General features: G+C 42.2%; 3 protein-coding genes across 3 annotated transcripts; all 3 read right to left on the minus strand.

The window, feature by feature from the left end:
• Positions 1-5,376: 5,376 nt before the first annotated feature.
• On the minus strand, positions 5,377-34,404 carry LOC139159085 (vomeronasal type-2 receptor 26-like). The gene is made up of 7 exons (XM_070736449.1): positions 34,299-34,404; positions 33,606-33,774; positions 28,090-28,381; positions 14,650-15,450; positions 11,075-11,302; positions 8,484-8,610; positions 5,377-6,278 (listed from the first exon to the last, which is right to left on the minus strand). Exons 1-7 carry the CDS (start codon positions 34,402-34,404, stop codon positions 5,377-5,379), a joined length of 2,625 nt encoding a protein of 874 aa, XP_070592550.1.
• A 2,204-nt stretch (positions 34,405-36,608) lies between these two features.
• LOC139159086 (vomeronasal type-2 receptor 26-like) lies at positions 36,609-64,432 on the minus strand. The gene is made up of 7 exons (XM_070736450.1): positions 64,357-64,432; positions 63,614-63,782; positions 56,862-57,153; positions 48,390-49,190; positions 45,541-45,768; positions 42,964-43,090; positions 36,609-37,483 (listed from the first exon to the last, which is right to left on the minus strand). Exons 1-7 carry the CDS (start codon positions 64,430-64,432, stop codon positions 36,609-36,611), a joined length of 2,568 nt encoding a protein of 855 aa, XP_070592551.1.
• A 7,917-nt stretch (positions 64,433-72,349) lies between these two features.
• On the minus strand, positions 72,350-95,641 carry LOC139159087 (vomeronasal type-2 receptor 26-like). The gene is made up of 7 exons (XM_070736451.1): positions 95,438-95,641; positions 93,767-93,783; positions 88,973-89,264; positions 85,325-86,125; positions 81,347-81,574; positions 76,281-76,407; positions 72,350-73,251 (listed from the first exon to the last, which is right to left on the minus strand). Exons 1-7 carry the CDS (start codon positions 95,639-95,641, stop codon positions 72,350-72,352), a joined length of 2,571 nt encoding a protein of 856 aa, XP_070592552.1.
• Between the last annotated feature and the right edge of the window lie 48,538 nt (positions 95,642-144,179).

Raw genomic sequence — 144,179 nt, forward strand, 5'->3', positions numbered from 1 at the left:
TTTAAACTATTAAACTCTAAGTTATAAAATTTCAAAACTATAAGTTCAAAAAGTTATAAATTCTTGTTACTTTAACTTGTAATATTATTTTTAAAATCCCACCATTCATACAATTAGTTCCATATTTTATAATATTCTGTTTCTACTTGATTATTCAAGCGTTTAGTCATCATATCTAATTCTGCACATTCCATAATTTTTTTGTAAACTTCTGAGTCCTTTGGTATTTCCTTATCTTTCCATTTCTGTGCAAATGTAATTCTTGCCGCAACCAATATATGTATTATTAAATAATAAATTTCTTTTTTATACTTAATATTTGAAATACCCAATAAGAAAAATTCAGGAGATTTTTTAATCTTCTCCTTTGTTATTTCATTTCTCCATTTCTCTACTTTATTCCAGTATTCTTTTGCCTCTAAACATGTCCACCCTACGTGATAATGTGTGCCAATTTCTTTTTTACATTTCCAACATATAGATGAAACTGTTGGAAACATTTTGGAAATTCTATATGGTGGAAGGTGCCATCTATAGAACATCTTAATTTGATTTTCTTTAAAAGAAATTGATTTTGTTATTTTCCAATTATATACCTAAATCTTTTCCAATGATGGAGACTCTACTCAAAAAGAGGATAAATCAGCATCTAAAAAACAATAACTTATTGGACCCAAATCAGCATGGCTTTACTGAAGGCAAATCGTGTCAGACTAATCTCATTGAGTTCTTTGACTATGTCAAAAAGGTGTTGGATCAAGGTGGTGCCGTGGATATTGCCTATCTGGACTTCAGCAAAGCCTTTGATACGGTTCCACATAAAGAGCTGATAGACAAATTAGTGAAGATTGGACTTAATCCCTGGATAGTTCAGTGGATTTCAAGCTGGCTGAAGCATAGACATCAGAGAGTTGTTGTTAATGGCGAGTATTCTGAGCAGAGACAGGTTACAAGCGGTGTGCCACAAGGGTCTGTTCTGGGTCCTATTCTTTTTAATATGTTTGTGAGTGACATAGGGAAAGGTTTGGTATGGAAGGTTTGCCTATTTGCCGATGACTCTAAAGTGTGCAGTAGGGTTGATATTCCTGGAGGGGTCTGTAATATGGTAAATGATTTAGCGTTACTAGATAAATGGTCAAAGCAATGGAAACTGCAGTTTAATGTTTCCAAATGTAAAATAATGCACTTGGGGAAAAGGAATCCTAAATCTGAGTATTGCATTGGCAGTTCTGTGTTAGCAAAAACTTCAGAAGAGAAGGATTTAGGGGTAGTGATTTCTGACAGTCTCAAAATGGGTGAGCAGTGTGGTCGGGCGGTAGGAAAGGCAAGTAGGATGCTTGGCTGCATAGCTAGAGGTATAACAAGCAGGAAGAGGGAGATTGTGATCCCCTTATATAGAGCGCTGGTGAGACCACATTTGGAGTACTGTGTTCAGTTCTGGAGACCTCACCTACAAAAAGATATTGACAAAATTGAACGGGTCCAAAGACGGGCCACAAGAATGGTGGAAGGTCTTAAGTATAAAACGTATCAGGAAAGACTTAATGAACTCAATCTGTATAGTCTGGAAGACAGAAGGAAAAGGGGGGACATGATCGAAACATTTAAATATGTTAAAGGGTTAAATAGGGTTCAGGAGGGAAGTGTTTTTAACAGGAAAGTGAACACAAGAACAAGGGGACACAATCAGAAGTTAGTTGGGGGAAAGATCAAAGGCAACATGAGAAAATATTATTTTACTGAAAGAGTAGTAGATCCTTGGAACAAACTTCCAGCAGACGTGGTTGGTAAATCCACAGTAACCGAATTTAAACATGCCTGGGATAAACATATATCCATTGTAAGATAAAATACAGGAAATAGTAAAAGGGCAGACTAGATGGACCATGAGGTCTTTTTCTGCCGTCAGTCTTCTATGTTTCTATGTTTCTATGTTTCTATGTTTCTAAGTCTATTTCTTTGCCAAAATTTTTGCACCAACTGATCATGTTGTCTTTTAATATCCACCCTATTGTTCTATGATTTATTAAATATTTATATACATTTCCAATTATCTTTACTTGATTTTGAAGTAAAAATTTACTTAATACATTGTTTTCTTTTCTGAAGATATAAGTTTTTACGTCCATTTGATATCTGGAGCTGATCTGTGTGTATTGCCACCAATCTAACACAATACCTAATTCTTGTAACTCTTGTTTTGTTCGGAGTTTTAATTGATTGTCCAGTAAATCCCTATATTTCCAAATCTTACCTTCCTTTGCTAAATTCGGATGCGTGATGGCTTCTATAGGTGAGATCCATTCTGGCATCACTAAGAAATGATTTTTCTTTATTTCGATCCATACATCAATCAATGCTTTTCTAATTATATTATTTTTAAAATATGAATGTGTTTTAATCTTATCATACCATATAAAGGCATGCCAGCCTAGCATTAAATCATGGCCTTCCAAATTAAGTAACCTTTGATTGTCCAAGGTTAACCACTCTTTTATCCATGTTAGGGCAGTGGCATAATAATATAATTTCCAATTTTGGAGGCCAAGTCCTCCTCTTTCTTTGCGATCTTCTAACACATTTTGCTTTATTCTTGGTTTCTTGCCTTGCCATATAAATTTTTTAATTGTCTTATTTAATTCTATAAAAAATTTCGATCCTGGATTTATTGGAATAACCTGAAAAAGAAACAAAATTTTGGACTTTATATGGACTTTTTAGATGGGAAAGTTTCAAGAATGCCCTTTATCAAAATACCTCAACAATGTGTTTAAAAATGTGAAAAGTGTTTTATTTTTGTAATTGCACTGCACACCAGAACAACTAGACACAAGAACATAGAAACACAGAAACATAGAAACATAGAAGATTGATGGCAGAAAAAGACCTCCTGGTCCATCTAGTCTGCCCTTATAATCTTTCCTGTATTTTATCTTAGGATGGATCTATGTTTATCCTAGGCATGTTTAAATTCGGTTACTGTGGATTTACCAACCACGTCTGCTGGAAGTTTGTTCCAAGGATCTACTACTTTCAGTAAAATAATATTTCCTCACGTTGCTTCTGATCTTTCCCCCAACTAATCTCAGATTGTGTCCCCTTGTTCTTGTGTTCACTTTCCTATTAAAATCACTTCCCTCCTGAACCTTATTTAATCCTTTAATATATTTAAATGTTTTGATCATGTTTTTTTCCTGAACGCCATCACACTGCTAAACAAATAATTCCTTCAACACTGTCAAACTATTTGCTAAGTCTACACTACTATTAATTTTCTCATCATCATTCCCATCTCCTCCCACAAATGATGGTATGACTATAACATTGTTGCTTGTATTCTTACTATTTATATTGACTGGTTCCTAATATGATTGGATTGCTTATTTGTACAATGTGGCTATCATTAAGTGTTGCACCTTATGATTATTGATGAACTTTTCTTTTATGTACACTGAGAGTATATGCACCAAGACAAATTCCTAATAATAATAAAATTCTACTCTATCCTATCCTATCATATCCTATCCACTAAATGGATTTAATTAGGAGAAAATGGGCAGTGTATAACGCAATTCTATTCTTTTGCATTACGAGGGTAACTATACAGTAGTCCCTCACCTATCGCTGGTGTTACGTTCCAGACCCGGCCGCGATAGGTGAAATCCGCGATGGGGAATTTCTCCTCCTTCCCAGCTCTTTCTACAACCCCAAGCACACCGCCGCTGCCACCAACCACTAAGCGCGCCTCCAAAGACTGCCTTCTCGGCACTGGTGAGACGGGTTGAACGAGGGGATGGGCCTCCGCCGGAGCTCAGTGCCCGCCCCGCTCATCATACGCCCAGCCGCGGGCTGGTTGGCTGGTCCTGCCCTTCCAAACTTCTAAGCACCGTATCTGTGCCAACGCTGACTTCAAAACCCGCAATGAAGTGAAGCTGTGGTGGGTGAAGCGCGATATAGCGAGGGACTACTGTATAACTATATAATTCAGAAGTGTAAAATGTCTGTAGTCTAAGGAGATACTTCATTTTTGAAAGTGGCACAGAAGTTTGCAAACTGGCCAGTGGAAAACCTACCAATTATAAATTTTATCTGATTTATTTTTTAGACTTGGTTCAGCTAATCAGGGACAACTTTTATCCTGTTATACAGTGGTACCTCGTCTTACGAATGCCTCTTCTAATGAACTTTTTGAGATACGAACCCTTACGAACGCAAGCCACTGCTGCTGGGATGAAGGGGTTTCTTTTTTTTTTCTTTTTTGAAGAAAGAAAAGGGAGGGGCTTTTGGAGATGGAAACAGTTTGCATTAACAAAGCTAGGAGAACGGAGTGCTTGCAGAGGCACTGAAAGGGTGTCTTGAAGAAAGAAAAGGGAGGGGTGGCTTGGAGAGGGAAAGACTTTGCATTAACAAAGCTAGGAGAATGGAGTGCTTGCAGAAGCACTGAAAGGGTGTCTTTTGAAGAAAGAAAAGGGAGGGCGGCTTGGAGAGGGAAACAGTTTGCATTAACAAAGCTAGGAGAACGGAGTGCTTGCAGAGGCACTGAAAGGGTGTCTTTTGAAGAAAGAAAAGGGAGGGGCGCCCCCTTGCCTTTCTTCCTTCCCACTCACCCTTTAGCCTAGCCTTGCTTCTTCCACCCGCCCCCTTTAGCTGCTCCTCCCTGCCCTCTGTTCACCTCCCTTCTGAAGTTTGGGAATTTCCTGAAGGATTTGCACATGTTATTTGCTTTTACATTGATTCCTATGGGAAACATTGTTTCGTCTTACGAACTTTTCACCTTACGAACCTTGTCCTGGAACCAATTAAGTTCGTAAGACAAGGTATCACTGTATTTACATACAATGTCTGACACAAGTGAGTCCCTTCTGGATTTTCTATCATGGTGCTCAGATCCACACTACCTGCATCTCCCCATAAGAATGGAGGAAAGCCATTTAAATAAAAAGGTACTTATGAGAAAGTCCAGTGTTGCTGAAGTTGTCCAGCTTTAAGGCACTAGGGGGAAAGGGAGCAGAAAGGATACCAAAGCATATCTAGTGCATTTATTAAGAATTAGGTCAAGAAAAGACAGAACTATTCTTATTCGTCAGCTTATTGAAATCTACAGACCTCTTAATGTCATGTTTTAACTTAAAGGGTGTTTTCATAGTTCTCTCTGCCCACCTTTCTCTTTTGCTCTTTCAGTCTTACTTATTAAATCAGTGAAAGCCTAAGTATGACTCTTCAATAAATTGTGCTATGATTTAGAAAAGTAAAATAATGCAATAAAGTATTTTCTCTGCAGACTAATTTGTACATAAAGCCCCAATATTTGGAAGAGCAAGGGAATTTTCTTCTTAAGTCAGATTGCTAAAAATGAATCCAGAAAAGTTAGGTTTTCTATGTTACTTTTAGTATTAGATGCTCTTTGGTATTCAGATCTGGTCTTAGTAAAATGATGTAACATTTGGGGATGACGATGCAGCCCAGCAGCCCAGCACTGGACACCAAGATGGAAAAGACCTGCACAGCCACCATGTATTTCCCTTTGGTGCTCAAATATGTTGGCACAAAGGAGATCCAGACACTGCAAAAGACCAGCATGCTGAAGGTGATCAGCTTGGCTTCATTGAAGGCTCCAGGCAGGTTTCTGGCTAGAAAAGCCACCGTGAAGCAGATGGTAGCCAGGAAACCCATATAACCAAGGACTCCATAAAACATGGCAACAGAGCCTTCATTGCATTGCAGGACAATCTCTCCAGGCTGGGAATGCATGTCCGAATCTGGAAACGGGGGAGAAATTCCCAACCAAAAGACAGAAATGGCAATCTGGACACTAGAACCAGAAATAACAATGGAGTTGGCCAAAGCTTTTCCTAGCCATCTCCTCATGGTGTGTCCAGGCTTTGTGGCCAGGAAGGCCAACACCACTGTGATGGTTTTGGCCAACACAGAAGAGACAGCAAGTGAGAAAATAATGCTGAAGGTTGTTTGACGGAGAAGGCAGGTGGACCTTCTTGGCTGACCAATGAAGAGAAAGGAAGTCAAAAAGCAAAGCAGGAGGGAGACCAGGAGGATGTAGGAGAGGTCCCGGTTGTTGGCTTTGACAATGGGAGTTTCTCGATGTCTAATGAAGATTCCTAACACCACAGCAGTAGTGATGAAGAAATATAAGATAAACGAGATTAGGATGATCCCCAAAGATTCTTGGTAGGACATGAAAGTTATCATTTTAGGGATACATTGAATTTTGGCAATGTTCGGATATTGATCTTCTGGACATGTCTGGCATTCTTTGGCATCTGAAAAGAAAAAGTATGTAGTAGAAGTTTTTCTTTTTCCATTTGGTCAAATACCCTGTTTTGTGTGAAAGCTCCTTCCCACATGCTTGAGGTGGAAATTTTACAAAAATGATGAAGCATGGGAATAATGTAAGTAAAGGGAGGCCATTCCTCCTTCCATCACCAGCAGTTTTCAAGATAATATGGCAATTCCCACCCTAACAAACTTAAAGGCAAAGTTAAATATATCTGTGAGCCTGTTCTGACCAAGCCTTCACAAGTAGAGATAAGACATTTAATGAGTAAAAGTGCTTTTTATAATAGTACAGTAATAGTCTTTTATTCATAGGGATAAACAATAGATCAAAGGTAATTACAGTGTTCCCTCGATTTTCGCGGGTTCGAACATCGCGGAAAGTCTATACCACAGTTTTTCAAAAACATTAATTAAAAAATACTTCACGGTTTTTTCCCCCTATACCACGTTTTTTCCCGCCCGATGACATCATCTGTCATCGCCAAATTTTTGTCCGCCTTTAATAAATATTTTTTTAATAAACTTTAATAAATAAAGATGGTGAGTAATAATCTAAATGGTTGTTAAGGGAATGGGAAATTGTAATTTAGGGGTTTAAAGTGTTAAGGGAAGGCTTGTGATACTGTTCCTAGCCAAAAATAGTGTATTTACTTCCGCATCTCTACTTCGCGGAAATTCGACTTTCACAGGCGGTCTCGGAACGCATCCCTCGCGAAAATTGAGGGAACACTGTATAGTCCCATCAAACCTGGGTTTATCCAAGAAATCTGAATTGCTTCTTGTATATAGGTGAAATTCAAAAAATTAGAATAATATGCAAACGTTTGTTAATTTCAGTAATGTACCTTAAAAGGTGAAACTTAATATATGAGAGAAACTCATAACATGCAAGGCATGATTTGTCATCATTGTGATGATTATGGGATACAATTCATAAAAATCCCAAATCCCCCATCTCAGAAAATTAGAATATTACATGCGATAAAAAACCCCGATTGTGCATAGAACAATATCGGACCTCTGAAAAATATAAGCATGCATAACTATTCAGTACTTCAGTACTTGGTGCACATTTTTCCCAGCTGGTGGGTGTTGTGTTTGGGCTTGGGCCAGCCATTGCTCCCACAGAGGGGAGAGATGTGGCACAAAGTGAGTGCGAAAGCCTGGCTGACAGCCAGGAAGACGTGGCAGACAGCCATGAGGATGAGGCCACTGGTTCAGAGGAGTTGGCAGACAGCACGTAGGACTCAGCAGACAGCCCAGGGGATTTGGCATGCAGTCCCTCAGACAGTCTGTCTTCCTTGGATTCCTCTGCAGACCAATTCATAGACATGCGTAGCCGAAGAGCCATGCAAAGGAGGGCTCACTTGAAGGATTATTACAGGTGATCAGAGTAGCACCTGGGCTGGGTGTGGTTCTTATACTGAGAGCTGGGTGTGGTTCCCTTAATGAGGGCTAAAGGTATAAAAGGGAACAGAGGCACAAGGCAAACTGTGGCTATTTATCTGTGTTACTTTGTGGTTCCTGCTTTGAAGTTTCTGTTCCGTGCCTTTGGATTTCAACCCAGCCTTTTCAGGCACGTGGGAGATGAAACCTCTGGGACTTGCTGTTTGCTCTGAAGATTCAAAGGACTCCTGAAACGTTTCTGCTCCATGCAGGTTGTCTTTGTTTGCTTTTTCCTGTGTTTTGTATTTGGCTGAATTATGCCTTGCACTATCATTATTTCCTGACACTAAGGACTGTTTTGGTTAACCCTTTTTTGTTTGTTTAATACAAGTTTGCTGATTAGAAGAGCACGTGTGTGTTTGATTTCTTTTCCTTGGACTGTTATGAATTGCCTGAGCCCAGTCAGGCAGAACAGTGGGTGAGTGAGATTTCTCCCATGAAAACCATCATACTAGTTGGTGACTGCAGGGAGAATGTCACTAATGGCCTTTTCCTTAGGATCAGACTGGTGAAAGTAGAGTGTCAATGTTTTGATGCAAATCTCAGTCCTTTTCTAAGTGCACCAATACATGGCACACACCAAGGCATGGCCCAAGGGAGAAAGTTTATGGCTTGGCATTATAGTACTACTTTGTTATTCTAGTGAAAGCTGTTTGAACATGTAGATGTTGCTAGCTTTGCCAAAATGCACACACTCAAATACACCTCCTCTGAAACCTGCCTTTTTCTGCAGCATCACCCACCTTCTGAAATGGAAATGGTCCCTTCTCCACAAGGAAGGCAGTCATAGCAGCAAAGAGGTTTCCCTTCCCGAGGCACTTTGGCAAACCCTGGATGGCAGCTTTCCACACACTTGGAAGAAGGCAGGGCCTGAGCAAAAGAGAGAGAGAGAGAGATCAAAGAAATGGGATAGATGTTATTTATTTGTAGGCATGAGGGTTCAAGAGTATAAAGTAATTCTTAAACAGTGTGCTGAACCTCAAGCCGCACGAATCCCAGCGACCAGTTAGGTCCCACAGAGTGGGCCTTCTCCAGGTCCTGTCAACTAAACAATGTCGGTTGGCGGAGCCCAGGGTAAGAGCCTTCTCTGTGGCAGCCCCGGCCCTCTGGAACCAACTCCCCCCAGAGATTAGAATAGCTCCCACCCTCCTCGCCTTTCGTAAGCTCCTCAAAACCCATCTCTGCCGTCAGGCATGGGGGAACTAAGATAATCTTTCCCCCTAGGCTTCTATAATTTATGCATGGTATGTTTGTATGTATGATTGGTTTTATAACAAGGGTTTTTAGCTGTTTTAGTATTGGATTTTTACATTCTGTTTTTATTACTGTTGTTAGCTGCCCCGAGTCCACGGAGAGGGGCGGCATACAAATCCAATAGATAGATAGATAGATAGGTAGGTAGGTAGGTAGGTAGGTAGGTAAGTAAGTAAGTAAGTAAGTAAGTAAGTAAGTAAGTAAATAAATAAATAAATAAATAAATAAATAAATAAATAAATACTGATTTTATGACTGATTCAACTAGCTATTGCTTCCTTGGTTAGGTCTCACTCTGTTCAATCATTCTATTTCTTCAGGGTTTCCCATGAAGCTATTCTGTTAACAGCAATAGCAATAGCACTTAGACTTACATATCACTTTACAGCGCGGCCCTCTCTAATCTTACAGAGTCAGCATATTGCCTCCAACAATCTGGGTCCTCAATTTACCCACCCTGGAAGGATGGAAGACTGAGTCAAGCTTGAGCCTGGTGAGCTTTGAACTGCCAAATGGCAAACCACCAGCAGTCAGCAGTAGTAGCCTCCAGTATTGCAATCTAACCCTTGCACCACCGTGGCTCTGGACTCAGCTTCAGTGATCTGATGGTGCTTTGTAAATCTCAGGATATTTTAAAGCTTCCGGTCACAATTCAAAGTGTTGGTTATGACCTATAAAGCCCTTCATGGCACCGGACCAGATTATCTCAGGGACCGCCTTCTGCTGCACGAATCCCAGCGACCAGTTAGGTCCCACAGAGTGGGTCTTCTCCAGGTCCTGTCAACTAAACAATGTTGCTGGGCGGGACCCAGGGGAAGAGCCTTCTCTGTGGTGGCCCCAGCCCTCTGGAACCAACTCCCCCCAGAGATTAGAATTGCCCCCACCCTCCTTGTCTTTCGTAAGCTTCTTAAAACCCACCTCTGCCGCCAGGCATGGGGGAACTGAGATACTCTTTCCCCCTAGGCCTTTACAATTTTATGCATGGTATGTCTGTATGTATGTTTGGTTTTTGCAATAAGGGTTTTTAATTGCTCTAATATTAGATTGTTATATGCTGTTTTTATTACTGTTGTTAGCCGCCCTGAGTCTACGGAGAGGGGCGGCATACAAATTCAATCAATCAATCAATCAATCAATCAATCAATATTTTAAAGCTAAGGAGCTTTCCCCATTTGCACTCAGCCCTGACTTAAACATGCCTTGATTACTTTGTTATTTATGTTGCCTCCCTAAGACACTGTGTTATTATGTACAGTCCACAAATAAGGTTGACTTAAGTTGACCTTGACAATTTCCACCAGCCCCATAACTTATCAAATGGGTGTCGGGAAAGATCCATGTTCTTTTTGTCATTCTGATCCCTCTTGTGGACCTTTATAGACTTCATTGCATTGTCGTGCCAACCTAACAGTAAAGATAACAGTCTTCATGTGAAATCAAGAATGTCCTCATGATGTTTATGAAGGTATGTTAAGTCACCAGTATAAGAATAATATTGATAATGGAGAGAGGTGAAGTCTTTTGGGTTTTCCAATTAGAAAAATGAAAGATATTCAATAATAATAATAATAATAATTATTATTATTATTATTATTATTATTATTATTATTATTATTATTTATTGGATTTGTATGCCGCCCCTCTCCGTAGACTCGGGGTGGCTAACAACAATGATAAAAACAACATGTAATAATCCAATAATAAAACAACTAAAAACCCTTATTATAAAACCAAACATACACACAAACATACCATGCATAACTTGTAATGGACTAGGGGGAAGGAATATCTCAACTCCCCCATGCCTGGCGGTACAAGTGAGTCTTGAGTAGTTTACGAAACACAGGGAGGGTGGGGGCAGTTCTAAATCTCCAGAGGGAGCTGGTTCCAGAGGGTCGGGGCCGCCACAGAGAAGGCTCTTCCCCTGGGGCTCGCCAAATGACATTGTTTAGTCGACAGGACCCGGAGAAGGCCAACTCTGTGGGACCTTATCAGTCGCTGGGATTCATGCGGTAGCAGGCGGTTCCGGAGGCAGTAAAGTTATTAAAGATGGACAAATTAAAGGCCTTTTCTCACCCACCTTGTCCAGTAGGCTGAGGAGAGCAGTACCATCTTGATCAACAAAAAGCTTTAGGTCTGAAGATTCTTCTCTTCTCAGACTCCCAAATTTCCATCTCTTTATGAACTTATTGGGAAATATCATGGAGCTCATGATGTTTAAATCAGCTTTCATCTTGCCACCCTTGTCAAAATACACTCCACCCATGGAAGAGTTGTAAAAATGAGAACTTTGGAGGAAGGAGTGAAACTTGAACAAGTGAAGGAGGAGAAATAGAACAAATGGAAAAGAAGGAGAAGAAGGCAAAATAATTTTTGTTTGTTTGGATGGCTTCTCCTTATTCTATGCTTTGAAAAAAGCCCACCCCCCTGCCCCGTGTTAAAAACTTTGCCCAAAGAACAGTTGATCAGCTCCTCAGCTGTGTTTTGGGCTGAATCCACCTTCTGAGCATATGCAGAAGTGAAATTGCATGAAGAGACACGCGTGAAAGAAGCCAATTATCTAGGCCCTCAGCAGTCTGGTTTCAGGCCCGGCTACAGCACGGAAACTGCTTTGGTCACGTTGATGGATGATCTCTGGCGGGCCTGGGACAGGGGTTTATCCTCTGTCCTGGTGCTTCTTGACCGCTCAGCAGCTTTCGATACCATCAACCATGGTATCCTTCTGCGCCGGCTGGAGGGTTTGGGAATGGGAGGCACTGTTCTTCAGTGGTTCTCCTCCTACCTCTCCAGTCAGTCGCATTCGGTGTTAGTGGGGGGTCAGAGGTCGATCTCTAGCTTTCTCCCTTGTGGGGTGCCTCAGAGGTCGGTCCTCTCCCCCCTGCTATTTAATATCTACATGAAACCACTGGGTGAGATCATCCAAGGGCATGGGGTGAGGTATCATCAATATGCGGATGATACCCAGTTATACATCTCCACCCCATGTCCAGTCAACGAAGCAGTGGAAGTGATGTGCCGGTGCCTGGAGGCTGTTGGGGTCTGGATGGGTGTCAACAAGTCCAAACTCAATCCAGACAAGACGGAGTGGCTGTGGGTTTTGCCTCCCAAGGACAATTCCATCTGTCCGTCCATTACCCTGGGGGGGGGAATTATTGACCCCCTCAGAGAGGGTTCGCAACTTGGGCATCCTCCTCGATCCACAGCTAACATTGAAACACCATCTTTCGGCTGTGGCGAGGAGGGCGTTTGCCCAGGTTCGCCTGGTGCACCAGTTGCGGCCCTATTTGGACAGGGAGTCACTGCTCACAGTCGCTCATGCCCTCATCACCTCGAAGTGCAATTACTGCAACGCTCTCTACATGGGGCTACCTCTGAAAAGTGTTTGGAAACTTCAGATCGTGCAGAATGCGACCGCGAGAGCTATCGTGGCATGTATGTGTTGTATGGTTTTTAAATTGTTGGGGTTTTTAATGTAATTTTATTATTAGATTTGTTCCATTGTTATACTGTTTTTATTATTGTTGTGAGCCATCCCGAGTCTTCGGAGAGGAGCAGCATACAAATCTAATAAATTGAATTGAATTGAATTGAAATGTCACAATGCTTATGTACTATTAAGCTTCCTAAATCTGAACTGAGTTTCTACTCAGAAAAAAAATGAAACTGGCAAAGATTAGAATACAGTGGTACCTCTACTTGCAAATTTAATTTGTTCTGTGACCAGCTTCTTAAGTAGAAACGTTCGTAAGTAGAAGCAATTTTTCCCATAGGAATCAAGGTAAAAGCGAATAATGCATGCAAACCCAAAATAAATAGATAGATAGATAGATAGATAGATAGATAGATAGATAGATAGATAGATAGATAGATAGATAAATGATAGCAGTGTTCCATGATCTCAGGGGTTGCCACAAAGAAGAGGGAGTCAAACTATTCTGCGAAGAGTCTGTGGAGAGGGGCAGCATACAAATCTAATAAATTATTATTATTATTATTATTATTATTATTATTATTATTATTGCCTTTTGTAAGCTCCTTAAAACCCACCTCTGTCGTCAGGCATGGGGGAACTGAGATATTCCCTTCTCCCTTGACTTATAAAATTTATGCATGGTATGTCTGTATGATTGGTCTCTTAAATTAGGGTTTTTTAAATTAACTTAAATATTAGATTTGTTTATATTGTCTTATTATTGTTGTTAGCTGCCCCGAGTCTATAGAGAGGGGCGACATACAAATCTAATTAATAAATAAAATAAATTATTATTATTATTATTATTGTTGTTGTTGTTGTTGTTGTTGTTGTTATTATTATTATTATTATTATTATTATCCAAAGAACTTGAGGGTAGGACAAGAAGCAGGGGGTGGAAACTAAACAACGGGAGAAGCAGCTTGGAACTAAGGAGAAATTTCCTGACAGTTAGAACAATTGATCAGTGGAACGGCTTGCCTCCAGAAGTTGTGAATGTTCCAACACTGGAAGTTTTAAAGAAGATGTTGGATAACCATTTGTCTGAGATAGTGTAGGGTCTCCTACCGAAGCAGGGGGTGGAATAGAAGACCTCCAAGGTCCCTTCCAACTCTGTTGTTGTTGTTGTTGTTGTTACTATCACATTAATTTTAGAATTTTTTAAAAACTCCTTGAACTATTATTGTTTTGTACCTAGGAGAGACTGACTGTTACATTTGCTCAAATCTCAGCATGGTGCACTGAGCTATACAATCTATGCAGTTATAGTATCCAAACCACACATACGAACTGAATAAACAATCTCTCACTGCCAACCCACACTCAGTAAAAACCTTGGAATGCTAATATCGAATGACCTAAGTGCTAAAGCCCACTGCAACATTATCGCCAAAAAAGCTTCTAGAGTTGTTAACCTGATCCTACGCAGCTTCTGCTCAGGCAATCTCACACTACTCACAAGAGCCTACAAAACTTTTGCCAGACCCATCCTAGACTACTGCTCATCTGTCTGGAATCCTTACCACATCTCAGACATCAACACCCTTGAAAATGGCCAAAGATATTTCACCAGAAGAGCCCTTCACTCCTCCACTCGAAACAGAATATCCTACGAAAATAGACTTACAATCCTGGGCCTAGAAAGCCTAGAACTACGGTGCCTAAAACTCGATCTAAGTATTGCCCACAAGATCATATGCTGCAATGTCCTACCGGTCAATGACTCCTTCAGCTTCAACCGCAACAACACAAGAGCACGCAACAGATTCAAACTTAATACGAACCGCTCCAAATTTGACTGTAAAAAATATGATTTCAACAATCGAGTTATCGAAGCGTGGAACTGATTACCGGACTCAATTGTGTCAACCCCTAACCCCCAATATTTCTCCCTTAGACTCACCACGATTGACCTCTCCAAGTTCCTAAGAGGCCAGTAAGGGGCGTACATAAGTGCATTGGTGTGCCTTTCGTCCCCTGTCCAATTGTCTTTCCTTTCTCTCACTTATCATATATATTCTCTTTCTTTCATATATCCTCTCCTCTAAGTTCTCCCCCTTATATATATTACTACATGTCTATTTTTCTTCCTATGTATTGGTGTATTGGACAAATGAATAAATAAATAAATAAGTATTTAGCCTCAAGTAGAGGATAGAGACCTACAATGGAAAAGATAATACCTGCCATGGTTGCAGTTTATGAATTTCCTTCCTTCTCGTCTTCTCGCTTCTGGAAGAGTACGCAGTATTTAATGCCTGTGCTGTAGCCCAGACAGAATAGTAAATTTTGTAGTTGTCTAGGGAGAAGTTTCTTTCCTTCTCCTCCTTGGTCAGTTGGATCTTCAACTTCTCTTTCTCATTGCACCTCATCCTACCTTTCTTGGCCAAGGGATGCTTTAAATATGAACAATGAAACATCATATCTACAAATCTCCTAATAGATGGATAAAATAAGTGGAAATCATCCTGGTTTGCCCACTCTTTCTGGTGGGTGAGGAAGGAAAAATAAACAGAAGTGGTGAGTGTATTTCGTGGATTATATCTCAAATCCAACATAAAATCCCAGCTAGCTGTAGTGATCCAGACTTTGTCATAAGTGGGTGCTTTCACACGGTTAAACACGTCCTGCATAATACTTATTCCATGTAAAAAGGAACCTGGTTCTCCAAAATAAACAAAGACATTGACTTGTGTCCATTTGTAGAATTGTGTTAAACTAATAGATACCTTGATGGCAACCACAGAGATGGTTTGGGACAAAACCACACAAATTTCATTCCTTGTGAGCAGGGTTGTTAAAGTTCTCATGAAGGTTTGTCCATCATCATTGTCTGGAGCAAGGAGCCCAATTAAAATCCATCTGAAATGATGGAGGAGATTCACAATCCCTGAGTACCAGGTTCCTTCTGAAGGGACAGTCCAATAGAAAAAGGGGAACTGGGTTTTATCGCCTAGCACATGTGAAGCAAAAGTATAACTGATCTGAAAAGAAAAAGAAGGTATTGAGGGTCACTGTTTTGTCAGATCAAGGCCCAAATATTAACTATTCCAATTGAGGGGTAAAATGTTATTTTTCTTCTGGGAGAAAGGCTAGCCACAAAGAAAGGAAGGAAGGAAGGAAGGAAAGAAAGAAAGAAGGAAGGAAGAAAAGAAAGAAAGAAAGAAAGAAAGGAAGGAAGAAAGAAAGAAAGAAAGGACTTTTATATTGGAGTTGCTTCCCTTGTCATTTTGCCAATTGATATGCCCTTAAACAGGAACCACATTTTAGAGATCATTTCTTCCCTAATGACTAAGATGTCTTGATAGGTTGTCTGCTTAAATAAATCAAGATCATGGCACTCACTAGAATATATATCAGGAAACCTGAAATCGAGGAGTCTATCTGACAAAAACAAAGACTGTTTATTCACGGGAAATAGGCACGTGTAAAGCTTGCAACAATTCTGGGGAGTTAGAAAGCTGATGAAAGTAACAAAGAGTTTAGGCAGCTTGCAGACTTCAGCTAGAGGTTAGGAATAGAGATTTTGTTTGTTTGTTTGTTTGTTTGTTTGTTTGTTGTTTTTGGAGTTGAAAGGGACCTTGCAGGTCATCAAGTCCAACTCTCTGCTCAAGCAGAAAACCCTACATTACCCTAGCCATGGACCAAATAGAATGTGCATTAGATAACTCCCAGAGCATTCATTAACCAAGGTCTAGGAATAGGGACAGCTAGAGACCAATAGAACAAATTGTTAAATCATTACTAAGGAGAACAGCTACTTTGATTGAAAGGCATTTCAGCAAGGCAAATACATAAAAGGGGTCAATAATAATAATAATAATAATAATAATAATAATAATAATAATTTATTAGATTTGTATGCCGCCCCTCTCCGAAGACTCAAGCAAACTGCACCATTTAAATGGTGGCACATGCAACCTTGAATACAGCAAGGAACTGAAAAGGAGTAATGCAGCTCTAGTCCAGACTGCAGACATAAAACCTCTCCTAATGCAGGCTGTTTCTTGCAGTCATTGCTAGGCTTCCATGAAACAGTACCTTTAGTATTTGCGATTGCAAGTAGTGATAAGTTGATGACAGGCTGAGCAACTTCCTCATCTGGGGTTGGTATTTTTTTACAGTGCAAAACATGGACCCAAGCCAAATCCTAATACTTCACTGCTGTATTTGTAGCTGCCATAGCATGTTAGGATAGGATTACACTATATCTGGACTTCTAACGTAAATGCCTTATACACTCGGATTCCATTAGCCAGGACAGGAGTGTCGCGCTGGAAATTGCCAGCCCCCAACGACATTGAGAAACATCCAGTAGTTAGAGAGTTAATTCTGTCTAGTAAGATAGCTCCTCCTGTGTGATGTAACCTGTTTGCTCACATCCTGTCTCTTCTTGAAGAAGAAGGGCGGTCCTTAATTAGGAGACATCTTTCCTCTGTACATCCTTAGCCAGAGGATGTGCTTTTTATGTCTCTTCAGACTTTTATTGTTTTTATACTTTTCTAATAAAAAGTAACTTGTTCATTCGAACATGCTTTGTCTGTACTTCAATACCCATCACCTCTGGAAGCTCCCGGCTCACTCCTCACGGGCTGAGCGCCTTGTCTAAGGTAAGGGGGTCTCTCCATTCCGACATGGTAGCAGTAACAGTTTTTATTGAAGTAATAGACCCCGCTTACACCCCGTAAGCTTCCTAGGAATTTTCCCTAATGCCAGCGAAAAAGAAACGTAATCCTCTCACGCAATCCTACGTGGATTCCCTCACGAGTGACCAGTTGGCCCAACTCAAGGAGACAATTCGTGTAACCGATTGTAAAAGGAATCCTACAATGTCTTTGCACGATGAGAAGGAAGCTCTTCCAGCTGACGCCTGCACTCAACAAACTGTAAGTTTATCTTACTTGATTGATGATGTAGAAACCAGGGAACAGGATTGTAAAACTACCCAGGGTGAGCCCTCCGGCAGTCTTTCCATTAATCCTAGCGAAGATGAGGAGGAGGAAACGCTAACTCTCTTCCCCTCACAATCATCTGGCACGCATGTTAAGGCACAAGACAAGACAAGGCACCTAGATGATTTCAGCTCTCTCGCTTCTGCTAACATAAAGGGAACTTCCCTAAACTTGCAGACAATTGAGCAGCTCATTGAGAAGGATGAGAAGGAGATTCACGCTTTGGAATCAGTCTGTCTCCACTTTGATAACCTTCCTACAATGAAAAATATAGAGCAGCAAGAAATCTATTTCAGTTATTTAAAAAAGGCTGATAATGCCAGGACTGAATTACGATCTCTGAAGAAACTTCAGCTTAAACTTATTACAGAAAAGATGGAGGTTATGTCCCTGAGAGGTAGTTCACGTGCTCATTCTCCAAAGGGAGAGACAGAAGGAATCCATTCCTCCCACTCACCCCAAGATACGCATGTGCACATCATAAATCCTCCCGTGATCACACACTTCTTCCCGCCAGGCTCTAACATAGAACACATTCCTTTCCAAGAAGGGAGGGCTACCCAGCCCGAAGATAAAAAAATGGTCCCTTTGCAATTTAAAACTGCAAGCCGAGAAAGGGGGAGGCTTTCCCCCACTGCTACAAGTTACGCAGCAGCGGCCACTAGTGGATGGAATGCGCCAAAGGCACAGTTAATTCCTGAAACAAATGCATTTGATGTGAAGCCTAATGAATTTAGAGTTTCCCTCACAGCTAAGATGCAAAGGCAATCGGTCCCTCATGTTCCAGATTCTTCTGTTTCATCGCAGAGACCTCCAGTCTTTATCCCACAGATACAAGCGAAACTTCCCCAGGTGGAACAGCCACAAGGTTTGCCAGGAGGAGTTGGGGCTCAACCCCAGCAACTCCAAGCGGTCCAGCTGACTGCATCAACAAGGCATACCATCACCTCTCCTACACTGAAAGGTGAGTTTGTGCTGTTACCAAATCAACTGGATTTTAAAGTATGGCTTTGCAGGATAGGACTGATCTTTATACTCATGTCTATAGACTCTGATGTTTTGTTCAACCCATGTACTCCTGAATGGAAGAAGGTTGTTGACAGATTCAGCAGATATCCACTGCCTTTTAAATCTACTCAGAGACTCTGTAACATGCTAACTGAAGAAGCAGAGTTGCTGAACACTGGCCTTAGACCTATGTCAGCAGCATTTAAATCTAACTTGGCCAAGGGCGGTCAGCAGAAAACAAGTACTCCAAAGTACTCACGCCAGAAACCTTTTAAGAAGGATGACACTCGCAAATCTCCTGATGTGCAAAGTGTGAAGTCTGGCGAGACTGATCATCCACCTTATCCAACCCAGCCTAAAGGTGCACACAAGAAAGGATCTAGAGGAAAGAGTTCTGGAGCTGCAAAGTCAACTCCCAAAGACTCCAAAGATGAGAAACCTACTTATGTTGGTACCATCCACCTCAGCATTGTTCCTGACAAGAGTCCACTCTACGACATTCGTGAGTTATGGACCCTAGACAGCGGAGCAGCGGCACACATCGCGTACCGGAAGGAATCCTTCAGTGAGCTACACCCGACAGATGTCAAGGAAGTGTTTGGAGTTGGTGATCTACGTTCCAAGGTGGAAGGAAAAGGAAAAGTCTTCGTCAAAGAACTGGACTCCCTTATCTCAAATGTTTTCTACGTTCCAACTGCCAAGAACAACATCTTTAGTGGATATTGCCTGAGAGAAGAATTGAAGGTTGTAATAAACTATGAACTTGTTGACACCAACATTATCAAGGATGGCAAACTTCTTGCTACTGCCATCCCCATCAAAGGTGTCTTTTATTTGCAACCCAAACCTGCCAGCAAAGGTAGTGTAAGTATAAGCGTTCCAAAGGGCGTAAGCACAGGTCCAGAGAGAAACCCTGGTGCCACCGCTAGTTCAAAGGTTCCTAAAACCAATGAAACCCCTGAGGTTCCTAATGCTATTAAAAATGTTAAACATATGTTAACAAATAAATCTTTTCATTCCAGGTGCATTCACAGATGGCATCGTCGCTTGGGGCATGCTTCTTACCCCGTCTTAGCAAAGATGTCTGAATATGTTGATGGTTTCACAATTGATGGGGCTTGCAAGGTTTACCTAGATTGTAAAATTTGTAATTCTGCAAAATCCCGGCACTCCCCGGTCCCCAAAATTGCTGTCCGGCTGTGTACACGCATCTTTGAATTGGTCCATACCGACGTTGTCGGTCCATTTCGGCCTACTGTTGGTAAACGTAAGTATTTCTTAACTGTAGTTGACAGTTACTCACGATTTGGCTATGTTTTTCTTTTAAAACAAAAATCAGAGGCGTTTGAGGCTTTTAAAGGCTTCGCTGCAGAGATACTCACCCAACACGACGTCTGGATCAAGCGGATTCAAAGTGATCGTGGAGGCGAATTTATGTCACAACAGTTCCAAGGATGGATGGCCAGGAATGGAATCCGCCAGCAGACCTCATCACCCGGGACACCACAGCAGAATGGTGTGTGCGAACGCAGGAACGGGATTCTGCAGACAATGTTTCGTTGTCTCATTGAGGATGCAAACGTGGACTTTTCATACTGGGGCGAAGCATTAAGGTATGCTAATTACATTGTTAACAGAACATGGAGTAGCGTCATTCAAGACACTCCTTATTACTTGCTCCATGGCAAGCAACCTGACATTCAAAATATTTACATTTTTGGTTGTTATGCCACTGTTAACATTCCAGTTGAACAGAGAAGAAAAGGAGGTCCTGTGTCAGAAAGAATGAGATTCATCGGCTTTGATGAAGTCTCCAAGTACCACAAATTTGCTGACTCTCATCACAGAGTTTATATTTCTAATTCAGCCAAATTTGAGGAAGACACAAATTGGTCCAGTATACATAGTAATGATACTTCAGTTTATTTTCCTAAGGAAAGTGTGCAGAGTCCTGATGCCCAGGGATCTGTGCCAGATATTCCTGATGTTCCAGATGATGAACAGCCTTCGACAGTTGCCGAGGAAACCTCTGGTGATGAACTTGAAGGCGGAGATGATGATGAAGGATGGACCAGCGTTCCCAGACGTTCCAAGAGAACTACCAAAGGAACTCCTCCAAAGAGATTTGCACAGCAAGTATCTGATTCTCCTTATCTTTTTATGTGTAACAATCTTACACTTCCACCTGATCATTTTCACCAGATCAAACTTTTGCCTGACTCTGAACAAGAAAAATGGCATGAGGCTATGGAACACGAACTGGACTGTTTAAAGAAACTTAATGTGTTCCAGAAGGTGGAGCCTCCTAACAAGAAGAAAGTCATTGGCACACGCTGGGTGTATAAAGTCAAACAAAAACCTAATGAGGAAAAGCTGTACAAAGCTAGACTCGTAGCTCAAGGATTCTCTCAAGTTTATCCGGAAGACTACACAGACACATACTCACCCACAGTCAGAAATGAAAGTGTCAAGATTGCCCTAATAACTGCTGTTGCTTTGGGTTTAGAGGTTTTTCAGTTCGATGTAGAGACTGCCTATTTGAACGCTGATCTGAATGAAGAGATCTACGTCAAGGGTGCTCCTGGATTCCAGAACCGAGAAGGAGAGGTTTGGTCTCTGAGCAAGTCTTTATACGGCCTCAAGCAGAGCGCCCTCTGCTGGTACAAATTATTATCCCAAAAGCTAAATTCAATGGGCTTTATTAAGTCCGAATCTGATGGATGCGTGTTCACAAAAGGGCAAGGTAAGACTTATGAAATTGTTCTTGTTTATGTTGATGATATTGTTTATGTAGGTCTCAATGAAAGCACTAGTCAAACTTTTGCTAAGGGCCTTGAGAAACATTTCACCTTGAAAAGCCTAGGGCATATCAATGATTATCTAGGTGTTCAGTTTGAGAAAACTGAGAAGGGGTTCTCTCTTTCACAAGAAAGTAAGGTTGACCAGCTTTTGCAAAATTGTAACATGTCTGATGCGCATACTTGTCGTTCTCCTATGCAAACTGACTTTTACAGGTTAACCCGAGAAGAGTATCCTGATTTTGAGAACAAAATATTGTACCGGTCAGTGATTGGATCGCTATTGTACATCAGCAGCTGGACGAGACCTGACATTTCACTGAGTGTGAATCTACTGTCCAGATACGTTGGAAAAGCTACCACGTTTCATTGGTCTTGCATAAAGAAGCTGCTCAAATACATGAAGCTCACGAAAGGCAAGAAGCTGTACCTTGAGCCAGATCATGTTGGGTACCCTGAAGTGATTTGTTATGCTGATGCTGACTGGGCAAGTGACACAGAAACACGAAAAAGTACTTCTGGTTATATCATGTTTTTAAATGGTTGTCCTTTCTTTTGGAAAGTTAGGCAGCAGAAGTTTATTTCTTGCTCTTCAACTGAATCTGAATATGCATGTGTTTCTGATTGCTGTAATGCATTAATGTCTCTTTTTCCTCTCATTGATAGTATTTGGAAAGGTCCTATGACACCAATTGTTATTATGGAGGATAATATTTCAGTTGCATTCATTGCTGAAGCTGAATTTGTTGGAGCTCGTTCACGGCACATTCACATTCGGTATCAAAATATCCGAGAGAAGGTGAAAGATGGTTTCGTGAAATTTCAGTATGTGGCTACTACTGAGCAGATCGCTGACTTGCTGAATAAGCCATTGCCAGCTGATCAACATGAATACCTCACCAACAAATTGTGCCTTAAGTGAATTGATGTCTTGATGTCCTGATGTCCCTCTTGTCTCTGATGACTGACAAAGAAGGGGTGTCGCGCTGGAAATTGCCAGCCCCCAACGACATTGAGAAACATCCAGTAGTTAGAGAGTTAATTCTGTCTAGTAAGATAGCTCCTCCTGTGTGATGTAACCTGTTTGCTCACATCCTGTCTCTTCTTGAAGAAGAAGGGCGGTCCTTAATTAGGAGACATCTTTCCTCCGTACATCCTTAGCCAGAGGATGTGCTTTTTATGTCTCTTCAGACTTTTATTGTTTTTATACTTTTCTAATAAAAAGTAACTTGTTCATTCGAACATGCTTTGTCTGTACTTCAATACCCATCACCTCTGGAAGCTCCCGGCTCACTCCTCACAGGCTGAGCGCCTTGTCTAAGGTAAGGGGGTCTCTCCATTCCGACAAGGAGTGCACGTAGGTCACATAGTGAGTCTGCATTTCTGGTGAAATCTGCTTAAGGAAATGACTGGCCATAAAACGGTTCAAGCAACTCTCCTCGGATAACAAGAATGTGTCAACAGGAAAAGAACTGTGTGATCAAAAGACGCAATTTACATTCCCTGGGGTAAACAGGATGAAGGCTGTGATAAAAAAATCTTGCTTTGTGGTAAACAGGAGATAGCTGTGTTAACAACAAAAGGTCCCAGGAAATTGGCCATGAGAGACATTTGCTCAGTGGAAACTGGTTACGGGCCATATGGAGATAGGAAGGACTCGGAAGTTGTGTCATGTTTTAGAGTTACATTATTGGATGTTTGTATATCACTTGACATGTATGTGTAATCATTCCCATTTGCATATTCCCCCAATAAAAGGAGGCGCAAAGCTCAATACTGTGTCATTTTACCCAGAGAGAGATGTGTCCAAGTCTTCTTTCTAGGATTGGCATTCGTGAGTGACCCCCCCCCCCCCCCATGGCTGGGTTGCTCTAAGTCCCTCCGAAGACATCGTTCCCCTCAGGGACGTTGCAGCACCTCAGTATTGATGGTCAGGAAGATCCTGAACAGGCCCTTGCAACTAGGAGTCAGGCAATTTGCTCATTGGGACATTTCTGCAGGGAGGCAATGGTTCAGGCTAGTGTGCTCTTATTGGGCGATTCTTGCTTTATTTTCATCCAAGTCCCACATTTGCAAATATTTGCTCTATATTTCTTTTCAACAACTGCATTGTATATATACCATGTTTTATTATCATCTGATTAAAATGTACAGCATTCTCATGTAGCAAAAGCATAAGAGAATTTGGAACAGAGGGCACTGATATTATATGAACTAGGTTAGACACATTTTTTCCAGAACAATGCTTATTAGAAGCCTGTTGTAAAGGGAGAAGGCACAGCCCTTTCCACTGCATAAGCCTTTGTTCAAACTTTACTTGCAACTATTCTTTTTCCCAAGGGATCAGAATATCACTTATCAGAAGTCCACTGTGAGTGGGGAAGGGAGAAGACACTCTTTCACTCCACAATTCTCAACTCAATACTGATTACACATAATACTCACAATTCAGCAATAAATCCACACTTCATTGGGCATGAGCCGAACTGAGAGCATGACTGTCTTCCACAATTATAAGAAAACATCAGTTCTTAGGTGAGACTAAATTACGCCAGGTCCCAGCCACAGGATCTGCCTCGACCATTTTGCCAACATAAGACATCAGAGAAAGACACAGACCCGTCCACAATGCAATTCTGGGCATGACCCTTCCCTTGCGTTCAAATCTGGGATAGGACCCACCCTCTCTATCTAAGTCACACACCCTATCTAACTAACAACTGGCTTACCTCTGATCCAAAGTAAAAAGTTCGTATAAGAATAGGCTGGTGTCCTGAAGCTCCATGCAAGGAACAGTCAGGGGTCCTGGTTGGAAAACAGGTCTCTTCCAGCAGCTATCTTATCCGAAGTCACAGGCACCATCTGTTATAAAAATATCCAAACAAAAAAAGGAACTCAGACAAACCACAAACAATAAATCTTACTTTGAGATTCAGAGGTTTATTTTATGAACAATTTGGAACATGAACAGCCATCACAACACAACTTACACCAATAACCCATTGCAATGAGGTCCACTGACATAGCTGAATCCAGCAAGGATTAGCTATGGCCAGAGGCTCTCAACTCATCCCAAGATATTCTTTTATACTTTTCTGCATGCATTTTACAACTTACTTTTTTGTTCTGTCATAGTGACAGACAGTCTCCACATATACTGGTGTATATCTCAAACCTCTATCCTTTGTCTAGTTTCAGTTCCGTATTTCTCACAGTTTCAACGTTCTAATTCCAAATACAGTAATACCTCGTCTTACAAACTTAATTGGTTCCAGGAGGAGGTTTGTAAGGTGAAAAGTTCGTAAGATGAAACAATATTTCCCATAGGAATCAATGGAAACGCCAATAATGCGTGCAAGCCCATTAGGAGAATCCAAAATATTAAGGCTTAAAAAAAAAAAAGCGGCGGCCAGACAAAGCTGAGGCGAACACCTTTCTTCCCCCTTGAGCTCCATGAGCCTTTTCTTCCCGTTTTTGCCCACCTCTCTCTCCTCATCTCCCCCACACCTTTCTCCTCCCTTGAGCTCCATGAGCCTTTCCCTCCCGTTTTTGCCCACCTCTCTCTCCTCATCTCCCCCACACCTTTCTCCTCCCTTGAGCTCCATGAGTCTTTTCTTCCTGTTTTTGTCCCCCCTACTCTACCCAGCAGAGCGCCCGCTTTTGCGATCCTGGGATTTCCCTACAGCATTGCAAAAACGCGGAAGTCAGGAGGTGGGGTTTCCCATGGAGGGGAGCCTCAGGGGATCCCAGGATCGCAAAAACCTGTGTGTGGCTTGCAACGAAAGTCCGGGGAATCTCAGTGGCGGCTTGGCAGGTTCGTAAGGAAAAAAGTTCGTAAGAAGAGGCAAAAAAATTCCAAACCCTGGGTTCGTATCTTGAAAAGTTTGTATGATGAGGGGTTCATATCATGAGGTACCACTGTATATCTAAGAACTACATACTTTACAAAATCATATTTCACAGCAACAGCAAAGGGACGTTACAAATAGTTCTGATACACTTTGCAATCTGTCTGTCTAAAACTTTGGTTTGTATAACTTTTCAGGCCTACTACTTTCGGAGACCTATATAATCAAACCTCAGTTTTCCTCCCTTCACACTTGGTTCTTGGCATTTAGGCCAGGGGCCCTTTTCCTTGGAGTACTCCAATAAAAAGCAATCAAAATCACAATCACATCATGTCTGGCATCCATCATTAGTCTCAGCACCAAACTTAGACCCAAATTGGGGACAACAATCTAGTCATCCAATCAACACTGAATTGAAATAACCATTTAGCTTCTGCTCTAGAAATCTCACACTACTTACCAGAGCTTATAAAACTTTCGCCAGACCCATCCTCGAATACAGCTCATCTGTTAGGAACCCATATCGCATCTCAGGCATTAACACCCTTGAAAATGTTCAAAGATACTTCACAAGAAGAGCCCTTCACTCCTCCACTTGAAACAGAATACCCTACGAAACTAGACTTACAATCCTGAGTCTTGAAAACTTAGAACTACGACGCCTTAAACATGATCTAAGAATTTCCCACAAGATCATATGTTGCAATGTCCTGCCTGTCAAAGACTACTTCAGCTTCAACCACAACAACGCAAGAGCACACAACAGATTCAAGCTTAACATTAACCATGCCAAACTTGACTGTAAAAAATATGACTTTAGTAATCAGGTTGTTGAAGCGTGGAATTCACTACCAGACTCTGTAGTATCATCCCCTAATCCCAACATTTTACCCTTAGATTATCCACGGTTGACCTCTCCAGATTCCTAAGAGGTCAGTAAGGGGCGTACATAAGCGCACTAGAGTGACTTCCGTCCCCTGTCCTATAGTCTCTCCTATATCTCATATTTCTTCTCTACTATATCCTCTATAACCTTCATTGTGTATTATTGTGTATTGAACAAAACAAATAAATAAATAAATAAAAATTAAGGGGTCAGGTTTTCTACCACCTCAAGAATGGCTGGGCCATGCTTTGAAGGTGCTATTATTAAGGAGAAATTATCACTATTAGGTTTCATGAGTCACCAATCAGCATTGACATATTAAGCTGCTTTTCATTCCCATTACAAATCTAGATACATTTCTGTTGAGGCCCGTCTGCGTCCTGCGCAGCTGGTCACGGATCCCAAAGATCGAGAGACGGTTGCGGCCTGGTAACCTAAGCCTGTGTTATCTGTCACCCAAGTCTGATAGTGAGGAGGTCAGAAAGGATGTGGTGTCACAAGCTGAAAGCCAAACAGGGCCTTCTGCATCTCCCAAGGTGCACATGAGTGATTCAGGAGAAGAGAAGGAGCCTCTTCTTGGTGGTAGGGTAGGCAGCAGTGTTCCCTCTAATTTTTTGGGGGGATGGGCGGAAAAGTATAGTGTCTGAGCGGCAGTCCCTTCGGGACTGGGCGGCACAGAAATATTAAATAAACAAACAAACAAACAAATAAAAAACCCACCCTGTTTTGCCTCAGAGAATTTCAAAATAAAATACTGTACTGTGTGTCTATAACAGTGAGCTCATAATAGGGCAACTCTATCAATATCAAAATGCCACTTAAATAGTTGAGCTAGTTTCAAACTAGATTTTGATTTTCTTTCTCTCTTCCTTACTCCCATTCTTTTTCTTTCTCTTTTCCTTCCTCTCTTTTTTCTATCTGTTTCTCTCTCTTCCTCTCTTCCTCTCTCTCTCCTTCCCTCTCACTCTTTCCCTCTCGGCTTCTGGGCAGGTTTGAAAAACTCTGAGTTGATGATGATTTTTAAGTGAGCGATTGCTCACTGCTCAGCTTAGAGGGAACTATGGTAGGCAGAGTTGCCAGAAGGCACGAGTGGCTAAGAAAGAGGAGGTCTCTGCTTGAATAGACCTCTAGAACAATTGGCCATGCTCTTGGGCTATTTAAGGTTGGGCCACGTGATGCCTCAGGGAGGAAGTCAACTTTCATTATGTTCCAGATGTCCGCTTGGATGTCTCTCTTGGGATATTATTATTTCAATGATGAATTACGAACTGGGGAGTTGGACTCATTATCTCCAGGCTTTCTGCCACCTCAGTGTGAGTCAGTTAATGAGAGCTATGTGGTCAAATAAAATATCTGTGACTTTTGGTTTCTGTTTTGGACTCTAATTAGCAGCTGGCACCAAACAGACTTATTTCTTGCTTTGTTGCTAGATTTCTAAATCCAAACCTATAATAATAATAATAATAATAATAATAATAATAATAATAATAATAATAATAATAATAATAATAATAATAATTTGGGATCATAAGCCTGAAAAAGTGGTCGAAAATGAGCAAGCAAAACTACTGTGGGACTTCCAACTTCAGACTGGCCGAATTCTGAAGCATAACACAACAGACATTGTGATCGTGGAGAAAAAGAAAGTATGGATCATCGACATCGCAATCCCAGGAGACTGCAGAGAAATTAGTGAAATACGAAGATCTAAACATCGAGCTGCAACAACTCTGGCATAAGCCCGTGAAAGTGGTCCCAGTGGTACTTGGCACGCTGGGCGCAGTGCCAAAGGATCTCAGCGGACATTTGAAAACCATTGGAATTGACAAAATCTCCATCTGTCAATTGCAAAAGGCTGCTTTACTGGGATCGGCAAGCATAATTCGCCGCTACATCACGCAGTCCTAGGTGCTTGGGAAGCACCCGGCTGGTGATGAAATACGAAATCCAGCATAGTGATCTCATTTGCTGTGTTGTACTGACATAATAATAATAATAATAATAATAATAATAATAATAATAATAATAATAATAATAATAATAGAATTACATGCTTAAATCTTGTAAAATCAATGTGTGGGGGCCTATTTCTTGGAGGACTCATTGCTGGGACAGAACACCATTTCTATACATGCAAATACCTGAGAGATTTTGTAGGTATGCAAATCTGGATGGAGATGTCCGTGGAGGCCCCTTCAAGAAGTGCCAGGATGTTTTTCTGCCTTCCACAGCTATAGTTGGGCACATTGGCCTCTCCAGTTGAAAGCAGGTCCAGCAGAGCATCCGAAGTCATTTTCACATCAAAATAACTGTCTTGGATTGTGTAGCCTAACGTGAGGTTGGGTAAGAATTTTGGATCCTGGTTGATCTCTTGTACCGCAAAGAGGAAAGACAGGATTTTCCAATAAAATGGAGATCCTTTCCTGCAAATATGATTACAGACCATAAACATCCATCACAGCAAGAAACCAGTCTATTCGTTGTTTTTTAAAACCTCATAAATCTTTGCAATGTATCAATAACTATAGACTACATCAATAGTTGATGTAGACTACATCTGCAATTCTATCTAAGCTGTTTTCTATCTACTGTTTTCTATCTACTGTCATTGGAAGGAAGGAGTTTGACGTTATTTTAGGGTCAAAATAGGGTCTCAAAGCAGATTCTTATTTCTGACCTGCCAATTTCTGAATGCCGTGTGAAGTTTACAAAGCTATTGGAGGCTTTAAAATAGAACAACCATGAAAAAAGTGGATATAATTCATAGACAGAGACATATTTTGCGGAAGATCATTATTTCTAATCTACCAGTTTTATGAATGCTGTTTGAACCCGATCCTACGCAGCTTCTGCTCAGGCAATCTCACACTACTCACAAGACCCTATAAAACTTTTGCCAGACCCATCCTAGACTACTGCTCATCTGTCTGGAACCCATACCACATCTCAGACATCAACAACCTTGAAAATGTCCAAAGATATTTCACCAGAAGAGCCCTTCACTCCTCCACTCGAAACAGAATATCCTACGAAAATAGACTAACAATCCTGGGCCTAGAAAGCCTAGAACTACGGCACCTAAAACACGATTTGAGTATTGCCCACAAGATCATATGCTGCAACGTCCTACCTGTCAATGACTACTTCAGCTTTAACCACAACAACACAAGAGCACGCAACAGATTCAAACTTAATACGAACCGCTCCAAACTTGACTGTAAAACAATCGAGTTATCGAAGCGTGGAACTCATTACCGGACTCAATTGTGTCAACCCCTAACCCCCAACATTTCTCCCTTAGACTCTCCACGATTGACCTCTCCAGGTTCCTAAGAGGCCAGTAAGGGGCGTACATAAGTGCACTGGTGTGCCTTTCGTCCCCTGTCCAATTGTCTTTCCTTTCTCTCACTTATCATATATATTTTCTTTCTTTCATATATCCTCTCCTCTAAGTTCACTTTACCCTTATATATATCACTACATGTCCATTTTTCTTCCTATGTATTTGTGTATTGGACAAATGAATAAATGAAATACAGTAAATGAAAATAAAATGAAATGAAATTTTCAAGGCTTCTGAAGATTTTAAAACAGAACACCCATGAAAAAAAATGTATTTGAAATATCGGACTTAGACTATTTAGAACTGCACCACTTTCGATGTGACTTAAGTGTAGCACATAAAATTATCTGCAACAATGTCCTGTCTGTCAATGACTACTTCAGTTTCAACTGCAACAATACACGAGCACACAATAGATACAAACTTAACGTAAACTGCCCCAAACTCGATTGCAAAATACTATGACTTCAGCAACAGAATGGTCAATGCCTGGAATGCAATACCAGACTCTGTGGTGTACTCCCCAAACCCCCAAAGCTTTAACCTTAGACTGTCTACCATTGATCTCATGCCATTCCTAAGAGGTCTGCTTTATTGATTTGATTTGATTTGATTTGATTTGATTTGATTTGATTTGATTTGATTTGATTTGATTTGATTTGATTTGATTTGATTTGATTTGATTTGATTTGATTTGATTTGATTTGATTTGATTTGATTTGATTTGATTTGATTTGATTTGATTTGATTTGATTTGATTTGATTTGATTTGATTTGATTTGATTTGATTTGATTTGATTTGATTTGATTTGATTTGATTTGATTTGATTTGATTTGATTTGATTTGATTTGATTTGATTTGATTTGATTTGATTTGATTTGTATGCCGCCCCTCTCAGTAGACTCGGGGCGGCTAACAACAATAATAAAAAAACATCATGTAAATCCAATACTAAAACAACTTAAAAACCCTTATTGTAAAACTAATCATACATACAAACAAATATACCATGCATAAATTGTAAAGGCCTAGGGGGAAAGAGTATCTCAGTTCCCCCATACCTGACAGCAAGGTGGGTTTTAAATATTCTTAACCATGTTTATACATTTTATGTATTCAAAATAAATAAATAAAATAAATAATGCATTAATCAGCACAGGAAAAGTGATTTAGATACTTTTTTCAAGAACCAGGGATGAGAGGTACTGAGATTCACTTCCTAACCAATAGTGCTGACACTTACATTTTGTTGGTTACCACATTTTCAGAGTATAAGATGCACCTTTTCCCCTCCAAATGAGGCAAAAAAATTTGGTCTGTCTTATACTCCGAATGTAGCTTTTTTGAAGCTTTTTTCCCCAGCTCTAACAGGTGCTAATGATCTTCCCAACTTGCAGGATTTTTTCATTCGTACTCCCTCCAAAGAAGTTTTTTTCCAGCCCTAAATTTTTGCAGGCTTGTTCTCATTGCTACTTCCTGCAAAGATTTTTTTTTCAGCCCTAACCAGAAGATAAAATAATGTGCTAAAGCTGGCTAGACTAAGGACACTAGCCAGATGAATATCTGGTAGATAAACTTTTCCCTTGTTTTCCTCCGCCAAAACTAAGCTGCATTTTATACTCTGGTGCATCTTATACCCCAAAATGGTGGAAGGTCTTAAGCATAAAACATATCTGGAAAGACTTCATGAACTCAATCTGTATAGTCTGGAGGACAGAAGGAAAAGGGGGGGAAAGGCAGTGCAGTCAGGCAGTAGGAAAAGCAGGTAGAATGCTTGGCTGCATAGCTAGAGGTATAACAAGCAGGAAGAGGGAGATTATGATCCTGCTATATAGAGCGCTGGTGAGACCACATTTGGAATACTGTGTTCAGTTCTGGGGACCTCACCTACAAAAAGATATTGACAAAATTGAACGGGTCCAAAGACGGGCTACAAGAATGGTGGAAGGTCTTAAGCATAAAACGTATCAGGAAAGACTTCATGAACTCAATCTGTATAGTCTGGAGGACAGAAGGAAAAGGGGGGGACATGATCGAAACATTTAAATAGGTTAAAGGGTTAAATAAGGTCCAGGACGGAAGTGTTTTTAATAGGAAAGTGAACACAAGAACAAGGGGACACAATCTGAAGTTAGTTGGGGGAAAGATCAAAAGCAACATGAGAAAATATTATTTCACTGAAAGAGTAGTAGATCCTTGGAACAAACTTCCAGCACACGTGGTTGGTAAATCCACAGTCACTGAATTTAAACATGCCTGGGATAAACATATATCCATCCTAAGATAAAATACAGGAAATAGTATAAGGGCAGACTAGATGGACCATGAGGTCTTTTTCTGCCCTCAGTCTTCTATGTTTCTATGTTTCTAAAAAATAAGGTACTTCACAAACCATTCAATTCATACCCTTATTTTTTTTTAAAGTTTTTTTTTTAAAGCAAAACTCAAATTGCTTGTTTCTTTTTAAGCACCTTTTCCCCTTTTGCACAATGTAAAGAAATCATTAATGGTTTCCTGTTGGGTATTTGGAGCAGTTTCCTCTTCCTACCAATCTTTCTCTTTCTCCTTCTCTTTTCACATCGCCTTCTCTAACCAGTTTGTGCTCTGGGCTGGTCACTTTGCATTCACAAACTTTCACATCAAACAGTTATAATCATATTTGGTGAAGATATGCAGAAGAAAAGCAGACTAGGTCTTTATTCTGCACATTAAACTGATGGCAGAAAAAGTCCCCGTTCCTCTAATTCAGGAGTATCAAACTCAAGGCCCATGCAGTGCTTAGTTCTGGCTTGCAATTGCAAAGCCTCTCTGGAACAGCAAAGGACCAGCCCAGGTGCTGCCACCAGCAAAAACAGAGTTCGGGGCTCCATTTTCACTGGGAGAGGGCTACCAAAACTAAAAACAAAACAAAAGGAGAAATGTTTCCCCTTTTGCATTTCAGCATCCAAGAAGGGACAGGAAAGAAGAAAGTTCTGGAGACCTCACCTACAAAAAGATATTGACAAAATTGAACGGGTCCAAAGATGGGCTACAAGAATGGTGGAAGGTCTTAAGAATAAAACGTATCAGGAAAGACTTCATGAATTCAATCAGTATAGTCTGGAGGACAGAAGGGAAAGGGGGGACATATTTGGACCGGGACTCATTGCTCACAGTCACTCATGCCCTCATCACCTCGAGGCTCGACTACTGCAACGGTCTCTACATGGGTCTACCTTTGAAAAGTGTTCGGAAACTTCAGATCGTGCAGAATGCAGCTGCGAGAGCAGTCATGGGCTTTCCCAAATATGCCCATGTTACACCAACACTCCGCAGTCTGCATTGGTTGCCGATCAATTTCCGGTCACAATTCAAAGTGTTGGTTTTGACCTATAAAGCCCTTCATGGCATCGGACCAGAATATCTCCGAGACCGCCTTCTGCTGCACGAATCCCAGCGACCAATTAGGTCCCACAGAGTCGGCCTTCTCCGGGTCCCATCAACTAAACAATGTCGGTTGGCGGGCCCCAGGGGAAGATCCTTCTCTGTGTTGGCCCCGACTCTCTGGAACCAGCTCCCCCCCAGAGATTAGAACTGCCCCTACCCTCCTTGCCTTTCGTAAACTCCTCAAAACCCACCTTTGTCATCAGGCATGGGGGAATTGAGATATCTCCCCCGGGCCTATATAATTTATGCATGGTATGTTTGTAGGTATGTCTGCTTAAAAAATGGGTGTTTCTTTAACTATTTTAAATTTTAAATTGTAAATTATTAGATTTGTCATGAATTGTTTTATTGTGTTGTGAGCCGCCCCGAGTCCACGGAAAGGGGCGGCATACAAATCTAATAAATAATAATAATAATAATAATAATAATAATAATAATAATAATAATAATAGTAATAATATGATCAAAACATTTAAATATGTTAAAGGGTTAAATAAGGTTCAGGAGGGAAGTGTTTCTAATAAGAAAGTGAACACAAGAACAAGGGGACACAATCTGAAGTTAGTTGGGGGAAAGATCAAAAGCAACATGAGAAAATATTATTTCACTGAAAGAGTAGTAGATCCTTGGAACAAACTTCCAGCAGACGTGGTTGGTAAATCCACAGTAGTTGAATTTAAACATGCCTGGGATAAACATATATCCATTGTAAGATAAAATACAGGAAATGGTATAAGGGCAGACTAGATGGACCATGAGGTCTTTTTCTGCCGTCAGTTTTCTATGTTTCTATGTTTCTATGAAAGGGAAAGAGGAAAGACAAAGAAGGAAAGAGGGGAAGGAAGAGGAATAAGTTGGAATGCCCCTGTAGTCTTACGTGGAAACCATAGCAGAGGGAGTCCTATGGAAATTATGTTGTTGAAAAAGAGTCTTTATTCCACAGATCATGCCACTAATGGAAAAGTCTCCCGGCTTGCCATAAATCGATGGCTGTTCCCCATCCCGGCCCAGAATCAAAGGGCACGAGGTCTTCCGCATCTTGGTGGCTGTGCAAGGCAGAAACAAGATCAGCAGAAATAGCAGGAGAAAGAGGATCATTCTTTCTATGCCTGCACTGTTTCCTGCCATGGAACAGTTTTTGTTACACAGTTAACAGAACATCTTTCAAGCTTGAACCTGCAGTAGCTTCTGTGGTGTAGACAGAGCTACACAATCGAAGGCTAACATTTAAGAGGATAAGACCGTGTTCATCTACATAGCATCTGCCCTGCCCAAAATGTCACACAAGGTGTTTATGCAGCCTGGATGTCAGGTTACCGCATGTTGCTCTTCATCTGTTGGGAAAGAAAATCCCAAGTGATGTGGCATCCACGTGAAACATGGGATAGCAGTAATTTTGAAAATTATAAGAAGAAGAAGCATCCCTATTGTAACGTCCTCAAGAGTGTACTTTCCAAAGTGCTCCATTCAGAAAAGAAACTCTTCCTGAAAATCTAGATAGGTTCTGCTTCCTGGGTTTGGACACTATCTAGTGTTTCATGTCATTTTTGGAAACTCCTTGTTCGTTTACAAAAGAGGAAATCTGGTTGGTGTTCTGGGTATAGACCAGGGGTCACCAACTGGTGGTCTGGGAGAAAATCTGCATTTCTGTTGAGGAACTTGGCCAAAATTCCCATACCGCTCATTTTATTTATTTTATTTATTGTTAGAGTTGGAAGGGACCATTATTATTATTATTATTATTATTATTATTATTATTATTATTTATTAGATTTGTATGCCGCCCCTCTCCGAAGACTCGGGGCGGCTAACAACAATATAAAAAGACAATGTAAACAAATCTAATATTAAAAACAATCTAAAAAACCCCAATTTAAAAAACCACTCATACATACAAGCATACCATGTATAAATTCTATAAGCCTAGGGGGAAGGGAAATTTCAATTCCCCCATGCCTGACGACAGAGGTGGGTTTTAAGGAACTTGCGAAAGGCAAGGAGGGTGGGGACAACTCTGATATCTGGGGGGAGCTGGTTCCAGAGGGTCCGGGCCGCCACAGAGAAGGCTCTTCTCCTGGGTCCCACCAAACGACATTGCTTAGTCGACGGGACCTGGAGAAGGCCAACTCTGTGGGACCTAACCAGTCGCTGGGATTCATGTGGCAGAAGGCGGTCCCGGAGATATTCTGGTCTAATAAATACAAATACAAGCCCCAAGTAGCGGGAGACAAGGGATCAGAGGTACTGAGATTCACTTCCTAACCAATAGTTCTGACACTTACATTTTGTTGGTTACCACATTTTCAGAGTATAAGATGCACCTGTTCTCCTCCAAATGAGGCAAAAAAATTTGGTCTGTCTTATACTCCGAATGTAGCTTTTTTGAAGCTTTTTCCCCCAGCTCTAACAGGTGCTAATGATCTTCCCGACTTGCAGGATTTTTTCATTCGTACTCTGTATAGTCTGGAGGACAGAAGGAAAAGGGGGGACATGATCGAAACATTTAAATATGTTAAAGGGTTAAATAAGGTCCAGGAGGGAAGTGTTTTTAATAGAAAAGTGAACACAAGAACAAGGGGACACAATCTGAAGTTAGTTGGGGGAAAGATCCAAAGCAACGTGAGAAAATATTATTTTACTGAAAGAGTAGTAGATCTTTGGAACAAACTTCCAGCAGACGTGGTTGGTAAATCCACAGTAACTGAATTTAAACATGCCTGGGATAAACATATATCCATTGTAAGATAAAATACAGGAAATAGTATAAGGGCAGACTAGATGGACCAGGAGGTCTTTTTTCTGCCGTCAGTCTTCTATGTTTCTAAAAAATGAGGTACTTCACAAACCATTCAATTCATACCCTTATTTTTTTTTTAAAAAGATTTTTTTTTAAAGCAAAACTCAGAGAAGGCTCTTCTCCTGGGTCCCACCAAACGACATTGCTTAGTCGACGGGACTTTTATCCTGTTATATTTACATTTAATGTCTGACACAAGTATGTCCCTTCTGGATTTTCTATCATGGTGCTCAGATCCACACTACCTGCCTCTCCCCATAAGAATGGAGGAAAGCCATTTAAATAAAGAGGTACTTATGAGATAGTCCTGTGTTGCTGAAGTTTTGCAGCTTTAAGGCACTAGGGAATGGGGGAGCAGAAAGGATACCAAAGCATATCTAGTGCATTTATTAAGAATTAGGTCAAGAAAAGACAGAACTGTTCTTATTTGTCAGCTTATGGAAATCTACAAACCTCTTAATGTCATGTCTTAAATTAAAGGGTGTTTTCATAGTTCTCTCTGCCCATCTTTCTCGTTTGCTCTTTCAGTCTTACTTATTAAATCAGTGAAAGCCTAAGCATGACTCCTCAATAAATTGTGATATGATTTAGAAAAGTAAAATAATGCAATAAAGTATTTTGATGATAGTAGTCTACAAGTATATGAGGGATGTCACAGAGAGGAGGGGATCACTTTATTATTCAGGGCACCAGAGGGCCGGACGAGGAAAAACGGCTGGAAGCTGACCAAGGAGAGATTCAACATGGAGATAAGGAGGAACTTCCTGACGCTCAGAGCGATCAACCAATGGAACAACCTACCAGCGGACGTTGTGAACTCCAACACTCTGGACATTTTTAAGAGAAGATTGAACTGCCACTTGACTGGTGTACTATAGGGTTCCTGCTTGGGCAGGGGGTTGAACTCAATGGCCTTCATGGTCCCTTTCAACTCCAACAATAAATAAATAAATAATAAATTTTCTCTGCAGACTAATTTGTACATAAAGCCCCAATATTTGGAAGAGCAAGGGAATTTTCTTCTTAAATCAGATTGCTAAAAATGAATCCAGAAAAGTTAGGTTTTCTATTTTACTTTTAGTATTAGATGCTCAGATCTGGTCTTAGTAAAATGATGTAACATTTGGGGATGAAGATGCAGCCCAGCAGCCCAGCACTGGAGGCCAAGATGGAAAAGACCTGCACAGCCACCATGTATTTCCCTTTGGTGCTCAGATAGGTTGGCACAAAGGAGATCCAGACACTGCAGAAGACCAGCATGCTGAAGGTGATCAGCTTGGCTTCATTGAAGGCTCCAGGCAGGTGTCTGGCTAGAAAAGCCACCGTGAAGCAGATGGCAGCCTGGAAACCCATATAACCAAGGACTCCATAAAACATGGCAACGGAGCCTTCATTGCATTGCAGGACAATCTCTTCAGGCTGGGAATGCATATCCGAATCTGGAAACGGGGGAGAAATTCCCAACCAAAAGACAGAAATGGCAATCTGGACACTAGAACCAGAAATAACAATGGAGTTGGTCAAAGCTTTTCCTAGCCATCTCTTCATGGTGTGGCCAGGCTTTGTGGCCAGGAAGGCCAACACCACTGTGATGGTTTTGGCCAACACAGAAGAGACAGCAAGTGAGAAAATAATGCTGAAGGTTGTTTGACGGAGAAGGCAGGTGGACCTTCTTGGCTGACCAATGAAGAGAAAGGAAGTCAAAAAGCAAAGCAGGAGGGAGACCAGGAGGATGTAGGAGAGGTCACGGTTGTTGGCTTTGACAATGGGAGTTTCTCGATGTCTAATGAAGATTCCTAACACAACAGCAGTAGTGATGGAGAAATATAAGATAAAAGAGATTAGGATGATCCCCAAAGATTCTTGGTAGGACATGAACGTTATCATTTTAGGGATGCATTGAATTTTGGCAATGTTCGGATATTGGTCTTCTGGACATGTCAGGCATTCTTTGGCATCTGAAAAGAAAAAGTATGTAGTAGAAGTTTTTATTTTATTTATTTTATTTATTTATTTATTTTTTCCAATACACAATGAGGGGTTTAGTGGGTATATATCTATATACACATAGTAAAATACATGATGGAGGTTATAGAGGAGATACTCATAGTAAAATATATCTGAGAAATAATAGAAAAGAAGATATAATAAAAGAACATATCAATGAAAGAATAGAAGAAGAGATATAGAAATAGAAGAACGGTATAGGAGATATAGGAGAGCAATAGGACAGGGGACGGAAGGCACTCTAGTGCATTTGTACTCGCCCCTTACTGGCCTCTTAGGAATCTGGATAGGTCAACCATAGATAATCTAAGGGTAAAGTGTTGGGGGTTTGGGGATGACACTATGGAGTCCAGTAATAAGTTCCACGCTTCGGCAACTCAGTTACTGAAGTCATATTTTTTACAGTCAACTTTGGAGCGGTTAATATTAAGTTTAAATCTGTTGTGTGTTCTTGTGTTGTTGTGGTTGAAGCTGAAATAGTCGCCGACAGGCAGGACGTTGCAGCATATGATCTTGTGGGCAATACTTAGATCTTGTTTAAGGCGTCTTAGTTCTAAACTTTCTAGGCCCAGGATTGAAAGTCTAGTCTCATAGGGTATTCTATTTCGAGTGGAGGAGTGAAGGGCTCTTCTTGTGAAGTATCTTTGGACATTTTCAAGGGTGTTAATGTCTGAGATGCGATATGGGTTCCAAACAGATGAGCTGTATTCGAGGATGGGTCTGGCAAAAGTTTTGTAAGCTCTGGTAAGTAGTGTGAGATTGCCAGAGCAGAAGCTACATAGGATTATGTTTACAACTCTTGAAGCCTTCTTGATTAGGTTTACAACTCTTGAAGCTTTTTCTTTTTCCATTTGGTCAAATACCCTGTTTAGGGTGAAAGCTCCTTCACATATGCTTGAGGTGGAGATTTTATAAAAATGATGAAGCATGGGAATAATTTAAGGAAAGGGAGGCCATTCCTCCTTCCATCACCAGCAGTTTTCAAGATAATATGGCAATTCCAACCCTAACAAACTTAAAGGCAAAGTTAAATATATCTGGGGGCCCATTCTGACTCAGCCTTCACATGTAGAGATAAAAAATTTAATGAGTAAAACTGCTTTTTATAATAGTACAGTCATAGTCTTTTATTCATAGGGATAAACAATAGATCAAAGGTAATTACAGTGTTCCCTCGATTTTCGCAGGTTCGAACTTCGCGGAAAGTCTATACCACGTTTTTTCAAAAATATTAATTAAAAAATACTTCACGTTTTTTTTCCCCCTATACCATGGTTTTTCCCACCCGATGACATCATCTGTCATCGCCAAATTTTTGTCCACCTTTAATAAATATTTTTTAATAAACTTTAATAAATAAACATGGTGAGTAATAATCTCAATGGCTGTTAAGGGAATGGGAAATTGTCATTTAGGGGTTTAAAGTGTTAAGGGAAGGCTTGTGATACTGTTCCTAGCCAAAAATAGTGTTTATTTGTTTATTTATTTTATTTATTTATTTATTTATTTATTTATTTATTTATTTATTTATTTATTAATAGAATTGAAAGGCACCGTTAGGTCATCGAGTCCAACCCCCTGCCTGAGCAGGAAACCCTACAGCACCCCAGCCAAATGGAAGTCCAATCTCCTCTTGAAGGTGTCCAGAGTTGGGGAGTTCACCACCTCCCCTGGCAGGCAGTTCCATTGGTTGATCGCTCTGACCGTCAGGAAGTTCTTCCTTATTTCCAGGTTGAATCTCTCCTTGGTCAGCTTCCAACCATTGTTCCTTGTCCGGCCCTCTGGTGCCCTGGGGAATAAAGAGACCCCCTCCTCACCGTGGCAACCCCTCAAGTATCTGTAAACTGCTATCATGTCCCCTCTAGACCTTCCTTTTTCAAAGGTCCTAGAGGGGACATGATAGCAGTTTACAGATACTTGAGGGGTTGCCACGGTGAGGAGGGGTCTGCTTTATTCCCAGGTGCACCAGAGGGCCGGACAAGGAACTATGTGTTGTGAGGCTGACCAGAATTGGATGCAGTACTCCAGGTGGGGTCTGACCAGGGCATAGTAGAGTGGTATTAGTACTTCCCTGGTCTTGGAGCGTATTCCTCTGTTGATGCAGCTTAGGATTGAGCTGGCTTTTTTGGCTGCTGCTGCACATTGCTGACTCATGTTTAGTTGATTGTCCACCAAGACTCCAAGATCTCTTTCGCAGTCACTACTGCTGAGTGGGGTATCTCCCAGGCTGTATGTATGTCTAGGGTTCTTTTTGCCGAGGTGGAGGACTCTGCATTTGTCGGTGTTGAACCTCATTTTGTTGGTATGGGCCCACTGTGATAGTCTGTCTAGGTCTTCTTGTACTCTGAGCCTGTCCTCAAGGGTGTTGGCTACCCCCGCCAGCTTGGTGTCATCTGCAAATTTTATTAGTTCCCCTTTTATTTCCTCGTCCAGGTTGTTCATGAAGATGTTAAAGAGTACAGGACCCAGGACAGAGCCCTGTGGTACTCCACTGTCTACTTTTTTCCATGTGGATTTGGTGCCGTTGAGGACAACTCGTTGGGTGCGGTTGGTCAGCCAACTGTTTATCCATCTACATGTGTAGTAATCTACTCCATTTTTTTCTAGTTTGTGGATTAGAAGATTGTGGTCGACTTTATCGAAAGCCTTACTGAAGTCCAAGTATATGAGGTCCACTGAGTTGCGTTGGTCAACTGACTTGGTTATGGTGTTGAAAAATGATATGAGATTGGTTTGGCATGATTTGTTTCTGATGAATCCGTGCTGGCTATTGGATATGATCTTGTTTGTTTCTAGGAAGTGGGTAAGTTGCTTTTTGATTATTTTCTCCAGTATTTTTCCAGGTATAGAGGTCAGACTGATTGGTCTGTAGTTACCTGGGTCGGTCATTTTGCCTTTTTTGTGGATGGGGACTACGTCAGCTCGCTTCCAGTCTTCCGGTAGGTCTCCAGTGATCCAGGATATTTGGTAGATGAGGAGGAGTGGTTCCGCTATGGTGTCTGCCAATTCTTTTAGGACTTTGGGGTGAAGTCCGTCTGGCCCTGGTGATTTGTATTCGTTGAGTTCCCTCAGGTAGTCCCTCACTGTGCTTTTGTCTATGTTGAGTTTGGTTCTGGGGCAGTTTGTTGCAGTTAAATTGCAGATTGGTTGGAGGGAGGTTCCCTTTTGTGTGAAGACTGTTGCAAAGTAGGCGTTGAGTAGCTGTGCTTGGTTATTGCTGTCTGTGATTTCTCTACCCTCTTCGTTTTTTAGTGTGACGATTGTTTCTTTGATTTTCTTCTTATTGTTGATGTGTTGGAAGAATCTTTTTTTGTTGTCTTTGACTTCCGCTGCAAGGTGTTGTTCATATTGTGCCTTTGCTGTTTTTATTTTTTGTTTGCAAGAACTGGCTGTTTGCTGATATTCCGCTTTGGTTATGAGTCCTTCTTTCCATTGTTTGTACTTAGCTTTTTTTCCTTTTATGTCATCTGCGAGGGCTTTGTTTAGCCATGCAGGTTTAGTTTTGGTTTTCCTGTTTTTCCTTTTCATGGGGATTGCGTTGTTTTGGGCGTCTATGATGCTGTTTTTTAGGATCACCCAGGCTTCCTGAGTGGTTTTTCCTTCTAAGAGTTCGTTCCAGGGGCATTGTTCAAGGTTCGCTCTGAGCTTGTTAAAGTCCGCTTTTCTGAAGTCTGGGACTGTAGTGGTGTTGGGTATAGTAGCTAGTGATTGCACTATGTTGAATTTGAGGATGACGTGGTCGCTCTCTCCCAGTTTCCCTTCTTCTTCTGTTCCCTCTATTGTTTCTTCCCTGTTTGTTAGTATTAGGTCTAATATAGCATTCCCTCTGGTTCCTGTTTCAACTTTTTGGGTTAGAAAGTTGTCAGCTAGACTGGAAAGAAATTTGGCAGACTTTCCGCTTGGTGCTGAGTTAGTTTTCCAGTTGATGTCTGGGTAGTTGAAGTCCCCCATTATTGTCGTGCTGTGTTTGTTGCATATGTCTGTTAGTTGGCATGTGAAGAGGTCGTCCATTGTGTCTGTTTGATTGGGTGGTCTGTAGTATACTCCAATTGTGGTGTTGCTCTTTTTTTCTTTTATGTTGACCCATATGATTTCTAGGGGGTTATCATCTTTGGTTGGATGTAGTTCTGTGGCAGTGTAGTGGTCTTTGATGTATAGTGCAACACCTCCTCCTTTCTTGTTTGACCTGTTCTTCTTGAAGAGGTTGTAACCCATTATCTGTGTGTTCCAGGCGTGTGTTTCGTCCCACCAGGTTTCTGTGATTCCAATTAGATCATATTGGCCCTCGTGTATTAATAATTCCAGTTCGTCCTGTTTGTTTCCCAAGCTTTGTGCGTTCGTGTACAGGCATTTTAGATGTTTGTGTTTGTTTGCAGGTAGAAATTTTTTAATCTCAGGTTTGTTTGTAGGCTTGTCCCGTTCCCCTTCCTTGTTTTGTTCAGTGTTTTGTCGTATAGTTTGGTCACCCTCCCCTCTCAGAGCTAGTTTAAAGCCCTCCTGATGAGTTGGGCTAGTCGGTTGCCTAGGAGGTTCTTCCCCGCTCTAGTGAGGTGTAGCCCGTCGCTTGCTAGAAGCCCTTCTTGGAGATAGTGCAGGCCATGGTCGAGGAAGCCGAAGTTCTTATGGCGACACCATCCTTTAAGCCAGTGTATTTACTTCCGCATCTCTACTTCGCGGAAATTCGACTTTCGCGGGCGGTCTCGGAACGCATCCCTCGTGAAAATTGAGGGAACACTGTAGTCCCATCAAACCTGGGTTTATCCAAGAAATCTGAATTGCTTCTTGTATATAGGTGAAATTCAAAAAATTAGAATAATGTGCAAACGTTTGTTAATTTCAGTAATGTACCTTAAAAGGTGAAAATTAATATATGAGAGAAACTCATAACATGCAAACCATGATTTGTCATAATTGCGATGATTATGGGATACAATTCATCAAAATCCCAAATCCCCCATCTCAGAAAATTAGAATATTACATGCGATTTAAAAAAACCTGATTGTGCATAGAACAATATCGGACCTCTGAAAAATATAAGCATGCATAAGTATTCAGTACTTCAGTACTTGGTGCACATTTCTCCCAGCTGGTGGGTGAGTGAGATTTTTCCCATGAAAACCATCATACTAGTTGGTGACTGCAGGGAGAATGTCACTAAGGGCCTTGTCCTTAGGATCAGACTGATGAAAGTAAAGTGTCAATGTTTTGATGCAAATCTCAGCCCTTTCCTAAGTGCACCAATACATGGCACACACCAAGGCATGGCCCAAGGGAGAAAGTTTATGGCTTGGCATAATCGTACTACTTTGTTATTCTGGTGAAAGCTGTTTGAACATGTAGATGTTGCTAGCTTTGCCAAAATACCAATTTTTAGGCACACACTCAAATACACCTCCTCTGAAACCTGCCTTTTTCTGCAGCATCACCCACCTTCTGAAATGGAAATGGTCCCTTCTCCACAGGCAAGGCAGTCATAACAGCAAAGAGGTTCCCCTTCCTGAGGCACTTTGGCAAACCCTGGATGGCAGCTTTCCACACACTTGGAAGAAGGCAGGGCCTGAGCAAAAGAGAGAGAGAGAACACATCCAGGCCAGAATACATCCGGAACTGTCTTCTACCTCACGAATCCCAGCGGCCACAGAGTTGGCCTTCTCCACGTCCCATCGACCAAACAATGTCGTTTGACGGGCCCCAGGGGAAGAGCCTTCTCTGTGGTGGCCCCGGCCCTCTGAAATCAACTCCCCCCAGAGATTAGAATGGCCCCCACCCTCATTTTCTTTCGCAAATTACTCAAGACCCACCTTTATTGCCAAGCATGGGGGAGTTAAGATATTCTTTCCCCCTAGGCCATTACAAGTTATGAATGGTATGTTTGTGTGTATGTTTGGTTTTACTATAAGGGTTTTTAATTGTTTTATTAATTGGATTGTTACATGCTGTTTTTTATCATTGTTGTTAGCCGCCCCGAGTGTGCGGAGAGGGGCGGCATACAAATCCAATAAATAATAATAATAATAATAATAATAATAATAATAATAATAATAATAATCAAAGAAATGGGATAGATGTCATTTATTTGTGGGCATGAGGGTTCAGGAGTATAAAGTAATTCTTAAAACAGTGGGCTGAACCTCAAGCCTGTATACTGATTTTATGACTGATTGAACAATCTATTGCTTCCTTGGTTAGGTCTCACTCTGTTCAATCATTGTACTTCTTCAGGGTTTCCCATGAAGCTATTCTGTTAACAGCAATAGGAATAGCACTTAGACTTACATATCACTTTATAGTGCTTTGCAGCCCTCTCTAATCTTATAGAGTCAGCATATTGCCCCCAACAATCTGGGTCTTCAATTTACCCACCCTGGAAGGATGGAAGACTGAGTCAAGCTTGAGCCTGGTGAGCTTTGAACCGCCAAATGGCAAACCACCAGCAGTCAGCAGAAGTAGCCTTCAGTATTGCACTTTAACTCTTGCACCACCGTGGCTCTGGACTTAGCTTCAATGATCTGATGGTGCTTTGTAAATCTCAGGATATTTTAAAGCTTCCATTCACAATTCAAAGTGTTGGTTATGACCTATAAAGCCCTTCATGGCACTGGACCAGATTATCTCAGGGACCGCCTTCTGCTGCACGAATCCCAGTGACCAGTTAGGTCCCACAGAGTGGGTCTTCTCCAGGTCCCGTCAACTAAACAATGTCGCTTGGCGGGACCCAGGGGAGGAGCCTTCTCTGTGGTGGCCCCGGCCCTCTGGAACCAACTCCCCCCAGAGATTAGAATTGCCCCCACCCTCCTTGCCTTTCGTAAGCTTCTTAAAACCCACCTCTGCCGCCAGGCATGGGGGAACTGAGATGCTCTTTACCCCTAGGCCTTTACAATTTTATGCCTGGTATGTCTGTATGTATGTTTGGTTTTACAATAAGGGTTTTTAATTGTTTTAATATTGGATTGTTATATGCTGTTTTTATTACTGCTGTTAGCCGCCCCGAATCTACGGAGAGGGACGGCATACAAATAAATAAATAAATAAATAAATAAACAAACAAACAAACAAATAAATAAATAAACAAATAAATAAATAAATAAACCAATCAATCAATCAATCAATCAATATTTTAAAGCTAAGGAGCTTTCCCCATTTGCACTCAGCCCTGACTTAAACATGCCTTGATTACTTTGTTTTTTATCTTGCCTCCCTAAGACACTGTGTTATTATGTAAAGTCCACAAATAAGGTTGACTTAAGTTGACCTTGACAATTTCCACCAGCCCCATAACTTATCAAATGGGTGGGGGGAAAGATCCATGTTCTTTTTGTCATTCTGATCCCTCTTGTGGACCTTTATAGACTTCATTGCATTGTCGTGCCAACCTAACAGTAAAAATAACAATCTTCGTGTGAAATCAAGAATGTCCTCATGATGTTTATGAAGGTATGATAAGTCACCAGTATAGGAATAATATGGGTAATGGAGAGAGGTGAAGTCTTTTGGTTTTTGCAATTAGAAGAATGAAAGATATTCAATAATAATAATAATAATAATTTATTGCATTTGTATGCCCGCCCCTCTCCGTAGACTCGGGGCAGCTAACAACAATGATAAAAACAACATGTAATAATCCAATAATAAAACAACTAAAAACCCTTATTATAAAACCAAACATACACACAAACATACCATGCATAACTTGTAATGGACTAGGGGGAAGGAATATCTCAACTCCCCCATGCCTGGCGGTACAAGTGAGTCTTGAGTAGTTTATGAAAGACATGGAGGGTGGGGGCAGTTCTAATCTCCGGGGGGAGCTGGTTCCAGAGGGTCGGCGCCGCCACAGAGAAGGCTCTTCCCCTGGGGCCCACCAAAGGACATTGTTTAGTCAACGAGACCCGGAGAAAGTCAACTCTGTGGGACCTTATCGGTCACTGGGATTCGTGCAGTAGTAGGCAGTTCCGGAGGCAGTAAAGTTATTAAAGTTGGACAAATTAAAGGCCTTTTCTCACACACCTTGTCCAGTAGGCTGAGGAGAGCAGTACCATCTTGATCAACAAAAAGCTTTAGGTCTGAAGATTCTTCCCTTCTCAGACTCCCAAATTTCCATCTCTTTATGGACTTATTGGGAAATATCATGGAGCTCATGATGTTTAAATCAGATTTCATCCCGCCACTCTTGTCAAAATACACTCCACCCATGGAAGAGTTGTAAAAATGAGAACTTTGGAGGAAGGAGTGAAACTGGAACAAGTAAAGGAGGAGAAATAGAACGGATGGAAAAGAAGGGAAAGAAGACAAAATAATTTTTGTTTGTTTCGATGGCTTCTCCTTATTCTATGCTTTGAAAAAAGCCCACCCACCTGCCCCGTGTTAAAAACTTTGCCCGAAGAACAGTTGATCAGCTCCTCAGCTGTGTTTTGGGCTGAATCCACCTTCTGAGCATATGCAGAAGTGAAATTGTTGTTGTTACTATCACATTAATTTTAGAATTTTTTAAAAAACCCTTGAACTATTATTGTTTTGTACCTAGGAGAGATTGACTGTTAGATTTGCTCAAATCTCAGCATGGTGCACTGAGCTATACAATCTATGCAGTTATAGTATCCAAACTGAACATACGAACTGAATAAACAATCTCTCACTGCCAACCCACACTCAGTAAAAGACCTTGGAATACTAATATCGAATGACCTAAGTGCTCAAGCCCACTGCAACAATATAGCCAAAAAAGCTTCTAGAGTTATTAACCTGATCCTACGCAGCTTCTGCTTAGGCAATCTCACACTACTCACAAGAGCCTACAAAACTTTTGCCAAACCCATCCTAGACTACTGCTCATCTGTCTGGAACCCATACCACACCTCAGACATCAACACCCTTGAAAATGTCCTACGAAAATAGACTAACAATCCTGGGCCTAGAAAGCTTAGAACTACGGTGCCTAAAACACGATTTGAGTATTGCCCACAAGATCATATGCTGCAACATCCTACCGGTCAATGACTACTTCAGCTTCAATGGATGATCTCTGGCGGGCCCGGGACAGGGGTTTATCCTCTGTCCTGGTGCTTCTTGACCTCTCAGCGGCTTTCGATACCATCGACCATGGTATCCTTCTGCACCGGCTGGAGGGGTTGGGAGTGGGAGGCACTGTTCTTCAGTGGTTCTCCTCCTACCTCTCTGGCCGGTCGCAGTCAGTGTTAGTGGGGGGTCAGAGGTCAGCTCCGAGGTCGCTCCCTTGTGGGGTACCTCAGGGGTCGGTCCTCTCCCCCCTGCTATTCAACATCTACATGAAACCACTGGGTGAGATCATCCAAGGACATGGGGTGAGGTATCATCAATATGCCGATGATACCCAGCTTTACATATCCACCCGATGCCCAGTCAACGAAGTGCTGGAAGTGATGTGCCGGTGCCTGGAGGCTGTTGGGGCCTGGATGGGTGTCAACAGACTCAAACTCAACCCAGATAAGACGGAGTGGCTGTGGGTTCTGCCTCCCAAGGACAATCCCATCTGTCCGTCCATCACCCTGGGGGGGGGAATCATTGCCCCCCTCAGAGAGGGTCCGCAACTTGGGCGTCCTCCTCGATCCACAGCTCACATTAGAAAACCATCTCTCAGCTGTGGCGAGGGGGGGCGTTTGCCCAGGTCCGCCTGGTGCACCAGTTGCGGCCCTATCTGGACCGGGACTCATTGCTCACAGTCACTCATGCCTTCATCACCTCGAGGTTCGACTACTGTAATGCTCTCTACATGGGGCTACCTCTGAAAAGTGTTCGGAAACTTCAGATCGTGCAGAATGCAGCTGTGAGAGCAGTCATGGGCTTACCTAGGTATGCCCATGTTTCACCATCACTCCGCAGTCTGCATTGGCTGCCGATCAATTTCCGGTCACAATTCAAAGTGTTGGTTATGACCTTTAAAGCCCTTCATGGCATCGGACCAGAATACCTCCGAGACCGCCTCCTGTCGCACGAATCCCAGCGACCGATTAGGTCCCACAGAGTGGGCCTTCTCTGGGTCCCGTCAACTAAACAGTGTCGGTTGGTGGGCCCCAGGGGAAGAGCCTTCTCTGTGGCGGCACCGGCTCTCTGGAACCAACTCCCCCCAGAGATTAGAACTGCCCCTACTCTACCTGCCTTCCGTAAACTCCTTAAAACCCACCTTTGCCGTCAGGCATGGGGGAACTAAGACATCTCCCCCTGGGCATGTTTAAATTGTGTATGGTATGCTTGTGAGTGTGTATGTACTATATGGGGTTTCTTTTTAAATCTTAAATGTTTTAAATGTATTCAGATTATTTATTATTTGTTTTTCTCTGCTGTGAGCCACCCCGAGTCCTCGGAGAGGGGCGGCATACAAATCTAAATAATAAATAAATAAATAAATAAACCGCAACAACACAAGAGCATGCAACAGATTCAAACTTAATACGAACTGCTCCAAACTTGACTGTAAAAAATATGATTTCAACAATCGAGTTATCGAAGCGTGGAACTCATTACCGGACTCAATTGTGTCAACCCCTTACCCCCAACATTTCTCCCTTAAACTCTCCACGAATGACCTCTTCAGGTTCCTAAGAGGCCAGTAAGGGGCGTACATAAGTGAACTGGTGTGCCTTTCGTCCCCTGTCCAATTGTCTTTCCTTTCTCTCATCATATATATTCTCTTTCTTTCATATATCCTCTCCTCTAAGTTCACTTTTACCCTTATATATATTACTACATGTCTATTTTTCTTCCTATGTATTTGTGTATTGGATGGATGGATGAATGAATGAATGAATGAATGAATAAATGAATAAATAAATATTGAGCCTCAAGTAGAGGATAGAGACCTACAATGGAAAAGATAATACCTGCCATGGTTGCAGTTTATGAATTTCCTTCCTCCTCGTCTTTTCGCTTCTGGAAGAGTACACAGTATTTAATGCCTGTGCTGTAGCCCAGACAGAATAGTAAATTTGGTAGTTGTCTAGGGAGAAGTTTCTTTCCTTCTCCTCCTTGGTCAGTTGGATCTTCAACTTCTCTTTCTCATTGCACCTCATCCTACCTTTCTTGGCCAAGGGATGCTTTAAATATGAACAACGAAACGTCAACTCTACATATCTGCTAATAGATGAATAAAATAAGTGGAAATCATCCTGGTTTGCCCATTCTTTCTGGTGGGTGAGGAAGGAAAAATAAACAGAAGAGTTGAGAATATTTTGTGGACTATATCTCAAATCCAACATAAAATCCCAGCTAGCTGTAGTGATCCAGACTTTGTCATAAGTGGGTGCTTTCACACGGTTAAACACATCCTGCATAATACTTATTCCATGTAAAAAGGAACCTGGTTCTCCAAAATAAACAAAGACATTGACTTGTGTCCATTTGAAGAATTGTGTTAAACTAATAGATACCTTGATGGCAACCACAGAGATGGTTTGGGACAAAACCACACAAATTTCATTCCTTGTGAGCAGGGTTGTTAAAGTTCTCATGAAGGTTTGCCCATCGTCACTGTCTGGAGCAAGGAGCCCAATTAAAATCCATCTGAAATGATGGAGTAGATTTATAATCCCTGAGTACCAGATTCCTTCTGAAGGGACAGTCCAATAGAAAAAGGGGAACTGGGTTTTATCGCCTAGCACATGTGAAGCAAAAGTATAACTGATCTGAAAAGAAAAAGAAGGTATTAAGGGTCACCGTTTTGTCAGATCAAGGCTCAAATATTAACTATTCAAAATGGACGGGTAAAATGTTATTTTTCTTCTGGGAGAAAGGCTAGCCACCTTGAAAGAAACAAAGAAGCAAAGAAGCAAAGAAGCAAAGAAGCAAAGAAGCAAAGAAGCAAAGAAGCAAAGAAGCAAAGAAGCAAAGAAGCAAAGAAGCAAAGAAGCAAAGAAGCAAAGAAGCAAAGAAGCAAAGAAGCAAAGAAGCAAAGAAGCAAAGAAGCAAAGAAGCAAAGAAGCAAAGAAGCAAAGAAGCAAAGAAGCAAAGAAGCAAAGAAGCAAAGAAGCAAAGAAGCAAAGAAGCAAAGAAGCAAAGAAGCAAAGAAGCAAAGAAGCAAAGAAGCAAAGAAGCAAAGAAGCAAAGAAGCAAAGAAGCAAAGAAGCAAAGAAACAAAGAAACAAAGAAACAAAGAGGGGGTGGACTTTTATATGGGAGTTGCTTCCCTTGTCATTTTGCCAATCGATAAGCTCTTAAGCAGGAACCACATTTTAGAGATCATTTCTCCACTAATGACTAAGATGTCTTGATAGGCTGTCTGCTTAAATAAGTCAAGATCATGGCACACACTTGAGTGTAAACCAGGAAGCCTGTAATTGAGGAGTCTATCTGACAAAAACAAAGACTGTTTATTGACAGGAAATAGGCACATGTAAAGCTTGTAGCAATTCTGGGTAATTAGAAAGCTGATGAAATAAACAAAGAGTTTAGGCAGCTTGCAGATTTCAGCTAGAAGTTAGAAATAGAGATTTTGTTTGTTTGCTTGTTTGTTTGTTGTTTTTGGAGTTGAAAGGGATCTTGCAGGTCATCAAGTCCAACTCTCTGCTCAAGCAGGAAACCCTACACCACCCTAGCCATGGACCAAATAGAATGTGCATTAGATAACTCCCAGAGCATTCATTAACCAAGGCCTAGGAATAGGGACAGCTAGAGACCAATAGAACAAATTGTTAAATCATTACTAAGGAGAACAGCTACTTGGATTGAAAGGCATTTCAGCAAGGCAAATACATAAAAGGGGTCGTCAATAATAATAATAATAATAATAATAATAATAATAATAATAACAACAACAACAATAATAATAATAATAATAATAATAATATAATATTAGATTTGTATGCCGCCCCTCTCCGAAGACTCAAGCAAACTGAACCATTTAAATGGTGGCATATGCAACCTTGAATACAGCAAGAAACTGAAAAGGAGTAATGCAGCTCTAATCCAGACTGCAGACATAAAACCTCTCCTAATGCAGGCTGTTTCTTGCAGTCATTGCTAGGCTTCCATGAAACAGTACCTTTAGTATTTGTGATTGCAAGTAGTGATAAGTTGATGACAGGCTGAGCAACTTCCTCATCTGGGGTTGATATTTTTTTACAGTGCAAAACATGGACCCAAGCCAAATCCTAATACTTCACAGCTGTATTTGTAGGTGCCATAGCATGTTAGGATAGGATTACACTATATCTGGACTTCTAACGTGAATGCTTTATACACTCCAATTCCATTAGCCAAGACAGGACTGCACGTAGGTCACAGAGTGAGTCTGCATTTCTGGTGAAATCTGCTTAAGGAAATGACTGGCCATAAAACAGTTCAAGCAACTCTCCTTGGATAACAAGAATGCGTCAACAGGAAAAGAACTGTGTGATCAAAAGATGCAAATTTCATTGCCTGGGGTAAACAGGACGAAGGCTGTGATAAAAGACCTTGCTTTGTGGTAAACAGGAGATAGCTGTGTTAACAACAAAAGGTCCCAGGAAATTGGCCATGAGAGACATTTGCTCAGTGGAAACTGGTTACATTCCATATGGAGATAGGAAGGAGGCTGAAGTTGTGTTATGTTTTAGAGTTACGTTATTGGATGTTTGTATATCACTTGACATGTATGTGTAATCATTCCCATTTGCATATTCCCCAATAAAAGGAGGTGCACAGCTCAATACTGTGTCATTTCACCCAGAGAGGGATGTGTCCAAGTCTTCTTTCTAGGATTGGCATTTGTGAGTGACACCCCCACACACACACATGGCTGGGTTGCTCTAAGTCCCTCTGAAGGCATCGTTCCCCTCAGGGACATTGCAGCACCTCAGTATTGATGGTCAGGAAGATCCTGAACAGGCCCTTGCAACTAGGAGTCAGGCAATTTGCTCATTGGGACATTTCTGCAGGGAGGCAATGGTTCAGGCTAGTGTGTTCTTATTGGGCGATTCTTGCTTTATTTTCATCCAAGTCCCACATTTGCAAATATTTGCTCTATATTTCTTTTCATCAACTGCATTGTATATATACCATATTTTATTATCCTCTGGTTAAAATGTACAGCATTCTCATGTAGCAAAAGCATAAGAGAATCTGGAACAGAGGGCACTGATATTATATGAACTAGGTTAGACATATTTTTTCCAGAACAATGCTTATTCGAAGCCTGTTGTAAAGGGAGAAGGCACAGCCCTTTCCACTCCATAAGTCTTTGTTCAAACTTTACTTGCAACTATTCTTTTTCCCATGGGATCAGAATATCACTTATCAGAAGTCTACTGTGAGTGGGGAAGGGAGAGGACACCCTTTCACTCCACGATCCTCAACTCAACCCTGGTTACACATAATACAATTCAGCAACAAATCTACACTTCATTGGGCATGACCTGAAGTGAGGGTGTGACTGCCTTCAAAATTATAAGAAAATGATAAGTTCTCAGGGGAGACTGAATTACGCCAGGTCCCAGCCACAGGATCTGCATTGACCATTTTGCCAACATAAGACATCAGAGAAAGACACAGACCTGTCCACAGTGCAATTCTGGGCATGACCCTTCCCTTGCGTTCAAATCCAGGATAGGACCCACCCTCTCTATCTAAGTCACACAACCTATCTAACTAACAACTGGCTTACCTCTTATCCAAAGTAAAAAGTTCGAATAAGAATAGGCTGGTGACCTGAAGCTCCATGCAAGGAACAGTCAGGGGTCCTGGTTGGAAAACAGGTCTCTTCCAGCAGCTATCAACCTCCTAATCCACAAATTAGAAAAAAACGGGGTAGGTTACAACACATGCAGATGGATAAACAGCTGGCTGTCCAACCGCACGCAATGAGTTGTCCTCAACGGTTCCAAATCCACATGGAAGAAGGTAGGCAGTAGGGTACCACAGGGTTCTGTCCTGGGCCCTGTACTCTTCAATATTTTCATCAATGACCTGGACGAGGGAGTAGAAGAGGAACTAATCAAATTCGCAGATGACACCAACCTGGCAGGGGTTGCCAACACCCTAGAAGACAGGCTCAAAATACAGAAAGATCTGGACAGATTAACACTATGGGCCCACAACAACAACATGATGTTCAACGTCGACAAGAGCAAAGTCCTTCATCTTCGTAAAAAAAAACCCTAGACACACATACAGCCTGGGAGAATCCCCGCTTAGCAGTAGTGACTGCGAAAGAGATCTTGGAGTCTTGGTGGATAATCAACTAAACATGAGCCAGCAATGTGCAGCAGCGGCCAAAAAAGCCAACGCCATCCTAAGCTGCATCAACAGGGGGATATACTCCAAGACCAGGGAAGTATTAATACCACTCTACTACGCCCTGGTCAGACCACATCTGGAGTACTGCATCCAGTTCTGGTCACCACACTTCAAAAGAGACCTTGAAACTCTGGAGAAGGTGCAGAAAAGAGCAACCAAAATGATTAGGGGACTTGAAACCAAGACTTACGAAGACAGATTGCGGGAACTGGGCATGGATAGCCTAGAGAAAAGGAGGGCGAGAGGGGACATGATAGCTGTATATAGGTATATGAGGGGTTGCCATAGAGAGGAGGGGGCCACTCTATTCTCCAGAGCACCAGAGGGCCGGACGAGGAACAACGGCTGGAAGCTGACCAAGGAGAGATTCAACCTAGAAGTAAGGAAGAACTTCCTGACAGTCAGAGCGATCAACCAGTGGAACAACCTGCCTGTGGAGGTTGTGAACTCCCCAACTCTGGACACTTTCAAGAGGAGATTGGACTGCCACTTGGCTGGAGTGCTTTAGAATTCCTGCTCAGGCAGGGGGTTGGACTTGATGACCTGCATGGTCCCTTTCAACTCTAACAATAAATAAATAAAAATAAATAAATCTTATCCGAAGTGACAGGCACCATCTGTTATAAAAATATTCCAACAAAAACAGGAACTCAGACAAACCACAAACAATAAACCTTACTTTGAGAGTCAGAGGTTTATTTCATGAGCGATTTGGAACATGAACAGCCATCACAACACAACTTACACCAATAACCCATTGCAATGAGGTCCACTGACATAGCTGAATCCAGCAAGGATTACCTATGGCCAGAGACTCTCAACTCATCCCAAGACATTATTTTATACTTTTCTGCATGCATTTCACAACTTACTTTTTTGTTCTGTCATAGTGACAGACAGTCTCCACATATACTGGTGTATATCTCAAACCTCTATCCTTTGTCTAGTTTCAGTTCCGTATTTCTCGCAGTTTCAACGTTCTATTTCCAAATATATCTCAGAACTACATACTTTACAAAATCGCATTTCACAGCAACAGTCCAGCGACGTTACAAACAGTTCTGATACACTTTGCAATCTGTATGTCTAAAACTTTGCTTTGTATAACTTTTCAGGCCTACTATCTTTCGGAGACCTATATAATCAAACCCCAGTTTTCCTCCCTTCACACTTAGTTCTTGGCATTTAGGCCAGGGGCCCTTTTCCTTGGAGTACTCCAATAAAAAGCAATCAAAACCACAATCGCATCATGTCTGGCATCCATCATTAGTCTCAGCACCAGGCTTAGACCCAAAATGGGGACAACAATCTAGCCATCCAATCAACACTGAATTGAAATAACCATTTAGTTTCTGCTCTGGAAATCTCGCACTACTTACCAGAGCTTACAAAATTTTTCGCCAGACCCATCCTCAAATACAGCTCATCTGTTTGGAACCCATATCGCATCTCAGACATTAACACCCTTGAAAATGTTCAAAGTTACTTCACAAGAAGAGCCCTTCATTCCTCCACTCAAAACAGAATATCCTACGAAACAAGACTTACAATCCTGAGTCTTGAAAGCTTAGAACTACGACGCCTTAAACATGATCTAAGAATTGCCCACAAGATCATATGTTGCAATGTCCTGCCTGTCAAAGACTACTTCAGCTTCAACCACAACAACACAAGACCACAAAACAGATTCAAGCTTAACATTAACCGCTCCAAACGTGACTATAAAAAATATGACGTTAGTAATCGGGTTGTTGAAGCGTGGAACTCATTACCGGACTCCGTAGTATCATCCCCTAACCCCCAACATTTTACCCTTAGACTATCCATGGTTGACCTCTCCAGATTCCTAAGAGGTCGGTAAGGGGCGTACATAAGCGCACTAGAGTGCCTTCCGTCCCCTATCCTATAGTCTCTCCTATAACTCGCATTTCTTCTCTACTATATCTTCTATAACCTTCATTGTGTATTATTGTGTATTGGACAAAATAAATAAATAAATAAATAATAAATAAATAACAACAACACAAGAGCACACAGCAGACTCAAGCTTAATATTAACCGCTCCAAACTTGACTGTAAAAAATATGACTTTAGTAATTGGGTTGTCGAAGCGTGGAATTCACTACCAGACTCTATAGTATCATCCCCTAACCGCAATATTTTACCCTTAGACTATCCACGGTTGACCTCTCCAGATTCCTAAGAGGTCAGTAAGGGGCGTACATAATCGCACTAGAGTGCCTTCCGTCTCCTGTCCTATAGTCTCACCTATATCTCTTATTTCTTCTCTACTACATCCTCTATAACCTTCATTGTATATTATTGTGTATTGGGCAAAATAAATAAATAAATAAATAAATAAAAAATTTAGGTGTCAGGTTTTCTACCACCTCAAGAATGGCTGGGCCATGCTTTGAAGATGCTATTATTAAGGAGAAATTATCACTATTAGGTTTCATGAGTCACCAATCAGCATTGACACATTAAACTGCTTTTCATTCCCATTACAAATCTAGATACATTTCTGTTGAGGCCCGTCTGCGTCCCGCACAGCTGGTCATGGATCCCAAAGATCGAGAGATGGTTGCAGCCTGGTAACCTAAGCCTGTGTTATCTGTCACCCAAGTCTGATAGTGAGAAGGTCAGAAAGGATGTGGAGTCAGAAGCTGAAAGCCAAACAGGGCCTTCTGCATCTCCCAAGGTGCACATGAGTGATTCGGGAGAAGAGGAGGAGCCTCTTCTTGATGCTAGGGTAGGCAGAGTTGCCAGAAGGCACGAGTGGCTAAGAAAGAGGAGGTCTCTGCTTGAATAGCCCTCTAGAACAATTGGCCATGCTCTTAGGTTATTTAAGGTTGGGCCACGTGATGCTTCAGTGAGGAAGTCAACTTTCATTATGTTCCAGGTGTCCGCTCGGATGTCTCTCTTGGGATATTATTATTTCAATGATGAATTACGAACTGGGGAGTTGGTTTCATTCTCTCTGGGCTTTCTGCCAACTCAGTGTGAGTCAGTTAATGAAAGCTGTGTGATCAAAGAAAATGTCTGTGAGTTTTGGTTTCTGGTTTGGACTCTAATTAGCAGCTTGTACCAAACAGACCTATTTCTTGCTTTGTTGCTAGATTTCTAAATCCAAACCTCCCTGCTCCTAAAATATTAGTCTGCGGAGAGGGGCAGCATACAAATCTAAATAATAATAATAATAATAATAATAATAATAATAATAATAATAATAATAACAACAACAACAACAACAATAATAATAATAATTATTATTATTATTATTAAATATTTATTTATTTATTTGTTTGTTTGTTTGTTTATTTATTAGATTTGTATGCCGCCCCTCTCCGAAGACTCGGGGCGGCTAACAACAATAAAAAATACAATGTAACAAATCGAATATTAAAAAATAATCTAAAAACCCCCAATTTAAGAGACCAATCATACAAACAAGCATACGATGTATAAATTCTATAAGCCTAGGGTGAAGGGGAAAAATTTCAATTCCCCCATGCCTGATGACAGAGGTGGGTTTTAAGGAGCTTGCAAAAGGCAAGGAGGGTGGGGGCAACGCTGATATCTGGGGGCAGTTGGTTCCAGAGCGTCGGGGCCGCCACAGAGAAGGCTCTTCTCCTGGGTCCCGCCAAATGACATTGTTTAGTCGACGGGACCCGGAGAAGGCCAACTCTGTGGGACCTAACCAGTCGCTGGGATTCGTGTGGCAGAAGGCAGTCCCGGAGATATTCTGGTCCGATGCCATGAAGGGCTTTATAGGTGATGACCAATACTTTGAATTGTGACCGGAAATTGATCGGCAACCAATGCAGACTGCGGAGTGTTGGTGTAACATGGGCATACCTGGGAAAGCCCATGATTGTTCTCGCAGCTACATTCTGCATGATCTGACGTTTCCGAACACTTTTCAAACGTAGCCCCATAATAATAATAATAATAATAATAATAATAATAATAATAATAATAATAATAGAATTACATGCTTATATCTTCTAAAATTAGTGTGTGGGGGGCGATTTCTTGGAGGACTCATTGCTGGGAGAGAACACCATTTCTATGCATACAAATACCTGAGAGATTTTGTAGGTGTGCAACATGGTTGAAATCTGGATGGAGATGTCCGTGGAGGCCCCTTCAAGAAGTGCCAGGATGTTTTTCTCCCTTCCACAGCTATAGTTGGGCACATTGGCCTCTCCAGTTGAAAGCAGGTCCAGCAGAGCATCCGAAGTCATTTTCACATCAAAATAACTGTCTTGGATTGTGTAGCCTAACGTGAGGTTGGGTAAGAATTTTGGATCCTGGTTGATCTCTTGTACAGCAAAGAGGAAGGACAGGATTTTCCAATAAAATGGATATCCTTTCCTGCAAATATGATTACAGACCATAAACATCAATCACAGCAAGAAACCAGTCTATTCATTGTTCATAAATCTTTGCAATGTATCAATAACTATAGACTACATCAATAGTTGATGTAGACTACATCTGCAATTCTATCTAAGCTGTTTTCTATCTACTGTTTTCTGTCTACTGTCATTGGAAGGAAGCAGTTTGATGTTATTTTAGGGTCAAAATAGGGTCTCAAAGCAGATTCTTATTTCTGACCTGTCAATTTCTGAATGCCGTGTGAAGTTTACAAAGCTATTGAAGGCTTTAAAATAGAACATCCATGAAAAAAGTGGATATAATTCATAGACAGAGACATATTTTGCAGAAGATCATTATTTCTAATCTGCCAGTTTTATGAATGCTGTGTGAACCCGATCCTACGCAGCATCTGCTCAGGCAATCTCACACTACTCATGAGAGCCTACAAAACCTTTGCCAGACCCATCCTAGACTACTGCTCATCTGTCTGGAACCCATACCACGTCTCAGACATCAACACCCTTGAAAATGTCCAAAGATATTTCACCAGAAGAGCCCTTCACTCCTCCACTCGAAACAGAATATCCTACGAAAATAGACTAACAATCCTGGGCCTAGAAAGCCTAGAACTACGGCACCTAAAACACGATTTGAGTATTGCCCACAAGACCATATGCTGCAACGTCCTACCAGTCAATGACTACTTCAGCTTCAACCGCAACAACACAAGAGCACGCAACAGATTCAAACTTAATACGAACCGCTACAAACTTGACTGTAAAAAATATGATTTCAACAATCGAGTAATTGAAGCATGGAACTCATTACCGGACTCAATTGTGTCAACCCCTAACCCCCAACATTTCTCCCTTAGACTCTCCACGATTGACCTCTCCAGGTTCCTAAGAGGCCAGTAAGGGGCGTACATAAGTGCACCAGTGTGCCTTCCGTCCCCTGTCCAATTGTCTTTCCTTTCTCTCACTTATCATATATATTTTCTTTCTTTCATATATCCTCTCCTCTAAGTTCGCTTTACCCTTATATATGTCACTACATGTCCATTTTTCTTCCTATGTATTTGTGTATTGGACAAATGAATAAATGAAATAAATGAAAATAAAATGAAATGAAATTTACAAGGGTTCTGAAGATTTTAAAACAGAACACCCATGAAAAAAATGTATTTGAAATGTCGGACTTAGACTATTTAGAACTGAACCACTTTCAATGTGACTTAAGTGTAGCACATAAAATTATCTGCAACAATGTCCTGTCTGTCAATGACTACTTCAGTTTCAACTGCAGCAATACACGAGCACAGAATAGATACAAACTTAACGTAAACTGCCCAAAACTCAGTTGCAAAAAACTATGACTTCAGCAACAGAATGGTCAATGCCTGGAATACACTACCAGACTCTGTGGTGTCCTCCCAAAACCCCCAAAGCTTTAACCTTAGACTGTCTACCATTGATTTCATGCCATTCCTAAGAGGTCTGCTGATTTGATTTGATTTGATTTGATTTGATTTGATTTGATTTGATTTGATTTGATTTGATTTGATTTGATTTGATTTGATTTGATTTGATTTGATTTGATTTGATTTGATTTGATTTGATTTGATTTGATTTGATTTGATTTGATTTGATTTGATTTGATTTGATTTGATTTGATTTGATTTGATTTGATTTGATTTGATTTGATTTGATTTGATTTGATTTGATTTGATTTGATTTGATTTGATTTGATTTGATTTGATTTGAATGCTGCCCCTATCCGTAGACTAGGGTGGCTAACAACAATAATAAAAAACATCATGTAAATCCAATACTAAAACAACTAAAAAACCCTTATTCTAAAACTAATCATACATACAAACAAACATACCATGCATAAATTGTAAAGGCCTAGGGGGAAAGAGTATCTCAGTTCCCCCATGCCTGACAGCAAGGTGGGTTTTAAATATTCTTAACCATGTTTATACATTTTATGTATTCACAATCATGTTAATACTTTTCTTGCAATCTTACATATGCTTGACAAAATAAATAAAATAAAATAAATAATGCATTAATCAGCACAGGGAAAGTGATTAAGATACTTTTTTCAAGAACCAGGGATCACTTCCTAACCAATAGTTCTGACACTTACATTTTGTTGGTTACCACATTTTCAGAGTATAAGATGCACCTGTTCTCCTCCAAATGAGGCAAAAAAATTTGGTCTGTCTTATACTCCGAATGTAGCTTTTTTGAAGCTTTTTCCCCCAGCTCTAACAGGTGCTAATGATCTTCCCGACTTGCAGGATTTTTTCATTCGTACTCTGTATAGTCTGGAGGACAGAAGGAAAAGGGGGGACATGATCGAAACATTTAAATATGTTAAATGGTTAAATAAGTTCCAGGAGGGAAGTGTTTTTAATAGAAAAGTGAACACAAGAACAAGGGGACACAATCTGAAGTTAGTTGGGGGAAAGATCCAAAGCAACGTGAGAAAATATTATTTTACTGAAAGAGTAGTAGATCTTTGGAACAAACTTCCAGCAGACGTGGTTGGTAAATCCACAGTCACTGAATTTAAACATGCCTAGGATAAACATATATCCATCCTAAGATAAAATACAGGAAATAATATAAGGGCAGACTAGATGGACCATGAGGTCTTTTTCTGCCGTCAGTCTTCTATGTTTCTATGTTTCTAAAAAATGAGGTACTTCACAAACCATTCAATTCATACCCTTATTTTTTTTTTAAAGATTTTTTTAAAAAAGCAAAACTCAAATTGCTTGTTTCTTTTTAAGCACCTTTTCCCCATTTGCACAATGTAAAGAAATCATTAATGGTTTACTGTTGGGTATTTGGAGCAGTTTCCTCTTCCTACCAATCTTTCTCTTTCTCCTTCTCTTTTCACATCGCCTTCTCTAACCAGTTTGTGCTCTGGGCTGGTCACTTTGCATTCACAAACTTTCACATCAAACAGTTATAATCATATTTGGTGAAGATATGCAGAAGAAAAGCAGACTAGGTCTTTATTCTGCACATTAAACTGATGGCAGAAAAAGTCCCCGTTCCTCTAATTCAGGAGTATCAAACTCAAGGCCCATGCAGTGCTTAGTTCTGGCTTGCAAAGCCTCTCTGGAACAGCAAAGGACCAGCCCAGGTGCTGCCACCAGCAAAAACAGAGTTCGGGGCTCCATTTTCACTGGGAGAGGGCTACCAAAACTAAAAACAAAACAAAAGGAGAATGTTTCCCCTTTGCATTTCAGCATCCAAGAAGGGACAGGAAAGAAGAAAGTTCTGGAGACCTCACCTACAAAAAGATATTGACAAAATTGAACGGGTCCAAAGACGGGCTACAAGAATGGTGGAAGGTCTTAAGAATAAAACATATCAGGAAAGACTTCATGAACTCAATCTGTATAGTCTGGAGGACAGAAGGGAAAGGGGGGACATATTTGGACCAGGACTCATTGCTCACAGTCACTCATGCCCTCATCACCTCGAGGCTCGACTACTGCAACGGTCTCTACATGGGTCTACCTTTGAAAAGTGTTCGGAAACTTCAGATCGTGCAGAATGCAGCTGCGAGAGCAGTCATGGGCTTTCCCAAATATGCCCATGTTACACCAACACTCCGCAGTCTATATTGGTTGCCGATCAATTTCCGGTCACAATTCAAAGTGTTGGTTTTGACCTATAAAGCCCTTCATGGCATCGCACCAGAATATCTCCGAGACCGCCTTCTGCTGCACAAATCCCAGCGACCAATTAGGTCCCACAGAGTCGGCCTTCTCCGGGTACCATCAACTAAACAATGTCGGTTGGCGGGCCCCAGGGGAAGATCCTTCTCTGTGGTGGCCCCGACTCTCTGGAACCAGCTCCCCCCCAGAGATTAGAACTGCCCCTACCCTCCTTGCCTTTCGTAAACTCCTCAAAACCCACCTTTGTCATCAGGCATGGGGGAATTGACATATCTCCCCCAGGCCTATATAATTTATGTATGGTATGTTTGTAGGTATGTCTGCTTAAAAAATTGGTGTTTCTTTAACTATTTTAAATTTTAAATTGTAAATTATTAGATTTGTCATGAATTGCTTTATTGTGTTGTGAGCTGCCCCGAGTCCATGGAAAGGGGCGGCATACAAATCTAATAAATAACAATAATAATAATAATAATAATAATAATAATAATAATAATAATAATAATAAGATCAAAACATTTAAATATGTTAAAGGGTTAAATAAGGTTCAGGAGGGAAGTGTTTCTAATAAGAAAGTGAACACAAGAACAAGGGGACACAATCTGAAGTTAGTTGGGGGAAAGATCAAAAGCAACATGAGAAAATATTATTTCACTGAAAGAGTAGTAGATCCTTGGAACAAACTTCCAGCAGACGTGGTTGGTAAATCCACAGTCACTGAGTTTAAACATGCCTGGGATAAACATCATCCTAAGATAAAATACAGGAAATAGTATAAGGGCAGACTAGATGGACCATGAGGTCTTTTTCTGCCGTCAGTCTTCTATGTTTCTATGTTTCTAAAAAATAAGGTACTTCACAAACCATTCAATTCATACCTTTATTTTATTTTTTTTTAAGATTTTTTTTTAAAAGCAAAACTCAAATTGCTTGTTTCTTTTTAAGCACCTTTTCCCCATTTGCACAATGTAAAGAAATCATTAATGGTTTCCTGTTGGGTATTTGGAGCAGTTTCCTCTTCCTACCAATCTTTCTCTTTCTCCTTCTCTTTTCACATCGCCTTCTCTAACCAGTTTGTGCTCTGGGCTGGTCACTTTGCATTCACAAACTTTCACATCAAACAGTTATAATCATATTTGGTGAAGATATGCAGAAGAAAAGCAGACTAGGTCTTTATTCTGCACATTAAACTGATGGCAGAAAAAGTCCCCGTTCCTCTAATTCAGGAGTATCAAACTCAAGGCCCATGCAGTGCTTAGTTCTGGCTTGCAAAGACTCTCTGGAACAGCAAAGGACCAGCCCAGGTGCTGCCACCAGCAAAAACAGAGTTCAGGGCTCCATTTTCACTGGGAGAGGGCTACCAAAACTAAAAACAAAACAAAAGGAGAAATGTTTCCCCTTTTGCATTTCAGCCTCCAAGAAGGGATAGGAAAGAAGAAAGTTCTGGAGACCTCACCTACAAAAAGATATTGACAAAATTGAACGGGTCAAAAGACGGGCTACAAGAATGGTGGACGGTCTTAAGAATAAAACGTATCAGGAAAGACTTCATGAACTCAATCTGTATAGTATGGAGGACAGAAGGGAAAGGGGGGACATATTTGGACCAGGACTCATTGCTCACAGTCACTCATGCCCTCATCACCTCGAGGCTCGACTACTGCAATGGTCTCTACATGGGTCTACCTTTGAAAAGTGTTCGGAAACTTCAGATCGTGCAGAATGCAGCTGAGAGAGCAGTCATGGGCTTTCCCAAATATGCCCATGTTACACCAACACTCCGCAGTCTACATTGGTTGCCGATCAATTTCCGGTCACAATTCAAAGTGTTGGTTTTGACCTATAAAGCCCTTCATTGCATCGGACCAGAATATCTCCGAGACCGCCTTCTGCTGCACAAATCCCAGCGACCAATTAGGTCCCACAGAGTCGGCCTTCTCCGGGTCCCATCAACTAAACAATGTCGGTTGGCGGGCCCCAGGGGAAGATCCTTCTCTGTGGTGGCCCCGACTCTCTGGAACCAGCTCCCCCCCAGAGATTAGAACTGCCCCTACCCTCCTTGCCTTTCGTAAACTCCTCAAAACCCACCTTTGTCATCAGGCATGGGGGAATTGACATATCTCCCCCGGGCCTATATAATTTATGTATGGTATGTTTGTAGGTATGTCTGCTTAAAAAATGGGTGTTTCTTTAACTATTTTAAATTTTAAATTGTAAATTATTAGATTTGTCATGAATTGTTTTATTGTGTTGTGAGCCGCCCCGAGTCCACGGAAAGGGGCGGCATACAAATCTAATTAATAATAATAATAATAATAATAATAATAATAATAATAATAATAATATGATCAAAACATTTAAATATGTTAAAGGGTTAAATATGGTTCAGGAGGGAAGTGTTTCTAATAAGAAAGTGAACACAAGAACAAGGGGACACAATCTGAAGTTAGTTGGGGGAAAGATCAAAAGCAACATGAGAAAAAATTATTTCACTGAAAGAGTAGTAGATCCTTGGAACAAACTTCCAGCAGACGTGGTTGGTAAATCCACAGTAGCTGAATTTAAACATGCCTGGGATAAACATATATCCATTGTAAGATAAAATACAGGAAATGGTATAAGGGCAGACTAGATGGACCATGAGGTCTTTTTCTGCCGTCAGTCTTCTATGTTTCTATGAAAGGGAAAGAGGAAAGACAAAGAAGGAAAGAGGGGAAGGAAGAGGAATAAGTTGAAATGCCCCTGTAGTCTTACGTGGAAACCATAGCAGAGGGAGTCCTCTGGAAATTATGTTGTTGAAAAAGAGTCTTTATTCCACAGATCATGCCACTAATGGAAAAATCTCCTGGCTTGCCATAAATCGATGGCTGTTCCCCATCCCGGCCCAGAGTCAAAGGGCACGAGGTCTTCCCCATCTTGGTGGCTGTGCAAGGCAGAAACAAGATCAGCAGAAATAGCAGGAGAAAGAGGATCATTCTTTCTATGCCTGCACTGTTTCCTGCCATGGAACAGTTTTTGTTACACGGTTAACAGAACATCTTTCAAGCTTGAACCTGCAGTAGCTTCTGTGGTGTAGACAGAGCTACACAATCGAAGGCTAACATTTAAGAGGATAAGACCGTGTTCATCTACATAGCATCTGCCCTGCCCAAAATGTCACACAAGGTGTTTATGCAGCCTGGATGTCAGGTTACCGCATGTTGCTCTTCATCTGTTGGGAAAGAAAATCCCAAGTGATGTGGCATCCACGTGAAACATGGGATAGCGGTAATTTTGAAAATTATAAGGAGAAGAAGCATCCCTATTGTAATGTCCTCAAGAGTGTACTTTCCAAAGTGCTCCATTCAGAAAAGAAACTCTTCCTGAAAATCTAGATAGGTTCTGCTTCCTGGGTTTGGACACTATCTAGTGTTTCATGTCATTTTTGGAAACTCCTTGTTCGTTTACAAAAGAGGAAATCTGGTTGGTGTTCTGGGTATAAACCAGGGGTCACCAACTGGTGGTCTGGGAGAAAATGTTGGTGGTCTGTAGAAAATCTGCATTTCTGTTGAGGAACTTGGCCAAAATTCCCATACCGCTCATTTTATTTATTTTATTTATTGTTAGAGTTGGAAGGGACCATTATTATTATTATTATTATTTATTAGATTTGTATGCCGCCCCTCTCCGAAGACTCGGGGCGGCTAACAACAATATAAAAAGACAATGTAAACAAATCTAATATTAAAAACAATCTAAAAAACCCCAATTTAAAAAACCACTCATACATACTAGCATACCATGTATAAATTCTATAAGCCTAGGGGGAAGGGAAATTTCAATTCCCCCATGCCTGACGACAGAGGTGGGTTTTAAGGAACTTGCGAAAGGCAAAGAGGGTGGGGGCAACTCTGATATCTGGGGGGAGCTGGTTCCAGAGGGTCCGGGCCGCCACAGAGAAGGCTCTTCTCCTGGGTCCCACCAAACGACATTGCTTAGTCGACGGGACCTGGAGAAGGCCAACTCTGTGGGACCTAACCGGCCGCTGGGATTCGTGCGGCAGAAGGCGGTCCCGGAGATATTCTGGTCTAATAAATACAAATACAAGCCCCAAGTAGCGGGAGACAAGGGCTGCCTTAGCATCACCAGCTGCAACAAATATACCATGATGAAGGTGGAATGCTAATGACACACAAATGCAACTAGTGCTTCGCTCCCATGTCTTCCAGCCATTGCCACCACACATTGACCTGCTTGGACTGCCCACCTATCCCTCCCACTGCAACAGCACCATTGCCTTGTTCCAGCCAGAAGAGGCTGCACTCCTTTTTCCATGTTGAATTCAATTCAATTCAATTCAATTAGATTTGTATGCCGCCCCTCTCTGAAGACTCGGGGTGGCTCACAACAATAATAAAAACAATATTCCAGCGAAAAACAAATCTAATATTAAAAAGCACATAAAACCCTATCATATTTTAAAAAGCAAACAACATATACATACCCAAACATAAATATAAAAAAGCCTGGGGGAAAGGTGTCTCAACTTCCCCATGCCTGGCGGTATAGATGGGTCTTGAGTAATTTACGAAAGACAAGGAGTGTGGGGGCAGCTCTAATCTCCAGGGGGGAGTTGATTCTAAAGGGCCGGGGCTGCCACAGAGAAGGCTCTTCCCCTGGGTCCCACAAAACGACATTGCTTAGTGGACGGGGCCTGGAGAAGGCCAACTCTGTGGGACCTAACCGGTCGCTGCGATTCGTGCGGCAGAAGGCGGTCTCGGAGATATTCTGGTCCGATGCCATGAAGGGCTTTATAGGTCATATAGGAAAGCAATAGGACAGAGGATGGAAGGCACTCTAGTGCACTTGTACTCGCCCCTTACTGACCTCTTAGGAATCTGGATAGGTCAACCGTAGATAATCTAAGGGTAAAGTGTTGGGGGTTTTGGGATGACACTATGGAGTCCGGTAATGAGTTCCACGTTTCGACAACTCGGTTAATGAAGTCATATTTTTTACAAGTTTTACAAGCGGTTAATATTGTGGGCAATACTTAGATCTTGTTTAAGGCGTCTTAGTTCTAAGCTTTCTAGGCCCAGGATTGAAAGTCTAGTCTCATAGGGTATTCTATTTCGAGTGGAGGAGTGAAGGGCTCTTCTGGTGAAGTATCTTTGGACATTTTCAAGGGTGTTAATGTCTGAGATGCGATATGGGTTCCAAACAGATGAGCTGTATTCGAGGATGGGTCTGGCAAAAGTTTTGTAAGCTCTGGTAAGTAGTGTGAGATTGCCAGAGAAGAAGCTACATAGGATTAGGTTTATAACTCTTGAAGCCTTCTTGGCTATGTTGTTGCAGTGGGCTTTGGCACTTAAATCTTTTGTTATTAGTATACCCAGGTCTTTAACCGAGTGGGGATTATCTGTGATAATTTGATTATTCAATTCGTATTTGGAGTTCAGATTCTTCTTCCCAATGTGTAGGACAGAGCATTTAAAGGAGTGTTACAACTATGCCTTGTTAATTCTACACCTACTCATCTTTCCCCAATACAAGAAGACAGCAATAGATGATATAGGGCACTGAAATAGTGCAGTCATATACCTAGAAATCTGCAAATTAGAAATGACCAGAGGAAAGCAGTTTCATTGTACCTACCCATACACCTTTGCAGAGGGGCTGCTGCTGAAATCGTATGGGAGGAAGGATGTTCTGGTTTCCCCAATAACCCCACCCAGAAGAAGGTCTCCTGGCTTGTAATAATTTAGTGGGTCAGCTTCACTCCCCTTCAGGTTCAGACGACATTTCAAACCAAGCTTCCCATCAGCTGCGTGAGGAAGCAGCAGGAGAAGGAAAAGCAGGGAAACCATTTATCTGCCTGATCCAGTCTCCTGCCTTGTAGCTTCTCTTCTTCTCAGATACAATCTGAAGGAGGAAACAACGATTCCCTGAAATGCATTACATTAAAAGGGACATAGAGAATTCTTTAGCACTATCCCAGATGTTCATTGCGATTGTAGATCTTGAGCATTTGTCATATAATAGGTCATTTTATGCTGTTGTGTTTTTCTGGAGACTGATATGCAACCTTCACTTTGGAAACCCTCCCTAGAGAAGTGACATAAGGGAATGAGCAAGTCATTGTGATCTTGTTGATGTGAAGAACAGAGCATCGCCTTGAGCTCTGTAGGGCTCTATCTGGTTTTGGAAATCCCACATGGAGTTTTCAAAGTTTAAGTGAATGAGATGGGAGGATGTGCCCAATCCACAGAATTACAGAATGAATTAATCAGAAGGAATCTTGTAGGGCATGTAGTCTGACTGTTCAGGCCTCATTGGGAAAACTCCCCTTCCTTTTTTTTTTCATAAGTTTCTTTATTGTTTTCAAAAATATTTCTCACATGTTTTGTTTAAGTTTTACAGATCTTTTTCCATCTCTATTATTTTTTGTATATATCATTCATTTCTTTATATCTTTAATTTAATAGTATACATTCAATTATATATATCATTGATATAATACATCTTTGAGATAAAAGGAAAGAGGGAAAATGTTTGCTCTTTGTTGACATTCGTAAGGTATTTGTTATTTTTTCTATATATACTGATACTTTGTATTGTAACATTTTTAGTTTTTCTTTTGAATCCATTCATGCCATTTGAACCATGGTCGTTCTGATTCTTTAATTTTTGTTCTAGAATATCGCTAGCGCAAATGTGGAAAAATGAACAGATCCCATCAGAAAGCCTAATTATTGACAAAATATATAGGTGTGTAGAGATGGATGAAATCACAAATTCAATTAAGGGAAAACTCCCCTTCCTATCATTATCCTACACAGAGAGTTCTATGTTTAAGCAATCTTTCAGTCAGGAAATATTTAGCATGAATCTCCTTCATTTTGTTTTCATCCTCTAGGTCTTGGTTTTGCTCTGGGAGCTCTCAATGTTTTCATTTCATTTTAGTGTGAACATAAATATATTATTGCTTTTGAGATTGTCCAACAACCTAATTCTCTGGGTTATAGCCCACATGAAAAGTAACCCCACTTCCCATGAAAGAATCCTTATGAAAGAGAAACCAGATCAATGCATGGAGTGTGGGAAGAACTTCAGTAGAGGTTTTCCATAAAAAAGTCCACCCAGAGAAGAATCATTGTTGTTTGATAAGTTTAAAAGAAATTTCTTCTCTTCTTCTTAAAGGATCCATTCAGGAATACTACTACTACTACTACTACTACTACTACTACTACTAATAATAATAATAATAATAATAATAATAACAACAACAACAACAACAACAACAGATCCTGTACTCGTAGCCCCATCCTGTGGCTGGCCTCCCACCTGTTCTACTACCTGTAACCCCGGGCCCACCACTAATTCATAAACACTATCTGTATCCTCAATTTCTTCATCGTCCTCCATCTGATCAGGAGTATGTACAACAGGAGGGAGGGAGAGAAAGAGGAAGGAAGAGAGAAACAGAAAGAAAGTAAGAGGGAGAGAGAGAACGAGACAGGGGGGATGGAAGGAGGGAGAGAGAAAGACAGAGGGAGGAAGGAAGAGAGAGAGAAAGAAAGCAAAAAGAGATGAAGGAAGGAAGAGAGAAAGAGAGAAGGATGGAGAGAGAAAGCAACAGGAAGGAAGGAAGAGAGAAAAAGAGGGAGGAAGAGAGAGAGAAATCTTTTTTGCTATTTTTTTTTGGCTAAACTTTTTTTAGCGCCCCCCCCCCCCCCCAATGGTGTCCCTCTTTCCCAATCTTAAAATCTGGTCACTTTATGTTTCCAGTCTCTAGAGGGGGTGGGGAAGGCCCATTTTGTATTCTCCCCAAGCTCCAGAGTAGCTTCAGGTTTTGGGGCCTGCTAGGTCTAGGTCTATACCCATGATGGCCAACCTATGGCACATGTGCCAAACGTGGCACATTGAACAATATAGGTGGGCATGCAAGTTCAGGTCCAGTACGCATGCGGGTGCCAGCCTTCTGGGCCTACTGGTGGTTGGAAAACAGGCTGTTTCCAGTGTCCAGAGGGGGCAGGGAAGGCCCATTTTGTGTTCTCCCCAAGCTCCAGAGCCTTTCTAGGAGCCTGGTGAGGGTGGAAACAGCCTTCCCCATTCTCCAGAGGGAAAAAAATGTCCCATTTCCCAACTTGAAATAAACCATTTCTGGCTTCTGGAGGACCTCGGTTGGGGGTGGGGGGCAATTTTCAGTCTCCCCAGGCTCCTAGAAAGACTCTGGAGCCTGGGAAGAGCAAAAAACCCCGGCCTTCTGGTCCAAATGGAATGTTTCCAGCCTTTAGAGGGCCTACGTGTGTGTTTGGGAGCCCCTTTCCACTGTCCCCAGGCTCATATAAAGGCTCTGAAGCCTGGGGAGAGTGAAAAACAAGCATGTCATCACATGCTGGGAAGGGGGGGGGTCACCTGTGCATGGAATTATGGATGTGAGCATGCATGCACATGAACACACACACACACCATGTTCCCCTCCTTTTGGCACATGAACCCAAAATGGTTTGCTATCACTGGTCTATACCATTGGATTCCACCAACACGCACAGTACAAGTTCCCTTAGATTCACAACTCTTTCTCGAACTGCAAGAGGCATTTGTGGCTTAACAGGGCTTTTGCAAAGCTTCATATGGTATGTCAGTTGCATTCATTCCTAGATTGGAAGGCTATACTCACATACAGTCATGCCCTAGACACCACTGGATTCGACTACTGTAATATATTTTACACGAGTTTATCCATGAAATGAATTTAGAATCTTCAATTGGTGCCAAATGCAGGGAACCAAGCCCTCTCTGCCATACTACTACTACTACTGCTACTACTACTACTACTACTGCTACTACTACTACTACTACTACTACTACTACTATTATTGTTGTTGTTATTATTATTATTATTATTATTATTATTATTATTATTATTATTATTATTTGTTCTGTCGAGCTCTCTGGTAGAATCCTCCCGAAAATGCACAGATACAATTTCAGACATACACACGTTTGAAAATTCAAAACAATGTTCTTTATACCAAAAATTCAAATAAACTAAGCACTCTTTTTGTATAGCAAAGAGCACTCATCTCCAAACAAACTGGTAATTTGTACAAGTCCCTTATCAGTTCTGAGATACTTAGCTTGCAGCTGTGAGGCAATTCACAGTCCTTCTTCTTTCACAAAGTGAAACACACTTTGCTCTGGTTTAGTTTCAAACTGGTGAAAAATCATCACACAAATGTCAAAGTCAGCAAAGCAGGCACAAAACACAACGATCATATAATCCTCCACAATGGCCAAACCCACAGGCTGCTCTTTATAGCAGCCTCACTAATGACCACAGCCCCACCCAATCACAGGTGGCCTCATTTTCTTTGATAATAATCTCTCAGTTGTTGCTGCCTATGAATCGCTCTCCGCATGCGTGGCTGTATCATTAACTCTTGTTCCGAATCCAAGGAGGACCTAGATAATTGATCTCCTTCTGAGCTGTCTGCCACATTCACCTCCTCCCTGTCACTCATGTCTTCTTGGTCAGAGGAGCCTTCATCAGCAGATTCCACCAGGAGCAAAACATCATCATTATTATTATTATTATTATTATTATTATTATTATTATTATTATTAATTGGATTTCTAGGTCACCGTCCTCCTCATCTGCACTTTTCGCTAATAAAGAACTATGATCTTCTTTAATATCAATCAATGTGAAATACCGTAATTCAGACAGAGGCCAATAACTATGCAGTGTATAACGCAATTCTATTCTTTTGCATTAGGAGGGTAACTATATAACTATATAATTCAGAAGTGTAAAATGTCTGTAGTCTAAGGAGATACTTCATTTTTGAAAGTGGCACAGAAGTTTGCAAACTGGTCAGTGGAAAACCTACCAATTATAAATTTTATCTGATTTATTTTTTAGCCTTGATTCAGCTAATCAGGGACAACTTTTATCCTCGTGTTACCTCGTCTTACAAACGCCTCTTCTAACGAACTTTTCGAGATATGAACCCTTACAAATGCAAGCCACTGCTGCTGGGATGAAGGGGTTTCTTTTTTTTTTCTTTTTTGAAGAAAGAAAAGGGAGGGGCGGCTTGGAGAGGGAAACAGTTTGCATTAACAAAGCTAGGAGAACGGAGTGCTTGCAGAAGCAATGAAAGGGTGTCTTTTGAAGAAAGAAAAGGGAGGGGCAGCTTGGAGAGGGAAACAGTTTGCATTAACAAAGCTAGGAGAACGGAGTGCTTGCAGAGGCACTGAAAGGGTGTCTTTTGAAGAAAGAAAAGGGAGGGGCGGCTTGGAGAGGGAAACAGTTTGCATTAACAAAGCTAGGAGAACGGAGTGCTTGCAGAGTCACTGAAAGGGTGTCTTTTGAAGAAAGAAAAGGGAGGTGTGCCCCCTTGCCTTTCTTCTTTCCCACTCACCCGCCCCCTTTCGCTTCTCCTCCCTGCCCTCTGTTCACCTCCCTTCTGAAGTTTGGGATTTTCCTGAAGGATTTGCACGCATTATTTGCTTTTACATTGATTCCTATGGGAAACATTGTTTCGTCTTACGAACTTTTCACCTTATGAACCTTCTCCTGGAACCAATTAAGTTCGTAAGACAAGGTATCACTGTATTTACATCCAATGTCTGACACAAGTATGTCCCTTCTGGATTTTCTATCATGGTGCTCAGATCCTCACTACCTGCATCTCCCCATAAGAATGGAGGAAAACCATTTAAATAAAGAGGTACTTATGAAATAGTCCTGTGTTGCTGAAATTGTCCAGCTTTAAGGCACCAAAAAAAACAAGCAGAAAGGATACCAAAGCATATCTAGTGCATTTATTAAGAATTAGGTCAAGAAAAGACAGAACTGTTCTTATGCGTCAGCTTATGGAAATCTACAAACCTCTTAATGTCATGTTTTAAATTAAAGGGTGTTTTCATAATTCTCTCTGCCCATCTTTCTCTTTTGCTCTTTCAGTCTTACTTGTTAAATCAGTGAAAGCCTAAGTATGACTCCTCAATAAATTGTGATATGATTTAGAAAAGTAAAATAATGCAATAAAGTATTTTGATGATAGCAGTCTACAAGTATATGAGGGGATGTCACAGAGAGGAGGGGATCACTTTATTCTTCAGGGCACCAGAGGGCCGGATGAGGAACAATGGCTGGAAGCTGACCAAGGAGAGATTCAACATGGAGATAAGGAGGAACTTCCTGATGGTCAGAGCGATCAACCAATGGAACAACCTGCCAGCGGACTTTGTGAACTCCAACACTCTGGACATTTTTAAGAAAAGATTGAACTGCCAATTGACTGGTGTACTATAGAGTTCCTTCTTGGGCAGGGGGTTGAACTCGATGGCCATCATGGTCCCTTTCAACTCTAACAATAAATAAATAAAAAATAAATTTTCTCTGCAGACTAATTTGTACATAAAGCCCCAATATTTGGAAGAGCAAGGGAATTTTCTTCTTAAATCAGATTGCTAAAAATGAATCCAGAAAAGTTAGGTTTTCTATTTTACTTTTAGTATTACATGCTCCTTGGTGTTCAGATCTGGTCTTAGTAAAATGATATAACATTTGGGAATGAAGATGCAGCCCAGCAGCCCAGCACTGGACGCCAAGATGGAAAAGACCTGCACAGCCACCATGTATTTCCCTTTGGTGCTCAAATATGTTGGCACAAAGGAGATCCAGACACTGCAAAAGACCAGCATGCTGAAGGTGATCAGCTTGGCTTCATTGAAGGCTCCAGGCAGGTTTCTGGCTAGAAAAGCCACCTTGAAGCAGATGGTAGCCAGGAAACCCATATAACCAAGGACTCCATAAAACATGGCAACGGATCCTTCATTGCATTGCAGGACAATCTCTCCAGGCTGGGAATGCATGTCTGAATCTGGAAACGGGGGAGAAATTCCCAACCAAAAGACAGAAATGGCAATCTGGACACTAGAACCAGAAATAACAATGGAGTTGGTCAAAGCTTTTCCTAGCCATCTCCTCATGGTGTGTCCAGGCTTTGTGGCCAGGAAGGCCAACACCACTGTGATGGTTTTGGCCAACACAGAAGAGACAGCAAGTGAGAAAATAATGCTGAAGGTTGTTTGACGGAGAAGGCAAGTGGACCTTCTTGGCTGACCAATGAAGAGAAAGGAAGTCAAAAAGCAAAGCAGGAGGGAGACCAGGAGGATGTAGGAGAGGTCCCGGTTGTTGGCTTTGACAATGGGCGTTTCTCGATGTCTAATGAAGATTCCTAACACCACAGCAGTAGTGATGGAGAAATATAAGATAAAAGAGATTAGGATGATCCCCAAAGATTCTTGGTAGGACATGAAAGTTATCATTTTAGGGATGCATTGAATTTTGGCAATGTTCGGATATTGATCTTCTGGACATGTCAGGCATTCTTTGGCATCTGAAAAGAAAAAGTATGTGGTAGAAGTTTTTATTTTATTTATTTTATTTATTTATTTTGTCCAATACACAATGAGGGGTTTAGTGGGTATATATCTATATACACATAGTAAAATACATGATGAAGGTTATAGAGGACATACTCATAGTAAAATATATCTAAGAAATAATAGAAAAAAGATATAATAACAGAACATATCAATGAAAGAATAGAAGAGATATAGGAATTGAAGAAAGGTATAGGAGATATAGGAGAGCAATAGGACAGGGGATGGAAGGCACTCTAGTGCACTTGTACTTGCCCCTTACTGATCTCTTAGGAATCTGGATAGGTCAACCATAGATAATCTAAGGGTAAAGTGTTGGGGGTTTGGGGATGACACTATGGAGTCCGGTAATGAGTTCCATGCTTCAACAACTCGGTTACTGAAGTCATATTTTTTACAGTCAAGTTTGGAGCGGTTAATATTAAGTTTAAATCTGTTGTGTGCTCTTGTGTTGTTGTGGTTGAAGCTGAAGTAGTCGCTGACAGGCAGGACGTTGCAGCATATGATCTTGTGTGCAATACTTAGATGTTGTTTAAGGCATCTTAGTTCTAAACTTTCTAGGGCCAGGATTGAAAGTCTAATCTCATAGGGTATTCTGTTTCGAGTGGAGGAGTGAAGGGCTCTTCTGGTGAAGTATCTTTGGACATTTTCAAGGGGGTTAATGTCTGAGATGCGATATGGGTTCCAAACAGATGAGCTGTATTCGAGGATGGGTCTGGCAAAAGTTTTGTAAGCTCTGGTAAGTAGTGTGAGATTGCCAGAGCAGAAGCTATGTAGGATTAGGTTTACAACTCTTGAAGCCTTCTTGATTAGGTTTACAACTCTTGAAGCTTTTTCTTTTTCCATTTGGTCAAATACCCTGTTTTGGGTGAAAGCTCCTTCACACATGCTTGAGGTGGAGATTTTACAAAAATGATGAAGCATGGGAAAAATTTAAGGAAAGGGAGGCCATTCCTCCTTCTATCACCAGCATTTTTCAAGATAATATGGCAATTCCCACCCTAACAAACTTAAAGGCAAAGTTAAATATATCTGGGAGCCTGTTCTGACCCAGCCTTCACAAGTAGAGATAAGAAATTTAATGAGTAAAGCTGCTTTTTATAATAGTACAGTAATAGTCTTTTACTCATAGGGATAAACAATAGATCAAAGGTGTTGTGATTAGCTCTGGCCCAGCTCCTGCCCCAAGGAGTGTGGATGTGGGGGAGACATCCACATGCTGCAGGCCTGTTTTGCCCCCGGTGGAATCTGCTGATGAAGGCTTCTCTGACCAAGAAGACATGAGTGACAGGGAGGAGGAGAGTGGGGCAGACAGCTCAGAAGGAGATCAATTATCTAGCTCCTCCTTGGATTCAGAACAAGAGTTAATGATACAGCCACACATGCAGAGAGCAATGCATAGGCAGTAACAACTGACAGATTATTATCAAAGAAAATGAGGCCACCTGTGGTTGGGTGGGGCTGTGGTAATTAGTGAGGCTGCTATAAATAGCAGCCTGTCGGTTTGGCCATTGTGGAGGATTATCTGATCATTGTGTTTCGTGACTGCTTTACTGACTTTGACCTTTTGTGTGCTGCTTTTTCCCTGCTTTGAAACTAAACCAGAGCAAAGTGTGTTTCACTTTGTGAAAGAAGAAGGACTTTGAATTGCCTCACAGCTGCAAGAACTGATAAGGGACTTGTACAAATTACCAGTTTGTTTGGAGACCAGTGCTCTTTTCTATACCAAAAGAGGGCTTAGTTTAAGTGACTTTTCATTATAAAGAACATTGTTTTAAATTTTCAAACATGTGTGTGTCTGAAATTTGTACCTGTGAATTTTTGGGAGGAGTGTACCAGAGAGGCCGACAGAACAAAAGGTAATTAGCCCCATCAAACCTGGGTTTATCCAAGAAATCTGAATTGCTTCTTGTATATAGGTGAAATTCAAAAAATTAGAATAATGTGCAAACGTTTGTTAATTTCAGTAATGTACCTTAAAAGGTGAAAATTAATATATGAGAGAAACTCATAACATGCAAGGCATGATTTGTCATAATTGTGATGATTATGGGATACAATTCATAAAAATCCCAAATCCCCCATCTCAGAAAATTAGAATATTACATGTGATAAAATAACCCAATTGTGCATAGAACAATATCGGACCTCTGAAAAATATAAGCATGCATAACTATTCAGTACTTCAGTACTTGGTGCACATTTCTCCCAGCTGGTGGGTGAGTGAGATTTTTCCCATGAAAACCATCATACTAGTTGGTGACTGCAGGGAGAATGTCACTAATGGCCTTGTCCTTAGGATCAGACTGATGAAAGTAGAGTGTCAATGTTTTGATGCAAATCTCAGCCATTTTCTAAGTGCACCAATACATGGCACACACCAAGGCATAGCCGAAGGGAGAAAGTTTATGGCTTGGCACTATAGTACTACAGTGTTCCCTCGATTTTTGCGGGTTTGAACTTCGCGAATAGCCTATACCACGGTTTTTCAAAACATATTAATTAAAAAATACTTTGCGGTTTTTTTCCTATACCACGGTTTTTCCCAACCAATGACGTCATATGTCATCGCCAAACTAATAATTTTTGCAAATAAATAAGAAAAAAAATTATTGTTAATAAATAATTATGTTTAGAAATATCAGGATCACTAAGTGTCTTATTCAATGGTGAGTACCAGTAATAATGGTGAGTAAATGGTTGTTAAGGTATGGTAATTTAGGGGTTTATGGATGGCTTGTGATACTGTCCATAGCCAAAAATTGTGTATTTACTTCCGCATCTCTACTTTGCGGAAATTCGACTTTCGCGGGCGGTCTTAGAATGCAGCCCCTGCGGAAATCGAGGGAACACTGTACTTTGTTATTCTGGTGAAAGCTATTTGAACATGTAGGTGTTGCTAGCTTTGCCAAAATACCAATTTTTAGGCACACACTCAAATACACCTCCTCTGAAACCTGCCTTTTTCTGCAGCATCACCCACCTTCTGAAATGGAAATGGTCCCTTCTCCACAAGGAGGGCAGTCATAGCAGCAAAGAGATTCCCCTTCCCGAGGCACTTTGGCAAACCCTGGATGGCAGCTTTCCACACACTTGGAAGAAGGCAGGGCCTGAGCAAAAGAGAGAGAGAGATCAAAGAAATGGGATAGATGTCATTTATTTGTGGGCATGAGGGTTCAAGAGTATAAAGTAATTCTTAAACATTGTGCTGAACCTCAAGCCGCACGAATCCCAGCGACCAGTTAGGTCCCACAGAGTGGGCCTTCTCCGGGTCCCGTCAACTAAACAATGTCGGTTGGCGGGGCCCAGGGGAAGAGCCTTCTCTGTGGCAGCCCCGACCCTCTGGAACCAACTCCCCCCAGAGATTAGAATAGCCCCCATCCTCCTTGCCTTTCGTAAGCTCCTCAAAACCCACCTCCGCTGTCAGGCATGGGGGAACTAAGATAATCTCTCCCCCTAGGCTTCTACAATTTATGCATGGTATGTTTGTATGATGATTGGTTTTATAACAAGGGTTTTTAGCTGTTTTAGTATTGGATTTTTACATTCCGTTTTTATCACTGTTGTTAGCTGCCCCAAGTCCACGGAGAGGGGCGGCATACAAATCCAATAAATAAATGAATGAATGAATGAATGAATGAATAAATAAATAAATAAATAAATACTGATTTTATGACTGATTCAACTCTGTATTGCTTCCTTGGTTAGGTCTCACTCTGTTCAATCATTCTACTTCTTCAGGGTTTCCCATGAAGCTATTCTGTTAACAGCAATAGCAATAGCACTTAGACTTACATATCATTTTACAGTGCTTTGCAGCCCTCTCTAATCTTATAGAGTCAACATATTGCCCCCAACAATCTGGGTCCCCAATTTACCAACCCTGGAAGGATGGAAGACTGAGTCAAGCTTGAGCCTGGTGAGCTTTGAACCACCAAATGGCAAACCACCAGCAGTCAGCAGAAGTAGCCTCCAGTATTGCACTCTGACCCTTGCACCACCTTGGCTCTGGACTCAGCTTCAGTGATCTGATGGTGCTTTGTAAATCTCAGGATATTTTAAAGCTTCCGGTCACAATTCAAAGTGTTGGTTATGACCTATAAAGCCCTTCATGACACCGGACCAGATTATCTCAGGGACCGCCTTCTCCTGCACGAATCCCAGCGACCAGTTAGGTCCCACAGAGTGGGTCTTCTCCAGATCCCGTCAACTAAACAATGTCGCTTGGCGGGACCCAGGGGAAGAGCCTTCTCTGTGGTGGCCCTGGCCCTCTGGAACCAACTTCACCCAGAGATTAGAATTGCCCCCACCCTCCTTGCCTTTCATAAGCTTCTTAAAACCCACCTCTACCGCCAGGCATGGGGGAACTGAGATACTCTTTCCCCCTAGGCCAGTGATGGCGAACCTATGACACGCGTGTCAGCACTGACACGCGTAGCCATTTTCGGTGACACGCGGCCGCCGGAGAAACAGGGAGCTTTAGGGAGTGCAATTGCAGCCGCAATTATTATTATTATTTTTCCTCTCCCCTTAATTAAGAGGCCGGGCGATTTTCGCCTGGCCGATATTTGCTATGGCTGGGAGGGGCGAGAACACCGCCTCCCAGCTGGGCGCGCCTGCGCAGAGCGCAGGCTCGCCTACACGCTGCCTTTGGCAGCACAAGCATGCCTGTCCAGCCGGGGGAAGAATCGCCCCGGCCCGACATCAGTTTCAGCTGGGGAGGTGGGGCGCCTCCTCCCAGCTGATTGGCGCAGCGCCAAGCGTCCGAGCCCACCACGAATGGTGGTTGGCTCGCAGGGGCCGCTGGGAGCGAGGGGAGGGGTTTCAGGCCTATTTCAGGCCTCCTCCCTCCCCCCCTGCCCAGGAAAGAGTTGTAAGAAAGCAGTGCATTTGAAAAGCGCGCTGCTTTCTCGGAAAGCCAGCTTTCCTGGCCGGCACAGGGCTTTCCCGCCGCTTCCTCCCCCCGAAAAGACAACAGAGGTCCACAGCGAAGCCGAGTGGAGCAATGGGAGGCTCAGGCTGGTGGCGGCGGACCTCCGGGTTTTTTTCGGAGTGGGGGGCAGGAGGACCTTCCTGGCTTTTCAGGGCAGCTGGCTTGAGACTTGTGCCGGTCAGCAAAGCCAGCTGCACGCCGGAGATGTGAAGAGAAAGAAGGCTAAGAGAGGGAGGGAAAGAGGAGAGGACAGAAGGACGGAGGGAAGGAAGGGAGAGAAAAGTGAATGAGAGGGAGAGAGAAAGGGAGGAAGAGAGGAAGGAAGGTAGAGATAAATATAAAGAGGGAGAGGGAGGGGAATAGGGGAAGGAAGGAAAAGAGAAAAAAGTGGAAGGAAGAGAGAAGGAAAGAAAGGAAGGGAGAGAGAGAGAGAGAAAGAAAGAGAGAGAGAGTGAGAGAGAGCAAGAAAGAAAGAGGGAAAGAGTGAGAAAGGCATGGAGAAACGCAGCGTGTGGTGTGTGTGTGCGCGTGTGTGTGTGTGCTGCTGATGGTCCGGGAGCTGCAGCGTGTGCGTGGAGAGATGAAGGGAAAGAGGGAGAAACGCATTGAGAAACGCAGCGTGTGTGGGGTGTGTGCGCGCGTGTGTGTGCTGCCAGCGTGTGCGTGGAGAGATGAAGGAAAAGAGGGAGAAAGGCAGGAACAGAAAGATAGAAAGGAAAGAGGGCGAGAAAGATAGAAAGGAAGAGGGAGAGAAAGGGAGAAAGGGAAGAGGGAGGATGAGATAGACAGGAGGGACAGGGGGAAGTAGGATAGAGGGAAAAGGAAGGGCTTGGAGAAAGGCAGGGGGAGGGAGAGATAGAAAGGAAAGAGGGAGGGAGGAAAGGGAGGGAGAGATAGAAAAAAAGAGGGAGGGAGGAAAGAGGGAGGGAGAGATAGAAAGGAGGGTGAGGGGTAGTAGGATAGGGAGAGGGAAAAGGAAGGGCATGGAGAAAGGCAGGGGGAGAGAAAGATAGAAAGGAAAGAGGGAGGGAGAGATAGAAAGGAAAGAGGGAGGGAGGAAAGGGAGGGAGAGATAGAAAGGAAAGAGGGAGGGAGGAAAGAGGGAGGGAGACATAGAAAGGATAGAATTATGGATGCAAGAACTCGCTCATGTGTGATAGCGCACGCCCACACTTATTTATTTATTTATTTATACTTATATGCCGCCCAGTCCCAAAGGGACCGTCGCTCAGACACTATACTTTTCCGCCCACCCCGAAAAAAAATTAGAGGGAACACTGCCCTCGCCCCTCTGCTCCCTGCTCGCCTTCCAGAACGGTGTTACAGGAGACGGTGCTAAGGTAAACCCTTACTAGGTTATTAATTTGTAATTTTAAAAAATCATGCCGGGCTCGCAAAAAAGAGAGTCTGAAAAAAAAACCTGCGTGGACGTCGCACCATTTGCTTCCTCCTTTGGCGGCTCATAACTAGATTTTTACAACCCCCCACCCCCCTTGATAAACTTTTTCTTGAATCTGAACAGTTTGGGGGTTCGCCAAAGAGAGAAAAGTGAGAAAGGGAGGAAGAGAGAAAAGTGAACGAGAGGGAGAGAGAAAGGGAGGAAGAGAGGAAGGGAGGAAGAGATAAATATAAAGGGAGAGAGGGAGAAAGAGAGGGACGGGAAGAGAAGAAGGAAGGAAAAGAGAGAGAGAAAGAGAAAAAAGTGGAAGGAAGAGAAAGAAAGGAAGGGAGAGAGAGAAAGAGAAAAAAGTGGAAGGAAGAGAGAAGGAAAGAAAGGAAGGGAGAGAAAGAGAAAGAGTGTGAGAGAGAAGATAGGAAGAGAGAGGGAGAGAAAAGATAGAATAAAGGGGAGAAAAAAAAGAGAAATGAGAAAATGATTGAGGCAGAGAATGACAGGAAAGAGAGAGAAAGATAATTATGCATATTTGTTATTTAAACTATAAATATCACAAAATTATGTTTTTTTCTCAAGGTGACACACCACCAGAGTTATGCTCAGTTTTTTGGCGAATTTTGACACACCAAGCTCAAAAGGTTGCCCATCACTGCCCTAGGCCTTTACAATTTTATGCATGGTATGTCTGTATGTATGTTTGGTTTTACAATAAGGGTCTTTATTGTTTTAATATTGGATTGTTATATGCTGTTTTTATTACTGTTGTTAGCCACCCCGAGTCTATGGAGAGGGGCGGCATACAAATCAAATCAAATAAATAAATAAATAAATATTTTAAAGCTAAGGAGCTTTCCCCATTTGCACTCAGCCCTGACTTAAACATGCCTTGATTACTTTGTTTTTTATGTTGCCTCCCTAAGACCCTGTGTTATTATGTACAGTCCACAAATAAGGTTGACTTAAGTTGACCTTGACAATTTCCACCAGCCCCATAACTTATCAAATGGGTGGGGGGAAAGATCCATGTTCTTTTTGTCATTCTGATCCCTCTTGTGGACCTTTATAGACTTCATTGCATTGTCGTGCCAACCTAACAGTAAAAATAACAATCTTCGTGTGAAATCAAGAAGGTCCTCATGATGTTTATGAAGGTATGATAAGTCACCAGTATAGGAATAATATGGGTAATGGAGAGAGGTGAAGTCTTTTGGTTTTTGCAATTAGAAGAATGAAAGATATTCAATAATAATAATAATAATTTATTGGATTTGTATGCCGTTCCTCTCCGTAGACTCAGGGCGGCTAACAACAATGATAAAAACAACATGTAACAATCCAATAATAAAACAACTAAAAGCCCTTATTATAAAACCAAACATACACACAAACATACCATGCATAACTTGTAATGGCCTAGGGGGAAGGAATATCTCAACTCCCCCATGCCTGGCAGTACAAGTGAGTCTTGAGTAGTTTACGAAAGACAGTGTGGGTGGGGGCAGTTCTAATCTCCGGGGGGAGCTGGTTCCAGAGGGTCGGGGCCGCCACAGAGAAGGCTCTTCCCCTGGGCCCCGCCAAAGGACATTGTTTAGTCGACGGGACCTGGAGAAGGCCAGCTCTGTGGGACCTTATCAGTCGCTGGGATTCGTGCGGTAGCAGGCAGTTCTGGAGGTAGTAAAGTTATTAAAGTTGGACAAATTAAAGGCCTTTTCTCACATACCTTGTCCAGTAGGCTGAGGAAAGCAGTACCATCTTGATCAACAAAAAGCTTTAGGTCTGAAGATTCTTCTCTTCTCAGACTCCCAAATTTCCATCTCTTTATGGACTTATTTGGAAATATCATGGAGCTCATGATGTTTAAATCAGATTTCATCCCGCCACTCTTGTCAAAATACACTCCACCCATGGAAGAGTTGTAAAAATGAGAACTTTGGAGGAAGGAGTGAAACTGGAACAAGTGAAGGAGGAGAAATAGAACAGATGGAAAAGAAGAGAAAGAAGACAAAATAATTTTTGTTTGTTTGGATGGCTTCTCCTTATTCTATGCTTTGAAAAAAGCCCACCCACCTGCCCCGTGTTAAAACTTTGCCCGAAGAACAGTTGATCAGCTCCTCAGCTGTGTTTTGGGCTGAATCCACCTTCTCAGCATATGCAGACGTGAAATCACATGAAGAGACACGTGTGAAAGAAGCCAATTATCTAGTACCTCAGCAGTCTGGTTTCAGGCCCGGCTACAGCACGGAAACTGCTTTGGTCACATTGATGGATGATCTCTGGCGGGCCCTGGACAGGGGTTTATCCTCTGTCCTGGTGCTTCTTGACCTCTCAGCGGCTTTCGATACCATCAACCATGGTATCCTTCTGCGCCGGCTGGAGGGTTTGGGAGTGGGAGGCACTGTTCTTCAGTGGTTCTCCTCCTACCTCTCCGGTCAGTCGCAGTCAGTGTTAGTGGGGCATCAGAGGTCGACCTCTAGGTTTCTCCCTTGTGGGGTGCCTCAGGGGTCGGTCCTCTCCCCCCTGCTATTTAATATCTACATGAAACCACTGGGTGAGATCATCCAAGGGCATAGGGTGAAGTATCATCAATATGCGGATGATACCCAGTTATACATCTCCACCCCATGTCCAGTCAACGAAGCAGTGGAAGTGATGTGCCGGTGCCTGGAGGCTGTTGGGGTCTGGATGGGTGTCAACAAGTTCAAACTCAATCCAGACAAGACGGAGTGGCTGTGGGTTTTGCCTCCCAAGGACAATTCCATCTGTCCGCTGTCCGTCCATTACCCGGGGGGGGGGAATTATTGACCCCCTCAGAGAGGGTTCGCAACTTGGGCATCCTCCTCGATCCACAGCTAACATTGGAACACCATCTTTCGGCTGTGGCGAGGAGGGCGTTTGCCCAGTTCCAACCCTATTTGGACAGGGAGTCATTGCTCACAGTCGCTCATGCCCTTATCACCTCAAGGTTCTATTACTGCAATGCTCTCTACATGGGGCTACCTTTGAAAAGTGTTCGGAAACTTCAGATCGTGCAGAATGCGGCCGCGAGAGCTATCGTGGTATGTATGTGTTGTATGGTTTTTAAATTGTTGGGGTTTTTAATGTAATTTTATTATTAGATTTGTTCCATTGTTATACTGTCTTTATTATTGTTGTGAGCCGCCCCGAGTCTTCGGAGAGGAGGGGCATACAAATCTAATAAATTGAATTGAATTGAATTGAAATGTCACAATGTGAACTGGTGGCAAACGTAAGTGGAGTCCACCCCTGGTGCTTATGTACTATTAAGCTTCTTAAATCTGAACTGAGTTTCTACTCAGAAAAAAAATGAAACTGGCAAAGATTAGAATACAGTGGTACCTCTACTTACAAATTTAATTTGTTCTGTGACTGGCTTCTTAAGTAGAAACGTTCATAAGTAGAAGCAATTTTTCCCGTAGGAATCAAGGTAAAAGCGATTAATGCATGCAAACCCTAAATAAATAAATGAATGAATGAATGAATGAATGAATGAATGAAAGAAAGAAAGAAAGAAAGAAAGAATGAATGAATGAATGAATGAATGAATGAATGAATGATGAATGAATGATAGCAGTGTTCCAATATCTCAGGGTTTGCCACAAAGAAGAGGGAGTCAACCTATTCTGCAAAGAGTCTGTGGAGAGGGGCGGCATATAAATCTAAATTATTATTATTATTATTATTATTATTATTATTATTATTATTATTATTGCCTTTTGTAAGCTCCTTAAAACCCACCTCTGTCATCAGGCATGGGGGAACTGAGATATTCCCTTCCCCCTTGGTTTATAAAATTTATGCATGGTATGTCTGTATGTATGATTGGTCTCTTAAATTAGGGTTTTTTAAATTAACTTAAATATTAGATTTGTTTATATTGTCTTATTATTGTTGTTAGCTGCCCTGAGTCTATGGAGAGGGGCGGCATACAAATCTAATTAATAAATAAAATAAATAAATAAATATTATTGTTGTTGTTGTTGTTGTTATTATTATTAAATTAACTTAAATATTAGATTTGTTTATATTGTCTTATTATTGTTGTTAGCCGCCCCGAGTCTACGGAGAGGGGCGGCATACAAATCTAATTAATAAATAAAATAAATAAATAAATAAATAAATATTATTATTGTTGTTGTTGTTGTTGCTGCTGTTGTTGTTATTGTTGTTGTTGTTGTTATTATTATTATATATTATCATATATATGTTGTTATTATTATTAATATTATTATATATTATTATATATATGTTGTTATTATTATTAATATTATTATTATGTTATTATTATTATTGTATATATTATTATTATTATTATTATTATTATTATTATTATCATCATCATCCAAAGAACTTGAGGGTAGGACAAGAAGCAGGGGGTGGAAACTAAACAAGGGGAGAAGCAATTTGGAACTAAGGAGAAATTTCCTGACAGAACAATTGATCAGTGGAACGGCTTGCCTCCAGAAGTTGTGAATGTTCCAACACTGGAAGTTTTAAAGAAGATGTTGGATAACCATTTGTCTGAGGTAGTGTAGGGTCTCCTACCGAAGCAGGGGGTGGACTAGAAGACCTCCAAGGTCCCTTCCAACTCTGTTGTTGTTGTTGTTACTATCACATTAATTTTAGAATTTTTTTAAAAACCCTTGAACTATTATTGTTTTGTACCTAGGAGAGACTGACTATTAGATTTGCTCAAATCTCAGCATGGTGCACTGAGCTATACAATCTATGCAGTTATAGTATCCAAACCGCACATACGAACTGAATAAACAATCTCTCACTGCCAACCCACATTCAGTAAAAGACCTTGGAATACTAATATCGAATGACCTAAGTGCTAAAGCCCACTGCAACAATATCGCCAAAAAACCTTCTAGAATTGTCAACCTGATCCTATGCAGCTTCTGCTCAGGCAATCTCACACTACTCACAAGAGCCTACAAAACCTTTGCCAGACCCAACCTTTGCCAGGCTCATCTCTCTGGTACCCATACCACATCTCAAACATCAACACCCTTGAAAATGTCCAAAGATATTTCACCAGAAGAGCCCTTCACTCCTCCACTCGAAACTGAATAGCCTACAAAAATAGACTAACAATCCTGGGCCTAGAAAGCCTAGAACTACGGTGCCTAAAACACAATTTGAGTATTGCCCACAAGATCATATGCTGCAACACCCTACCGGTCAATGACTACTTCAGCTTCAACCGCAACAACACAAGAGCACGCAACAGATTCAAACTTAATACGAACTGCTCCAAACTTGACTGTAAAAAATATGATTTCAACAATTGAGTTATCGAAGCATGGAACTCATTCGCCGGACTCAATTGTGTCAACCCCTAACCCCCAACATTTCTCCCTTAGACTCTCCACAATTGACCTCTCCAGGTTCCTAAGAGGCCAGTAAGGGGCGCACATAAGTGCACTGGTGTGCCTTTCGTCCCCTGTCCAATTGTCTTTCCTTTCTCTCACTTATCATATATATTCTCTTTCTTTCATATATCCTCTCCTCTAAGTTCACTTTTACCCCTTATATATATTACTACATGTCTATTTTTCTTCCTATGTATTTGTGTATTGGATGAATGAATGAATGAATGAATGAATAAATAAATAAATAAATAAGTATTGAGCCTCAAGTAGAGGATAGAGATCTACAATGGAAAAGATAATACCTGCCATGGTTGCAGTTTATGAATTTCCTTCCTTCTCGTCTTCTCGCTTCTGGAAGGGTACGCAATATTTAATGCCTGTGCTGTAGCCCAGACAGAATAGTAAATTTGGTAGTTGTCTAGGGAGAAGTTTCTTTCCTTCTCCTCCTTGGTCAGTTGGATCTTCAACTTCTCTTTCTCATTGCACCTCATCCTACCTTTCTTGGCCAAGGGATGCTTTAAATATGAACAACGAAACATCATCTCTACAAATCTCCTAATATATGGATAAAATAAGTGGAAATCATTCTGGTTTGCCCATTCTTTCTGGTGGGTGAGGAAGGAAAAATAAACAGAAGAGTTGAGAATATTTTGTGGGCTATATCTCAAATCCAACATAAAATCCCAGCTAGCTGTAGTGATCCAGACTTTGTCATAAGTGGGTGCTTTCACACGGTTAAACATGTCCTGCATAATACTTATTCCATGTAAAAAGGAACCTGGTTCTCCAAAATAAACAAAGACATTGACTTGTGTCCATTTGTAGAATTGTGTTAAACTAATAGATACCTTGATGGCAACCACAGAGATGGTTTGGGACAAAACCACACAAATTTCATTCCTTGTGAGCAGGGTTGTTAAAGTTCTCATGAAGGTTTGTCCATCGTCACTGTCTGGAGCAAGGAGCCCAATTAAAATCCATCTGAAATGATGGAGGAGATTCACAATCCCTGAGTACCAGATTCCTTCTGAAGGGACAGTCCAATAGAAAAAGGGGAACTGGGTTTTATCGGCTAGCACATGTGAAGCAAAAGTATAACTGATCTGAAAAGAAAAAGAAGGTATTAAGGGTCACTGTTTTGTCAGATCAAGGCCCAAATATTAACTATCCAAATTGAAGGGTAAAATGTTGTTTTTCTTCTGGGAGAAAGGCTAGCCACCTTGAAAGAAGAAAGAAAGAAAGAAAGAAAGACAGGAAGGAAGGAAGGAAAGAAAGAAAGAAAGAAAGAAAGAAAGAAAGAAAGAAAGAAAGAAAGAAAGAGGGGGTGGACTTTTATATGGAAGTTGCTTCCCTTGTCATTTTGCCAATCGATAAGCCCTTAATCAGGAACCACATTTTAGAGATCATTTCTCTACTAATGACTAAGATGTCTTCATAGGCTGTCTGCTTAAATAAGTCAAGATCATGGCACACACTTGAATGTAAACCAGGAAGCCTGTAATTGAGGAGTCTATCTGACAAAAACAAAGACTATTTATTCACAGGAAACAGGCACACGTAAAGCTTGTAACAATTCTGGATAGTTAGAAAGCTGGTGAAAGTAACAAAGAGTTTAGACAGCTGGCAGACTTCAGCTAGAGGTTAGGAATAGAGATTTTGTTTGTTTGTTTGCTTGCTTGCTTGCTTGCTTGCTTGCTTGCTTGCTTGCTTGCTTGCTTGCTTGCTTGCTTGCTTGCTTGCTTGCTTGCTTGCTTGCTTGCTTGCTTGCTTGCTTGCTTGCTTGCTTGCTTGCTTGCTTGCTTGCTTGCTTGCTTGCTTGCTTGCTTGCTTGCTTGCTTGCTTGCTTGCTTGCTTGCTTGCTTGCTGTTTTTGGAGTTGAAAGAGACCTTCCAGGTCATCAAGTCCAACTCTCTGCTCAAGCAGGAAACCCGACATTACCCTAGCCATGGACCAAATAGAATGTGCATTAGATAACTCCCAGAGCATTCATTAACCAAGGCCTAGGAATAGGGACAGCTAGAGACCAATAGAACAAATTGTTAAATCATTACTAAGGAGAACAGCTACTTTGATTGAAAGGCATTTCAGCAAGGCAAATACATAAAAGGGGTCAATAATAATAATAATAATAATAATAATAATAATAATAATTTATTAGATTTGTATGCCGCCCCTCTCCGAAGACTCAAGCAAACTGAACCATTTAAATGGTGGCACATGCAACCTTGAATACAGCAAGGAACTGAAAAGGAGTAATGCACCTCTAGTCCAGACTGCAGACATAAAACCACTCCTAAGGCAGGTTGTTTCTTGCAGTCATTGCTAGGCTTCCATGAAACAGTACCTTTAGTATTTGTGATTGCAAGTAGTGATGCATTGATGACAGGCTGAGCAACTTCCTCATCTGGGGTTGGTATTTTTTTACAGTGCAAAACATGGACCAATCAAATCCTAATACTTCACAGCTGTATTGGTGGTCAGAAATATCCTGGACAGGCCTTTGCAACTAGGAGTCAGGCAATTTGCTCATTGGGACATTTCTGCAGGGAGGCAATGGTTCAGGCTAGTGTGCTCTTATTGGGAGATCCTTGCTTTATTTCCATCCAAGTCACACATTTGCAAATATTTGCTCTATATTTCTTTTCATCAGCTGCATTGTATATATACCATGTTTTGTTATTGTCTGGTTAAAATGTACAGCATTCTCATGTAGCAAAAGCATAAGAGTATCTGGAACAAAGGTCTACGGAGAGGGGCGACATACAAATCTAATTAATAATAATAATAATAATAATAATAATAATAATAATAATAGGGCACTAATATTAAGGGGCGTACATAAGCGCACTAGAGTGCCTTCTGTCCCCTGTCCTATAGTCTCTCATATCTCGTATTTCTTCTCTACTATATCCTCTATAACAGGGGTCCCCAAACTTGGCAAGTTTAAGACTTGTGGACTTCAACTCCCAGAATTCTCTAGCCAGCTATAATGGCTGGAGAATTCTGGGAGTTGAAGTCCACAAGTCTTAAAATTGCCAAGTTTGAAGACCTCTGCTCTACAACTTTCATTGTGTATTATTGTGTATTGGACAAAATAAATAAAATAAATAAAATATAAGAGCTAGGTTAGACACATATTTTTTCCAGAACAATGCTTATTAGAAGCCTGTTGTAAAGGGAGAAGGCACAGCCCTTTCCACTCCATAAGCCTTTGTTCAAACTTTACTTGCAACTATTCTTTTTCCCAAGGGATCAGAATATCCACTTATCAGAAGTCCACTGTGAATGGGTAAGGGAGAAGACACCCTTTCACTCCACAATCCTCAACTCAACCCTGATTACACATAATACTCACAATTCAGAAACAAATCCACACTTCATTGGGCATGAGCCGAACTGAGGGTGTGACTGTCTTCCAAATTATAAGAAAATGATAAGTTCTCAGCGATAAGTCCCAGCCACAGGATCTACCTTGACCACTTTGCCAACATAAGACATCAGAGAAAGACACAGACCCGTCCACAATGCAATTCCAGGCATGACCCTTCCCTTGCATTCAAATCCGGGATAGGACCCACCCTCTCTATCTAAGTCACACATCCTATCTAACTAACAACTGGCTTACCTCTGATCCAAAGTAAAAAGTTCGTATAAGAATAGGCTGGTGACCTGAAGCTCCGCGCAAGGAACAGTCAGGGGTCCTGGTTGGAAAACAGGTCTCTTCCAGCAGCTATCTTATCCGAAGTCACAGGCACCATCTGTTATAAAAATATTCCAACAAAAAAAAGAACTCTGAAAATAATAATAATAATAATAATAATAATAATAATAATAATAATAATAATAATAATAGAATTACATGCTTAAATCTTGTAAAATCAATGTGTGGGGGCCTATTTCTTGGAGGACTCATTGCTGGGACAGAACACCATTTCTATACATGCAAATACCTGAGAGATTTTGTAGGTATGCAACATGGTTGAAATATGGATGGAGATGTCCGTGGAGGCCCCTTCAAGAAGTGCCAGGATGTTTTTCTGCCTTCCACAGCTATAGTTGGGTACATTGGCCTCTCCAGTTGAAAGCAGGTCCAGCAGAGCATCCGAAGTCATTTTCACATCAAAATAACTGTCTTGGATTGTGTAGCCTAACGTGAGGTTGGGTAAGAATTTTGGATCCTGGTTGATCTCTTGTACCGCAAAGAGGAAGGACAGGATTTTCCAATAAAATGGAAGTCCTTTCCTGCAAATATGATTACAGACCATAAACATCAATCACAGCAAGAAACCAGTCTTTTCGTTGTTTTTTAAAACCTCATAAATCTTTGCAATGTATCAATAACTATAGACTACATCAATAGTTGATGTAGACTACATCTGCAGTTCTATCTCACCTATTTTCTATCTACTGTTTTCTATCTACTGTCATTGGAAGGAATGAGTTTGATGTTATTTTAGGCTCAAAATAGGGTCTCAAAGCAGATTTTTATTTCTGACCTGCCAATTTCTGAATGACTGTGAAGTTTACAAAGCTATTGGAGGCTTTAAAATAAAACATCCATGAAAAAAGTGGATATAATTCATAGACAGAGACATATTTTGCAGAAGATCATTATTTCTAATCTGCCAGTTTTATGAATGCTGTGTGAACCCGATCCTACGCAGCTTCTGCTCACAAGAGCCTACAAAACCTTTGCCAGACCCATCCTAGACTACTGCTCATCTGTCTGGAACCCATACCACGTCTCAGACATCAACACCCTTGAAAATGTCCAAGGATATTTCACCAGAAGAGCCCTTCACTCCTCCACTCGAAACAGAATATCCTACGAAAATAGACTAACAATCCTGGGCCTAGAAAGCCTAGAACTACGGCACCTAAAACACGATTTGAGTATTGCCCACAAGACCATAAGCTGCAACGTCCTACCAGTCAATGACTACTTCAGCTTCAACCACAACAACACAAGAGCACGCAACAGATTCAAACTTAATACGAACCGCTCCAAACTTCACTGTAAAAAATATGATTTCAGCAATCAAGTAATCGAAGCATGGAACTCATTACCAGACTCAATTGTGTCAACCCCTAACCCCCAACATTTCTCCCTTAGACTCTCCACGATTGACCTTTCCAGGTTCCTAAGAGGCCAGTAAGGGGCGTACATAAGTGCACCAGTGTGCCTTCCGTCCCCTGTCCAATTGTCTTTCCTTTCTCTCACTTATCATATATATGAAAGAGTTACTGAAAGAGTAGTAGATCCTTGGAACAAACTTCCAGCAGACGTGGTAGATAAATCCACAGTAACTGAATTTAAACATGCCTGGGATAAACATATATCCATCCTAAGATAAAATACAGAAAATAGTATAAGGGCAGACTAGATGGACCATGAGGTCTTTTTCTGCCGTCAGATTTCTATGTTTCTATGTTTCTATATTTTCTTTCTTTCATATATCCTCTCCTCTAAGTTCACTTTACCCTTATATATGTCACTACATGTCCATTTTTCTTCCTATGTATTTGTGTATTGGACAAATGAATAAATGAAATAAATGAAAATAAAATGAAATGAAATTTACAAGGCTTCTGAAGATTTTAAAACAGAACACCCATGAAAAAAATGTATTTGAAATGTCGGACTTAGACTATTTAGAACTGCACCACTTTCAATGTGACTTAAGTGTAGCACATAAAATTATCTGCAATAATGTCCTGTCTGTCAATGACTACTTCAGTTTCAACTGCAGCAATACACAAGCACAGAATAGATACAAACTTAACGTAAACTGCCCAAAACTCAGTTGCAAAAAACTATGACTTCAGCAACAGAATGGTCAATGCCTGGAATACACTACCAGACTCTGTGGTGTCCTCCCAAAACCCCCAAAGCTTTAACCTTAGACTGTCTACCATTGATTTCATGCCATTCCTAAGAGGTCTGCTGATTTGATTTGATTTGATTTGATTTGATCTGATCTGATCTGATCTGATCTGATCTGATCTGATCTGATCTGATCTGATTTGATTTGATTTGAATGCTGCCCCTCTCCGTAGACTCGGGGTGGCTAACAACAATAATAAAAAGATACTTTTTTCAAGAACCAGGGATCAGAGGTACTGAGATTCACTTCCTAACCAATAGTTCTGACACTTACATTTTGTTGGTTACCACATTTTCAGAATATAAGACGCACCTGTTCTCCTCCAAATGAGGCAAAAAAATTTGGTCTGTCTTATACTCCGAATGTAGCTTTTTTGAAGCTTTTTTCCCCAGCTCTAACAGGTGCTAATGATCTTCCCAACTTGCAGGATTTTTTCATTCGTACTCTGTATAGTCTGGAGGACAGAAGGAAAAGGGGGGACATGATCGAAACATTTAAATATGTTAAAGGGTTAAATAAGGTCCAAGAGGGAAGTGTTTTTAATAGAAAAGTGAACACAAGAACAAGGGGACACAATCTGAAGTTAATTGGGGGAAAGATCCAAAGCAACGTGAGAAAATATTATTTTACTGAAAGAGTAGTAGATCTTTGGAACAAACTTCCAGCAGACGTGGTTGGTAAATCCACAGTAACTGAATTTAAACATGCCTGGGATAAACATATATCCATTGTAAGATAAAATACAGGAAATAGTATAAGGGCAGACTAGATGGACCAGGAGGTCTTTTTTCTGCCGTCAGTCTTCTATGTTTCTAAAAAATAAGGTACTTCACAAACCATTCAATTCATACCCTTATTTTTTTTTTTTAAATATTTTTTTAAAAAAAGCAAAACTCAAATTGCTCGTTCTTTTTGAAGCACCTTTTCCCCATTTGCACAATGTAAAGAAATCATTAATGGTTTCCTGTCGTGTATTTGGAGCAGTTTCCTCTTCCTACCAATCTTTCTCCTTCTCCTTCTCTTTCCACATTGCCTTCTCTAACCAGTTTGTGCTCTGAGCTGGTCACTTTGCAATCACAAACTTTCACATCCCACAGTTCTAATCATGTTTGGTGAAAATATTTCCGAAGAAAAGCAGACTAACTCTTTATTCTGCACATTAAACTGATGGCAGAAAAAGTCCCCGTTCCTCTAGTTCAGGAGTATCAAACTCAAGGCCCATGCAGTGCTTAGTTCTGGCTTGCAAAGCCTCTGGAAACAGCAAAGGGCCAGCCCGGGTGCTGCCACCAGCAAAAGCAGAGTTTGGGGGGGCTCCATTTTCACTGGGAGAGGGCTACCAAAACTAAAAACAAAACAAAAGGAGAAATGTTTCCCGTTTTGCATTTCAGCATCCAAGAACGGACAGGCAAGAAGAAAGTTCTGGAGACCTCACCTACAAAAAGATATTGACAAAATTGAACGGGTCCAAAGACGGGCTACAAGAATGGTGGAAGGTCTTAAGCATAAAATGAAACAGGAAAGACTTCATGGACTCAATCTGTAGAGTCTGGAGGACAGAAGGAAAAGGGGGGACATGATCAAAACATTTAAATATGTTAAAGGGTTAAATAAGGTTCAGGAGGGAAGTGAGTTAATAAGAAAGTGAACACAAGAACAAGGGGACACAATCTGAAGTTAGTTGGGGGAAAGATCAAAAGCAACATGAGAAAATATTATTTCACTGAAAGAATAGTAGATCCTTGGAACAAACCTCCAGCAGACGTGGTTGGTAAATCCACAGTAACTGAATTTAGTTTAGTTTAGTTTTATTTTATTTAGATTTGTATGCCGCCCCTCTCCGAAGACTCCGGGCAGCTAACAACAATAAAAAACAATGTAACAAATCTAATCTTAAAAGGTAATCTAACCCCCCCCCCCCCCAATTTAAGAGACCAATCATACCAACAAGCATACCATGTATAAATTCTATAAGCCTAGGGGGAAGGGAGAAAAAATTTTCAATTCCCCCAAGCCTGATGACAGAGGTGCGTTTTAAGGAGCTTGCAAAAGGCAAGGGGGGTGGGGGCAACTCTGATATCTGGGGGGAGCTCGTTCCAGAGGGTCGGGGTCACCACAGAGAAGGCTCTTCTCCTGGGTCCCGCCAAATGACATTGTTTAGTCGACGGGACCCGGAGAAGGCCAACTCTGTGGGACCTTTAAAAATGCCTGGGTTAAACATATATCCATTGTAAGATAAAATACAGGAAATAGTATAAGGGCAGACTAGATGGACCATGAGGTCTTTTTCTGCCGTCAGTCTTCTATGTTTCTATGAAAGGGAAAGAGGAAAGACAAAGAAGGAAAGAGGGGATGAGTGCTAGGAAAGAAAAAGAAAGAGGGGAAGGAAGAGGAATAAGTTGGAATGCCCCTGTAGTCTTACGTGGAAACCATAGCAGAGGGAGTCCTATGGAAATTATGTTGTTGAAAAAGAGTCTTTATTCCACAGATCATGCCACTAATGGAAAAGTCTCCTGGCTTGCCATAAATCGATGGCTGTTCCCCATCCCGCCCCAGAGTCAAAGGGCACGAGGTCTTCGACATCTTGGAGGCTGTGCAGGGCAGAAACAAGATCAGCAGAAATAACAGGAGAAAGAGGATCATTCTTTCTACGCCTGCACCGTTTCCTGCCATGGAACAGCTTTTGTTACACAGGTAGCAGAACATCTTTCAAGCTTGAACCTGCAGTAGCTTCTGGAGCGTAGACAGAGCTACACAATCGAAGGCTAACATTTAAGAGGATAAGACCGTGTTCATCTGCATAGCATCTGCCCTGCCCAAAATGTCACACCAGGTGTTTATGCAGCCTGGATGTCAGGTTACCTCATGTTGCTCTTCATCTGTTGGGAAAGAAAATCCCAAGTGACGTGGCATCCACGTGAAACAAGGGATAGTGGTAATTTTGAAAATTATAAGGAAAAGAAGCGTCCCTGTTGTAATGTCCTCAAGAGTGTACTTTCCAAAGTGCTCCATTCAGAAAAGAAACTCTTCCTGAAAATCTAGATAGGTTCTGCTGGACACTATCTAGTTGGTTGGTTGGTTGGTTGGTTGGTTGGTTGGTTGGTTGGTTGGTTGGTTGGTTGGTTTATTTATTGGATTTGTATGCCACCCCTCTCCGCAGACTCATACTCCAGGTGTGGTCTGACCAGGGTGTAGTAGAGTGGTTCAGTGCTTTGACACCCAGGGACAAGATGAGGTCCTTCAGCCAGTTAGCTTGGCCATCTATTAGTGGAGAGGAGGACCCGAGGTTAAGCCTAGCTTTGATCTCCATTGCAGTGAGAAATCTCAAATGTGGCCGAGAAGAACCGTTGTACATACCTGAACGGTCTTCTCAGTGCTCTGGAAGGAGAGTCCATCATGGGTTGTAAACCAATCCTATTGGTAGAGACTGAGTTAATTTAAATAATTAATTAACTGGCACCGCCCCCTTAGCAGCCCCCATGAGCCAGTTTTAAAAACGAAGACAAAGTACAAATCAGAAAATTTTATTAACTTTATAACAAAGCATAAACTTGAACAATCCCAACACTCCGGCGACCAGGCCAAACACCATGCCGGGCGGGTATGGACTCTCCTTCCAGAGCACTGAGAAGACCGTTCAGGTATGTACAACGGTTCTTCTCCATTGACTCTGGAAGGAGAGTCCATCATGGGATATACCAAAGCTCAAATCCCCTGGGAGGGAAAAGGCTGGGCCGAGGTCGGTGGAGTGACACACACTCGCTGCAAGACACGCCTGCCAAATGAAGCTTCTGCAGAAGCCAATGAGTCCAGTTTATAGTGGCGTATAAAAGTAGAAGATGATGCCCAAGTAGCAGCTCGACAAATATCTTCCAAAGAAGCTTGAGTTGACCAAGCCGCCGAAGTAGCCGCACTTCTAGTGGAATGTGCCATAACACCGGTGGGAGGAGATTGAGACCTCGATGAATAAGCCTCAGCAATGCAATCCCTAATCCAGCGACTAAGCGATTTGGAAGAAACTCCAAGACCCATCGTGGCTTGAGCAAAGGACACAAAGAGTCTTTCAGTCTTTCTAAAAGATGCTGTCCTCCTGATATAGAGCTTCAAGGCTCTTCGGACATCAATCTTGTGCCAACGAAGTTCGGAAGGATGTTGACCATGTGTGCAAAAGTCCGGTAGCACCAGTTCTTGCCTTCTGTGGAAATCCGAATTCACCTTCGGGATGAACGAAGGGTCCAATCGCATCACCACTCTGTCCGGATGGAACACACACAAGTCCGGTCTGATGGACAGTGCCGACAATTCCGAGACCCTTCGGGCAGATGTAACTGCCACCAGAAACAATGTCTTAATGGATAACAATCTATATGAAATGGACCTCATGGGCTCAAAGGGAGGTCCCGTGAGTGCACGTAGTACTAGGGTAAGATCCCACGTAGGGAATCGCCGTACTGGAGGAGCGTGTTGATTAATAGCTCCCTTGAGGAAATCCCTCACCCATGGATGGTGAGCCAAGGACCTAAAATCTGATACCTGAATTATAGTGGACAGGGCAGCCACTTGTCGCTTCAGGGTGTTAGGGGCCAATCCCCGCTCAATCCCTGATTGGAGAAATTCCAGAACTACAATGAGCGAGGCCTGCTTTGGATCACAGTGGCGGTTAGAACAAAAGTTGCAGAATGCAGCCCATGTTGCCTGGTATATTCGCACTGTCGACGGCCTCCGAGCCGCCTGCATCGTTGCAATGACCGTGTCCGGAAGGTGTTGCTGCGTCAGTCTCTCCCGCTCACACGCCAGGCGGCTAACTGGAACCATTGAGGATCCGGGTGACAAATGGATCCTTGAGTGAGGGAGACGAGCTGATCCGGTATCCTCCAAGGAGGGGACACCGAGAGGGCTACCAGGTCTGCGAACCACGGCCTTCGGGGCCAGTAAGGAGCCACTATGATGACTTCGGCACTCTCCCGGATTACAATGTCCAGAACTCGTTGAAGGAGACACGTCGGGGGAAATGCGTACAACAGACCTCTGGGCCATGGGGACAAGAGGGCATTGACCCCTTCTGCCCTCGGTGTTGGGAACCGGGAATAAAACCTCTCCAGCTGCGTGTTGGCTTGTGACGCAAAAAGGTCCACCAGAGGGGTCCCGAAGCGTTGAATTATCTGATGAAAGACTCCGGGATCGAGCCTCCACTCTGCGGGGTCTAGGGTAGACCTGCTCAGCCAGTCGGCTTGAACGTTGCTGGTCCCGGCAATGTGTTCCGCCAACAGAGAAGCTAAGCGGGACTCGGCCCAGGTGAAAAGGGCCGCTGACTCGACCATCAGGCGAAGAGATTTCGTTCCCCCTTGATGGTTGACGTGGGCCCTGGTGGCCACATTGTCGGTTAAGACCAACACATGCTTGCCCTGAATCCAAGGGGAAAAGGCCTGGAGAGCCAGAAAAACTGCTTTGAGCTCCAAATAGTTGATGTTGATCGGGCTCAGATCTTCCGGAGACCAAAGTCCCTGGGCCATATGCAGTCCCATGTGGGCCCCCCAGCCTGACAGACTGGCATCCGTTGTGAGGATTAAGCGGTCCCGGTTGCAGAAGAGTGACCCTTTGTGCAAGGCTGGGGAAGTCCACCATCCCAACGACAGTTTGACACCTGGAGGGAGCCGCACCAACCTTTGTGAGTGACTCATTTTGGCCTTCTGCCATGGAAGAAGGAACCATTGCAGTGCCCTGAGATGATGACGAGCCCAAGGCACTATGCCGATAGTCGAGACCAGGGTCCCCAGCAACTTGGAAAGGAACGCGAGCGACACCCGCTGTTGGCGTCGAAGATGCAAGATTAGTTGACGAATGTTTGCCATCCTTTCTGGGGATAAGGTCACAGTCCCTGTGGAAGTATCTATCATGGACCCCAGGTGTAACAGTCTGACTGTTGGAAGAAGATGACTTTTTTCCTCGTTGATCGTGAACCCGTGGGATTCCAACGTCTGTCTCGTGACTGCCAAATCTGCCAGTGCCCTCTGAGAGGACCTGGACAGGATAATAAGATCGTCCAGGTATGCTAGAATTCGAATTCCCTGGGACCTGATATGGGCAGTCAATACGTCGAGCAACTTTGTAAATGTGCGAGGGGCCGAAGAGAGGCCGAACGGCATCGCCCTGTATTGGTAGTGGGAGCCGTCTAGGTGGAACCGGAGAAACCTCCGATGAGCCGGCAGGATTGGGACATGCAAGTAAGCCTCTTTTAAGTCTATGGACGTCAATAGATCCTGCCTTCGGATTGCAGCCAAGATGGTCGAAAGAGAATGCATCCGGAACCGTCGATACTTGATGTAAGTATTGAGGTTTTTTAAATTGAGGATCATTCGGACCCCTCCCGATGATTTTGGTACAAGGAAGACCCTTGAATAAAAGCCGGTACCTATTTCTTGCCTGGGCACTTCCTCTATTGCCCGTATCTCCAAGAGATGGGCTATCTCCTTTGAAAGTTGTAACCTTTTCTGGGGGTCCCTCTGAACTGGGCACTGAACAGAACGGTATGGTGGGGGCTGGAGGAACTCCAAACGCAAGCCCTGGGAGACAGTTGCTAACGCCCACCTGTCGGAGGACGTAGTCCGCCAGGAGGCCTCGAAAAACTGGAGCTTGCCTCCCAGGTGTTGATGAACAGAGTCACTTAGGGCGCTTGAAGCCCCTCTGGTTTCCACGAAAGGGCCGCCTCGCCTGTTGATACCCTCTCTGGCGATCCTGGAAGGGCGCTCTATCACCCCGGAACGTGTTAGAATTATACTGGGGCTGGGAGTAGGGTCTAGCATTCTGACCCGTTGGAGCAGAAGAGTCCCACCGAAAGGACGGCCTGCGTTGGTAGGGGGTATAACGACGCTCCTGGCGCCTGTAAGCTCTGGGGAGGGACTTCTTCTTGTCCTTGTCTTCCACAAGGACGGGATCTAACGCTTCCCCAAAAAGCTTTTCCCCTTGAAAGGGCGCCGAGGCCAGGTTCCATTTCGACTTTAGGTCTGCTGGCCAGCTTCTCAGCCAGAGGAGGCGCCGCGATGCCAAAGTGGCCGCCATACTCCTGGCCAAAAATTTGGCAGCATGCAGAGTGGCGTCTGCAGAAAACTCAGCTGCCGCCAACAGCTTTCCCAGATCCTGTCTCAGGCGGCTTTCATCCGGTCCCAGCCGGGCCTGCATCTCCTGCAGCCATACTATAGATGCCCTGGTGAAAAAGGAAGCAGCCGCCGCTGCTCGAAATCCCCAGCTCGCCATCTGGTGCGTTTTGCGTATCAACACCTCTGCCTTTCTGTCCTCAGGCTTCAAGCTATCGCCTGTCTCAGAGGGTACGAAGGACTTGGAAATCAGCTGCATGACAGGCTGATCTATAGGAGGGAATTCCAATAATTTCTCCACCTCCTCATCACAAGTGTAGAATCTTCTTTCTACTGCAGAAGGGCCCTGAGCTGCAGCTGGGTGTTGCCAGGGTCTTTTTACACTTTGTACAATAATATCAGAGGATGGAATGTGCTCTGACTCAGGTTGGGGTTCCTTAAATAGGACTGTAGCTGGTTTGGTCCCATCCGTGGTGTCTGATTTAGCAGGACCTGGCAAGTCTACAGTTAGCTTGGCCTTACGAAGCAAGACCCTGAAAGTGGAGGCTTTAAAAAGTCCAGCAGCCACAGGCTGTTCTGGCGGTGTCTCATCGTCAGACAGTTCATAGTCTTTGTCAGATTCCTCCAAAGGGTTTGCTTCTTCAGCCCAAGACCCCATACCTGAGGGGGGCGGTGCACACCACAGGTTCTTTGACTGCACTGGGCGGGGTTGCTGTGTGACTTGTTGCACCCCCGCTGCCATCCCCTGAGAATAGGCATTGTTAATCAAATCCTGCACTGATGGGGACATCTGATGCCAGGAATCAGGTTGTGTTCGCAACCCTGCTGCTGTGGGTGTGAAAGTAGCAGATGGTCCCTGGCAGCTCCTCACTGAATGTGATGCAGAGCCTGGCCTAGGTCCACTGTGGCCTGGAGATGGCAAAGCCGGATTGATGGTAAATTGCCTATCAGGAGACCATTCTTTTTCAGAGAAGGATTCAGTAGGCCTCATAGTAGGTAAAGGAGACAAACCCTCTCTGGCCATAGTTAAATGAGAAGGCACAGAAGGCACTGCTGGGACATGAAGAGCAGCTTCAAGTCTCTGCTCTAAGGCCTTGATACGCCTCTCTGCTTCTTTAATTGATGAAGAGGAGGCCTGGGATGTCCTAGACTTGTCCTTGGACTTGGAAGTTTTGGCCTTTTCCTTGGGGGCCACCGAGGGAGAGGTCACCTTATCAGGTGTAGCGTGACCCTCCATAGTACTCACTAGAGCTGATCACAACACCACAGACTTCAAAAGCACTGCTCCACGACACTCGCCTCTCTCTCAGAGCAATAAAATGGCAATCGGGAGCTTTGCAGGCACTGCACATGCGCAGAACTGCCTGCCCAGTTCATTCGCGCCTAATAAAAAAGGCGGAGAGGAACCTCACAGCCTCTGGCCACAATAAAAAGCGCGGGCACTTTTGTCTATTTTTGACAGCCCAAAATGGCGGCGCTCTGAGGCAAACGCGATCCCTGCCTCTGCCGAGGAGCCGAAGCTACGAAGGCAGGTCCTAGCACGCCGCTTGCAAACGCCGAAAAAACTATTCAAAAGACTGCCGGCAGCAAGAAAAACGGCGGCTTTTCCAATAACGCGGAGGCGGAGGCGGCGGCTTTAATCCCGGCCGCCGAACAGCTGAGAGGCGCTGGCACGCCGCCAAACCGCTTTTTCTTCAAAAAGAAGGACAGGGAACGACTTTCCGAAGCTTCCCAGTGGGGGGGGCGGACCCCCCCACCTTCAGCTCGCAGCCGGGACTGACCACGGAGGACAGGGACCCTGGGCTGTGTTGCTCCTCGATCAGGGTGGTACCCGCTGAGGGAAGGGGCCCCCGAGGAGATAACGATGGGGGTGGTGCCCACGGAGGGCAGAGACCCCTTGAAAACTTCTTCACACCTGCAGTGAGACAAAAGAAGAAAAGATTAACGGTACCACTTTAATAAATATAAACATTTTAAACATTTCAAACATTAAAATCACAGAGTACATAAAACAACAGTCTCTACACTTAGACTGAGTTTTTAAAACTGGCTCATGGGGGCTGCTAAGGGGGCGGTGCCAGTTAATTAATTATTTAAATTAACTCAGTCTCTACCAATAGGATTGGTTTACAACCCATGATGGACTCTCCTTCCAGAGTCAATGGAGAATGAATGTTTCTCTTGTAGCCAGCCTGGATCCTAAATCGCCCTTTGCAAACTCTCATCTCTTGAAGAGCGCTCGGTGAACTGGTGTGGGAAACTTTGGCTGGACTTCTTAACAGACAAGAGTTTGTAGGGGGCCGATCTAGCATCTGCAATGGAGACCAAAGCTAGGGTTGACTCTGGCTGCTTCTCTATGCTGTAGTGCTTCCAGGACACACTCTATTGCTCATCCAGGGGCATGGGGTGAGGTGTCACGAGTATGCGGATGATACCCAGTTATACATCTCCACCCCATGTCCAGTCAACAAAGCAGTGGAAGTGAAGTGCCGGTGCCTGGAGGCTGTTGGTGTCTGGATGGGTGTCAACAGACTCAAACTCAACCCAGATAAGATGAAGTGGCTGTGGGTTTTGCCTCCCAAGGACAATTCCATCTGTCCGTCCATAACCCTGGGGGAGGGATTATTGACCCCCTCAGAGAGGGTCAGCAACTTGGGTGTCCTCCTCGATCCACAGCTCACATTAGAGAAATATCTTTCAGCTGTGGCGAGGGGGGCGTTTGCCCAGGTTCGCCTGGTGCACCAGTTGCGGCCGTATCTGGACCAGGACTCACTGCTCACAGTCACTCATGCCCTCATCACCTCGAGGTTCGACTACTGTAATGCTCTCTACATGGGGCTACCTTTGAAAAGTGTTCGGAAACTTCAGATCGTGCAGAATGCAGCTGCAAGAGCAATCATGGGCTTCCCAAGGTATGCCCATGTTACACCAACACTCGGCAGTCTGCATTGGTTGCCGATCAATTTCCAGTCACAATTCAAAGTGTTGGTTATGACCTATAAAGCTCTTCATGGCATCGGACCAGAACATCTCCAGGACTGCCTTCTGCCTCACGAATCCCAGCGACTGGTTAGGTCCCACAGAGTTGGCCTTCTCCAGGCCCCGTCGACTAAGCAATGTCGTTTGGCGGGACCCAGGAGAAGAGCCTTCTCTGTGGCGGCCCCGACCCTCTGGAACCAGCTCCCCCCAGATATCAGAGTTGCCTCCACCCTCCTTGCCTTTCGCAAGCTCCTTAAAACCCACCTCTGTCATCAGGCATGGGGGAATTGAGATATTCCCTTCCCCCTAGGCTTATAGAATTTATACATGGTATGCTTGTATGTATAAGTGGTTCTTTAAATTGGGGTTTTTTAGATTATTTTTAATATTAGATTTGTTTACATTGTCTTTTTTATTGTTGTTAGCCGCCCCGAGTCTTCAGAGAGGGGCGGCATTCAAATCTAATAAATACAAATACAAGCCCCAAGTAGCGGGAGACAAGGGCTGCCTTAGCATCACCAGCTGCAACAAATATACCATGATGAAGGTGGAATGCTAATGACACACAAATGCAACTAGTGCTTCGCTCCCATACCTTCCAGCCATTGCCACCACACATTGACCTGCATGGATTGCCCACCCATCCCTCCCACTGCAACAGCACCATTACCTTGTTCCAGCCAGAAGAGGCTGCACTCCTTTTTCAATGTTGAATTCAATTCAATTCAATTCAATTTATTAGATTTGTATGCCGCCCCTCGGGGCGGCTCACAACAATAACAAAAACAATATTCCAGCGAAAAACAAATCTAATATTAAAAAGCACATAAAACCCTATCATATTTAAAAAAGCAAACAACATATACAAACCCAAACATAAATGTAAAAAAGCCTGGTGGAAAGGGAGAGTTGAGACACTTTTCCCCCAGGCTTTTTTATATTTATGTTTGGCGGTATAGATGGGTCTTGAGTAATTTACGAAAGACAAGGAGTGTGGGGGCAGTTCTAATCTCCAGGGGGAGTTGATTCCAGAGGGCCGGGGGCTGCCAGAGAAGGCTCTTGCCCTGGGGCCCGCCAAATGACATTGTTTGGTCAACAGGACCTGGAGAAGGCCAACTCTGTGGGACCTTATCGGTCGCTGGGATTCGCGCGATAGCAGGCAGTTCCAGAGGTACTGCAAACCACCTGCAAAGTTACGCATTGCCCGTGCCATCCCCTATGGCAGAGATTTCCAACCTTACTATGGACCATTTCTGAAGAGTCCAGAGACAGGAGGCTAACAAGACGGTTCCTTTATTTCAGCTCTTTAAGACAAGTGACATTCAGCTGGAACGCGTCTGCCTTTAACAGAGAACAGGCGCTCCTTTTATACTTTTGCGGCTCCCGCCAAAAGAGAACTGTCAGCGTCTGAGCCAATCAGGCGCGACTTCTATTTTTACACAGCTTGCATAGAGACAGCATTTTTTACATAGGAGCAACTATTTACATAGGATTCAACACCCCTCCCTCCTTAGTCAGAGACAAGTCAATCTGCCAGCCATGTGACAAAGTCCTCCAATTGGCTTGGCCTTCGCAGAGTTCTTTCTGACCTGCGCAGATCATTCGAGTCCTCGCTTTCAACGGTGGAGGTTGGTTCGCTAGTACCTCCACAGTGTGGCTGGGGCCGAGGCTGAGCCCCTGCCTGCTGTGTTGAGTGGGCAGGCACAACACCGACCTCCGAGGATGAAGATGGCTCGACATCGCTGGAGGACCTTTCCCGTCTTGGTAAGTCCATTTGTATGTCCATTAAGACGGGTTGCGCGTTAAAGTCTATTAAGGGGGAAGAGTCTGTATTAGCGGTTTGTACAGGGGAGGCCTCAATGCACCTTCGTAAATGATCGATGTGCCTTCTCCACATTCAGCCATCGTCCAATTTTACAACATAAGTTTTAGGGGCTGTTTGCTGTACAATTGTTCCCTTCATCCAATTTAACCCCCCATCAAAATTCTTTGCAAAAATACTTTGACCCAAGTACAATTGTCTTTCAGGATTTACATACATAGAATTATGAGTACAATACCTTGGGTGTAATCTATCCAGTGGGGATCTAAGTTTCCTTCCCATTAGGATTTCAGCAGGACTTTTGTGTGTGTGTGAGTTAGGTGTAATATGTTGTGTTAACAAAAATTGGTCCAGATGCTGTTGTACCTCCCCAGGGCCTGACCTGCGCAATGCCTCTTTTGCCACCCGAACGTGCCAACCCGTTAGCCCATGGCGAGTAAGGCGAGATAAGAGCATGTCTGACCCCCCAAGTTATCCAAGAACAATTCAAATTGCCTGGCTGTCAATTGGGGCCCATTGTCTGACACTAAGATGTCAGGACAGCCATGGGTGGCAAACAAATGGCGCAGAACCTTAATGGTAGCACTAGTGGTTATATTATTGCAATTTGCAATAATTTCAACCCACCTTGAAAATGCATCTACCACTATCAAGAAATATTGAGACCCCACTGGCCCCGCAAAATCAATATAGACCCTGGACCAAGTCCCTGCAGGTTGCTCCCACTCAACTGGAGCTGTTTTGGGGGAATTTGGCCGTGAGTCTTGGCATGGGTCACACTTGGCTACCCACCTTTCAATGTCTGCATCCAGACCAGGCCACCATAAGTGCCCCTTAGCTAAGCCCTTCATCCTTACAATATCAGGATGGCCCACATGTAACATAGTGAGTACTTTAGTCCTTAGACTTTCAGGAATGATTATTCTATCACCCCACAACAGACAACCCTTTACATATGACAGTTCCAGTCTTTTGTTTTTAAACTCAATTAAGTTTGCTTCTAAAGAGTCGTTATGCCACCCCTTGAGTACACAATTTACCACCTTTTGTAAAATCTGATCTTGCTGAGTGTGGTCAGCAACCTCTTTTGCTGTTGTTAGTGGGTTATCCTCAAGCTCTAGAATTAAAACATCAGCAGATGGGGCTGGGTCCTCAACTATTTCTGCCATGGGGCATCTACTTAAACCATCTGTGTGGTTGATGGCTTTACCTCCTTTATGAATAAGCTCATACTGGTAACCTGAAAGAAACAATGCCCATCTGATTAGTCTAGGAGACATAAACGGAGGTGTTGGTTTGTTAGGGGCTAGCAGGCCTAGCAAGGGTTTGTGGTCAGTGACTAACTCAAATTTCCTACCGAAAAGGTAGTTATGAAACTTTTTTACCCCAGCCACTATAGCTAGAGCCTCTTTATCTAGATGGCTGTAATTTCAGTACTAGTCATTGTCCTGGAAAAGAAAGCAATTGGGGCTTCTGTATTATTTGGCAAGACATGTGCCAAGACCCCCCCGACCCCATACGGGGACGCATCGCACGTAAGCCTGACGGGTAGCAAAGTGCTATACTGAACTACCACACTTTTGGAAGTTAACAACTGCTTTATTTGCGAAAAGGCTTCGTGCTCAGTTCTCCCCCATGTCCAAGGAGTTCCCTTCTGAAGCAGCCGGTGTAGAGGCTCTGCTGCTGTTGCCTTCTACTTTAAAAAAACAGAATAAAAATTTAGAAGGCCTAAAAATGCCTGCAATTCTGTCTTATTCTGTGGCTCTGGGGCTTCTCTAATGGCTTTTAATTTTTCAGTAGTGGGGTGGATGCCTTCGCTATCAATCCTATACCCTAAGAATTCCACACTGCTGGTTCCCCAAACGCACTTGTCTGGTTTGATTCTTAGACCTTTAGCTTGCAGTCTATGTAATACCTCCCTTATTCTCTGCTTGAGTTGAGATTGGTTTTCTCCTGAAATCAATATGTCATCAAAATAGGGAATAGTGCCCTTAATTCCTGACAACAAACATTCCATTATGCTTTGAAAAATCCCAGGCGCTATGCTTACCCCAAATTGCAATCTGGTACATTTAAACGCCCCCCTGTGAGTGACAATAGTATGCGCGAGTGCGGTTGGCTCATCGACAGGGAGCTGTTGATAAGCTTGCGCCAAATCGATCTTGGCGAACACTTTCCCTTCCCCCAGGGAGTGAAGAAGTTGTTGCACCACTGGAATGGGGTAAGGGTGATGTTGGAGGGCCTTATTAAGCGTTGACCTATAGTCAGCGCAAACCCTCAAAGAGCCATCAGGCTTTAAAGGCGTGACTATGGGTGTTTCCCAAGGCCCTTGATCCACGGGGACTAAAATGCCCTGGCCTATAAGCTTGTCAAGCTGTAGATCAAGCTTAGGAAGAAGCGGTAGGGGAACCCTACGGGGTTTGAGTCTGACAGGGGGGACCTTAGGGTCAATAGAAAAGGCGATAGGTGGCCCTTTGTAAGACCCCAAAGTGGAGCTAAAGACCTTAGGGAATTCCTGCAAGAAGTTGGGAATGTCATCAGATTTGACATTACAAATACCAGAGATTTCAATACCCAAAGGATCCATCCATGCCAATCCCAGAAGAGAGTGCCTAGCCCCTGCAACAACAATCAAAGGAAGGTTACATTTGACATTTTTGAACATAATTGGCACATTTACCTTTCCCAATACTGGTATTATTCCCCCTTGAAAATCCTTAATTACTAAAGTAGTATGCATAAGATCAGATTTTGAGAGACTAGGCATGTACAATTTTAGCTTTTCCCATGGCATAATGGTATACTTAGACCCAGTGTCCAGTTCGATGTTGCACGGCTTGTTGTTTAGGAGCAGCGAAATTATGATTTTGCTCCTGTTTTTTGTTGCCGTGCTATTTACGGAAAAATGTTTTTTACCTCTTGCGTAGTCGCGGTTGACGGTTGAGTAGTTTCTGCGGCCGGAAAACCGAGGAAGTTGGTTTTCGCGCGGTTGAGCTGTTTGGGACTGGAACCGAGGAGGCTGCGGGGTGGAAAAAGAGTCTTCTGGCATGGGGGCTCTGCAGGCTTCGGCGATGTGGCCCCGGCGGTTGCAGCAGCGGCAGATGGCGTCCCGGAAAGGGCAGCGTTGGCGCGGATGGTTCCCTCGGCAGCCGGAGCAGGGGGCGACGGGGCGAGGGTATCTGGGTTGTCTCGACTGGTCCTGTTGCAGCAGGAAACAGCTGTCCTCGGAGAAGGCAGGTGGGCTGAGGTCGTCTGGGGCCTCGGCGCGGGAAGCTTTGGAGTCGATCTGGGCGACGACTTCCTGCTTGTCATATTTATTCAACTCCTTGGCAGCAGCGTCGGCGACTTCTGCAGTTTGTGCCAGCTTGATTACTGCTTGGAGAGAAGGCTCGTCTTCTGTGAGGAGCTTGTTGCGGACCGTAGCATTTTTCATGCCGAAAATGAGGGCATCGGTGAGGCGAGCTTCTGGGTTGTCAAATTTATATTTTGACAGCACCGTACGAAGACGCGTAGCGTACTGGTTTATTGACTCGGATTCGAGCTGGTCCATTCTGGAAAACTGGTGCCGGAACACGACGGCTGGCTTCGTGGGCTTGAAGTGGGCAGCGAGCTTGGTTTTCAGGACGTCCCAAGCAACGGAGTTGGCCGGTAGCGGATCGGTTAGGGTCTGGGTGAGATCGAATATCTCTGAGCCGCAGTAGTTCAGGAAGATTGCCCGCTTCCGTTCGGTGTCGGCGTCCCTCATCCCGGCAGCTTCAAGGAAGATCACGAACTTGGCCATGTAGGCGTCCCAGGAGGTTTTCTCCGGATCGAAGAACTCAGGAGCCTGGCTGACTGGAAGGTTGTTCATGGTGAGAGCGTGGTTCTTCCGTCCGACGTCGCCAGTGAAGAGTCCAGAGACAGGAGGCTAACAAGATGGTTCCTTTATTTCAGCTCTTTAAGACAAGTGACATTCAGCTGGAACGCGTCTGCCTTTAACAGAGAACAGGCGCTCCTTTTATACTTTTGCGGCTCCCGCCAAAAGAGAACTGTCAGCGTCTGAGCCAATCAGGCGCGACTTCTATTTTTACACAGCTTGCATAGAGACAGCATTTTTTACATAGGAGCAACTATTTACATAGGATTCAACAACTTCCATATTCCAGAGCTGCAGTAGTCATAGGACTGGCCCTTTGGTCATCCTGGAGCAGCTCCTCCACCTGGCAGGAAGAGGAACTGCTCTGGGATGGCCAAAGGGCCAATCTTGTGACTACAGCAGCTCTGGAATATGGAACTGACTTTCCCACCAATGTCAGCAAGCCACTGTCAATCTGCCCGTCTTCATTTTCCTTCACTCAGATTGGCCAAGTTTCTTGAGAGAAGGAACACAAAAGAGCCACTTTCTCTTGGGCCTCCTACTCAGAGACCTCGCAGAAGCAGACAGATAGGCCTGAAAGGTGGCTAAGCCTCCCCATCCACAGTGGTCCATGGGATTTAAAATTATGGATTTGGTGGTCCCTGAGGTCCAAAGTTTTGGAGATCCCTGGTATAGACCATGGATCCTGACTGAGAATGAACTTAGTCGACAGCAGAACACATTGATGGTGTCACACGGGTAGCAGGTCAATATACAAAACAGGAAATTGTCCAAGACCAATTTAAACTATTTTATTCTCAGTTATGTGCCAGGGAAACCAACTGAATTTCCAATAAATGTATCTCCTATGTTTTGACTGTTGATGTCTACTCTTCTACCATTCCTCCACCCAATCTCTCACAATCTTCTTTAGCAAGATAACTTGTATTTCACCAGAAATTGTGAAGCATAGGTTGAAGGGGCAGAATTGAAGCTTGAGATTGATAGAAATCCCTAGCTGTTGTGGTTAGCTCTGGCCCAGCTCCTGCCCCAAGGACTGTGGATGTGGGGGAGACATCCACATGCTGCAGGCCTGTTTTGCCCCGGGTGGAATCTGCAGATGAAGGCTCCTCTGACCAAGAAGACATGAGTGACAGGGAGGAGGAGAGTGTGGCAGACAGCTCAGAAGGAGATCAATCATCTGTATCATCCTTGGATTCAGAACAAGAGTTAATGATACAGCCACGCATGCAGAGAGCGATGCATAGGCAACAACAACGGAGAGATTATTATCAAAGAAAATGAAGCCACCTGTGGTTGGGTGGGGCTGTAGTAATTAGTGAGGCTGCTATAAATAGCAGCCTGTGGGTTTGGCCATTGTGGAGGATTATCTGATCGTTGTGTTTCGTGCCCGTCTTGCTGACTTTGACCTTTTGTGTGCTGATTTTTCCCGCTTTGAAACTAAACCAGAGCAATGTGTGTTTCACTTTGTGAACGAAGGACTGTGAATTGCCTCACAGCTGCAAGCTAAGTATCTCAGAACTGATAAGGGACTTGTACAAATTACCAGTTTGTTTGGAGATGAGTGCTCTTTGCTATACCAAAAGAGAGCTTTGTTTATTTGAATTTTTGGTATAAAGAACATTGTTTTGAATTTTCAAACGTGTGTGTGTCTGAAATTTGTACCTGTGAATTTTCGGGAGGATTCTACCAGAGAGCCCGACAGAACAGCGTTGTGCTTCCCCAGCAGAGGGCAGAGTCAGACAGCGAGAAGGCTGGGGAGGAACATGGACCAGGCCTGGAGTCTGGAGAAGGCTCAGGGCCAGAGGCAGGGATACAGCCTGTGCCATCCGAGAGATCTGTGCTGACTCCAGAGCCTCCAGATGCTGGCATGAGCAAGGCAAAGAACAGGGGGAGCCTGTTCTCAATGTGCATATATGCACAGAGCTGCCAGAAGGAAATAACAGTTACAGAGGACTACTCGGGATCGGGAATAATGCTTGGAGATAATTGGCCCCTCCTATAGGCTTTGTAAGTGGAGCACTGTTAGCAGGCAGCATGGAAAAAGGGGAATAGAATGGTACATGAGGGCTAATTTGCATACTGATATATAGTCGGTTTGGGCAGTTGGAAGTGAGAATTCTTTTCATTCGTCTGTTGGTTGGTGAATCTGCATCACAGAAAGAAGATGTATTCTCTTAATGTTAGAGTTCGTGAGGGAACATATATATATAATGTTCATAGATAGAATATTTAGGATTAGGATAGGTTCTAAATGAAGTACAAGAACTGTGTATAAATGTTATTACCTGAGAAGAGAAATATAATTCTGCTGTGAATTTGTGAAAACATGAAACAAGTTCCATCAAGAAGAAGAAATAAAACACATAAACTTATATTGGAGTCAGTGTATTTATGTGCCCAATATACATTGTATTGTGAACTGCCCCAAGTCTTCGGAGAGGGGCAGCATACAAATCTAATAAAGTATTATTATTATTATTATTATTATTATTATTATTATTATTATTATTATTATTAAGTGGACAAGGCCATTGGAGCTGTGAGTTCCGCCACCTGTCTACTGGATCCGTGTCCCTCTTGGTTGGTTTCGGCTGGCCGAGAGGTGACACGGAGCTGGGCCCAGGAGATTGTCAACACCTCCTTGGGGAGGGGGTCCTTTCCAGCCCTTTATAAGGAGGCACTTGTGCGCCCCCTCCTCAAGAAGCCTTCCCTGGAACCAGCCGTGCTTAATAACTACCGTCCAGTCTCCAACCTTCCCTTTATGGGGAAGGTTGTTGAAAAGGTGGTGGCACTCCAACTCCAGCGGTCCTTGGCAGAAGCCGATTATCTAGGTCCTCAGCAGTCTGCTTTGGTCGCGTTGATGTCACATGCTGTTTTTATCATTGTTGTTAGCCACCCCGAGTCTACGGAGAGGGATGGCATACAAATCCAATAAATTATTATTATTATTATTATTATTATTATTATTATTATTATTATTATTATTATTATTATTTCTGCTATGATAATACCCTGCTAAGTGAAGTGAAGGAGATTACTTAAAAACAAATTTCATAGAAAGCTAACAGGCACACAGAAGTGCTCATCACAGGAAGAAAATTGTTTAACCAGTGTCTTTTTAGCTCGGGGCTCCGTGTTTCTGTGTGGCCTTGCCAAGTTTCTTGCTAATTGGTCTTTGGCAGCTTGTTCAGAAAGATCAAGGTGCTTATCTGCCTTTCCCTAAAAGACTGTTGCAAACTTGTTATCATTGTTTGGCACTTATTACAACTGGGAATGAAAATAATTTCCAGTTGTTAAAATAAAAGAGGCTTTTGATATGCCGCTTGTTCTATCTTATTTGATCAGAAACCCTAGGTCGGAACACCCAACTCTTCTTCAAAGGATAGAAGGATTTTAATTTTAGGCCACGTTGAACTCTTTTCTTGGGGAGGGAATGCTGATCCCTGATATCCCTGATGTAATGAGCCGGGGTGGTGCAGCAAATAGAGTGCTGTACTGCAGGCCACTGAAGCCGACTGTAGATCTTTAGGTTAGCGGTTCAAATCTCATCACCGGCTCAAGGTTGACTCAGCCTTCCATCCTTCCGAGGTGGGTAAAATGAGGACCCGGATTGTGGGGGCAATAGGCTGGCTCTGTTAAAAAATGTTATTGCCAACATGTTGTAAGCCACCCTGAGTCTAAGGAGAAGGGCGACATAAAAATCAAATAAATAAATAAATAAAAACTTTTCAACCTCACGGACAACACATCTACTCTCCAAAAAGACCTTGACTTTGTCTCACATTGGTCAAGCACAGTGTTTTTCAATCAGTGTGCCGTGGCACACTAGTGTGCCGCGAGACATGGTCAGGTGTGCCACAAAGCTCAGAGAGAAAGAAAGCAAGAGAGAGAGAAAGAAAGAGAGAGAGAAAGAAAAAGAGAGAGAGAGAGAACAAGAGAGAGAGAAAGAGAGAGAGAGCAAGAGAGAGAAAGAAAGAGAGAGAGAGAAAGAGAGGGAGGGAAGGAGAGAGAGAGAAAGACATAGAGGGAGGTAGGGAAGGAGAGAGAAAGAGAGCAAAAAAGAGATGAAGGAAGGAAGAGAAAGAAAGAGGAAGGAAGGGAGAGAGAGAAAGAAAGAGGGAGGGAGAAAGAAATAGAGTGAAGGGGAGGAAGAGAGAGAGAGAGAATTTTTTTGTGCAAACTTTTTTTGGCCAACACCCCCCCACCCCACCCCGCTCAATGTCCTCCAGGGTTTCATAAATGTAAAAAATGTGCCGTGGCTCAAAAAAGGTTGAAAGTCACTGGTCTAGCACATGGCAACTTCAAATATCAACTAGCAAACGTTCTACCCTCCACATCGGCAAAAAGAATCCAAACCTCATATATAAACTGAATAAACAAAATCTCACAGCCAACCCCCACTCAGTAAAAGACCTTGGAATACTAATATCAAATGATCTAAGTGCCAAACCCCACTGCAACAATATCGCCAAAAAGGCTTCTAGAGTTGTTAACCTGATCCTACGCAGCTTCTGCTCTGGCAATATCACGCTACTCACCAGAGCCTACAAAACCTTTGCCAGACCCATCCTAGACTACTGCTCATCTGTCTGGAACCCATACCACATCTCAGACATCAACACCCTTGAAAATGTCCAAAGATACTTCACCAGAAGAGCCCTTCACTCCTCCACTCGAAACAGAATACCCTACGAAAGCAGACTATCAATGCTAGGTCTAGAAAGCTTAGAACTACGTCGCCTAAAACTCGATCTAAATATTGCCCACAAGATCATATGCTGCAACGTTCTACCTGTCAATGACTACTTCAGCTTCAATCGCAACAACAGAAGAGCACGCAACAGATTCAAACTTAATACGAACCGCTCCAAACTTGACTGTAAAAAATATGACTTCAGCAACCGAATTGTCAAAGCGTGGAACTCATTACCCGACTCAGTAGTGTCAACCCCTAACCCCCAACATTTTTTCCTTAGACTATCCACGATTGACCTCTCCAGGTTCCTTAGAGGTCAGTAAGGGGCTTGCATAAGTGCACCAGTGTGCCTTCCGTCCCCTGTCCAATTGTCTCTCCTTATCTCATTTATCTTTTCTTCCTTTCAAATATGTTCACCTATACTTTTATATCTTATCTTCTATTCTTTTATTTACTTATATTATTACATATCTTTCTCTTCAATGTGTATTATGTATTGGACTAAATAAATAAATAAATAAACAAACTGCTTCTGCTGATTGCTGGCTGTAGTTCACCAGTTCAAATTTCAACAGGCTCAAGGTTGATTCAGGCTTCCAAGGTGGGTAAAATGAAAACCCAGATTGTTGGGGGCAATGTGCTGACTATGTAAACCGCTTAGAGAGGGCTATAAAGCACTGTGAAGTGGTTTATAAATCTAAATGCTATTGCTCATGATCATCATGGGGAAAATCTATGCGGTCACTAGAAGTTGAAAATTAATTGATGATAGCACATAATCAATCACTTATTGATAGTTGTGTTTGCTTTGATTTATGACTAGTCAAGTTCCAAGCCTAAGTTTATACCAATACCTACTATCTTGTATTTATTTATTTATTTACTTACTTACTTACTTACTTACTTACTTACTGACTTACTTACTTACTTACTTACTTACTTACTTACTTACTTACTTACTTACTTACTTACTTACTTACTTATTAGGTTTGTATGCTGCCCCTCTCCGAAGACTCAGGGCGGCTAACAACAATGAAAAGACAATGAAAACAAATCTAATATTAAAAATAATCTAAAAACCCCAATTTAAAGAACCACTCATACATGCAAGCATACCATGTATAAATTCTTTTTTTTTTAAATATACTTTATTTATTTACAAGTATAATTAAAAACAAGGAAGGGGATTGGGGAAAGGGGGGACAGAACGAAAGGTTGGGGGTGGGAAGGGGAGGGAGAATTCAAAAAGAAAGAAACAAAACATTTATGATAGGATTATAATACATGTGAGTTGTAATACACAAGTATCTTAGAGGGAATGTAATAACTCTTACTTCCTTAATCTTAATATTCATATATGGAAATAACTCAAATGTTGTATTTCTTAGTATATATAGTTCTAATTGTGAAGAGGAGGAAGAAAGAAAAGAAGAAGAAAAGAGAAAGAAAAAAAAGGGGGAAGGGAGAGAGTGAAGAATCTGCATTTAATGCAGACGTTTTTATGGACGACTTTTGTTTAGTTGTAGAGTGGGGAGTATATAGGTGATATAGTGGGTGTGTATAAAGATTAGTTATTCTAAAAGTGGTTAGTACGTTTATAATGTGTATTGAGTTAGTTAGAAAACAGATAAAAAGAGATTTAATATATTTTCTTGTTGCAAATTTGATTAGTTTTTGGTGCTTCTTTTCTAATTTATTTTAATATTAATTTAAGTGTTGAAGGTACTTTTGGGTGTGATAAAGTATGAATTTTACGATAAAAGTTTTTTGTATTTTTTCTGAGAAACCCATTTATGCCAATTTTCCCATGCTTCGTAGTATTCTGAGTCTTTTTTGTTTTGTGCTTCCATTGCTATTTTAGACATTTCAGCACACTCATTAATTTTCGTAATTATTGTAAAGAAAGAGGGTACTTGATCAGATTTCCAAAGGGAGGCATATGATATTCTGGCTGCAGTTATAATTTGTAGTATAAGGTATTTTTGTGTCTTGGTAAGGTTTTGTCTGAATATCCCTAAAAGATAAAGTTCGGGTTTGAGTGGTAATTTGATTGACATGACTTGGTCGATTAGGGATTGAATTGTTGTCCAGTATTTTTGTGCAATTGGGCATGTCCACCATGTGTGGTAGTAAGTTCCAGATTTGATCTTCCACTTCCAGCAGGTCGGTGAGAAGTTGGGAAACATTTTGGATATTCTTGCTGGGGGCAAATGCCAACGATAAAACATTTTAATTTGGTTCTCCTTGTAAGACATTGCCGTTGTCATTTTATAATTTGATGTCCATGTTTTCTCCCACTCAATTAGGTTAATCGTATATCCAAAATTCTGAGCCCAAGCTATCATACAACATTTCACTTGCTCTTCGGGATTTTCTTGGATTAGTAAGTAGTTGTACAATTTTGAGATCATTTTTGTAGAAGGACCGAAAAGAATCGTGTCTATTACATTATTATTTTGAAATCCAAATTGCTTTTTGTGTTGTTCGTACTTTAATTTAATTTGTAAATATGTTAACCAGTCTATATTAATTCCTTGATTGTTCAGTTGTTGTTTAGAAATAAGAGCATCTGATTCATCGAGTAGTTGTTGGTATCTCAGAATTTTAGAGTACGAGAAAAGATTGGGAAAAGTTAGTATTTCATTGGGGGATATCCATTTTGGTATTGAGGTGTAATAATTTTTTTTTATAGTGAACCAAATTGTTATTAGTGTTTTGCGTAAGTAATGATTTTTGAAGTATTTGGGTATTTTGTGGTAGTCTGCTGTCAAGAAAGTGTGCCACCCAGCAAGAAGATCGAATCCTTCCAGAGTTAAGAGTCTTGTGTTTTGGAGCGTAATCCAATTTTTAATCATGGTTAAAATGGTAGCTTGATAATACATATAAAAATCTGGAAGTCCAAGTCCACCCCTGGATCTAAGGTCTTGAAGGTTTTTCAGTTTTATTCTGGCCTTCTTCTTGGTCCAAATAAACTTCTTTACTTGTTTGTGAAGAGTATTGAAAAAGGTTTTATTCAAATTTATTGGAGCAACTTGAAATAGGTAAAGAAACCTTGGAAGAATGTTTGATTTTATGGCAGCTATTTTCCCCATAATAGATAAGTTTAATTTTGACCATCTGTTAAGATCTTGTTGTATTTCTTTAATTAATCGTTCATAATTGTCTTTTTTGATCGTAGCATAATTCGAAGTCATCCAAATTCCTAAGTATTTAATTTTTTTTGTGGTCTTTATTTTAATTAATTCTTCCAAGGTAAGTATCTCTTTTAGTATCATATTTTTTGTCAAAATTTGAGTTTTATTTTCATTGATTTGCAGGCCAGATATTTCACCAAATTTGTAAATTTCGTCAAATAAAATGGGTGCTGTTCGAATTGGATCTTGTAGGATGAATACAATGTCATCCGCAAAGGCCTGCAATTTGTAATGTTCTTTTTTAATCATAATACCGTGAATTAGTGAGTTGTTTCTTATAGTTTTGAGAAAGGTCTCGATGGCCAGAATAAAAATAAGTGGGGACAGAGGGCATCCTTGACGTACACCTTTAGTTATAGTAATTGTGTTGGTAATTTCATTGTTAAAGAGAATTTTGACCGATTGAGTAGAATAAATAGTTTTGATTAGATTGAAGAACTTGGAGCCAAAATTCATGAATTTAATTTGATTTATAAGATAGTGCCATTGAAGACAGTCAAAAGCTTTTTTGAGATCCATAAATACTAATGCAGCTGCTTTGTCATAGTTTTTGTCATAGTATTCCAAGGCATTTAGTATAGTTCTTGTATTCGTGGAAATGTTTCTTCCCGGAAGGAATCCGTTTTGGTCAGAATGGATAATTTTATTTAATATATTTTTTAGTCTGTCCGCAATTATTGATGCAAATATTTTATAGTCAGTATTAAGTAATGCAATCGGTCTGTAATTCTCCAAATGGTGTCTATTTTCAATGTCTTTAGGGATAAGGGTTATATAGGATTCAAACCAGGACGCGGGCAGTTTTGCATGTGAGAGCGCATTGTTATAGATGTCTAAGAGTATGGGTGCCATTATATCAATATGATATTTATAAAATTCAGATGGGATTCCGTCTGGTCCTGGGGTTTTATTGTTTTTTTGTTTGTTTATTGCAGCCTCAATATCCGAAATAGAAATTGGTTTGTTTAGAAGAGTTCTTTGGTCATCTGTTATCATAGTTGTTTGTTCATTGGTTTGTAAATATTTTAATATTAAATCGGCATCCAAATTTGAAACTTGATAGAGTTGTTGATAAAAGTTTTGAATAATTTGTTTTTTATCAGAATTGGTCGTTTTCAGTTGTCCAGAAGGGTCAACTAAAGTATCTATGTTTCTATCGGATTTTTGATGGGCTAGTTTGAGAGAAAGCCAACGTCCTGGTTTATTGGCCTCTTCAAAATATGTTTGTTTCGCATTTTTAATCTTTTGAGCAATGTGTTGTTGTGTTATTAAATTTATTTGATGTTTGATCGTATTTATTTCTAATAGAATTATGTTATTTTTAGGATCATTGCAAAGTAGCTTTTCTGCTTCTTGAAGAGAGATGTTTAGTTTTTGAAGTTGCACATATTTTTCTTTGTTTTTGTTTGCTGTGTATGAGATGTAAATACCGCGTATATATGCTTTAGTGGCGTCCCACGCTATTTCGTTGGGTATCTCGCCATTGAAGTTAATTTGGATGAAAGGGGGGATATCATTCTGTATTTTATGTTGGAATTGTTTTTGGTTTATCACTGTTGAGTACATCGACCATCTATGCGGAATATTGTAAGTGTTGTCTCTTATTGTGAGTAGAAGGGGATTGTGGTCTGCCCAAGTTGCATTGAGTATTTGAACATCAATTATTTGATTTATTATTTCTATATTAGACCAAGCCATGTCAATACGTGAGCAAGTTCGATGGGGGGGAGAGAAAAAGGTATATTGTGTAGATTTAGGGTAAAAGTATCTCCAAATGTCTTTTAAGGCATATTCATAAATTATTTGTTGAAAAGTGGAGGGAATGATGTTACGAGTACGGCACTTGGAGTTACCTTTATAATCCTTGTTTACATCAACTATTGCATTAAAGTCTCCAATTATCACAAAATTGTTTAGATCTAATTCTAATATTTTTTTGTGTAAATTTTTAAAATAGGGAGATTGTCTAACAGATGGTGCATATATTGATATTATATTTATTGTTTTTTTATTTTGTAAAGTTATTTGCACAATTAGTAATTGACCATTTTCATCGGTATATATTAATGTTGGAGAATAAATTTTTTTAACATATAGAACTATGCCTCTCTTTTTTTCGGAGGCGGAAGCACAAAAGAATTCGAACTCAGATTTAATTTTGGGGTTGGGAATAGCTAAAAGAGTAGTATCTTCATTTTTAATGTGGGTTTCTTGTAGTGAAATTACATCATAGTTGTTTTCAAATAGTTTATGGAATATTTTTTGTCTCTTTTTATATGAGTTCAGACCATTTATGTTTGTTGAGAATAGTGTGATTTGGGGTTGTTTATTGTTGTGGTGTTGGTTCCTTAATTTTCTCCTTTCTTGCCTCAGCTCTTGCCCGGGTAACTGGTCCATGTTTGTTTGACTCGTCATTCTGAATTTGTAATTCTTGATCATTGTTTATCTGATTGTCATCAAAGGTAGCTTCTTCATTTCGGGGAGTGTCTCTAGTGTCGAATTCTTTAAGGGCAGACTGATCCATCTTCAAGATGTGGGCGTAGAAGTCTCTTGCATCTTCAGGAGTGGAAATTTTATATTTTTTATCCAGAAGTGTAATCGTCATTCCCTCTGGTATCATCCACCTGAACTGTATAGATTCTTTATTTAATTTGGTGGCTAGCGTTTGATAGGGTTTGCGTTTCTCCCTTACTCGCTTTGGGATTTGGTGTAGGATTACTATATCTCGACCTTGATGAGTAGCTGGATTATCCTTAGAGGCATTATAAATTTCGTCTCTAAATTTCCTTTTGAGAAAACGTACATGGACCTCTCGTGGGAGTCTGTTTCGTCTAGCGTATGAAGTTGTAAGCCGGTATACCTCGTCCATTTGTGCTAAAATTTCGTCCGTTGGTTTATCGATGATTTTAGCTATTATTGTCGCCACCGTGTAAGGAAGGTCTTGTTGATCGGTTTCTATGATATTTTGGAAACGCAAAAAAAAGGCTGATTTCTCGAGCTCCAGGTTCATAAGGGACTCTTCCAGGGATTTGTTGGTATATTCTGCCTTCTCTTCTGAAAACTGAAATTTGGTATCCATCCTGTTGGTTAATTCTTCAATATTATTCATTTTTTCTGTATTCTTGGTAATTGTTTCACAAACGACTTCCATTTGGTCTTCCAATTTAGTCGTTCACTCCTCAAGATGACCCGCATGTTCTTGAATTTTCTTGATGTCGTGCTTCATTTCTCCCATCGTTCCCTTTATGGATTCAAAATTAATATCTAATGTGTCTTGCATTTTGTTCATCTTCTCCAATAAGGCATTTAGTGATATATTGGGAATTTCCTGTGTTTGTTGTTGGAGAGATGTTTTGTCTGACAAGTCAGCTGAGCGTTGTTGGGTTGAATTTGGTGTTGCGGGCTGATTGGGGTTTTTCTTCCAAGATTTCATAAGGGTTGGTTGATTTGAGGCAGACATTTTTGTGTTGAGGAGAGGTCGTTAGAACAGTATATAAATGGTGTGTATGTTGTAGTAAAAGGATGTATGTGGTGTAGAGAAGTGTATGTAATGTTGTCGGAAGTAATGAGGTTAAAGTGATTAAGGTGGTATAGAAAATTGCAGTATATGTAGTAAGGGTTTTTTGTTTTTTAAAGATACAATTAGTAGAGAGTTGTTAAAAGAATATCAGAATTTGTTACCCTTAAGAAGTAGCAAGAGAAAGACAGTTTATATTTAGGGTTCAAATTATCAATAAAATAGCATTTAAATCAATATGACTCCAGTAATAATATCTCAATGTATGGAAAAGAAGAGGAAGGGAAGAAAAAATGGGAGAAAGTAATAATTCAGTAGTACAATTATTCAATATTCAGATATTCAGTATAAGGGGAAAGACAGTCAATCAATCGGGGGGTTACTCTATTAAGGGTTTAAATCAGTTGAATCAGTTAAGTTGATTAAATCAGATAAATCTTAAAACATTAAATTACTATAAGTTATAGAATCAAAAAGAAGTCCAGTTACTATTTGCTATTTAAAATTAATTAAGGATAAAGTCTAAAGTTTAATGTTAATATAAAGTAGTACAATCTATCTTAATATAATATAATATAATATAATCTATATAAATGGTTCAGTAGCTAGAATAAATATTGCAATATTTTATGTATTACACAATTGGATAAGGAGGTTTTGTCAGTATATATAGTCCAAAGATATCAAAATAAGATTTAAGTAAATTAAAGGAAATTCAATCCAAATCAAATGGTTCGTGGTTCAACAATATGGTGCTATTGAATTGGTCAAGTTCGGTGCAGTTCGGTTCAGTTATATTGAGAGTTTGATAGAAGGATATTGATGGGGTATAAATTCAAAGAGTAAGGTTTTGTTAAGATTTTTGTTTGTAGTTGATGAAATAAGTTTTAGTGACGAAGTTCCAGGGAGGATGAGAAAAAAAGAGACAGTCGAGGATTAGCAAGTTGTCCAAAGTTCCGGATTTATGAACGTCCAGTATTCAAGTGTCCTAATATCAAAATGTCCAAGTTGTTCAATTTCAATTTCCAAATATCCAAAGGTAATCCAATATATGCAAAGATGTCCAAAAAGAAAAGGGGTAATAGTAGTGAAAATTAAAAAAAAAAGCAAAAATATCTATCTATGTATGAAACTCAAAAGTAAGCAAACTTTATTTATTTAATATTAAAGGAGGGAGGTAAAAAGTAACGAAAATTAAGGCAAAAAAGGGTATGGAAAAGAAGGGTAAATGGTAGGTAGAAAAATAGGGTCGGGGTTTTCCGGTTGCTGTTTTAACTCTTATCTGCTTTACTTACTTTTTTTTTTTTCCAACTAATCAGGGTGTTATTTCAAAGACAAATAGCAAAAATATTATTTTCCTTGTTGCGGGGGGTTTGAACTTTCTCCTACCTTCAAAACACGTTACTTAAACCTTCTCTCCTTGCGAAAATTTAAAGTGTAGCTGATAGTTCTAGGGCAAGTCGAAATCACAAATAGACGTGGCGAAAATTCATTCTAAAAACCTTCAAGTAAATTCCGCCGAGTCATCGTCGCCATCTTTGCCAGGGGATCGTAACACTCACAGATCGAAGTCGCCGCCTCCCGTTCTTCGGACTCAAAAAAAAAAGAGTCGGGATGTCTCTTTCGCAAGGAGTAATCCAACACGTATACCACAAATCCAAAAACCGTCCTCAGTCCTTCTGCAGCAAGCAATAACACCCCCAAAAGTATTTGTCGTTACCGCGGCTTCCAAAATAAAGCAGAGCGCAGCGCTTCCGGATCAGCAAAAAAAAGCTGATCTCTTTGGTTGATGATTTGGAGGATCTCCCGTCCCCCGGGGGGGGGTCCGCCGAACACCCCCGGGTGCACACAAACTTCCCCTCAAAGACCTTGGGCTCTACGGGTCCGCGGTCGCCCGATAGGGCAATCAATCAACGCAAAAGGCCAGATGAAACCCGGAGAACCGGGAAACACACAGCGACAGCACCGCACCACAACCGGAAGTCCACCATGTATAAATTCTATAAGCGTAGAGGGAAGTGAAATTTCAATTCCCCCATGCCTGACGACAGAGGTGAGTTTTAGGGAGCTTGTGAAAGGCAAGGAGGGTGGGGGCAACTCTGATATCTGGGGAGAGCTGGTTCCAGAGGGCCGGGGCCGCCACAGAGAAGGCTCTTCTCCTGGGTTCCACCAAACGACATTGTTTAGTTGATGGGACCCGGAGAAGGCCAAATCTGTGGGACCTAACCGGTCGCTGGGATTCGTGCGGCAGAAGGTGGTCCCGGAGATATTCTGGTCCGATGCCATGAAGGGCTTTATAGGTCATAACCAACACTTTGAATTGTGACTGGAAATTGATCGGCAACCAATGCAGACTGCGGAGTGTTGGAGTAACATGGGCATATTTAGGGAAGCCCATGATTGCTCTCGCAGCTGCATTCTGCACGATCTGAAGTTTCCGAACACTTTTCAAAGGTAGCCCCATGTAGAGAGCATTACAGTAGTCGAACCTTGAGGTGATGAGGGCATGAGTGACTGTGAGCAGTGAGTCCCGGTCCAGATAGGGCCGCAACTGGTGCACTAGGCGAACCTGGGCAAACCTCTCCCTCGCCACAGCTGAAAGATGTTTCTCTAATGTGAGCTGTGGATCGAGGAGGAAGCCCAAGTTGCGGACACTCTCTGAGGGGGTCAATAATTCCCCCCCCCAGGGTTATGGACGGACAGATGGAATTGTCTTTGTCAATTTACTTGACAAAATAGAAGGCGGGCACTAGGGCACACTGGAACTGTTGAAGACAGGAACTGTTGAGTCTAAGGAGAAGGGCGACATAAAAATTGAATAAATAAATAAATATCTCCTAACATCTGAAGAAATTATGACCTTATTTGGATCAACAGGCTCTTCTCACGGTCACTCATGCCTTTATCGCCTCTTGGCTGGATTGTTGCAAAATGCTTTACATGGGGCTACCTCTGAAGAGTGTTCGGAAATTACAGTTGGTCCAGAATGCAGCTGTGCGAGCTATTGTGGGTGTGCCCAGATACACCCACACTACATCAATTCTTCATGAGCTGCACTGGCTTCTTATCAGTCTCTGGTCACAATTCAAGGTGTTGGTTATTACCTTTAAAGCCCTGCATGGCTCAGGGCCAGAGTACTTTCAAGACCGCCTTCTACCACATACCTCCCAATGACCAGTAAGATCCCACAGGATTGGTCTTCTTCGGGTCCTGTCAGCTAAACAGTATCGGTAGTAGCATCCGCGGGGAAGAGCCTTCTCTGTGCTTGTCCCAAATCTCTGGAATCAGCTACCTCGTGAAATCTGCACTACCCCTAACTTATTATTGGCCTTCCAAAAAGCCGTAAGTACCTGGCTTTTCCGACAGGCCATTGATCTCAGGGGGATAACTAGTGAGGTTGGCCCATAAATGTATGGATGGTTGCAATTATTTTAAATTGAAATATTTGTATACTGATTCATGTTTGTTTTTGTTGTGAGCTGCCCTGAGTCCCTAGGGAGTTAGGTGGCATAGAAATATATATATATGATGGTATGGCTAGCTGATGCGACCAAAATAAGGCCAAAATAGATCTATCCTAGTCTCCCTTAATTTTCAAATTCAGCAAAAAACATGTGACACATATAGATAGAATTGTCGGCTATCAATAAAATTAACTGCCTTGGAAATGGCCCTGGGTTGAGCCGAGAGGCAAAAAAAAGGAGCTGTGATGTTCCTTCAATACACCGGGTGATTCGACCCAAAAATATGTAACCCTTCCCTGGTGCAGAGCTGAAGTGATTGGATACTGTAGCCTAGAGGTTAATTCTCTGCCTTACAAGGCAAAGGTTGCAGGTTCAAGTCCCAGTGAGGGTATGGCTAGCTGATGAGGCCAAAATAAGGCCGAAATAGATCTATCCTAGTCTCCCTTAATTTTCAAATTCAGCAAAAAACATGTGACATATATATATATATATATAGTGTGTGTGTGTGTGTGTGTGTGTGTGTGTGTTCGTAGATTTTCACGGGTACAGGTATGACGGTCTTGGTGTATTCAGGTTTCTTCCCGTGTAGAATTTGGAAATTTCTGGCGACGTTTCGACGAGGTCCCACTCGTCATCTTCAGGCTGGTGTTTCTGTCCTTGTTCTAGGGCGAACACAGCGAGACCTGAGCCGCCTTCCTTCTATAAATACTGGTGGCTGGGTGTGGTTTGATGGCTCAGCAATTGCCTGCTGTGTAGAAACTGGTGAGTAACTAGCTTGGGGAGGTCATTCAGAGCCTTGGAGCTGGATTTCATTGGCATTAAAATTTGCATTAAAAATTGGCATTGGCATTCAAAATATTTTAATTGGTTTTTCAGGTTTTTAGATTGTTAACTTGATTAATTGGATTTAGATATACATTGTTCCTTATATGTTGTAAGCCGCCCCAAGGAGAGGGGTGTCATATAAATCAGAGAGAGAGAGAAAGAGAGAGAGAGATCCAACTATACTGTCCTTATCTACATTTGAGAACAAACCATAGGGAGAAAGGGATGTGTTTCAAACTAAGCTAGATTTCCATATCCATGCCACCAACAGATTACAGGGCGTCCTCTTTTAGAATAGAATAGAGCTGGAAGGAACCTTGGAAATCTTCTCCTCAACCCCCCTCCTCAAGCAGAAGAACCTATGCTATTTCAGATGATGGACTGTCTAGTCTCTTCTTAAAAACTCCAGTGACAGAATGCCCACGATTTCTGAAGGCAACCTGTTCCACAACTGATTGTTTTCACTGTTAGGAAGTTTCTCCTTAATTCCACATTGCTTCTTTCCTCAATTAGTTTCCATCCATTGTTTCTTGTCTTGCCTGCTGATGCTTTCACAAGAAACAATGGATGGAAACTAATCAAGTTATTTCATATACATATGTACTTAAGTACTTCTCATTTTTTTGCAATTTTTCACTGTAACTTGCAACCTGTTTCACAACTTGTTAATTGTCATTACTCTTAGGAAGTTTCTCCTTAAATTGATTTAGACACATGGGAAAGAGTCTGGACTTTTAATTGGAAAATGACGAAGTCAGTATCGCTAAAGGAAAATCAAATTAAGATGTTTTATAGGTGGCATCTTCCACCAAGTAGAATTGCAAAAATGTTCCCTAATATGTCCCCATTGTGTTGGAAGTGTAAAAAAGAAATAGGTTCATATTATCCTCAATGATGGAGTTGTAGCAAAACTAAGACATATTGGAAAATGATAGAAAGAATAATAAAAGAAATCATAAAGCAAGAGATAGAAAAAACTCCGGAATTTTACTTATTAGGTATAACTAATCAGAAATATAAGAAAGATATTTTACATTTAGTTATTCACATAACGACAGCGACCAGGATAGTATATGTGCAAAATTGGAAGGGGGAAGATATTCCCAATGAGGAGGAGTTTACTAAGAAAATATTAGACTGCGCTGAAATGGATATGATGACAAGACGGTTAAATAACCAAGAAGAATCTGAATTTTATGTGATTTGGAATAAAGTGTATATATGGATAGACAAAAAGAATTAAAAAATGGACAATAGTAGTATGGTTAGGACTTAATTTTTGTGTTTGTACTTTGCTTAGGTATGAAGTTTACGGGGCTTTTTTTCTATAATAAGGTAACATAAAATCTCTTCTTTTCACTAATAGGTTGACTTAACATTTCAATAATGTATTCTTTTTTCTGTATTGCAATGTGATTTCTTGAATAAGCAGGGTATTTGCAACCCCAATTTTATGTTAAGTGTATGTTTGTTTGTTTGTTTGTTTGTTTGTTTGTTAATTTTAAGAAAATCAATAAAGTTTATTCAAAAAAAAAAAGGAAGTTTCTCCTTAATTCCAGGTTGCTTCTCTGTGATTAGTTTCCAACCACTGTTTCTTGTCCTGTCCTCTGGTCCTTTGGAGAATAAATTGGCCCCTTCCTCTTTGTGTCATCCCCTGAAAAACTAGAATATTGCTATTGTGTCACTCCTAATTCTTCTTTTCTTTAGACTAGCTAAACCCAAATCCTGCAGCTGTTCTCCATATGTTTTAGTCTCCAGATCTTTGATCATCTTAGTTTCTCTCCTCAGAGTCTCGACTGCTCTGTTCTACATTTATATAATTATATCCTTGCAATTCTGCTGTTACATAAGAATTATTCATTGGCAATTGATTTCTTTTAACATTTGATTATTTCCTAAAATTTATTTATTTATTTATTTGTTTGTTTGTTTATTTATTTGAGTTGTATGCCACCCCTCTCCGAAGACTCGGGGGGCGAACAACAATAATAGAAACAATATAGCAGTGAAACAAATCTAATATTAAAAATAAAACATGTATAAAACCCCAGCAATTAAAACCAAACAACACATACATACCAAACATAAAATATAAAAGCCTGGGGGAGGTGTCTCAGTTCCCCCATGCCTGGCAATATAGGTGGGTCTTGAGTAATTTGCGAAACACAAGGAGGGTGGGGGCCGTTCTAATCTCTGGGGTGAGTTGATTCCAGAGGGCCGGGGCCGCCACAGAGAAGGCTCTTCCCCTGGGGCCCGCCAAATGACATTGTTTGGTCGATGGGACCCGGAGAAGGCCAACTCTGTGGGACCTTATCGGCCGCTGGGATTCGTGCGGTAGATGGCAGTTCTGGAGGTATTCTGGTCCGATGCCATGTAGGGCTTTAAAGGTCATTACCAAAACTTTGAATTGTGACCGGAAACTGATCGGCAGCCAATGCAGGCCACAGAGTGTTGCAGAAACATGGGCGAATCTGGGAAGCCCCACAATAGCTCTCGCGGCCACATTCTGCATGATCTGAAGTTTCCAAACACTTTTCAAAGGTAGCCCCATGTAGAGAGCGTTGCAGTAATCGAACCTCGAGGTGATGAGGGCATGAGTGACTGTGAGCAGTGACTCCCTGTCCAAGTAGGGCTGCAACTGGTGCACCAGGCGAAGTTATATTTTTATTTCCTTTGTCTGTATGTCACCTTGGTAGTCAAATAGATATACGGTCAGCATGCAAATCCAACAAATGCAATACATAAATATTGTATCTCGGAGAAAAACAAAATTGTAATTAGATTAGATTAAATTAGATTTATTGGATTTATATGCCGCCCCTCTCCGTAGACTCGGGGCGGCTCACAATAATGACAAAACAGTACATAATGACAAATCTAATACCCACCAATCCAATTACAATTTTAGGCTAAAAAATTCATAAAAACAACCCCAGAATATATAAAAACAAGCACACAATCAATCAAACACCAGAACAACATGGGCAAGGGGGAGATGTTTCTCCCTGACGGCAGAGGTGGATTTTAAGGAGTTTATGAAAGGCAAGGAGGGTGGGGGCAATCCTAATCTCAGGAGGGAGATGGTTCCAGAGGGTCGGAGCCACCACAGAGAAGGCTCTTCCCCTGGGTCCTGCCAGACGACATTGTTTAGTCGGCGGGACCCGAAGAAGGCCAACTCTGTGGGACCGAACCGGTCGCTGGGATTCGTGCAGCAGAAGGCGGTCCCGGAGATAATCTGGTCCGGTGCCATGAAGAGCTTTATAGGTCATAACCAACACTTTGAATTGTGACCGGAAACTGATCGGCAACCAATGCAGACTGCGGAGTGTTGGAGTAATATGGGCATACTTAGAGAAGCCCATAATTGCTCTCGCAGCTGCATTCTGCACGATCTGAAGTTTCCGAACACTTTTCAAAGGTAGCCCCATGTAGAGAGTGTTACAGTAGTCTAGCCTCGAGGTGATGAAGGCATGAGTGACTGTGAGCAATGACTCCCGGTCCAAATAGGGCCGCAACTGGTGCACCAGGCGAACCTGGGCAAACGTCCCCCTCACCACAGCTGAAAGATGTTTCTCTAATGTGAGCTGTGGATCGAGGAGGACGCCCAAGTTGCAGACCCTCTCTGAGGGGGTCAATGACTCCCCCTCAGGGTAATGGATGGACAGATAGAATTGTCCTTGGGAGGCAAGACCCACAGCCACTCCGTCTTGTCTGGATTGAGTTTGAGTTTGTTGACACCCATCCAGGCCCCAACAGCCTCCAGGCACCGGCACATCACTTTCACTGCTTCGTTGATTAATCACTTTTCTATTTTACTTTTACAGTCAAATGTTCCTTCGTGTTTAGATTTGGCCTCAGAATAATAATGTAGCACTTAGGGAGGAAGATACAACCCAGCAGACCAGCACTGGAGGACAAAATGGCAAAAATCTGCACAGCTACCGTGTATTTCCCCTTGGTGCTCAAATATGTGGGGACAAAAGACACCCACACACTGCAGAAAACTAACATGCTGAAGGTAATCAGCTTAGCTTCATTGAAGGCCCCAGGTAGATTCCTGGCAAAGAAAGCCACTAAGAAACAGATGGCGGCCAAGAAGCCCATGTAACCCAGGGCAGAGTAAAACATGGTGACAGAGCCTTGGTTGCATTGCAAAAGGAACTGTCCAGGCTGAGAATATGGGTCAGAATCAGGGAACGGGGGAGAAACTGACAGCCACGTAGCACAAATAACAATTTGGACAAAACAACAAATAAGAATAATGGAGTTGGTCAAACTCTTCCCCAACCAACTCTTTACCCTGTTTCCTGGTTTTGTAGCCAGGAAGGCCAGCATCACCATAATCGTTTTAGCCAAAACAGAAGATATGGCAAGCGAGAAGGTGATGCTGAACACCATTTGTTGAAGAAGACACGTGGCTTTTGTTGGTTGGCCAATGAACAAGAAAGAGGATAAGAAGCAAAGTAGGAGGGAAACCAGGAGGATGTAGGAGAGGTCCCGATTGTTGGCTTTGACGATGGGAGTATCTAAGTATTTAATGAATATGATTAAAACAAAACTTGTGATTAAAGACAAAAGTAGTCCAACAGAGACCAGGATGATGCCCAGATGTTCCTCATAGGACAGGAAGGTTATGATTTTGGGAATGCATTGGATGTGATCCTTATTTGGATATTGATCATCTGGGCACTTGGTACATTTTTTAGCATCTAAGAAAAGCAAGAGAGCAATTTTTTTTTTAAATTCTTCTGTTACATTTCAAGAAAGACATTCTTTGGATCACAACCAAGACCAAGAGACATGAAACCCATAATAAGGTCTAGATGATTTGTTATAGAGGGTGAAATGTACAGAATAAATGGGAAATGGATTTTTTTAAAAAATATAAAAAATATTTTATTTCAGAATATCTGAGTTTTCCCTAAAAGAGGCTGGAAATTTGGATGCGTCTCATACTTCGATAGTAGCTTTTTCAAAGCTTTTTTGCCAGCCCTAATTTATTTATTTATTTTATTTATTTATTGGATTTGTATGCCGCCCTTCTCCGTGGACTCGGGGCGGCTTACAACAGTGATAAAAACAGAATGTGAAAATCCAATACTAAAACAGCTAAAAACCCTTGTTATAAAACCAATCATACATACAAACATACCATGCATAAATTGTAGAAGCCTAGGGGGGAAGAATATCTTAGTTCCCCCATGCCTGATGGCAGAGGTGGGTTTTGAGGAGCTTACAAAAGGCAAGGAGGGTGGGGGCTATTCTAATCTCTGGGGGGAGTTGGTTCCAGAGGGCCGGGCCGCCGCCAAATGACATTGTTTAGTTGACGGGACCCGGAGAAGGCCCACTCTGTGGGACCTAATCAATAGCTGGGATTCGTGCGGCAGAAGGCAGTCCCTGAGATAATCTGGCCCGGTGCCATGAAGGGCTTTATAGGTCATAACCAACACTTTGAATTGTGACCGGAAACTGATCGGCAACCAATGCAGACTGCGGAGTGTTGGTGTGACATGGGCATATTTAGGGAAGCCCATGATTGCTCTCGCAGCTGCATTCTGCACGATCGGAAGTTTCCAAACACTTTTCAAAGGTAGCCCCATGTAGAGAACATTACAGTAGTCGAGCCTCAAGGTGATGAGGGCATGAGTGACTGTGAGCAGTGACTCCCGATCCAGATAGGGCCGCAACTGGTGCACCAGGCGAACCTGGGCAAACGCCCCCCTCGCCACAGATGAAAGATGTTTCACTAATGTGAGCTATGGATCGAGGAGGACGCCCAAGTTGCGGACCCTCTCTGAGAGGGTCAATGACTCCCCCCCCAGGGTAATGGATGGACAGATGGAATTGTCCTTGGGAGGCAAAACCCACAGCCACTCCGTCTTATCAGGGTTGAGTTTGAGTCTGTTGACACCCATCCAGACCACAACAGCCTCCAGGCACCGGCACATCACTTCCACTGCTTCACTGACTGGACAAGGGGTGGAGATGTAAAGCTGGGTATCATTTGCATATTGATGATACCTCACCCCATGCCCTTGGATGATCTCACCCAGCGGTTTCATGTAGATATTAAATAGTAACCTAATGAGGTTCCTGGGTTCCTACTCCCTCCAAAGAAGATTTTTTCCAGCCCTTAGTCTTTGCAGGCTTGTTTTCATTGCTACTTTCTTTGAAGAAGATTTTTTTTCAGCCCTTACCAGGAGATAAAATAATATGCTGAAGCTGACCAGACTAAGCATGCTAACCAGATGAATACCTGGTGGGTAGATTTTAGTCCCTATTTTCCTCCCCCAAAACTAAGGTGTGTCTTATACTGTGGTACGGCTTATACTCCAAAACATTTGGTAATTGAGTAGTATATTTTTAAGATGGGGAAAATTTTGAACTAGAAGAGATTTCTCAGGGTTATAAAAATTGATAAGGCTCGCCCTTTATTCTGTGTCACTCACCTTGCTGAATGGAGATGGTACCCTCCGGACAAGGAACACAGTCATAGCAGCAAATTGGTTCTTCTTTCCGAGCCCGCTTGACAAATCCAAGACGACATTTTTCCACACATCTGGACTGAGGCAGAGGCTAAAGAGAAAAACAAAGAATGCCAAAGAACTAACCATCTGTGATCAATAGATGTTAGAACTAACCATCTATGAACAATGGACATAGACATGAAAGTTAGCCAAGAGTAATATAACATTTCTAACCAATTCCAAATGTATGTAAGTGATACGATCACTTGCAGGTATTGCATTTAGTCCCTTCATTTAGCTTCTGATATTTCATGCTGCAATTACTGTATTTTTCAGAGTATAAGATGCACCCCACCCCCCAAAAAAAAGGGTGGAAATATCAGTGCACCTTATACATTGAATACAGCCATTTTTGGCCCGATTTTCCCTAAAACAGTGTGCACAGAGGATTTTGGAGGCCTGCCAAGTGCTCTTGGTGGCTGGGGGAAGGCAAAAACACCTCTATTTTTATGAAAAATGGGCAACAAATGCCTTCCCCCAGACCCTAGGAGCACTCTGCAGGCCTCCCGAACCCCCTGTGAGTGCCATTCTTCTCAGAAATGGTTGAAAATGGGCCAGTTTTTGTGAAAAACAGGATGCAGAGAGGGTTTGGGAGCCTTACCAAGTGCTCCTGGGGTGTGGAGGACAAAAACTTACTTACCTCTTTGAAATTTTGCTGCATCTTATATACCAGTGTGTCTTATAGAAACATAGAAACATAGAAACAAAGAAGTCTGACGGCAGAAAAAGACCTCATGGTCCATCTAGTCTGCCCTTATACTATTTTCTGTATTTTATCTTAGGATGGATATATGTTTATCCCAGGCATGTTTAAATTCAGTTACTGTGGATTTATCTACCACGTCTGCTGGAAGTTAGTTCCAAGGATCTACTACTCTTTCAGTAAAATAATATTTTCTCATGTTGCTTTTGATCTTTCCCCCAACTAACTTCAGATTGTGTCCCCTTGTTCTTGTAATGACCTTTAAAGCCCTACATGGCATTGGGCCAGAATACATCCGGAACCGCCTTCTACCACACGAATCCCAGCGACCGATAAGGTCCCACAGAGTTGGCCTTCTCCGAGTCCCATCGACCAAACAATATTGTTTGGCGGGTCCCAGGGGAAGAGCCTTCTCTGTGGCGGCCCCGGCCCTCTGGAATCAACTCCCCCCCAGAGATTACACCGGCCCCCACCCTCCTTGTCTTTTGCAAATTACTCAAGACCCACTTTTGTCGCCAGGCATGAGGGGAGTTAAGATATTAGATTAGATTTATTGGATTTATATGCCGCCCCTCTCCGAAAACTCGGCCTTCCCCCTAGGCCATTACAAGTTATGCTTGGTATGTTTGTGTGTATGTTTGGTTTTTTTAATAAGGGTTTTTAGTTGTTTTATTAAATTGGATTGTTACATGTTGTTTTTTATCATTGTTGTTAGCCGCCCCGAGTCTGCGGAGAGGGGCGGCATACAAATCCAATAAATAATAATAATAATAATAATAATAATAATAATAATAATAATAATAATAATAATAACAATAATAAGTATGAATCATCGACATCGCAATCCCAGGAGACAGCAGAATTGAGGAGAAGCAGCTAGAGAAATTAGTGAAATATGAAGATCTAAAAATCGAGCTGCAACGACTCTGGGATAAGCCAGTGAAAGTGGTCCCAGTGGTACTTGGTACGCTGGGCGCAGTACCAAAAGATCTCAGCGTACATTTGAAAACCATCGGAATTGACAAAATCTCCATCTGTCAATTGCAAAAGGATGCTTTACTGGGATCGGCAAACATAATTCGCCGCTACATCATGCAGTCCTAGGTGCTTGGGAAGCGCCCAACTGGTGATGAAATACGAAATCCAGCATAGTGATCTCGTTTGCTGAGTTGTACTGACATAATAATAATAATAATAATAATAATAATAATAATAATAACAACAACAACAACAACAACTTGGGGAAGCCAAAAAATAGGCCTGGTGTGGCCACTGGAAGTCAGGAAATGGGCCATTTCCACCCTCCAGAGGATCTCTGGGGGAGCGGGAAGGCTGTTTTCACCCTCCCCAGGCTCCAAGAAAGCCTCTGGAGCCTGCGGAGGGTGAAAAATGGGCCTACCAGGCTCATCCAAAGTCAGTAAATTCAATTCAATTCAATTTATTAGATTTGCATCTAATGATGGGGGAATGGGTGGGACTGTGCACATATATATGGTAGGCATGGCAGCATGGGAGGGTCACATGGCATGGTCAGAGTGGCAGGGGGCATGGAATGATGGGTATGGGCAGTCGCACATGTGCAATAGCACTCGTACACACGCTTTTGGCATCCGAAGGGAAAAGGCTTCACCATCACTAAAGAGTAATTAACCAGCACTGGATGACCACAATGATCAAGTCCAGTCCCCTCAAGATGGGGCTTTGCAAAACAAAGATGACAAACCAATATTTTACCTACCTTACTGAGTAACTTCAGCTGTGACATAGCATCTTGGTTAATAGTAAGTCTCTGTCTTTCAATAGTCCCCAACTGCTGTTTGATAAGTTTCTTCTTGGGGAGAACTATCCAGCTTGTGATGTTCAGAACTGCTGCTATATTTCCCTTTTCATCCAAGTACAGTTTCTCCTTGGAAAGATTACAAAACTCAGTCTCTGCTAGAAAGGCATGAAGCTAGAATAGAAATATCCAGTATTTCAAAACAAGGAAACTTGATATTTTCCCATTTAAAACATTTAGCAATGTCAAATTTGCAAAAATCCCTAAATGAGAGAACAAAAAAATTTAAAAAGAAAGTTGGTTCCAAAGATTCTGGGAAAATCCTAGGGCAGATCACAAAAGAGATCATTCATAAATTCCTTGAAAATGTGGAGTTGTGAATAACAAATATGGACTCCTTGGTGTTCTCAGAGCTTGGATGTTTTCTTATTTATTTTATTTTATTTATTTATTCATTCATTTGTCCAATACACAAATACATAGGAAGGAAGATAGACATGTGATAATATAAAAAAGGGTGAAAGTGAACTTAGAGGAGAAGATATATGAAAGGAAGAGAATATATAGGATAGTTGATAGAAAGAAAAGACAATTGGACAGGGGACGAAAGGCACACCAGTGCACTTATGTACGCCCCTTACTGGCCTCTTAGGAACCTGGAGAGGTCAATCGTGGAGGGTCTAAGGGAGAAGTATTGGGGGTTAGGGGTTGACACAATTGAGTCCAGTAATGAGTTCCACGCTTCGATAACTCGATTGTTGAAATCATATTTTTTACAGTCAAGTTTGGCACGATTCGTATTAAGTTTGAATCTGTTGCGTGCTCTTGTGTTATTGTGGTTGAAGCTGAAGTAGTCATTGACCGGTAGGACATTGCAGCATATGATCTTGTGGGCAATACTCAAATCGTGTTTTAGGCGCCGTAGTTCTAGGCTTTCTAGGCCCAGGATTGTTAGTCTATTTTTGTAGGATATTCTGTTTCGAGTGGAGGAGTGAAGGGCTCTTCTGGTGAAATATCTTTGGACATTTTCAAGGGTGTTGATGTCTGAGATGTGGTATGGGTTCCAGACAGATGAGCAGTAGTCTAGGATGGGTCTGGCAAAGGTTTTGTAGGCTCTTGTGAGTAGAGTGAGATTGCCTGAGCAGAAGCTGCGTAAGATCAGGTTAACAACTCTAGAGGCTTTTTTGGCGATATTGTTGCAGTGAGCTTTAGCACTTAGGTCATTCGATATTAGTATTCCAAGGTCCTTTACAGAATGTGTGTTAGCAGTGAGAGATTGTTTATTCAGTTTGTATGTGTGGTTAGGATTCTTTTTGCCAATGTGGAGGGTAGAGCATGTTGCAGATGTTTGTTATCTGACTGAAGAAATTACCAATGCTGAAGGTTTTATGTAGACCAGAGGTTGGCAACTTACAGCTCTGGAGCCGTATGTGGCTCTTTGGGCCTCTGCTATGGCTCCCTGTCCCATCACTAGCTGGCCTTGCCTCCCCTCCCTCATCTAACCTAAGAAGTAAGGGCAATGGCAGGAATGGAGTAGGCCGATTCTCCAGTGGTGGTTGAGGAACATAGCCACCCCTGGTGGAGGCTTCCCTTCGGGCAACCCTCCTCCCCTTCCTGTGAATCCATGGCTGTCTGTGGCAAGATCAGGAAGGTGTGTATGAGTGAGGAGACCCTCAAACAAGTGCAGCAAATGTGTATGGGAAGGTGGGGCAGCTGCTTGCTTAAGGAAGGTCTTTGAACATGGCTTCTCTGCTACCCTAAGGATCTGCCCATTGCCTTGCCATGTCCCATCCTGTCCCAGCCCCCGCCCCTTCAGCTCTTCGGCCAAGCTCCAACTTGAAACAGCAGGAAGCGAAGGCTGCCTTTGCTCCGTCGACCCTTCTCCCCCTCCTTCTCCTCTCATGCAATGGGAGGGAGGCACAGCAAGGAAATGGCCAGATCCTTAGGACAGGAGAGTAGCAGCCCTGGAGCTATTTATTTATTTATTTGTTTGTTTGTTTGTTTGTTTATTTTTAATCCAATACATAATACACATTGAAGAGAATAGATATGTAGTAATATAACAAAAGAAACGAATAGAAGAAAAGATATAAAAGTATAGGTGAACAAATTTGAAGGGAAGAAAAGATAAATGAGATAAGGAGAGACAATTGGACAGGGGACGGAAGGCACACTGGTGCAGTTATGCACGCACCTTACTGACCTATAAGGAACCTGGAGAGGTCAATCGTGGATAGTCTAAGGGGAAAATTTTGGCGGTTAGGGGTTGACACTACTGAGTCAGGTAATGAGTTCCATGCTTCAACAACTCGGTTGCTGAAGGCCTATTTTTTACAGTCAAGTTTGGAGCGGTTAATATTAAGTTTGAATCTGTTGAGTGCTCTTGTATTGTTGCAATTGAAGTTGAAGCTGACAGGTAGAACATTGCAGCATATGATCTTGTGGGCAATACTTAGATCGTGTTTCAGGCATCGTAGTTCTAAGCTTTCAAGACCAAGGATTGATAGTCTGCTTTTGTAGGGCATTCTGTTTCGAGTGGAGGAGTGAAGGGCTCTTCCAGGGAAGTATCTTTGGACATTTTCAAGGGTGTTGATGTCTGAGATGTGGTATGGGTTCCAGACAGATGAGCAGTAGTCTAGGATGGGTCTGGCAAAAGTTTTGTAGGTTCTGGTGAGTAGTGTGAGATTGCCGGAGCAAAAGCTACGTAGGATAAGGTTAACAACTCTAGAAGCCTTTTTGGTGATATTGTTGCACTGGGCTTTAGCACTTAGATCATTTGACGCTTTGAGGTGGAGCTCATGACCTCATCACTCAGCTGAAGACCTGCAGAGAGGGGGGACGCAATGGGACATGGCAAGCCAATGGCCGGATCCTTAGAGTAGGAGAGAAGCCACATCCAAAGACCCTCCTTAAGCTAGCAACTATCTGCCCTCCGCATGCGCCTTTGTTGCACTTGAGGAGGGTCTCCCTCATGTGTGCCACAGCCAGGCAGGGAGTTGCGAGAGGGGGAGGAGGGTCACCGGAAGAGAAGCTTCCACTGGGGGTGGTGATTATTCCTCAGTACACAGAGAGAGAAGGGGAGAGAGAGGGAGAAAGGGGGAGATGAAAGAAATGGAGATGGGAGAAAGAGAGAGGAGCTTACGAAAGGCAAGGAGGGTTGGGGCAATCCTAATCTCTGGGGGGAGCTGGTTCCAGAGGGTCGGGGCCGCCATAGAGAAGGCTCTTCCCCTAGGTCCCACCAGATGACCTTGTTTAGTCGACGGGACCCGGAGAAGGCCAACTCTGTGGGACCTAACTGGTCGCTGGGATTCGTGCGGCAGAAGGCGGTCCCGGAGATATTCTGGTCCGATGCCGTATAGGGCTTTATAGGTCATAACCAACACTTTGAATTGTGACCGGAAACTGATCGGCAACCAGTGCAGACTGCGGAGTGTTGGAGTAACATGGGCATACTTAGAGAAGCCCATGATTGCTCTCACAGCTGCACTCTGCACGATCTTAAGTTTCCGAACACTCTTCAAAGGTAGCCCCATGTAGAGAGCGTTACAGTAGTCGAGCCTCGAGGTGATGAGGGCACGAGTGACTGTGAGCAGTGACTCCTGGTCCAGATAGGGACGCAACTGGTGCACCAGGCGAACCTGGGCAAAAGCCCCCCTCGCCACAGCTGAAAGATGGTTCTCTAATGTGAGCTGTGGATCGAGGAGGATGCCCAAGTTGCGGACCCTCTCTGAGGGGGTCAATACTTCCCCCCGCAGGGTAATGGAAGGACAGATGGAATTGTCCTTGGGAGGCAAAACCCACAACCACTCTGTCTTATCAAGGTTGAGTTTGAGTCTGTTGACACCCATCCAGGCCCCAACAGCCTCCAGGCACCGGCACATCACTTCCACTGCTTCATTGACTGGACATGGGGTGGAGATATACAGCTGGATATCATCAGGAGGGTGATCTGCATGAAAAAAAGGTAGGTGCATCACAGAAATCTCTAATCTATTCTGATTTAGGGAGCTATTAACTCGGTGGACCTGCTTGCAGGAACCAATCTTGGAGAAGCCAGCACAGAATAATTGGATCAGTTTCAGAGAATGGCAATGAAGCTCATAAAGAGATCCAAGCATCTGTTTGTTGCATTGAGAAACAATCATCAAGGAGTGGAACCATGTTGGTCCATGTAGTCAAGAATCAGCAATGGTATCCTTGTCCACTAAGATATTTTACTGAAGGCAGTTACTGAAAACAGTGGCCCAATGTGAAAATAATCACTAAAAATGATGCTCAGTCCTGTGCTTTCCAGCCCTAGAATTCCCCAATCTTGGAACACAACGTTTCAGTGGGGGGGAGGGGCCGGAATTAGTGGAAAACCCCAAGAAGGTGGAGAAGGTTTATCTCTTTTTGCCTTTGGATTCCCACTCAGATGGACCAGAATATCTCCGGGACCATCTTCTGCCGCACGAATCCCAGCGACCGGTTAGGCCCCACAGAGTTGGCCTTCTCCGGGTCCCGTCAACTAAACAATGTCATTTGGCGGGACCCAGGGGAAGAACCTTCTCTGTGGCGGCCCCAACCCTCTGGAACCAACTCCCCCCCAGATATCAGGGTTGCCCCCACCCTCCTTGCCTTTCGTAAGCTCCTTAAAACCCACCTCTGTCGTCAGGCATGGGGGAACTGGGGAAGGGGCACCGATCTCTGGGGTGGCAGAGGGTCAGAATATCCTGGTGTTGCTGGGGAGAGGCAGATATGGCGGGAGCCACGGAGTTAGCCGTTCCAGGGGAACGAGAGATTGCTGTCTAATAACTATTCCTTGTTCCGGCTCCGTGAGCTCAACCCAGGGCACTGGTGATGAGTGTAACTCTGGCCCTGGGCTCAGGTTGCTGCTGCTCAATGCCAGGTCGGTGGTAAATAAAGCTCTCCTCATCCGGGATTTAATCCTGGATGAGGAGGCCGACCTGGCATGTGTAACTGAAACATGTCTGGGCCCGGAGGGAGGAGTTCCTCTCTCGGAAATTTGCCCAGCCGGGTTTCAGATATGGCATCAACCTCGACCCCAGGGAAGGGGGGGAGGAGTGGCTATTATAGCCAGGGAGAGCCTTTGCCTGCGTAGGCTCGTTGCTCCGGAGATTGCTGGTTGCGAGTCCCTCCTTGTGAAGTTGGACTTAGGGGTTCAGGTGGGCTTGCTTCTCACGTACCTGCCTCCCAGCTGCGTGGCACAAGCCCTGCCTGTGCTACTTGAGGAGGTAGCCGGGTTGGGGGTGGAGTTCCTCGGACTTATTGTCCTGGGGGACTTCAACCTGCCATCACTCGGCGAAACCTCTGGGTTGGCACAGGAGTTCATGGCCACCATGACAGCCATGAACCTGACTCAAGGAGTACAGGGTCCGACTCATGAGGGAGGGCACGCACCTGACATGCTATTCCTTTCCGAGCAATTGAGTAATGGTCTGAGACTAAGGGGCTTAGAAGCATTGCCTTTGTCATGGTCAGACCATTTCCTACTATGGCTTGACTTCCTGGCTCCAATCCTTCCCCACAGGGAGGCGGAACCAATTAAGATGTTCCACCCCAGACGCCTGATGGACCCAGAGGGCTTTCAGACGGCGCTTGGGGTTATTCCAGAGGCACTCGTCCACAGTTCGGTGGAGTCTCTTGAGGAGGTCTGGAACAAGGCTGCAGCAGAGGCTCTTGACCGGATTGCGCCTTTGCGACCTCTCCATGGCGCTAGACCCCGTAGAGCTCCATGGTTCAACGAGGAGCTCCGGGAGTTGAAACGCCAGAAGAGACGTCTAGAGAAGCGATGGAGGAAGAGTAGGTCTGAATCTGATCGAACACTTGTAAGAGCTTTTATTAAGACTTACAAAGTGGCGCTCAAGGCGGCAAGATGCGTGTACCATGCTGCCTTGATTGCATCAACGGAATCCCGCCCGGCCGCTCTGTTTAGGGTGACCCGCTCCCTTCTTAACCAGGGGGGAGTTGGGGAGCCCTTGCAGAGCAGTGCTGAGGATTTTAACACGTTTTTCGCTGATAAAATCGCTCAGATCCGGGCCGACCTCGACTCCAATTGGAAAACAGAGTCGACTGACAACGAGTCAGTCAAGGTGACTGGGGCACGTACTTGTCCACCTGTCTGGGAAGAGTTTGATCTGGTGACACCTGATGAAGTGGACAAGGCCATTGGAGCTGTGAGTTCCACCACCTGTTTACTGGATCCATGTCCCTCCTGGCTGGTCTCGGCCAGCAGGGAGGTGACACGGAGCTGGGTCCAGGAGATTACCAACGCTTCCAGTCTCCAACCTTCCCTTTATGGGGAAGGTTGTTGAGAAGGTGTTGGCGCTCCAGCTCCAACGGTCCTTGGAAGAAGCCGATTATCTAGGTCCCCAGCAGTCCGGTTTCAGGCCCGGTTACAGCACGGAAACTGCTTTGGTCGCGTTGATGGATGATCTCTGGCGGGCCCGGGACAGGGTTTTATCCTCTGTCCTGGTGCTTCTTGACCTCTCAGCGGCTTTCGATACCATCGACCATGGTATCCTTCTGCACCGGCTGGAGTGGTTGGGGGTGGGAGGCTTTGTTCTCCAGTGGTTCTGCTCCTACCTCTCCGGTCGGTCGCAGTCGGTGTTAGTGGGGGGTCAGAGGTCGACTCCGAGGTCTCTCCCTTTTGGGGTGCTTCAGGGGTCGGTCCTCTTCCCCCTGCTATTTAATATCTACATGAAACCGCTGGGTGAGATCATCCAAGGGCATGGGGTGAGGTATCATCAGTACGCTGATGATACCCAGCTTTACATCTCCACCCCATGTCCAGTCAACGAAGCAGTGGAAGTGATGTGCCGGTGTCTGGAGGCTGTTGGGGCCTGGATGGGTGTCAACAGACTCAAACTCAACCCGGATAAGACGGAGTGGCTGTGGGTTTTGCCTCCCAACGACAACTCCATCTGTCCATCCATAACCCTGGGGGGGGAATCATTGACCCCCTCGGAGAGGGTCCACAACTTGGGCATCCTCCTCAATCCACAGCTCACATTAGAGAACCATCTTTCAGCTGTGGTGAGGGGGACGTTTGCCCAGGTTTGCCTGGTGCAGCAGTTGTGGCCCTATCTGGACCGGGACTCATTGCTCACAGTCACTCATGCCCTCATCACCTCGAGGTTCGACTACTGTAATGCTCTCTACATGGGGCTACCTTTGAAAAGTGTTCGGAAACTTCAGATTGTGCAGAATGCAGCTGTGAGAGCAGTCATGGGCTTACCTAGGTATGCCCATGTTTCACCATCATTCCGCAGTCTGCATTGGCTGCCGATCAATTTCCGGTCACAATTCAAATGTTGGTTATGACCTTTAAAGCCCTTCATGGCACTGGACCAGAATATCTCCGAGACCGCCTTCTGCCGCATGAATCCCAGCGACCGATTAGATCCCACAGAGTGGGTCTTCTCCGGGTCCCGTCAACTAAACAATGTCAGTTGGTGAGCCCCAGGGGAAGAGCCTTCTCTGTGGTGGCCCCGACTCTCTGGAACCAACTCCCCCCAGAGATTAGAACTGCCCCTACTCTCCCTGCCTTCCGTAAACTCCTTAAAACCCACCTTTGTCATCAGGCATGGGGGAACTGAAACACCTCCCCCGGGGCATGTACAATTTATGCATGGTATGTTTGTGTGTTTGTTTGTTAGTAAAATGGGGTTCTTTTTAAAAATGTAATATGGAGTCTGCGGAGAGGGGCGGCATACAAATCTAAATAATAAATAAATAAATAAATAAATAAACTGAGATATTCCCTTCCCCCTAGGCTTATAAAATTTATGCATGGTATGATCTATTTGTATGATTGGCCTCTTAAATTGGGGTTTTTAAAATTACTTTTTATATTAGATTTGTTATATTTGTCTTTTTTTACTGCTGTTAGCCGCCCCGTGTCTGCGGAGAGGGGCGGCCTACAAATCTAATTAATAAATAAAATAAATAAATAATAAATAATAAATAAATAAATCTAAGCTTGATAGATTCTTGTCAGGATCCCGTACCTGCCATGGCTGCAGCTTTGGAACCCCCAGCTTCTCTTTGCCCTCCTTCCTTTTCCTGGATCTGGAGGAATAGGCAGCATTCAAGGCAATGGTGAAAGCCTTAATGACACTGGAATCATGGTGATCAACATAAAACACAGTCCTCCCACTGTTTTCTAAGGTCTCTAGTTGCTCTTTCTCGATGCATCTACTCCGGCCTTTGACAGATAAGAGGTGTTTTGAAAAGGAACAATTGAAACACTTTGTAAACTCTCTCTTAACATAGTAATTTTTATGGTGTTTTTGTGCTTCTTTTCTCTGGATAACAAAGAACCAAATGCTATGGAAATATAGTAAAATACTCTTATTATACATCGTAAAATCCCACAAGGCCGTGGTGAGCCAGACTTTCCCTTCAATGGGTTTTGGTAAGCCTTCAAGGGTCCGATGTACAATCACCATTCCTTGTATGAGGGTAGTAATTTCCATAAAATAAACAAAGACATTGACTTTTCTCCACTTAAAGATGTCATTGTTCATGGCAGGCACATACTGTTTAGCTAGAGAGAACCTGTATGATATAACAGCACAAATTCCGTTCCCAACAAGAAGCGGAGTCAAACTGTTGACAAAATTCTCTCCATTGTCTGTCTCTGAAGCAACAAGGCCAATCAAGGTCCATCTGAAATGGAGGAGCAGTTTGATAATTTCTACATACTGGAATCCTTCTTTAGCGGCCCAACGGTTAAAAAAAGGAAATTGAGTTTTATCATCAAGCACATCTGAAACAACTTTATGAGTGACCTGAAAAAGAAAGGAAAAATGTTGCATTTTATTTGGAGATCAAGGGAAAAATATTGCTAATTACCATATTTTTCGGACTACAAGGTGCACCTTAGTTTTGGAGGAGGATAATAATAATAATAATAATAATAATAATAATAATAACAGTAATAATAATAACAGTAATAATAATAATAATAATAATAATAATAATAATAATAATAATAATAATAATTGACAGGCTGTATTTACCAAGGTAAATAGGCGGCAGAGGACTTTTGCAAGTGAAGCAGACAGTAGAAGAAGAGAAGCATGCATTAGCTGACTATATGAAGGGGAGCAAAGAGTCAGCATTGATGGAGGTCAACAATAGGAAGCTTCTCAAGGTGAAGCAAACTAAGGAGCAGTACAGAAAAAATGTAACTCAATGTCGTTTGGACAGTTGGCGGAACAAAGCATTGCATGGAAAGTTCTTGGAGAAGATTGAAGGCAAAGTGGATAAAGAAAAGACCTGGTCATGGATTACAAGTGGAACACTCAAAAAGGAGACAGAAGGACTAATACTGGCACTCAAGAACAGGTCATTAGAACAAATGCTGTCAAAGCCAGAATTGAAAAATCAAAAGACGATCCAAAGTGCAGACTCTGTAAAGAAACAGATGAAACAATCGATCACATACTCAGCTGCTGCAAAAAGATCACACAGACTGACTACAAGCATAGACATGATGCTGTGGCACAGATGATCCACTGGAACTTGTGTCGGAACTACCATTTACCAGTGGCAAAGAACTGATGGGATCATAAGCCCGAAAAAGTGGTCAAAAATGAGCAAGCAAAACTACTGTGGGACTTCTGACTTCAGACTGACCGAATTCTGAAGCATAACACACCAGACATCCTGATTGTGGAGAAAAAGAAAGTATGGATCATCGACATTGCAATCCCAGGAGACAATAGAATTGAGGAGAAGCAACTATAGAAATTAGTGAAATACGAAGATCTAAAAATCGAGCTGTAACGACTCTGGGATAAGCCAGTGAAAGTGGTCCCAGTGGTACTTGGCACGCTGAGCGCAGTACCAAAGGATCTCAGCGGACATTTGAAAACCATCAGAATTGACAAAATCTCCATCTGTCAATTGCAAAAGGCCGCTTTACTCTGATCGGCAAACATAATTCGCCGCTACATCACGCAGTCCTAGGTGCTTGGGAAGTGCCCGACTGGTGATGAAATACGAAATCCAGCATAGTGATCTCGTTTGCTGTGTTGTATTGACATAATAATAATAATACAATGTGGTAGTATTGTGGCTTATGCAGGACACCCTGCATTTTCTTTCAACATATTTAAGTGCAAATTGGGTGCTCTGGGGTGGAGCTCCATTTTCACTACCCCACTACATTCCACCCCATCCGGGCAGCAGCCCACTCCTGCCCCTATTCCTTCTGTCCTCCAGACTATACAGATTGAGTCCTTCCTGATAGGTTTTATGCTTAAGACCTTCTACCATTTTTGTAGCCCATCTTTGGACCCATTCAATTTTATCAATATCTTTTTATAGGTGAGGTCTCCAGAACTGAACACAGTATTCCAAATGTGGTCTCACCAGCACTCTATACAGCGGGACCTCTTCTACTTGTTATGCCTCTAACTATGCAGCCAAGCATTCTACTTGCTTTCCCTACTGCCTGACTGCACTGTTCATCAATTTTGAGACTGTCAGAAATCACTACCCCTAAATCCTTCTCTTCTGAAGTTTTTGCTAACACAGAACTATTTATTTATTTATTTATTTATTGGATTTGTATGCTGCCCCCTCTCCGGAGACTGCCAATACAATAGTCAGATTAAGGATTCCTTTCCCCCAAGTGCATTAGTTTACATTTGGAAACATTAGACTACAATTTCCATTGCTTTGACCACTTATCTAGTAAAGCTAAATCATTTGACATATTACAGATGCCTCCAGGAATACCAAACCTATTGCACACTTCAGTGTCATCGGCAAGTAGCCAAACCTTCCCTACCAAACCTTTCCCTATGTCACTCACAAACATATTAAAAAGAATAGGACCCAGAACAGACCCTTGTAGCACACCATTTGTAACCTGTCTCTGCTCAGAATACTCACCATTAACAACAATCCTCTGATATCTATGCTTCAGCTTATCTAACTTATTTATCAGCTCTTTATGTGGAACTGTATCTGAAATCCAGATAGGCAATATCCACAGCACCACCTTCATCCAACGCCTTTGTTGTTATTATTATTTATTAGATTTGTATGCCGCCCCTCTCTGCAGACTCAATTGTTACATAGTCAAAGAAATCAATGAAATTAGTCTGACATGATTTGCCCTCAGTAAAGCCATGCTGGTTTGGGTCCAATAAGTATTGGTTTTTAGGTGCTGATTTATCCTCTTTTTAAGTAGAGTCTCCATCATTTTAACTATAACTGATGTCAACTGGCCTGTAGTTACTACTACTACTAATAATAATAATAATAATAATAAGAAGAAGAATAATAAGAATAAGAATAAGAATAAGAATAAGAATAACAACAACAACAACAACAACAACAACAACAATAATAATAATAATAATAATAATAATAATAATATCATCGACATCGCAATCCCAGGAGACAGCAGAATTGAGGAGAAGCAGCTAGAGAAATTAGTGAAATACGAAGATCTAAAAATCGAGCTGCAACGACTCTGGCATAAGCCAGTGAAAGTGGTCCCAGTGGTACTTGGCACGCTGGGCGCAGTACCAAAGGATCTCAGCGGACATTTGAAAACCATTGGAATTGACAAAATCTCCATCGGTCAATTGCAAAAGGCCGCTTTACTGGGATCGGCAAACATAATTCGCCGCTACATCACACAGTCCTAGGTGCTTGGGAAGCGCCTGACTGGTGATGAAATATGAAATCCAGCATAGTGATCTCGTCTGCTGTGTTGTACTGACATAATAATAATAATAATAATAATAATAATAATAATAATAATAATAATAATAATAATTTAGATTTGTATGCCGCCCCTCTCCAAGGACTCGGAGCGGCTCTTCTCTACTGCCCTTCTTATGGATAGGCACAACACTGACCATTCTCCAATCATCAGAAACATCTCCTGTTAAAAGAGATTGATTAAACAAATCAGTCAGGAAGGTAGCAATCACAGATCTGAGTTCTTTAAGAACTCTGGGGTGGATGCTATCTGGACTCATTGCCTTATTTGTCTTTAATTGTTCAATTTCTTCTAAGACATCAGTCTCTGAGATCACTGAAGCTGAATCCCTACAACTGGAAGCAATGCTATATCCATCCATAGTATTATATTATTATATAGTATTATATTTCCTCTTCTTCATTTCCTCTCCTTTCTTTTCTTCCTTCTTTTCCTCTTCCTTTCCTTTCCTCTTCTTCCTGGACTGGATTAATTGCTCTTAGCCATACCTGGCCCATGGCCAAGATTTCTCCACAGGCCATCAAAATTTGTTCATGGATCACCAGTGGTCGACGGACCACAAGTTGGTGACCTGTGTCATATACTACAAAAAAATATGGTAGTTGTCCATTACACATTCCCTTTATACAGAAAATCTATTTGTTGGACACTGAGGTTCTTTTCATTTCACCTTTTGAATCTTTGTGGGTTCTGTGTAATAGAAACCCCAAATGTAATTAGAATGAAATTATGGCAGGCTATGACTGCTTTGCTCCTTACTTCCCTATTGTGGATCCAAATCCATAGATATAACCACCTATAATAGCCTTGAGGAATGGAAAATATAGACAGAAACTATACCCCCCATCATTATTCATTATTATTATTATTTATTATTTATTGGATTTGTATGCCGCCCCTCTCCGTAGACTCGGGGCGGCTTACAACAATGATAAAAACAGCATGTAACAATCCAATACTAAAACAACTAAAAACCCTTATTATAAAACCAAACATACACACAAACATACCATGCATAAATTGTAAAGGCCTAGGGGGAAGGAATATCTCAGTTCCCCCATGCCTGACGGCA

The sequence above is a fragment of the Erythrolamprus reginae genome, chromosome 2 (genome assembly GCF_031021105.1).
Source record: "Erythrolamprus reginae isolate rEryReg1 chromosome 2, rEryReg1.hap1, whole genome shotgun sequence".
NCBI classification, from domain to species: Eukaryota; Metazoa; Chordata; class Lepidosauria; order Squamata; family Dipsadidae; genus Erythrolamprus; species Erythrolamprus reginae.

Bases quoted from the DNA above. Each gene is read 5' to 3' on its own strand.
- LOC139159086 (XM_070736450.1), bottom strand. From the start codon at position 64,432: ATGGGAATTTTGGCCAAGTTCCTCAACAGAAATGCAGATTTTCTACAG. The intron at 63,783-64,356 runs GTTGGTGACCCC...TGCCTTGCACAG, and splicing joins CATTTTCTCCCAGACCACCA to CCACCAAGATGGGGAAGACC. The intron at 49,191-56,861 runs GTATTTGTATGC...TTTTCTTTTCAG, and splicing joins ACACCTACAAAATCTCTCAG to ATCAGTTATACTTTTGCTTC.
- LOC139159085 (XM_070736449.1), bottom strand. From the start codon at position 34,404: ATGGGAATTTTGGCCAAGTTCCTCAACAGAAATGCAGATTTTCTCCCA. The intron at 33,775-34,298 runs GTAAACGAACAA...TGCCTTGCACAG, and splicing joins CCAACCAGATTTCCTCTTTT to CCACCAAGATGCGGAAGACC. The intron at 8,611-11,074 runs GTGGGTGAGAAA...TCTTTTGCTCAG, and splicing joins TCCTCAGCCTACTGGACAAG to GCCCTGCCTTCTTCCAAGTG.
- LOC139159087 (XM_070736451.1), bottom strand. From the start codon at position 95,641: ATGCAGGCGGCTCGGAGGCCGTCGACAGTGCGAATATACCAGGCAACA. The intron at 81,575-85,324 runs GTATTATCTTTT...CACTTGTTCCAG, and splicing joins ATAAACTGCAACCATGGCAG to TTTCACTCCTTCCTCCAAAG. The intron at 76,408-81,346 runs GTATGTGAGAAA...TCTTTTGCTCAG, and splicing joins TCCTCAGCCTACTGGACAAG to GCCCTGCCTTCTTCCAAGTG.